The following is a 144,179-nucleotide window of genomic DNA, read 5'->3' as shown; positions in this document are numbered from 1 at the left end:
TGCAACAAGGACTTTAATGACCAAGCTATCTCTCCAGACCTAATGAGTAAATTTATTATACGTGTCCTCTGTATTCAAACATTGCAGGTGAACAACCTAACAACATGAATTCCTGTATGAAGCTTTCAAGGATATCTTAGTTCTTTTCTGTTGCTGTGATCAAATGCTCTGATAAAATCAACACAAGGGAGAATGGGTTTATTAGAACTCACAGTTCCAAGTTACCATCTATCTTGGAGGAGAAATAAAGATATGGGGAGTTTCAAGCACCTTCATGTCTAGGGTCTGGGGCTCATAATGAAGCTGGCTGAACCCCTCCAACTCTGCCACCTAAATCACACATAGATTTTCTCCTAGGTGGGCTCTATTTCATACACATAGCTCAACATGACAAACGCCCTAGGGTCTTCACTATTTTGGAGTCTTCACTGCAACTGAGACTGATTAATAGCTTCACACAGTTTACTCTCTGGCATTATACTGGTTATTTTCTGAAGGCGTAAGTCACAAACAATCCCACACCAGTTTGGAATTATGATTAATAGGGTGGTATTTATTTAAAGGGGAAAATACAGATCACCGTCCCAGACAACAGCCCTCTGCGCAATCAGGAAGGAGTCTAGTTGCCGGAAATGGAGCAGGAAGCAAAGAGAGAGAGAGGAGGGAAGTGGCCGCTTTTTTAAAGAGAGAGACCACGCCCCAATGGGCTGGTATCTCAGCAGCTATTGGCTGGAGGAGCAGAAGGACCTCCCGCAACAATTTTCTGTTGCTCTTATAAAATACTATAACCAAAAGCAAATTAGGAAAGAAAAGGAGTTATTTTGGCTTAGGATTCCAGAGACATAGAGTCCATAATGGAAGAGAGGGCATGGTGACCGGTGAACATGGTAGCAGGAATAAGAAGCTGATTGATTACAATTTTGTCCACGCACAGGAAACAAAGATAACATGTAGTGGGGCAAGGCTATAAACCTTCAAATTTTGCCCTCAGTGACATACTTCCTCCAGCAAGACTCCACCTCCTAAGGGCTCCATAATCTCCTCAAATAGTACAACCAACTGGGTACCACATGTTCAAATACACAAACCTATGAAGGCTACTTCGCAAACTACAATAAGGCCTCTCTACAGGAATTATGACCAGCTACACATTGCCTCAACTGCTCTACATAACATTCTCAAACTTGCATCTTTTATTCCTTCAAAGTCAATGTATGACATTGCCAAGTTGTACTGCCAGCTTGGAATGGAAACTGGTGTGCCTGGGTCACCCCAGGGTACATTTTCCTAAGTAGTTGTTTTTGAGGAGCAAAGAACTCCTTCAGCTTAGGTTTTCTTTCTTCAAAAAAAATCCATCTACATAAAATGGAAGCTCTGATAAATGTAATTTTGTCTTTAGAATATTTCTCTTATTGTCCCATTGCAGCACATGAAATTCAGAAAGCAGATGTAATTTTTAAAGATATCAACACCAAAATGGGAACCAAGTGCAGCTTCTTAGTAGCCACATTTATTTTCACATAGGCTCCATTTGCTGGTGGCAAGCAGAAGTGTGGCTGATCCTACGCAATCTGCTGGCTTGGTGGGAGCCTAGCCAGTTTGGATGTTCACCTTCCTAGATATGGACGGAGGGGGGAGGACCTAGGACTTACCACAGGGCAGGGAACCCTGACTGCTCTTTGGACTGGAGAGGGAGGGGGAGAGGAGTAGGGGGAAGGGGAGAGGGGTGGGAGGAGGGGGAGAAGAGTGGGAGGAGGGGGAGGGAAATAGGAGGCTGGGAGGAGGTGGAAATTTGTTTTTTTTTCTTTATTCTTCTTTTATCAATAAAAAAAAAAGAAGAAGGAAACTAAAAAAAAAACAATCAACAATCCTGCTAAATTGTAAAAAAAAAAAAAAAAAAAAGAGAGAGAGAAGGCTTCCTGATTCCGTATTAGCAGCAAAAATTGCATGGCTTAAGAGATGATGACTCTGGCTCTTTGGGAACGTCCTGCACTTAAATAGGGTTTGTGCTACAAGTTGCTTAATGGTGACATAGATCTGCTGCATCCCTGGAGCTAGGGCAATGAGCATGGATCACAGAGCTGGTGGTAAACATACCTCCATCATATTAAAATGCCAAGAGAAGCAAAACCAGTATCCATGGCTGCCACAACCACAATGCTTACCATTTTAAAATGCATCTTGTCAGAAATGGATTTCAAATACACAATAGGACAGAGTCAGCCATATAAGACCTCTAAACAAGACAGTGTGTTTAAAAAATGTACATAGCCTTGGGAGTAAGATGAAATATAAATAGAGAGTCTAGATTATCTATATTTTTGTGTTTTCATTGAATTTTTTTAACTGCAGAGAGACATTTGATTCTGGGGACTACTAAGTTAAACTAACACAAAGATATTTTGACTTCAAAATTTGGGTCTAAGGATATGTTGCTTTAGAAAAGATTTTCTACTTTTGCTTCCACAGAAGATAGGAACCTATAAATTTCTTCCAGCCTAATGTGGTTTGATGGAACAAGCCCCCTGAAAGGTCTCCATGAACCCTAAAATATTTCGCCCAACATACAGTCGGAAGCAGTTTGGAGAAAACTACACCAAAATTCCCCAAATGATTGTTTATAAGTGTTTGTTTTCATTTCAAGGGTATGGTAGAGTATAAGTGGTTAATGGTCACAGTCATTTTCTTTCTTAAAAAAGGAGGGGACATGATATAGAGATGAATACTTCGCATTGGTATGGATTGTGGTCTCTTGATATAGATTTAAGGTTGACTTTCTTACATTGTGTATATATGTATTTCTGCTCTCATTTAAGGTATTGTGTTTGTGCAGCTCATTTTAAAATGTAATGTATAATTAAAATAGCAGATTAATAAATAGTCATTTATAATAGTCAAATTTGTAATCATGTTAGTTAGGTCTTCTAGATATATAGAGATATATTGCAATTAGACAACCTTCAAAGACTTCAAAAACCTACAGAATATGGCAATTAAAATATTTTAAGAATTTAGACTTTTCTTGATAGTGAGACAGGTCTGCTTCTGGCAGCACCAATTGCTTCAGAGAGATTCATAGGCATCAAAGAAACTCATGCGACGAGACTAGGAATTTGGGCAAGAAATTGGTCTTACCTGGACTGCTTGATGTTATGCAACGTTATGCTGTATAAACTGGAAATACAGGACTCACAGAAAAATGATTGCTGAACTTGACTAAAGGTGAGATGGTTCTTCAGGGTTTCTGCTTCATGAAAGAGTCTGCCAGACATTCTTCAGGACACAGAAAAAAGCAACAGATAAACTTTGTCATTACAAGGCAGAGCATATCTTCAAATTTCCTGCTTCATGGAAAAGTCTGACAGATACTATGGGCCTACAGGCTGAAGATGGATGCCCCAACATTACAGAAGAACTTTGGGTGACTGTCCAGGTAGTGACATGTCTGCCAATTCTAGAGTTTTGGAAGTTGCTACAAGGCACTTCCTGTTTACTTAGGTAATAGTATATCCTCCTGGGGTCTTTGATGGAGTTGAAGACTAGATTGTTAAAATTATAGTTTTCCTTAGTTATGATAAAAGATAAATTAGATATAAAACTTTAGACTCACAAAGGAATATAGTAACTAATTCTTGCTTGATGCTTGACTTGTATATGCAATTTTACTGTGTTAAAGTTAAAACTTTCCTTTTTATTTAGACAGAAAAGGGGAGACAATATGAGATTCCCCTCTGCATGCTACAAATATGTTTTATTACCGTTGGTTAATAAAGAAGCTTCTTTGGCCTATGGCAGTGAAGAATAAAGCCAGGCAGGAAATCCAAACAGAAATATAGAGAAAAAGAAGGCAGAGTCAGGGAGACATCATATAGCTGCTGAAGGAGAGAGATGCCAGAACCTTACTGGTAGGCCACAGCCTTGTGGTGATACACAGATTAACATAAATTGGTTAATTTAATATGTAATAGTTAGTTAATAAGAAGTCTGAGCTAATAGGTCAAACAAACCAAAATTAGTATGGTTTTGTGTGATTATAAGGGTCTGGGCAGCCTGGAAATGAATGAGTAGTCTCAGCTTACAAGCTTTGGGTGTCAGATGAGGACCTGGCTTGAGAGGCTACCAATCTTCTTTAACTCTAGGTATTCTCTGACTATGAGCCACCAGGAGAGAACTCCAGCTGTCCTCCTCCCCACTCTTTACCTTCCTCCCTCCCTTTCTTTTTGCCATGCTTCCATTTTTTCTTACTTTCTTCACTCAGAACTGACCACAGCTTTAACTCTCCTCCAAACTCTGTAGCCCCAAGTCTGTAATGAAGATAACTAGAACTTACAGTGTACATATGTGTGGAAATAGCCTTCTGGTTCTTTTACAGGGCCCCTAATTCAAAGGAATAGGTCTTCTTAGATCTAAGTGGGGTCTCTGACCATGAAAAATATGCTTTCAAAATCACAGAAAAAAATATAGAAATCAATATAGATGTTTCTCAAAATTAAGAAATAATACTCGTATATGGCCTATCTATACTAGCTTCTAAACATACTACCAAATGACTCTATAGCCTACCAAAGAGGTACTTGAACATCAAGGTTCGTTGTTGTTTTAGTCACAAAAGCTAGGAAATGGAATCAATTGATAAATGGATAACAAAAAGGTGTAGTGTATATACACAATAAAATTTTATACAGCAGTAAAAAAAAGCATGAAATTCATGGGTAAATGGGTGGAACTGGAAAACATTGGAGTAAGGTAATCCAGACTCAGAAAAACAAACATCACATATTTGTCCTTGTATGCAGATTTTAGCTGTGTGCATGTGCCTGTGTGTTGTGGAATATTACTCTATTTAAAGATGTGTTGCATTTGTTTATGTTGCAGAATATTACTTTAACTATGTAAAGGTGCATTACACTTGTTTATGCTGCTCCCATTTGTTTAACTATGTAAAGATGTTTTGCTTTGCCTGCCTAAGACACCTGACTGGTCTAATAAAAAGTTGAACATCCAATAACTATGCAGTATAGGGATAGGCGGGGCTGGAAGACCGAGAAATTAGGTAGGAGGAGGAATCTAGGCAAGAAAGATATGATGGAGAAAGAAAGGGCGACTCCCGTGGCTATCCAGGTAGGCAGCTACCAGTCAGACAGACATGGAAGAGGCAGGAAAAGTAAGACATGCAAAAGGACAAAAAGATAAAAAGCCCTTAGGCAAAACATAGATGAAAAGAAAGAGATTAAATTGTTACAAGGGCTAGTGGGACAAGCCTAAGATAAGGATGAGTATTCGTAACTACTAGTAAGTCTCTGTACCATGATTTGAGAGCTGGTTGATGGCCCCAAAGAAAGCCTGCTCTGTGTGTGTGTGTGTGTGTGTGTGTGTGTGTGTGTGTGTATCTGTGTGTCTATGTGTGCGCCTGTGTCTTTGAGTGTGTTAGTTATGAAAGTAGAAAAGGGACCATAAGAAGGGAGAAGAGATATTGAGCAAAGGGGCAAAATAGCAACATGTGACATGAAAACACTAGAGTGTGGGGTTGAAAGATCCAAGGCAGGGATGTTATGAGAGAATTTGGAAGTTAGTGAGAGTTTAACAAAAGTAAATTATGTTTGAAAACACCATAATGAAACAGGATACTTTGTATGATAATTAAAAAATAAAAGTATTTTTAAATCACAGGCAAGTGAATTAACAAGTGGATATAACTTTCACAACATTCAAAATGATTCAATACATGATAATATTTGAGAACACACAAAAATCAAGTTTGAGCCAGCTCCAAAAAATTCCCCGAAAGTCTCCAATTGGCACAGTGCATCTGACTGCACTGTTGTCTCTGTAATTGGGTTAACACCTCATCAGAAATCCAGGTTTCAGGATCACAGTGCTGTCATCTGAGGGATCAAGGCACTTTTTGGGGGCCATACATTCAAAACTGTCCATTTCACAAGGGTGTCCTGCAGGCAGAAATGAAGCTGTCCTATAGCATGGACAATCACTACCTTGCCCAAATTGACTTCAACCAAGAAAAACTGGGGCCAGAAGAGAAAAGAAGGGGCAATATGGAGCCTACGAAATAAACTGTGTTCCCAGGACTCTTTGCAGGCCAATTTTTTCTTTCCCATATACTATGGGATAATGCTCTTGTACACTCTAAAAATTTGACACTTGTATTAGTTCAATAGAATCCTGATTAGCCAGTACCCAGGCAGAAAGTATAGGTGGAGTGACCAGAATAGGAGAATCCTGGGAAGAGGAAAGGAAGAGATACAGTCTTGAGCCAGATACAGAGGAATCAAGATGAGAACGCTGCACTAGGCAAAGAAACCAAGCCACATTGGTAGCATAGAGAAGAACTATGGGTTAATTAAAGTTATAAAAGCTGGTTAATAATAAATAAATAAATAAAGCCTAAGCTAATAGAGCAAACAGTTTATATTTTGTATAAGCCTCTGTGTTTATTTGGGACTGAACAGCTGCAGGACTGGGTGGGACAGAAACTTCCATTTACACCCATACTCTTTCACTGTCACCTATCCACTGGCTCACATCTTCACAGACCTCCTCTAATTGCCTAAAAATTTCCTGTTGTAAATGTAATTTCTTTCCTAAAGATTATATTGTACTGGATAAATGGAGTAGGACACAGACAAATCCACAATCCTAGAAATCAAAATGTTTCAGTGGTAAAAAATAAATAAATAAAAATAAAATCAAATGCTTTTTACCTGAGGGCCCAAGTTCAATCCTTGGAACCACAGAATTGAAAGAGAGAACCAACTCCCAAAAGTCGTCCTCCACATATGCAGCATTCCCTGCCCCCAAAATACACACACACACACACACACACACACACACACACACACAATCATGAAACACAGCAGGTTTTTTATCCTTTCAGCAAACATTTACTGGCATCTAAATTTAACGAAGTACTGAATAGAAACAGCAACAGGAAACTTGATCAAACCCCAGGAGGACTGCAAAGGGCCTTGAGCAGGAGTCTCAAGACAACAAAAATCGGGTTTGTTCAAGAGGAAAAGGGTGAGGAGGCCTGGGACCTGACTTTGAGGCCTACAGGGAAGAAGCAATGCTCCTGGACCACTGATGCTGTGCCCATGGCTTGTTCCTCCATTTTCAAGGAGGAGCTCCAACCCAGCAGCTCGTTTGAAGCACATTGCATATCGTAGTGCTCGGAGCTGAAATCGATCTGCAGCAGTGACTCAGAGGCAGACAAGCAGTGCAGTCACAGATCTCCGTCTGCATTCCCAATTTGCCTGCTCAGGTTCTCGCCTTGTTAATGTTATTTACCAAGCCCTATGGTCCTAATGGTTTTCCCAGCCCTTGCAGGAGCCCTCCAGCCAATATCCCTGTATGTATGCCACATCTTGTCACTGCCTCTGAATTCAACAGATTCTGGCAGCCTGTCTGCAGACCTGCTTGCTCACTCTGTCATCCCAAGAGCCTGGAATATAGCCTAGTGTCCCCAATCCTATCCCTCCCACAACAGACCCCAACCCTACACCTTCCCAGAACACAACCCAGCACTACCCCTTCCCAAAACAAAGCAGAGAGCTGAATGGCCCAAAACGAAACAGCTCCTCCGTCTTCTAGGGCAAGAAATGGAATAACCTGTCACCAACAGTGCTGCAGCATGGGCTTGTGCTACTAGCATATGTGACCAGAGGTTCCAGCAGTGACAGAATGGGGCAATCACCAGAAACATGGGGATAGGGAGATTTAGAGCCAACATTTGGAAAGCTTATTCTTGCTTGTGCTCGTGTCTGTTCTTCCCAAATACTTTGATAACTAAGGGTTTTCATGTAGCCCCCTCAGTGAACTCCAGGTCACAGAGAAGGGCTCCCAGGATATGGAGAGCAGGTAGAAGCTTGGTATCACCTGTGGCACTACTTGTGGCATTAGAGCGCCCCCACGATACTCTGAGACCAAAAGCAGAACAGCACATGGGATGGCTTTCTGGAGCTTCAGAGCAGCCTGTAAACTGTAAGGCAGTCAGCTAGGAGAGAGAGCAGCCTGTAAACTGTAAGGCAGTCAGCTAGGAGAGAGAGCAGCCTGTAAACTGTAAGGCAGTCAGCTAGGAGAGAGAGCAGCCTGTAAACTGTAAGGCAGTCAGCTAGCTGCAGGACTAAAGTGCTGTTTGGCTCCACCCACGCAACATGTTCACCCCACCTGGCTTGACCTCTGAAGGTATGGGCTTCAGTACCGAACAAACCAGTAACAAAGCAGCCACTTTACCATGAACAACATCAGGAACTTATGATTAGTAGCATCTCACTAGTGTTCCCATCCAACCTTGGCTCTAAAATCCTGGAACTACCCACCTTAACCATGCTTTTAGATCAGAAAGAAGAGCTGAGTCCCAAGAATTTGACCCCCCAAAACTAGAGGGATACCCAATGACCCCAGGATACCCACTCCACTGGCTTCTCTCTGGTTCCATCATTCCAGGAGAAATTGGAAGGACTTGAATGTGGCATAAAATCAGGTTATGAAATCAAGTTGGCATTTAAATGACCTAACAACAAATTGTTCAATTTAATTTGCTTACTCAATCCAATAAAGGAGAAACAAGAAAACCTATCTAATTAAAAACATTGATCCACAGGAACTGGCAACTCCAAAGGCCTTGCTGGAAGTTAGCACTCCAACAATGTGATACAAGGATATGAGAGAAGACAAATAGATTCTCTTCCTGCCTCCAGGAGGGCTGCAAAGGGCCCTGAAAAACTCTGAGCTCAAAAGACAAATCAATTTGTTCAGCTTAACCAGGGAAGCAAGGTAATTCTCAGAATTGTAAAGCCCAAGAAAGAATTAAATTCTTGCTCCACCCCACCCACTGGCAGCCACAGGCTCCACCAATTCCCAGACACAAACTGGGACCCTTCTTGTGGTCTTACATCTTTGCTTGGTTGGCTCCCTGGTGTGAAATTCTATCTGGTTTGCCAGACTGCATCTTTCAAGACCAGTATAAGATTTTCAGGAAAAAGTAAATATGTCCACAGAACAAAATCGTCACGGTCTCAGGCTCTTTTATAGCACTCTATACTTTGAGCTACATTGAAAATGCCAAAAATAGCAGGGTCTCACAAAGCCTGGGGAAAACCACAAGAAGCAGTGGCTATAAAAATGATGCTCTCAGCCGGGTGGTGGTGGCGCACACCTTTAATCCCAGCACTTGGGAGGCAGAGGCAGGTGGATCTTTGTGAGTTCGAGGCCAGCCTGGTCTACAAGAGCTAGTTTCAGGACAGGCTCCAAAGCTACAGAGAAACCCTGTCTCCAATCCCCCCCCCCCCAAAAAAAGATGATGCTCTCTCCCCCAGATGCTGCTCCTACTAGATCCTCCATAGGAATGGTCCTGGTTCTAATCTCAGAGCTGAGACCATTCCTGAACTGTGCAAATCTTTTAGCCCCACATGCATCTTCATTGTTACCCTTCCCATTGAGGCCAGCTATCGCTGGCTTGCTGAAGGACCCTTAATCAGGACTAGATTGTCATTCCAGGGAAATGTCCAATTCAAAGAGAAGCAAAATCACTTAATATTTGGCAGCTCCATTCCTTTCAGAGGAAAAGTGACCTGCAAGTGAACCGATAGCCAGTATGGCATATCATTCCTCCTGCTGGGACCAGATGGCATCTCAACCCTGCTTATCCTTGCTTCTTGTTCTGGTTGAAGAACTCTGCCTTCAGCAGAGCCCTCCAGAGCTTAAGTAAAGCAACACAGAGACACACCACAATACACAACAAAGAAGGCTACAGGCTGGACATATTAATTCCCCAGAGGTCTCTCCTTAAAGAAGAAAGGGGGAGAAAGTTACCAATACCCATGAGCACTAGCAAGAGGAATATACATCTACTTTTAAGAGATAAAATGAAGTTTTGGCGAGAAGGTGACTTTAAGAGGTGGCCTTAAAGACAAAGAAAAATGTTTCAGGCAAAGATTGGAAGCAGGGAATAGGAGTAAGCTGAATATCTTGTAGAAGTATTCTGGGATAGGCCATGGAATGGCCAGGACTTGTGTGTGGATAAAGCACACCCAGGACTGAGAACAGGCAAAGAAATTCAGTGGAGAAAGAATAGGAAGTCAGTACCTTAAGACTCTACCAGCATTTGCAGTTAGAGACACTGACATTCCAGCGGCTGCTCTAGACCCTAAAGACGCAGTGGGAAAGCAACAGTGATGCTTATCTTGGGGTGCTGACATGTGGGTGCTGAGTACTAAAAAGGAAAGTCAAACAGGATAGCATGACTGAACACCATGGAGGAACTGGGATTCTTTTCATGGTTTATCTATAAAGGATCCTGTAGAGTCCTAAAGGGAGAAGAACCAATCTTGAGAAGATTTAGAAGATGGAAGAGCAAGAATGAGGCTACAGAGGCAGAAAGAAGCTTGGTGTGGATGAGGAATCAAACAGAGACTGAAAGCCTGGGGTGGAGAGAAGTAGGTTGTAGAAAAGTCAGCAGTGTCAGAGACCCTGGCAGGGCCATATCTATTAGAACTGGAAACATGAGTTCAGATTTTATCATAAGAATAATGAAAACCTACTAAGAGATTTTAAGTAAAATGACAGGATATGGTTTTCTTGTGGATAATGGACTGAAAAGAACAAGGTCAGAAGCCAGAACATCTCTTTAGATGTAACTGAAGCAGTTATGACTGTCCAGAAAAGACCTGGTGGTAGCCTTAACCAGAACAAGAGGAGTACAAGTGAAAGAGGTTCTGGGAAAGAGACTGTTCCAGCAGCCATGTGAGGCCCTGAAGGCACCACCTAACTGTTAAAGTCTAGCCTGGTGTGGTGCGGTGTGGTGGTGGTGGTGGTGGTGTGTGTGTGTGTGTAACAGAGGAGTTGTGACAAAGAACCAACCACATTTTCTTGATGTTGGTGTGCCCTCTGGTGGCTGGGTTTCTTGTTTGTGCCTTGAGTACTTCCTTGGCTTCTCTCCAAGGAAGAATGTGACAAGTGGTTTATCTTTCAGCATCCGGCTAAGGAACAGATAGCTTAATGCTGCAGATGCTGGAGCTCAGTTCAGGCCAGGATGGGATGGCAGTCTGTAAGAGAGGCAGGGGCCAGCAAGGGCCAAACACAAAGGGAAGCAGTGGGAGGCACTGGGGGCTTTTGTTTCTATAGAAAGTCACCATTACAAAAGAAATTTGGTGACCATGGATGAATGTGACAAATTATTATTGGTGGATATTTTCAGAGCAAAACAAAACCATTCCAATTTAAACATTTGTAAATTAAGAGCTGAGAACATCAGGTGGTACTAAATAAACACAGCACATAATGGAAAACGTACTTCTGTTCCTACCCTACAGTCAGTTACAGGAGAGAGGCGGGGGTGGCGGCCAGCAACAGGCAGCAGAGAGTCACGATCTTGCTGAGAGAACAGAGGAGAGGGGGTGGATAGGCCTTGGTCAGAAATAGACACTGTCTGACTAGGCTGACGTCCAAAGACTCACCGGATGTCTGCAGTGTGTCCAAACAGACGCACAAACACAAATAACAACTCTCTCTCTCTCTCTCTCTCTCTCTCTCTCTCTCTCTCTCTCTCTCTCTCTCTCTCACGCACACACACACACACGCACACAAGATTAAGAGAACATAGAATTTGAAGCACAGCAAAAAGTGGTGGAAGATTAAATACAAGGATGTCTGGGGAAAGAGAAGCTGAGCCCTAAAGTCTGTGCCTTAAACCCGGTGAAGCAGAGGAGCACCATGCTTTGTCAAACCAAGTAGCTGTGAGGCATGATTAAAGGTGAACCAGACTCCGTAAAGAAACTATCACTTTCTTGCTGATAAGAAGGCAAGCATTTTCAATACAGCTATCCACCTGTATCTGGCACCAGTGATCTTCTGAGCTTACAAGAATAACAACTGTAGGTTCCAGCGCTTGGTAAAAAATGAATTTAGTGCAGCCTTAGCAACAAGCATCATGGCAAGCCACTGCCTAGGGCTCCAGGGGCTCCTCCTCAGCTTGGCTGCATCTCTCTTAAGCTGGAGAATTTAGAGTCTTTTTCCAGCACAATACCAGAAGTGAGAAGCCAAATACACACAAAGTAGTGACCCTTCACCAGTGCCATCTCCCTACTGCCTCCTCCATGGGCCCAGGACCTGAGTCTGTGTGATATTCCTCCAGGTAAGACTTCCTCTAGCTAAAGCTTCCTGCTACAAGCCAAGGTATAAGCCAAGAAACTGCATTAAATTTAAAAGAAATACAGTTAAAAGAATTAAAATTCATACATTGAAATACACAGAAGAGTGAAAAGACAACTTGAGGGAGAGAAAACACATATTTGCAAATGTGGTAAAGAGTTAATATCTATAATATATAAATGACATTACAGTTTGATGATTCAAAAGTGGCCAAAGAATTTGAAAAGATATTTTTCCAAAGAAGACATCCAAATGGCCAGCAAACATGTGAAAAAAACTGCACAGATTCATAATTCATAAGAGAAAGGCAAGCCACACTAAAATAAAGAACTGTCTCGCGCCCAGTAGAAGGGCTCATATCCAAAACCTGAAAATAAATGTTGGTGAGGATGTGGAAAACTGAACAAGCGTGGCAGTTCCTAAAAATGAAAGAAACCACAGGACCCAATAATTTCTCTTCCAGACATGTGTCTCCCCAAAGGAACTAAAAACAGGATCGCAGAGAAATTTGCATATCCATATTCCCAGCAGTATTTCAATAGCCGAATCATGGTCAGAAACTGCATACTCATCAACTGGATGAATAAGTAAAATGTGTCATATCTATACACTGGAACATTATTTGGCCTTTGTAAAGGAAGGAAAATATGACATGAGATGTAACGTGGATGTATTTTAATGATGCTATTTGATAAGCTGACACGGAAGAAATGCTACAGGATCCTATCTATGTGACCTTTGTAGAGATTAAATGAGTGCTGCCATGAAGCTGGTGGGGTGGAATAAGGAGTTGTTTAATGCATACTGAGTTCTTGATGTGGAAAGTGTTTGATGATCAATTTTACACAATGGTTAAGATGCTAATTTTTACAGCTATTTTCCTATGATGAGTGGATGAGTGAATGAATGGAGGAGAGAATGTTCATGTCTGACCATGAAACTGGGGTCTGTATGTAGACGGTACCCAGTAGCCAGGACTTATTTCTGCAACTCCAGATCATCTGGCAACACCAAATCGGATGCATACCTTGTCCTCCCGAATCAGTATGTGACTGTTTGCAGGTGGAAGGATAGTGACTTTCAGTCACTTCTGGTTCTTCTTTTCCACATTCATTCACTTGCACATTCCCTTACGGTCTAGGGGGATAAACATTGAATGCCTCCTCTATGGAAGACGTGTCACCAAGACTGCAGCCAAAGCAGTGACCTTTCCTTCAAGGAGCCCACAGTCTGTCAAAACTGACCCAGGAAAGAAAGTGTTCTGAGAAGCACAGACACCTAGAGAAGGTGTGACTGCCTAATTAGAACGGGGGTGGAGGCAAGAGGATCTTCTCCAAGATTCTGGTTCTAAAGGCCAGTGAGGCTCAGGAGAGTAGAGGAGGATGTTCACATATATGCCAGGAAAACTCTTGGGAGAAGAGAAGAGAAATGTGAGGAAAGAAAGAATTGAGCAATAACCACAAGTACCTGAAAGGAATTTATTAACTTCTAAGTGCCTCTAATTCACAGTACTACAGACTTCACAAACTCTTCAGAACTTGTGTGCATAGAGAGGTGGCCCATAGCTGCCAGGCACCTCTTTCTCACAGTGACATTGTCTGATAAGGAGGTCATGACTCTCAGCAAACACACGCAAGCCCACCCTACCATTCCCTCATAGACTTTGCATACCTTAGCAAACAGCATGCAGGGGCCCAGTGTCTGCAGCCACTTCTTAAATGCATAAACATGCATGAAAACAGACTGTTTAGAGCACATGTTAGAAAAGTATGGGGCAGAATGCAGTAGGGAGTGGCTAGATAAAAAGAAGCCAAAAGCAGGAGTCAGGCATTGTGGTGCACACTGTTCTTCAGAGAACACTGTTCAGACTTCTGGTCCCAGGAAATTCCCCTGAAGGACAGTTCAGTTGTTCCCTGGTTCCTTTTCAGACTTGGGCAGTAAGCACTTGGAAATCCAACCCACAAAACCTACACTGTCCACAAGCTTGACCATTTTCTGGGCTTGGAGGGGGACTCCAAGACATTGTAGCCAAAACCTTAAGCCCTAGCAAGGCTTTGGGGGAGAGCTCAGAGAGCCATGAGGACAGGTGTTTGTAAACGTGGAGTTCTATTCAGGACTTCTAACCAGGGGTCAAAGCAAGGCTGGATAGGCATCTCTGGCTATTCATCAGCAGCTGCCTCGGGGGTATTTATTCCATCTGATAGGTAATCGTCCTCATGGTTCTGTTTCATCTTGGTCTCCAGCACTGTGATGCGTTGCTTGAGCTTCTGCTGGGCCCCCGTGTACTCAGCCAGCAGGCGGGCAAAGCGAGTGTACAAGGTCTCCATGTTTGTCTCCAGTTGCTCCAACTTCTCCTGAACATCTACCTCCATGCTGGCGGCCACCTCATTCTCATCCAGCAGACCTTCCTTCATCAGGATCTCCCGACCCCTCTCCTCAAGGACTTTCTTGGCATCAGGGTACTCAGTCACAGCTTCCATGAGATCATCCTTGGACAAGCAGAAGAGATCTGAGTAACCCAGGCTACGGATATTGGCAGTGCGCCGATTGCCCATTTTGCTGCCCTTAATGTTAAGGATGCTAATCTCTCCAAAGCAGCTCCCAGCTGAGAGCAAGGCATACTGAGTCACACCATCATCGGCTACTACTGCCAGCTTGCCCTCCTTGATGATGTACATTTCCTTGCCAATGTCCCCCTTACGACAAATATAATCCCCAGGACTGAAGACCTGGGGACGAAGCTTCAGTACCAGTTCCACCAGCAGGCCAGCCTCACAATCCTGAAATATGCGTACTTTCTTCAGGGTGGACAAGTGGACATTAATGGCTATCTCAGCCCTGAGCTTTGCTGGCAGGTTTTTGAGAACTTCTCGTTCATCTACTGTCTTCTTATTGGTCCACAAGTAGTCAAACCATTTGATGACCTTAGCTTCCATTTCTTTGCTGACCTTTCGGAACTGCATGTAGTGTTTGACAGCGTCAATCTTGGCCTGGAACTCTGCTCGTGTGGCATTCATGTTGGAGATCATGGAGCCCACATTTCCCACAATAGTGGCAAAGATGAGGACACCGATCAGGAAGTCAAAGATGACAAAGAGGTACTCTTCATCCTTTACAGGGGGTGGTGTCTCTCCAATGGTGGTGAGGGTCAGTGTCGACCAGTAAAGACAGTAAATGTATTCCCTAGCCAGGTAGCCATACTCAGGGTCAGTAATGTTTGGGTATACCCAGGTGTCAACCCCAAAGCCGATGGATTTGGAGATGGCATAGTAAATGCAGGCATTCCAATGGATGATGACCAAGATGTAGAGGACCAGATTGCTGATTCGAAAGATGTTGGGGTAGCTGGTGCGTGTCTCAGTGCGGTCAAAGAACTCAAACATACGGGCAAAGTGCAACAGACGGTTGAAGCGCACCTCAGGGCTGTGGATACCCACAGCAAAATAGATGAGGTCAGTGGGGATGATGGAAGCCACATCGAGTTTGAACTGCAAGGTGTGGATATAGTTGTCACGCAATTTCTTGGGGTCTTTGACCAGGAGTCCCTGTTCTAGGAAGCCTGATAGAAATACAAAACAACATGTCACTTCTGTTCTCAGTCCCGTGTCTCCCTAGAAGATAATTCTCAGCAGGGAACAAACTACTACTTAGCTTTCCTTCCCACAGAGGACTATAGATCGCACTGGGAGACTGGCCAAAAGAACCCTAAGAAACCACTCTCAGATATAAACCTCCATAAGTATGTGAGTCCATAAGATTTAGAGTATCCTAGCAGATGTCCACTGAGGAGATGGGCTTCAATACCATGTCCAGTCAGTTTCTTCAAATTTTGTCTTATTTCTTTGGATTTAGGAGTCCAAATGCTGCTGTGCACTCACCTGTGCGCAGTCGGATGAAGACGTCTGCAATGTAGACAGTGTCTGAGAAGTAGTCCAGCACCAGCCACACCACAAAATAGTTTCTCTGGAGATCACTGAAGCAGGCTCTGTAAGGGGACAGGGCTGGGCTTCACCGACAAAGCCCTAGTGACTCTAAGCTATATACATACTTCTGTGGGGAGAGCTTCACATGGCCTCCAGGGACACCAGTGCGTCACAGGCCACTTGGTAACAATGACTAGTGACTTCTACCTCAATCCGTATTACTAAATCAACATTGCTGCATGTGCATCACCATTGATCATTGCTAGTCTTCCTCATCCCCTGGACTGTGAGCCCCAGAAACAGGACACATCTTAGTCGTGACTATATGCCAAATCGCTGGTCCAGGGCCTCAGATTGCACGTCATAAGTGGTTTAAATCCAATAAATAAATAAACAAAGCATTAGAAGACCAGCTAACTGGCTTCTGTATTCATTACTTCAATGGATTCTTACTGAACACGTCATCAAACCCTGGCAGGATCAGAATACAGATAGTAGTGGGGTTTAAGCTAGAGGTGCTGAGACTAAAGAAAGATTGGTGGCTACAGGAGCTTTGGAGGAAGAAATTGGCAAGATTTTGAAAATGAATGAGTAGAACCTAGGGAAAGGCCTAGGGAGGGGACAGAGGAAGGGAAAGATCTGATTATGTACTAGTCCAAGGGAAGAATGGTCACATTTAGAACCAAACTCCCATAAAATGTGCAGAACAAAGTAGACTACAGCCTTCAGCCATACTGGGCCATCAAGAGATTAGGGAGCCTTGCTCAAGTTAGTCCTTCTGTCCAGAATGCCCTCTCTGCCAACCTCATGTATTTGAACCAATTGCTACCTCCCACTAAGATCTCAACTAAGGTCTCTGTCAAGCCCATTATGATGGCCTATTCTCTAGCAACTTGCTATCTCCAGTCCCTGGTAATATCTTGCTCATTTCTTTTGTTGCATGTTTATATTTGGTCTAGCTGAGGACACGGGGGGAAAAGCAGTGATTGTGTCTGTCCTGTTTTCCACTGTACACCCAACACAGAGCACAAAACCCAATTAGTATGCAGGTCATTCTTCCTGCATGAATGACTGGCATAGGGTAGTATTACGTGAACTGCTGTCAGGAAAAGAGAGGACCACGTTCAGTGGACCTTGAAGGTCAACCTTAGAGTTTTATCATGAGAACAATGGGGAGCCATTACATGGTTTTGGAAGAGAGAGTAGTATAACCCAATCTCAGTCTCTACATAGAATATTAGTTGCAAGTGTGGAAGATGTACTTGAGGGATTAAGTGTACCTCCAAGGCATAGAGGTGGGACTACTGTAGTTTTCCCAGAGAGAGAAGGGAGATGATGGTCTAACCAAGGACAGTACTGATGTACGTGACAAAGCAGCCAAAGATTACAGGAAAGGAGCAGGAAAAGGACCAACATGAAGACTTGATGGCATATTGAATAGCGGGAGCATTGACAACAGGGGGTGAAAAGAGAATTCAGCAATCAAGAGACTTCAGAAAGAACATTGGACTGTTGCATACTCTTTGTCCAGAGTTTAGATTTTTGTGTGATCTTAATTCCATTTGCTGTAGACTCTGCTTCTCTAATAAATTCCACCTAGACCCCTCCACGCTCACCTGGCCACCAGCAGGCACCAGTTGTAAAGAACAGGCATGGCAATGACAAACAACCAGCGGTAATACCAGTCTCCAGCTGGGTCCAAGACAAACAGCTCAAACTTCTTCCTGTAGAGACAAACAGCAGTTACTAGAGTTCTAGGGCTCCAGGTTTCAGAATCACAAATTCTCAAAAGTATTAATGAATTAAAGGATTGTGGGTTGAGGTGTAAGCTGTCTTCTGGTTTCCTTTTGCAGTGACCCACAGCCAAATAGCAGGCCTCCATTCTGACTGAGAGCAGGCCTCCATTCTGACCGAGAGCAGGCCTCCATTCTGACTGAGAGCAGGCCTCCATTCTGACTGAGAGCAGGCCTCCATTCTGACCGAGAGCAGGCCTCTGATCCATTTTGATGCTCCCCTGCCCTCTGAAAGAGCCTTGCCCAGAAGATACATTGAAGACAGAAGTTGTAGCACAGATAGTCTTTGAGGGGATTTGAGGAGGGTGTATCTTAAGATGGTGAAAGAGCTTTAAGCCTGTTCCCACAGTCCCTTTGGGGAAGAAAGAAACTCCAGGCTAGTGTATGAGCTTCCTCCCCTTTCCATTCTTTAGACTTCAGCCTCCAAACCACTTTCCCAGATGCTTCATCCTAACTTGGCAAGAGCCTTTTCCCTCCGCTGACCAGACGTAGAGGATGTCAACTTGGCCAGACATTCACTATCTTCTACTGATTCTTCGAATATCAGCCCCTCCAATTATTCTAAGTTTTACTTTCCCTCTCTGTCCCTCCTCTTCTGTTTAATCATCTAGGTCTCATGTGTCTGACTCCCACATAAGCCCCTTCAAAAACCTGTTTTCTTGGGCATGGTGGAGCTGGAATGGGCAGGGCTTTAACAGTACTATGTGACTACAGCCTCCCTTCCTGATCATCAGAAACTGACTGCTGGAGCTAGAGCTGAGGTGTGATGCCCTTGGATGAGTTCCTCTCCTGTCGAAATCCACTCCATGGGCAGCAAGAGAATGTATAAAAGGGTACCACTATGGCATCCAGTTTCCCGTGGAAAGATCACTACTGTTTGAGAGGCCCTGGGTGAGGGCAATAGGAATGTTTAGAGTAAAAAGAAGCATAGGCGGTCATCTCCACCCGTTCTTTATCTGCTATCACAGAGCTTGGCACAGCCCTGGAACCACTCCTGATGATGGTTAGCATCCCCACTGAGCTCTCCCATGGCAAGTATGGGAACTTTTGGAGATCCCAGAGAGTGGATAGATATACTTGGTGCCCTTTCCATCGCCGTCCTTGTCGCCTTTGCCATCCCCCTGATGTGTTGTCACAGTCTGGAGCTCAGGCCCACGGAAACGCTCTAGGAATGAATCAGGCCTTGGTTCCTCCTCACGGAAATTCTTGTTGGCCCAGTCTCTGATGACCCCCACCAGGCGAACAATCCTAGAGGGGAAAAAGAAAAAGTGTGTGCCAAAGAAATGACCTGTGCTGTTTAGACAAGACCTGTCCAAGAGTGTTCACTGCCTGTTGAGGAAGAGGAGAAAAGAGGAAAAGCCGGAAATAGACCAGGCCATGATTTCCTGTATGCTAAGATCTGGAAAGAGGCCAGCATTGTGGACAAGAGTTGGGGCTCAGGCATTATCTGAAGTATGTCCTGTGGGGGAGGATAGCCCTCCAAAGATTTCCTATGTAATGGAACTTTACAGTTACTGTGAAACACAAACAGGAGGTCTTCAAGGCAAGATTGAGACTGTAAAGAGTCAGGACAGGTCAGTACGAAAACAGCCCCAGGCTTCTTTATTTCTCTATGAGGCCTATGATCTTAAGACCCTATATATAGGCCCTTTGCCATAAAGACTCCCCTCTTCCCAGTGCTAAGGCAGCCAAATATGAAGGGAATTCTACTCCCAGCTTGCCTCACAAGAACCTCTAAAGCAGTGGAATAACACCTGGGCACTGGAATTTCTAAACGCTCTCCTGGTGATTCTAAGTCAGTGCTTCTCAACCTCCCTAACACTGCCACCCTTTAATATAGTTTCTCATGTGGTGACCCCCTCAAGCATAATACTATTTTGTTGCTACTTCATAACTGTAATTTTGCTACTGTTGTGAATCATAATATAAATATCTATGTTTTCCAATGGTCTTGGGTGAAAGGGTAATTCCACCCCCTCAAAAGGAATCGCAACAAGTTGAGAAGAACCCCACTGCTCTAGAGTCTTGTAGAAAGGCCTAGTGCAGCTGAGAGGAGGGTCATAGTAACCATTCGACAGGCCCCAAGAATAGAAGGGGTAGCAGCAGGTCAGCTGAAGTGGAGAACTCACCTTCGGAAGCCACCCCTCCCCCTCCGTGGGGTATCCATCTCTGCCAGCCTTTGCAGTTCTGAGGAAGTGTCATCATCAAGCGCCACAGACTGTGGTCTGCATAGAAAGAAACAGAGTTGATCCAGAGTCTCTCAGCATGAGTTTACTTTCCTCTTAGGACATGCCTAAACATCTCACAGTCCCCTTGGAAGATATCCTGGAGCAAATGGAGCTTGCTCTATGAGTGTAAGCCAAAGCTCCAAGGAGATAGTGGAGACTCTGAGTTATTGATGAAATCACCCAGGCTGAGCTGAGAGTGCAGCTCAGGGGTAGAGGGCCTTCTGGTAGGTACAAGGCCCTGATGTTCTACCCTAATTCTGGCAAAAAAAAAAAGAGGGTGGGGTAGGAAATGAGAATGAGGAAAGAAGATAAGAAAAGCAAAAGTCACCCAAGTTCAGTGCACTCACCTGCTACCTGTTCTGTGGTCATCTTTGCCATTGGCCTTAATGGAAGGCGGAGGGTGATGGTTGTGGTTATTAGCTGGAGAGCTCTTCACACCATTGGGCTTTTCGGTCATCCTCCATGTACATGCAGGGCTCTCACCTGACAAGGCGATAACCAGTGGACTCTATTACCCATAGAGAGCAGGGCAGCTAGAGGCGAACAGAGTGACCTTAGTAGTTCATGCATCAAAACATTCTCTAGGGTAAAGGTAAGAAAACTGCATTGTATAGTTTATCACCGTTTAGATTTTAATAACACATCAGAGTAAGGAAGTAGAATCACTTTCTTGGCCCTTAAGGGCCTGACACTGAAGCTAATGCTGAGTCTGATGACTTCAGATTGCTATAACAGTCGTTATTCAGGCGATCGTGAGGTTCCTTCAGACATGAAAGAGATGTGCAGAAGAAGACATATTCACAAGATAGACTGAGAAAAAGAAGCTGAGCAAGAAGCTTGTGTACTACAGTATCTCTCACCACAGTCTGGAAGAACGGGGGTCAGAGACCCTCACAGTAGCTTTTCTCTTCTAAGGCTGATCCGCATGCCCCACTAGATGTGGGTAGAAATTGTCAACATGCCTCGGTTTCTCATCACTTCTTCTGGACTCACAGCTACCTCTGACTCCACATCACTGCTGTGAATTCTCAGACTCAAGAGAGTTGAGTAATTAAAGACTCCTGTGATGCAAACTGGGAGTGGGCAGGGGGAGGCTTTTCTTTGTGCTTGGATGTCTCAGTACTGGGAGAGATGAAATATCCTTCACAGCAGAGAAGCCTACACATAGGATCCCGAAATTGTCGTCAGAGAGCCAAAACTCCATTTGGAAATCAGGTAGTGTGAGGTAACCTTTATGCTGGCCTCATATGACTGAACACAACGTCCATCTCGCCCTGAATATCTTCCTGTTGTTACACAGGAAATCTTGTGAGGACATCCACCCCCACAGCATGCCTGAACCCCAGCACTTGCCCCCAAGGCTGACCTCTTTCCAGCTTCTTTCACTTCCTCCAGCATCTGAAGCTGTCACCATGGTGACGGCAGGCACGTCAAGCAGCCTCAGAGATGCTCTCCTGGTGCTCTCTGTGGGACTATGGCATCAGGATGCTAATGAGGACACCTGAGGGAAAGGAACCAGCATCCACAAGTACTTGCTTGAACCCTGGAGGCAGTAGACCATGGAGACAGAAAGTTCCAAGCAATGCAAACAAATCCAAGGCCGCTCACACTGATCAGTTTCAAGGCTGGTGGTGTTGAAGTGCAAGCTTTCAGACCAGGAGAGACTGTAGTACATGTGTTCACTCTCTATGCTTCTGACATTAAAAAGGTTTCCTACCCTGTGACCCCCTGCATTGTATGTACCAGGAACAGGCCCTTCTATTTTTCTGATTCTCTTGTGACATCACTCAACCACGCATGGCCTTTCATCAGAAAAGTCCACTTAAGGGAGCAAGGACAGGCAGCTAACCATTGCTACAGCTCACCCAGTCAGCCAAGTGGTTCTTGCAGGCACACTCTGCACACACCTCACCTACTCCCAAGGCATTTGTTACCAACGGGTTTCTAATCAGTTTGTGCACACATATCTATTGCCTATTAACCAGTTCCTTTGAGCTACCTCCGACCCTCAAATCCCACATAACAAAAACCACATTTGAGACATTCACTAATAAATTAGCCACCTTTTCATTTTGCCAGTTTCCTAACACGGACTTCTTTCTGTCAAGTCACTCAAGCCTGAAACCTGGATTTCACCACAATTGTTTGCTTCCTTGATCACATCCATGAGCATCACTCAAGAGCTAATCCATCCTCCTTCAAATTATTGAGCATCTGTCTTTCAATCACCCTCTACCAATGCTGCAGTCTCATTGAGGCTCCAAAAGCCTGTTGCAACAGACTCTTTTTGATCGGCACACCCTGGAGTCTGGCGTGGACATTGTCAAAGTTTAACTGAAAAGAAAATTAACTTCTCTTAGGGACAAATGCACTCTCATATCATGAATGGACAAGGATGGAGGATAAAAGCAGAATTTGGAAAACCTGAAGCTGTTCAAAAAGTCCAAGTAGTTAACCAAAGTGAAGACAAAGATGAGGACAGGCAAAAGGCTTGAAAAAGCACAAGAAGCGCTCCTAAAGAAGACAGATGCCTCAAGGCTAATGCCCAGTCTTAATAGGGAGTCAATGCTTCTATCCCCTGAGATGAGAGGTGGAATAGAAGGTGGAGAGAACAATAAGTTCCTCTGTGGGAGAAGAGTAAAAACAGCACAAATGAATTATCTTTCAGGAGGTGAGGAAGAGTAGGAGTTTGAGGGACAAGAGATAGAGCTGTAACTAACTCTGCAATCTTGGCTTTTAAAGGGCAGAAATACAGTGGAAACAAAGGGAAGATGTAGGGCTGAGAAAGGTTGGTTCTCTTTGTGTAATATTGTTAATTTTTACTTTTGTGTTGCCACTGGTTTTTTTATTGTTCTTTGCTTATTTGTTTTTTTGGGTTTTGGGGAGATTTGTTGTTTAGGGTTTTGTTTTTTTTTTACATCAAAGAGATAACAAAGCAAGCTGGAATTCAACTAGAAAATTTATTTTTGTGCTTGAGACCAATTCCACTAGAGTAGAGCCCATGAATGGTGGAAATGATATGTAGGGTTAGATACCAGATAAAATGAGATGAAATTTATCAGGTGCATCAGGAAGGGCTGTTGAAAAAAGTCAAGAGAGAAAGTAATAATTTTGATGGGAGTAGGAATATAGAGAGCATCGGTTGAAAGGGTTCACTTCTGTAAAACTCTAATATTATATGTGAAGAGGGAGGGGATTCCATCTTCAGGGATATCAGTCTTTCTTGTGCACAAACTTTGGAGGAGGCAAGATTTGCAGTAGGAATGAGTAGGAGAATCCAAAGTACTTTAGGTACAAACCCAGCAAGACAACAGACTACAGAGTTGCCACTAAGAAAAGAGGTGGACCGGAGATCTTAGGTGGGTGAAATATCCAAGGAAAGTGCCTTTCAAACCTAGAGTAAGGCATGCTGATGCAATTTTCTAAAGAGCCCAATTTCAATCATGAGGACTTTCTGGGCCTGTTTTCATCCATTATCTCACTATCTGAGTAACTAGGATTATATAGATAATCATCCTGAAAAAATGAATCCCCGGGCTGGCACAATGAATCCCATGAACCTTGGCTAAAAGTATTTTCAGAGTTTCTTCAGAGTGTGCATAGGGATGTGAAAGCCAGAAAGCCTAGAAGTTCTGCTTCATAGCTCACTAAAATGATAGCTGATGTTCAATTCTTTCATTCACTCGTCTATCACACACCAGTCACCCACTGGGAGCCAGTCCCTGGGCTGGATGCTAAAGCTAGAGACGGAAGTCGAGCAGTGTCTATAGGAACCTCAGGATCAGTGTCAGATGACCTAAGGAGACAACCAGTCTAACTTAAAAGTCATTCTCTGTTCATATTCTATTGTGATTTCAGCAACATATCAGCAATTATTCTCTGAAATAATGTTATTCACACCTTATTCCTCATCTTCCTTATCCACTGCTTCTCCTGTTCTTTGAGGAAGTGTCCACTTCTGCCCAACAGTAAAGTTCCAGTTGTGAGCTCATCCCTTCACTGAAGTATTTATTTTACTATCATTTCCTCCCCAGAGTGGTAGCTTTTAATGCATCTAAATGCCAGAAACTTCAAAACCTCTAAAAGCCAGAAGCCCAAACCTCTTCTCTGGAGCTCAGTTTGAGCCCTGACAGGAGCATTTTGATGTGGAATAGACGCCTCAGGATTAACATGTCCAGAATTGAGGCCTTGATCTTCCCCTCCAGATACTATCCTCTCACACTCACCTGCATCTCAGGGAAGGCAAAGCCATACTTGTAGCAACGTGGGCCCAAAGCCTTTGTGTTTGTGTCATTCCTTTCACTTCTGTCCCACTACACATTCAAACATGCAGGCTCTACATTCAAAGCATCACAAGCTCAATATCTCTAACACAGTTAAATTAATCCAAGCTTGGCACTGTAGATAATGAATGAGCTTTCGATGGGTAGTTGATTAACTGTCCTTTCACTCCTTCACTTTTTCTAAGCTTCCTCTCCCCCTTTCACTATTCACCTTATGCTCCTTTTATATTAGATAGGTTAATTTAAAGGAATATACAACATTATTTATTGGTTAAAATAGAGTAACAAAGATCAATATATCCTCCAGAATGCAATAACTATACTTAGGGAGAAAAGATATGAAACAACATTTCCCAAGACTTTAAACATTAAGTAACAAAGCAGAAATTCTTAGGCGGAAGGAAATAAATCAAGGGAGCCTTGTGATCAACCATCATTTTTCTTGTCATCTTTTTAGGCTATAACGTAGAGGGAGAAATGAAAGTGGACCTTAATGAATTCCCTGGATTGAGAAGAAAGCAGAGACTCCAAAGAGACCAGAGTATCAAGAGTACCGGGAGAGGAGTGAACCTCAAAAAGAGAGTTACAGAAACAGACAGCGAGACAGAGACAAGGAGACACAGAAAGGTCATATAAGCAAGATCAGGGAAGCTAAAAGTGGACCCTATCACATATTCAGCTTAGTACACATACCATCCTCCTAAATTCAGTATTCCAGGTCTCAGTCTTCAGATGGGCTCTAATGCCACCTGTCAGGAACATACGGTTGTTTGTGTGGTCTTGGTTAGACTACTCCGAAGAGCCTTGACACCAGTGAGGAATGAGTAGTTCCTACACTGAACAATGTTATGATCCTACTGAAAACTTGTAAAGTATAACCCAAATGCATTAAATTCTTCCCAAGCAACTAAAATGCAATCCAGAAAAAAAGCCCTAAAATGTTATCAGAAATATAAAATTAGGCAAAAGAGTCAGAGATGGACCCTCTCCACTGTTAGGAATCTCACAAAACCATCAAGCTAAGGACCACAACAGATATACAGAGAACTTGCTGCACACACGCAGGACTCATGCTTGCCACTTCAGCTTCTGGGAGCCCACATGATACCTGCTTAGGGGATTCTGTGGTCCATGTTTTCTTGGTGTCATCCATCCCTTGTGACTCCTAATGCTTTTCCTCCCCCTCTTCAGTGGAGTTTCCTATCTCTGAGGGGAGGGCCCCAAATGAGACCTCCAATTTAGACTTTCTCTTGGCATAATATCTGGCTGTGGGTCTCTGTGCTCGCTCCCATCTGCTGCCAGAGGAAGTCTCTCTGAGGACAACTGGACAGGCACTGACATATGAGAATAGCATAATATCATTAGGAAGCATTTCATTGATTTTTTTGACTTGTTTAACCTCATAAAGATTTTTGCCTTATCTTATTGTGTCTCTTTTTCTATATATACTGGAAGCCTGTGTTTTCCTGAAGAGGAAACAGAGGGGAATGGGTCTGGGAAGCAGGGGAGGTGGAGGGGAGCTGGGAAAAGGGAAGGGAGGGGAAACTGTGGTTGGGATATAATATATGAAAGAATAATCCATTTTCAATAAAATATAAAAATAAAAATATAAAATTCCAACATTCAATAAGGTAATATCCATAATGTATCCACGTAAAATGACAAGATATGCAAATAATTTCCCCATAATGAGAAGTAAACGAGCTATTCATTGAAATGAAATAAGTCTAGAATTGGTATAAATGTAGAATTAACAGACAGCACATTGAAAGGTCCTACAATTTTATTTGCTGTGTTCAAAAATGGAAGTTTTAGTATGGAATTTTTGTTTAAAGGTGCTCAAATCAGATTCCTAGAGATTGAAAATGTATTTTATGAAATTAAAATAAAACATCACAGTGGCATTTCAATGCTCATGGGTGGTTGAATCCAGGGTCCCACTGAGGGTCAAGGAATCTGACAATGCTCAAATCCTTTTCAGAAAAGGGCTAGCAGCATATTTACATATAAGCCAGGCAGTTTCTCCCAGATTCTTTAAGTGTCTTAAAGTGATTTATTTTATGTGTTTTGCCTGTACGCATGTATGTGTACCTCGTGGGTGCCTGGTGCCCAAAGAGGTCAGCAGAGGGCATTTGCAGACCCTGGAACTCGAATTACAGATGGTTATGAAGCACCATGTAGAGGCTGGGTACTGAACAGGGATCCTCTGCAAGATTAGTGAGTACTCTTAGTTGCTAAGGCATCTCTCCAACCCCTCCCAAATTCTTTAAACTGACAGTAGATGCTTTAATACCTAAGGCAATGCCAATGTTATAAAAAATAACTGAGCAAAGTATCAGTAAGATGTGAAACAAGTTCAGTGGCCTGCTCTATGTGTCCATAATGTTCCTACAGGAGAAAGAGCTAAAGAGATAACTTGAACATTTTTCCAAACTTGATGAAAGCTATACATCTACAGATATAAGATCAATGACACTTAAAGGGCACACACACACACACACACACACACACACACACACACACACACCATGAAGAAAACTTCACGGTGGCAAAGTATAATTAAATTTTTCAAATTCATTGATAATGGGAAAATTTTAAAGATAATTTGCAAACTAAGGTACATTATACACTGAGTGGCAAGCCTAAGGATAGCATCATGTGCCCAATAAGGGCAACACAAACATATCTGATAAACTTCAGGCTTCCCTTCCAACATTAAATCAACAATTTTTGTCCAGTTGCCTGTAAAAAGCTAGAGCCCATCTTGTCCCAAGTCACGCCTAGTTTATCATACCCCTCAGCTCTTTGATAGCAAATGTTCATGAGTGGCCTGAATATCGAGACTTTTTTGACTGTCAGTCTTCAGGATGGCTTGGCATACAAGCTTCCCTGTAAAGAGGATGCTCAATCTCTTCCTCTATGTCTACAATTTTCTACCCAGTTTCCCAGGTCCAGTAGTGAAGGCTATATCCAAACCATACTATTCTTATTGAAAGCTCCCTTCAGTACAGTACTTAGTGCAAACAGCCGTACTCAATGTTAGAACTTTCTCCTGAAAAACGGGCATGCACACTGGTGAAAAGAAAGGAGAAGAAAAGCATGGAGGGAGGAAGATAGGTAAGGACAGAGGGAGGGGGCATAAAGACTAAATTTGATGAGGTTTTGTGGATCTCAGAAGACAGACTTTAGAGAATGGAAATGCTGGTCATGAACTAGGGAGTAAGGGAGAGTAGTCATGATGGGTCTTCTGAAGGCGTTCATAAGACCCTTTAGATGACAAGATATCACAGATTCTCTCACAATTCAGCTCACCCAGACTTCTAGTTCAAGTTTATACCAGGTCTACCCCAAGATTTTCAACAATGTTTGTGATCTCTTCCATGACTGACAACATAAAGAAGCAGACTGTAAGTCTTAGCTAGAAATTAGTCCCCAGCTCTGGTCTTTGCAGAGGCAAAGTCCTGAGTGGTGAAGAAGGTATGGTACCAAGTGCTATGTCATTTACACTGTAAGCAGTAGAGCATCAGAAAAGTTGGCAGACACAAAGCAATATGGGGGACTAAAGGGAAGCAATGGTCTCCCACTAGGCAGCTGGAGCCTCATGATTCAGGGTTGAAAACACACTTACTATGCATTTACCTTGTTCTAAGCCACTGACTTAAATCAATTTCTTTAATCTTCATGACAACCTCACTAGGCTGATGTTATGCTGCCCACTGCACAGATTCACAGCCTGACACTCTGTCTCTAAAAGCACACTCAGCCACAGGCTAACTTGGAAGGCACATAGAGCCAGGGAGTTGCTTATTAGTATCAAGGAAAGAGCTGGGGTCAGAACTGTGCAAAGGGTGGCAGGCTCTTGAGGTTCGCCTTTGAGGGTGGAGCTGAAGTTTCTATGACCCAGGAGAGACAGTTGCTTGGGGCCCGACTGTGAACAGAGCCAGATGAGCTGTGGGTAGAAAGAGGGTAAGTGACTGGTAATCACGAGGTGGGCCCACTCAGCAAGTGAAAGTCCTTGATGTTTTCATTAGCAGTTGTGAGCCCAAGCTCCAGTACCTCCACAAAACTGACATGGCCTGGCTCTGTGTTTGATGAACAAAACCCTCAGCAGTTGGGTTTGCCCAAGAGTTCTGATGGATGGATGTAGTTGCTCATTCCTTTCACAACAACTGGAACATGTACTGTGGATTCCTTGGTATCAGGAACTTGTGTCTGGTCTGTTCTTTCCAAGACATATCTTTTCATATCTTTACAGCGAAAGATAAGGGTGGGGTGACATATCTAGTTTCAGCTACACACAGTCCATGCCCAAAGGGAAGACCTTCTAGAAGGCTGCCCAGGATAGGCTGGACCCCAGCAACTGGAATTTATTCCAAGATCCCTCCTGTCCTCATATCCCCAAATGCTTACAGTCTGTCTACGTCTCCTGGGAAGGGACAATAGGCCATGAGCTATATATATGCCAACCTGATATGACCCTGTATTTCTGAGACCAGTTTCCTGTCTTATCGCTCCAGTGTCTCAGCTGAGAAAAGGTAGTCTTTTTTTACATCTCCTCAATCTGGAAACCTAAGCATTATTTTTTATACCACCCACTATATTCCCCAATCTATCTTCTCTTTCCCATCCATACTGACTACTGCTGCCTGAGGGTTTGTCTACACCCTTGGCATAGGCTTCGACTCCTTGTTTCTCTACGATGAGGTCCCCAGATTTTCCTTTCCTCTACCTTCTCCGCCAGCAGATGAGCCAAAGTAAAGGCTGAAATCCCAGCAGTATTGCTTGGAGAAGCACCACATGACCCCTCCCCATATCATGGCATCTTTTTCACAGCCACAGAGCTCCAAGCTGTGTGCTCCCCATGATCTAAGGTTTGGAGGCCCAAAAATGCTGTAGGCCAGGAAGACAGAGGAGGAAAGTGCTTAGGATGGACAACAAGTTTCCCACTCTCCTGAAAAAGTCATGTGTGCCAAGCTTTCTGGCATCCTTTTCACCATCTTCCTATTGGAAAACAAAGTTTAGCTGTCTCAGGAAAAGTCTGGTGTGACATTTCCTGCCACCACATTCCTAGAGGACCCAATACTTCACTTGACTGCTTTGATAAGGTACAAAATTTCCCCACATAGACAGTTACGCTACTGAGGAGCCATACACAGGAGGGCCCTTGCAATCACAGCTTTAGGGTCTGTGGGTTTTATTCTCATGAGTCCCCGCCCTGACCTCTATAGAAGCCATCAGCTCATGGACACAGGAAAGTTTCAGCCCCCTTTGCTCACCAGTCAGATGGCTTCAGAGGCAGAGTTCCGGGGCCACAGTCAACATCTGTTGTTCCGTCCACACCACCTCCAATCAAAGACAAGCTCTTGAGAGCTCATGAGCACTGAAACCTGCAGAGATTTCTTGCTTCTTCTGTTGTCCAGCCAGGGAAGGTTTTTTGAGACCCCAACAAATAGCAACAGCTTTCCAATCAGAGAGCTGCTCCACGTTGCCTGCTGCCAGCCCAGGAAGCCAACAGAGGTCCAATGGAGCACATACTCACACTAGGTGAGCTTGAGAGCCAAGTCAGGGTGTTCCTGACCCCTGAAGAATCTGTCTTCAATGAGAACCCTGCACACCGCAGGCTGCCGACAGCTGAGAACTAGACACTGGTCTAACTGTCTGTTGAAGTGGCTTCTCTGGCCCCTCCCAAGCTCCCTGAGGGACTCCCCGTTGTACAGAGCAGATGCAAAGCAGCTCTCTGTCTGAAGACTGAAGATTAAAAGCTCCAGGCCGCCAAACCACTGCTTTAAAATGTTGACAAAGTTCCAGACAGCCTACCTGATTGGAGGCTAAATCAAGGAGATTGGGAGAGAAAAGAGAAACCCAGAATGGAGCCAGTCAGAGTGGGAAAATTTGATGGATTTAAGCTCTCACAAGGGCCAGGATTTGAGAATCAGAAGGTGCAAGTAATCCTTTGGCTCTTTTTAAGAGACCAGGATTCCAAGCTGCTCCTAGGCCCCTACTCTCACCTTTTTTTCCCACAACCAGCTGTCTTCTCCCCTTTTTTTATCCAGCTACTAAGAGGCCAACCTGAGAAAGAAGTGTTGAAATATCGGGTTTCAGCCTTTGCCCAGGGCTGGCGCTGATTAGGAGCCAGATTGATAGGGAGGGCCCTCCTGGAAGCCTCCAGTTTCCACATCTGCACATGTGGCTTGGATGGCTAGCTCCTCACTCAGGGGATAGCCAGGAGAGTTCTAACTGACATCCTGGGCTCAAAGGCTAGGACAAAGCCAGACACATATAAATCCTGCATAGGACAGCACGGAGAGCTTGCAGGGACACGGAGGGGCATGGCAGGAGTTAAGAGCTATGTTAGCTGACGTCTGCTAACAAAGGAGAATGTATTCATGTGTGGCATGTATAATTGGAAATTTTGAGACCATAACATGGGTGGCACATAGTGATATTGACCACAGAAAAGCGGTCGTTAAAATGAACTTACTTCAGTGGAGAAGGTTTCTTCATAGAAAGTGGTCCTTAAAGCCCAACTGCATAACTGAACAAAATTATGCTCTGAGGACACTGATGGAAAACTTCTACTAGCCCTTTCCTTCTGCTGGGTCTCAGTGATGCAGAACACAGAGAAAACTAGGCCCTACACACTTCCAAGCTAATAGGCAGTAAAATGCTTCTGTGTTCCTCTAATCCCGGGCCTAGATGGTCCATGGTGATAAGCAGCAATGTCCTAGGAAAGTTTTCTCCCCTGTCACCAGATGTAAATGAGTTTCTTCTCATATCCATGCCTACTGGACACGCGGCTTCCCCATGGGGAGAGTCACAATTTTGGATAGAGGGGAATATAATAAGAAAACAAATGCTCCAGATGGATCGTAGCCTAAGGGACAAGCAGAGGATCCTGCTATTAACCGTTTTGTCCCTGTGCCTCAGTGCTGACTTCTCGGGCTGCCACAGAGATAAATCAGGAAAGCTTTGACTGCAGTTCAGGTTTGCTCTGGGAGACCTCCTAGGTGGGGCAGGCAATTGGAAGGAACCCACCCCTAGTCTTGTCAGAGGCGGCTGAGCAGCCACACTGCAGGGTAGAGAGAGGCAGACAGGGCACATGCAAGGACTCCACCTGAGCTCACCTACCTCAGGAGGTGTTCCTCCAGGGGGGCCACCAGGCTGTTTGTTTGCAACTCAGCTAAATTGCTCCCAGGAGGGAGCCTTTGTTTCACAACATATTTGCAACCAGACTTTTTTTGAAAACATGTCCTGTCTGCACAGGCACAGGAGCACCCGGGCACCAAAGGGCAGGTTTCACCCAACTTAGTTGCAGCCCTCTCTTCCTTGTAGTTTCCCTGTGGAGCCAAATTGGGATGGAATAAAAGAGGTGCCCTTAGGCTAACGATATGAGGGATGACATCTTGGTGTCTATTTAATAAGCCTATCTCTCCTCTAGGTTTGCCTTTCACAGTACCAAAGGCAGTAGAAGCATCGTGATGGTGGCAGGAAGTGCCACATGCTGCCTTTGTGTGAACTGATGGGTTGTTCCAACTAGCTGTTTCTCTGCATTGTGGATCCCTGTTGTGGGTTATTTGTACACTGTGTGAAAATGCATTGCTGTTCCTGTTGTAATAAAAAGTCAAATGGCCAATAGCTAAAGAGGAGGTGTAGGTGGGGATTTCTAGGCAGAGAGAGAGGAAGTGGGAGATGACTCTAGGCATGCAGGAGATTCCAAGAAACATGAAAGGAGTCAGAGATACAGAGTGAAAGAAAGGTAAAAAGCCATGAGACAAAATATAGATTAATATAAATGGGTTAATTTAAATATAAGAGCTAGTGGGACAAGCCTAAGCTATAGACTGAAATTTCATAATTAATAAATCTCCATGTCATTATTTGGGAGCTGGCTGGTGGGCCAGAGAAAGACTCATTACATTTCTCATTCTTCCCTGGGGCTGCAAAGAGTAGAGGGAATGTCTTCCACAAAGTCTCTCTATCCCACTCTTAGCTCTTGGGTGTGCTCTGAGTCTCCAGGGCCCATTTACAGGGGCAGATAGTGCTCTTGGTTCTCCTGGTGCAAAACACTTATGATCAGGTAGTGTCTTTTTTATTCTAAAGGGGTTTCCTCCAGCACCTCACTACCCTTTCTGCTCTGGGGCCAGAGAGAAAACCTGCCAAGCATCTCTTAAGTAGCCTTATGTCACCTTCTAGCAGGGTGAGGCTCCAAGGCCACATGTCTAGGGTCCCACTGAGCTGACTGCAGGCCTTGTATCTTCATCTCAGAAGCACATCAGCTCCCAGAACATTTGGAATAGAGGAAGCCTTGCACTGCACGGAGTTCCCTAAGGATGAGAGAGAGGTAACAGGGTAATGGCCAAAAAGAATTTGGAACTCAAAACTCTTGTCCCTTTGCCATTTCTGTCTCACCTCCTCCTCTCCCCTAATCTCTCCCCTCTTTCTATCCCCCACCCCCTATACACAGTTCTCTCCATATTTGATGACATGGTCTCCTACAAATGGAGAAGTCTTGATAGATTTGGCTGTCTGGGGAAGTTCCCCTTAGCCACAAAGGTGATGTAAAAGTTCTAGGTTCCCAAGCCACAAAGATTTGCCTTGGTTACTTTCTTGCCACCGAGTCCCTCTCCCATTCATTCCATCAGAGCTCTCGTGAGCTAAGAATCTCTGTAGATGAGTCTCTCGCATACACAAATCTGGACTCTGATAGTGTAGACGTTAACTCCAAACCAAAAAGCAATCGACCTTAAAGCCATCAATGTCTGTCATCCATTTGGTCCCAGGGAAAGGAGTAGCAGCCAAGTAAGCCTCCCTAGTTAACTGGGCTATCTGAGATGTGACTTTTAGGTCTTCAGGTACAAAAGGTAGTACTGTGGCCCCTAGAGCTCTCTCAGGACCTCATCCTCAGACACTCAGTAGGAAGCAGACCATTCCCTAGCCTGGAACGTGGAAGAACCTAGCTTACACACAATGTTTTCCTGTCTTGCTAGAAAACCCCAAAGACCTGTAGTTCTTCTCAGGAACTCATTTTTTTTTCATTGGGAAAATGGAAATATTTCTGGCCCTTTCCATGACATTTTTTTCTGATTGAGTCTCTAGAACACCTGACCTGTCCTTCAAGCAATCATTGACATAATACCAATGAGAAGGACTGTCTGAAGCCTTGCCTGGGCTAAAGACAGAGAGGGTGGGGAATGGTAGACAGTAGAGGACACCAGGAACCTTGGGGCAATGGCAACTCAATCCCAGACATGCTGCCTTAGACCAAAAGGCTATCCCCTTGTGTATCTCCCCAACCCTGCCAAAAGTGAGATTTAGATAAAGAACTTCTGGCACCAGGCTTTGTTGTGCTCATGAAGCTTTTATTGAGCATGTTCTCAGAGCAAAGGTTTGAGCAGTGTGGGGCCAAACAAAAGAAGGAATACAAAGCCAAACCCTGTCCACAGAGGATGGAAGAAAAGAAACACTGGCTTACAAAGGCCAGGGTCACAGAGCCCAGCTCTATGGGCAGTCAGGTTAGATAGTGTTCATGCCGGTGTTTCTGTTAGGGCTCATGCCATCCTCTAATCTCTCCAGAGGAGTGACAGCTCAACCCAGGCACACCTGTCTGATGCTACCCCGTGGTTCTCCAGCCTTGCAGAGACTAGAATCTCATAATAGAGGGAGCTCATCTCTAGGCAGAAGGACTGAGCAGAAGGCTAAAATGATCCAACTGCTACCTGGGAGCTGCTGGGAGATCGAATGGGGTGGATAAGGGCATCTCTGAAAGCAAAGGGAAGAGGAGAGGAAGAGATGGCTCTAGCAAGGCTGTGATATTTGTGAAATTTCACTGGTGCATCCAAAGCCACAGGTTGGCTACGCAGAGTGACACCAGCAGACTACAGAGCACAGCCTCCTTATGGCACCAGATGAGGGCATGCAGCCACCCAGAGATCACTTGCATCTATGGAGGGACCAAACACAGGCCTTGTGAAGAGGAATCTCTCTTATGAGAAAGGCAAGACTTAACGGTAGGGGGAAAGTATGACCTTCAAACAAAATGAATCTTTGTTCTGCCTTCCATCTCCTTTTCTCTTCCCTAATTCCTGTCCAGCATCTCCAGCATAAAAGAAAATTAAGGGTGAGATCAACATGAGGTTCCCAAGCCATAAGGCCTGAGAAGAGATAGGGGAGCCCAACCTCACTTCATTTGCTACAGGAGATGATGCGACAAAGGCTATGAAATTTCAGGGGGTAGCTCTTTTCATAGCTGCAAAAACCACCCACTCCCAGACACTATGATGCTTTTTCCAACTGCACAGCAGATGCGTACTCACCTGCTTTCTCATGACTTCTATCTCCAGCCCATTGAGTTCTTCCAGGCCAATCTCTGCCACTATATCTGCCTCCAGACTGTTGGGAGGAAAGGTGACACAGGTCAGAGGTGCTGTTGGTCATAGAAAATAGATACAGCAATCAGGTAAGCCTGGAGGCTTTTTGGATAAAACTCCAACCCTTCCCTTGTGTAGTAAAGAGGGCTGAGGGTTTGCCAGAGCATATGAAGATTCCAAATGGCCAGGAGGCAAAAGTACCCTAATACTTAAGGTACATTCAACTACTTCTTGACTTGGATGCTCACCAGTCTCTATGGCCCTGACCCTGGCATGTTCCTCCCCAAGTAGCCAGGAACAAGACGGTTGAGCTCTTACCGCTCATAAGGGGACCCCGCCCCTTGGAAGTTGCCAGGAAAGTCCTGGAGATGGGCATCCCCATGCCTCTGATCTTTTGGCACCGGGGCATCTGCATTTGGTGTCCCTACAGAAAGAAGAAAACACCATTTCAAGTCACCTGTTCAGCCCCACATTGTGCTAGAATCAACAGTGCACCCCACAATGTCATCATCTTCCTGTACCCCCCACTGCCTATTGGTAGCTTGCTGTGTCAAGAGAAATGCAATAATGTTCTTTGTCCTCTGGTAGAACTTTTACATGCAGGTATCCCTTGAAAGGCCAATCTACTTCTTGAAGAAGAATGTAAACCCTCAATTTGATTTTAAGTAATTTAAAAAGAAACATTTCATACCATGGAGGTTTATAAAGAATTGTATAGTCATTCCTTGGTTCCCATGGGGACTGTTTCTGGAACAACCCCCTCCCTGTGGTTACCCAAATCTGCAGATTCTCAAGTCCCTTGTGTAAAAGGTCATAATATTAGAATATAGCACAAGCATATCTTCTTATATAATTGAAATAATTTTATATCACTTATAATGTCTAATAAAATGTAAATGCTATCTAAGTAGTTCTTATACTGTATTGTGTAGAGAATCATGGCAAGAAAAAATCCTGCATGTGTTGTCTATAGATGCAATCATCCCACCCTGCCCCCAGATATCGTCCAGTCACATTGCAAAATGACTGTCCTGAACCAGATCCAGCATGTTTTTGCTCTGCCCTTGAATGTCTTTGGATTCCCCCCAGTGACTAGGACCCATGTTTCGGTCATTTCTAGAAAAAAGAACCGAGACTGCTATGAATAGTGTTAAAAGCCGTATGAGGACTTTCTGGGTACCAAAGACAGCAGAAATCACTCACTATCCATTTACTTCTGACCTCCAACCTATTTATTCGTCTGTTCAGTAAATATATTTACTGAAGACCTGGCTCTGGGCCTAGGATTCTGTGGAGTGGGCAATGATCAAGAAATGAAATCCCAAACATCAACCATCTCTGTGTAAGGGATAATAGGAAATGAATCCCAAACACCAACCATCTCTGTGTAAGGGATAATAGGAAATGAATCCCAAACACCAACCATCTCTGTGTAAGGGATAATAGGAAATGAATCCCAAACACCAACCATCTCTGTGTAAGGGATAATAGGAAATGAATCCCAAACACCAACCATCTCTGTGTAAGGGATAATAGGAAATGAATCTCAAACACCAACCATCTCTGTGTAAGGGATAATAGGAAATACAAATAAGAAAATAATCAAGGGGAGGTGGCAGGAACAAGAGAAGGGGAAGAAGGGTAGCATGAAAAATGAATAAAAATTTCAAATAGAAAATGATAAAAGAAAATAATTCCATTCATTTAGATTCAGATAAGCAAATAGCTCATGAATGATTCAAACCCCAAAACAAGCTAATATGGCAGGAGAAAAGCAAGAGTCAACACTGAAAGACCTAAAACAAATACTTTCCAGACTAAGTGAACAGCGTACTCAATTACTGTGGGATACTGTGGAAGAAACGTAAGTGGACACACATGATTGACTATAGTCAAGAGGCATTTTAGGAGATTCTCACCTGGCATCACTGGCTGTTCTTGGTTTTGAGTGATGTTTCCAGTCCCTAGATCTTCAGAAGTGGACATTTTTAACTCTTCTTTGACAAGGGAAGGGCCTCTTGCCATCACCACCAGGTATTCATTTGTGAGGATACTCAGGGTGGAAGGCACAGAGAAGACACGGGAAGCTTGCCTCTTTCAGAGATAGAAATGCAAGAGAGATATACTGGCACAAGAAGGTGGAGCCAGCTCTCCCTCTCTGTGCTTAGGTCTTGGATTGGCACCTTGTGTTCCCACTATATCTTGCTGGTGGGTCCTGTAGCCTTCTTCTCTTCTGCTGTGTAAACAACTTGGAAAAGAGATAGGGCTCCAGACTGTGCTGTTTGTGGGAGTTGCCCCGATTCATCTCCCCTTGATTTTGTTAGTTATTGGTAGGAGGGGCTCATCCTCCATCATGATCTAAGACGAGACAAAGGCTGGCATAGGGCTCAAGCACCCATAAGTGCCCAAAGCAATGATGGGTCCCATGCTTATCATAGTTCCTACAAGCACAGCGCTGGCCAATAATCTAGGGTACAGCACTCTATCAGAGGAGATTCTCTGTACAGAACATCCTGCTTCCTCCAATAGAGTCTCCAAGCAAAGTACATGGTCTTCTCTGATCTGAATCCTGGGCATGAAGCAGAGAGGGACAAGAGGGACACATGCTGGGCTTGTGTATCCTGATGTATGTTTCAGTTCTGCCTCAGTTTCCCTACAGATTAGACCAGCTGCATGTGTCAATTTAGTCAGGTCCTGATCCCCAGTGAGCCCATCAGACACTCAGCCCTCAGTATGACTGCAAAGGCATACTGTAGCTGTGATTATTATCCCTAGTGGACTTTAAGCAAAGGGCTTTCCACTCAGTCAGGTGTTAGTACTCAACCAATCTGCTGAAAGAATCAAGTGTAAACATTAAGGTTTCAGGAGGAAGATCAAGTCTGCCCCAGGATTGCAGCAACAATTCTTGCCCAAATTCCCAGCCAGCCGCCTTCCCTGTAGTCCCAGGAGCCAATCATCTAAAGGAATGTCTATATACCTAGGCATCTGCATGTGCATTCTGGCTGCTATGGTTCTCTGTAGCGCCTTGGGTTGATGTAAGTAGTAATGGTCAAAACTGGGCTCTAAGTCCCAGAGCCACTGAAGGAAGAGGGGGTTATTTGTCAAAAGAATCAATCACAGCTGAGCTCAGCTTGGAAGAGAAAAAGAGAAGCAAGACAAGGGGAAGAGGAGAAGAGGAGGAGGAAGGAAGGGGAGAAAACCCGACTAGTGGAGAGAATGTGGTTTGCTGACCCCTCCCTGCCAAACCCACTTATCAAACACAGAAATAATATAATAAGTGAGACCTTACTGCATTCCTGAGGGCCTTAACAATTCTCCCCTTGGAAACAGTCCCAGTGAAACCTGAGCTTTGTGGAGGAGCAGATCTTAGCAGCAGAGAAAGCGCCCAGGTTAAACCTAGAGCTCCAGGCGCTGAGCCTTACATTTCTGTCAACGACAGAATCAAAATATGCAAGCCAATAAATTTGAACTTTAGGTAAGAAAAATCATTATTAGCATCAGTATTGTGTTCCATGCAACATTTAGATTCTACTTACACTAAAATTAATCATGTTAATCCAGCATTCAAATGTAAATGGATATCCTGTATTTGATTTGACAGCCTTGTTCTGCCCTTCCTCCTCCTCAGTATCGGTTGAACAGTGCTATTGCTTGTGACCTAGTCTGTCTGATAGACAATGGAGCTAACAGTCTTCTCTTTCTACAGGGGCTAGATGGGGAGAAGAGCTCAAAAGTCAGCAGCACTGACTTGCCACATGGACCTGAGCTAAGGTTCCTAGTCCAGATTCATCTCTGCTACCTACTGGACTTGACCCACTGGGCCTTCCTGGGAACAGAAACAATGGTCCTTGTACATGTGGAGGCACTGCCCCCTGGTGGCAAAGAAAGCCAACACCTGAATGAAAGCAAGAGTGGAGAGACTTTGTTCCCCATTCCAGGGCCACCAAGATCATCCCAAAACACTAGCACTTTATTTTTAATGTACCTTCTTCTCTTGAATTGGGTGCCAAGGATGGCTGGGAGACAAGACACAATCCTCTGCATGACTTTAAATTTGTTTCTTAGTACACGTCTTTACATAACTTTATCCATAACATAATTTCCATTTGAAATGTCGCTTAACTTAAAAACCAAATACTCTGAAAGTCTTCCACTGTCTAGTCTGATAATCTTGCTATTTCAAAGGTCTACAGCTTTGCCAAGTCTTCCATCATACCCAGGTCTGGAAGGATGGCCATGGCCAAGTGTGCAAAGTGGGGTGCAGAAAGCTGGTGCTTCATTAGTAGGCTCCCAGAGAAGAAGCCAAGGTGTTCTCACATGGAAGTTAGACAGATGTCTCTGCAAACGGGAAGAGATCAGAGCATTTCTGAATTAGAGGTGTGTCTCTATGTCTGCAGTGTACAAAGAGCTCACACAGATGAAATCCTATCTCTGAGGACCATGCTATTAGCCAACTTATTTTGTACGTGAACAGTATGTTCTGGAGTCCCCAGCTACATGTGAACAGAAGTATTAAATTTCTTTTCAACTCATCCCACTAGCTTCCTCCCCTGACCTGTGAACGCCATGAGTGCTCAGAGCTGTTTATTCTAGAAAGCAGCGGGATTGAGTGTTTCTGGGCATTCCTCTTTGCACAAATGGCTCCACAGAACAGGAAGAGACACTGCAAGGTTCAAAGGCATGTGTGTTGATAACTGGGAGTTGTACTCGCCAACTACTATAAAAGTGCATTTAAAGAGGCAGCACAAGGTGGGACCCACCAAGGAAATAAAATGTTTTTTTTTCTACAGCAGTACCAACAAAAGATATTATGGGACTTATTTAAATGAGCATCATTATGATGGGTGAAAATGTTATCTCATTGTTGTTTTAATTTATATTGCTTTAATTATGAATAAACCTGAGCCGTTTTTCATTTGTTTATTGATCTACATTTCTTCCCTATGAAGTATCTGCTTGAGGGCTTGAATCTTTATTAAAATATGAGCTGTGTTATTAGCACAAGGGGATAGAGGGTGAAAGCTTTCTCTCCCTTCAAGTCAAGTTTCTTCACGGGAAATGTATCAGCTTTTGCTTAAGGTGTTGCTCCACTGGGACCAACCATATCCAATTAAAATTATATGCACGTTTCAGACTGAACCCTGAAAGGTATTTAGTTTCTACAAAGAGAAGGCATCTAACCACACAAACTAAAATGTTTCTCTCTCTCTCTCTCTCTCTCTCTCTCTCTCTCTCTCTCTCTCTCTCTTTCTCTCCCTCTCTCTCTCTCTCTCTCTCTCTCTCCCTCTCCCTCTCCCTCTCCCTCTCCCTCTCACTGTGTGTGTGTGTGCGTGCGTGCATGCGTGTGCTTGTGTGTTGGCCTGTTCTCAGGCTGCATCACCTGCTCCAATAAAGCTTCTCAGCCCTTCGCCTCTTCCAGCTGTTCCACAAGCTGAGCACTCTACTCGGATTCCCCTTTCCACCTGCTCTGGCAGCAGTGGTGGGAGATGGCAGAAGCCCAGTCCTAGAGTCAGTTAGCAGCAAGTGACCCCTAGGCTAGTCAGTGGGGCATCTTGGAAAAGTTGCTTCTTTTTGTTCTCTGAACTGCAGTTTCCTATCTTCATGTGGAGGATTGAGCCAAACCAGAATTTTAAACTGTATTTTGTTGTTTCAGAAAAGTACACTGGAAGAAAACAGGGCTTCCTGATAGACCTAGGCTTATTCCATGTAGGACAGTATGCTCTTAACCAGTTTCTTCTTTGGGGTCCCTATATATTCTAGCTTCATTTCTGTTCATCTGATACAATACCCTTGAGAAAAAGCACCTCCGGACATAAAGAGGTGATTATGGGGCTCACAATCCCAGTTTAGAATTCATCATTGGGGGAAATTCAACTCACAAACTTCAGACAGCTGGTCACATCATATCCACAGTCAAAGCAGAGAGAAATGAATGCATGTGTGCTCAGCTCAATCCTTGCACTCTTGCATTGTTAATTTAATTTAGACACCACCCACAGGCCAACCTGATGCAAACAATCCTTCATTGAGACCATTTTCCCAGGTGATTCTATGTTGTGTCAAACTACAGTTTTAACCACCACATCATTATTCATTAACAAAAGATCTTGAGGGAAATCCCAAACACCATTGGGTACAATGACCTCCTGCCTCCAAGGCCTGCCTATAGCCCAGTCTTAGCTGCATCCCCCAACTCAGGCAAGTGAACCCACCAGATCATATCTGCTAGGCAGCTGGGAGCTTCCTCTCTGCTTGCTAATGAGGTTCATAGACCAGTAAACAATTCTTCAGCCTCCTGGAAGCAGCTGGTACTGATGTCATACTTCAAGCCCCAGGCTGCTACCCCCACTAGACAGGAAAGAGAAGGGAGCCCAGAGAAGCCTTAAAGAGACAGGATGTACAAACAAAAGGGCCCTGGGTCAAGCTGCAGGTCTGGAGGAGGAAAGTCTTTGTGAGCAGAGGGAGGGCAGTAAAAAGTGGTAGCCCTGTTCATAGTAGTAGTTCTGTTGATCCATGAGCACGAGAGGTCTTCTAACGCTGTTGTGAAACTATTTGGGAAAAGGAAAGTAGCTAGAGATGAGGAGGGAGAACAGACACACAGGAGCTGCTTTGGCTTTTACACCCACAAGGTGACTAACAACAGGACGAGGGTCTGCCATTGCTGCCTGTTCTTTCTGTCCATCTCATTTACTTTGAGTCTACATACAAATGTTAATCTTCCAAGAAGCACCTGCCTCCATCAAGGCTGCAGACACAGAGGTAAGTCATCGTCCTAAACCTGCATTCACCTTGGATTGCAAGAAAAGCAAAGTCTTGTAGGAAAAGCTGGTCTCAAGATGAAAACGGTTATGTATGCAGCCCCCAAATGAAGGCAATCATCTGTGATGGCAAGGCTACATCCTAAAGTAGCTTAAATGGTCCCCGTGATGATAGCAATGATTAACAGGTTAGCAATTTAGAAGATCATCTTGTAGGATTGGAACTGAGACAGTGATGGTCAGGACTATATATTGAGCATAATTGGTTAGTGTCTCTGCCCTTTTGGAGTTCATGTTGTATAGGCAGATAGCATCAATGAGACAGAGAGAAAATACATGGATTTTTGGGGACTCTAGCTATGCTTGCTTCTTTTAGAATGTGATGGGTGCTGACTAGAATTTTCTCAGCATAACAGGGAGAACAAAGGGACAGTTTGCTCAATCACACAATACCTTCTCCACAATGACTATAAATGTGTTCAGTAAAGGGGATGAATTGTTCCAGTGAAGTTAAGTTGGAGCCTCAGACAGCCAGTCTTAGCTTACATTCCAGGAGGTAGAACTCAATGCCAAGAAGCCTACACTATACCTCATTGCTCACAGCCAGAGGCTACTCTGCTGTATCTCTAGGTCACTACTGAACATTACCTGACTGATGGCTCCCTCTTAGGAGGGAAGCTGGCTCAGCGACTGAGGAAGCCACCAAGGTCAAGGTGATTTTGTTGTTCCTGGCTAATTTCCTAGTCTTCAGCCACTAAACATCAAGAAGATGGGACAGTCACATCCTAGTGTTGAAAATTCTTTCACTGCCCACGCCATATTCTAGATTCTCCTTTTCTCTCTACTAACCCAGGAATTGTTACTCCCGACCAAATAGCAGATCTTGAGACCTGAAGAGGCTTCATCACCTGCCTATACAGTGGCCCAATGTCCACCTCCTTTCAATTGTTTCCAAAGAACCACTGAAGTCCATAGTGGAAAACTTCTTTGCCAGTCCCTAGAAAGAAGGTTTGGTAAAGGGACTTTGTGGAATCCTTGACCACATGGTGATTTATCAGATGAAAACGATTCTGCTTTCAACTGCTTCTGTGGCCACTGACTGAAATATGATATGTATGTAAAAGTCAAAAACAGCCGAAACCAAGGAAAATGACCATAGATAACGAAGAGGTGAAAGAAGTGGTGCCAAGGCTCACACTGACCAGCTCCAAAGGATAAGCAGTATCTTCCCCAGTAATCTGGACAGAGATGTTGTCAAAGATGTGAAATAGACTCTACACACATTTTCTCATACCTGAGGTTCACAACAGACATGCCTGTGTTTGGTTCCTGGTCTCACTGTCATAACAAAACACCCGGCAAAAGGGTGAGTTCATTTTTTGGCTCACAGTTTGAAAGGATGCTGTCGATTAAGTTGGAGAAGACATGGCAACAGGATGGTGAGATGGTTGGTCACATTTTATCTCTGTCAGTAAACAAAGATGAATACTGGTGATGTGAGATACTCCTCCATATGCTGTGAAGCTGCTGTATGCTGTGAATATGTTTTTATTACCATTGCTTTGGCCTATAGAATGACAAAATATAAATAGGCAGGAAATCCAAGCAGAGAGACAGGGGGAAAGAAGTCAGAATCAGGCAGATGCCAGCAGATGCTAGAGGAATAACATGCCAGAGCATTGCCAGTGCCGGTAGGCCACAGGGCATGTGATATTACACAGATTATTAGAAATGGGTTAATTTCCCAATTAAAAAATGGGGTGTTGAACTAAACAGAGAATTCTCAACAGAAAAAAATCTCAAATGGTCAAAAGATACTTAAGGAAATGTTTACCACCCTTAGCTATCAGTGAAATGCAAATCAAAACAAACTCTTATTTATACCTGTCGGAATGGCTAAGCTCAAAAACACCAATGACGGCTTATGCTGGAGAAGATGTGGAGTAAGGGGAACACTCATCAATTGCTGGTGGGAATTCAAACTTGTGCAACCACTTTGGAAATCAGTATGGCGGTTTCTCAGAAAATTGAGAATCAACTTAACCTCAGGATCCAGCAACTGATGGAGGCAGAGGCAGAGACCCACGGAGCACTGGACTGAGTTCCCAAAGTCCAGTTGAAGAGTGGGAGGAATGAGAATATGAACAAAGAGTTCAATACCATGATGGGTTCATCCACTGAAACAGTTTACCTGAGCTAATAGGAGCTCACCAACTCCAGCCGGACTAGGAAGGAACAAGCATAGGACCAAACTAGTCCTTCTGAATGTGGTTGACAGTTGCATGGCTGGGGTAGACTGAAGGGCCACTGGCAGTGGCACCAGGATTTATCTCTACTGCATTTACTGGCTTTTGGGGATCCTATTATCTTTGGATGGGCACCTTGCTCAGCCTAGATATAGTAGGGAGGGCCTTGGACCTTCCACAAGGCAATGTGCCTTACCCTCTCTGAGGATTGGATGGGGTGCGATGAGAGGGTGGGTGGAATGGGAGGAGGGGAGGGAGTGGGAACTTAGATTGGCATTTTTTTAAAAAAAAAATCTAATAAATTTAAAAAAAGAAAGATAAAAATAAATGGGTTAATTTATTTGTAGAGCTAGTCATTAAGAAGTCTGAGCTTATTGGCCAAACAATTATATTTAATATTAAGCTCTGAATGATTATTTTATAAGTGGCTGCAGGGACCAGCAGACAGAAAAGAAATCAGTCCAAGTGGACCAGGAGGGACGGAGAAAAGTCTCCAGCTACATACATCCAAGCTTAGCTTGATTTTCTCTTTGATTCATTATGGGACCCCAACCCTCAACCCCCAGAGTTGTGTCATATACATTCAAGGTGGGTCGTCCCACCTCAGTTAAACTTGGGAAATACCCTCACAGACACACCAAGAGATGTTTCTTCTGTTCATAAATCCACTCAAGTTAACAACGAAGATTATCCATCACAACCCCCGTCTCTACAGTTGATACTCTCCTGATAATTGGAAAGGGGGAAAGCCATTCAGATTTAGATGGTAGAGTCATTACCTGTGAATGGTTTCCAGATGGAAAGATTGAGGAGGGCTAGCATGGAGGATCAGGTGTGACCCAGTTCATTGATCCAGTGGCACATCTGTCATAGTCTACAGTAGGCAGACCATTAAGAAGTACTAGGGAAGAGCTTGCTCACTAGGTAAAGGAAACTTGCTCTAGTCTCTGCTGGTCAGCCCTTCACTCTTGGGAACTGGAGGGGAGTAGACAGGGTGTATCTCAACACCCTGCTGAGAAATAAAGAGGGAAGTGAGTCACAGCTCTAAGGGCACCTCTCATCATCCCTAGTCTTTGGGTTTCACTGTTAGACTCTTACATTTTTTAGACTCTCACCCTGGGTAATTCACTTGTCTTCTCTGTGCCTCCATAATCCTGCCTCAGGAAGATAAAGGGCCATGTGGTGTGAAGCATTCTGTCCCAGCACAGAGGTCATGCTTAGGGCTTGTGACTTGCTATAAGCCTCACACAGTGTCTGAGGACTTCCTAGTGCCTTTCTTGATCTCTGAAAGTGAGGCTTTCATGCACTCTATGTCTGCTCTTCCATCTCCCAAGTGCCACGCCACTCATTCAGCTGAAAGCAGCCCTTGCTGGAGTCTTCAGACACCATTGTTAAATCAGTCTAATAAATCAATGTAAGGGGCACATTTTCTCACTACTTGGAAGCATTTCACATCATTCTCCAATCTTTCCTTCTAGAAACAGTCTTCTCCCTTAGTTTCTAAAGCATCAAACTCTTCACAATTCCTGCTGCTTCCATGACTTCTCTCCTCAAGTCTTCACTTGCTATCTTTCTAGTAACTTGAGCACCAGTGATTTCTCTTGTTCTAACCCAGGAGTACCCCCTCAGCTCCACATCCTCCACATCACACCCATCATTTATCCCAGAATGAATCTCCAGTCTGTTCCTCCCAACCTGTTGCTCCTCCAGTGAAACCATTCACAGGTAATGACTCTACCATCTAAATCTGAATGGCTTTCCCCCTTTCCAATTATCAGTCCCCTTACAGGTTTCTGCCTCCCAGTTAAAATATGTCTTTCTCTCTCCCAGGGTGACCCAAAAATCCCCCAAAAAGAATCAACTGGAATAATTTGGATAACAATGCATCTTCCTAGTCCCAAGGCCTTCCTGTGGTTTCAAAATCTCCATAATCCTCATTTTAAATGGCCACATGGCTATAATGTCTACTTAAATTAGAACAAAGTCTTATCAATAGTATATTTCTCTTTGTCTCCTCTAGCTGCTGTCGCCCATCAGAATGATTGCAAACACCTGGCCTTCCTACCTGGCCATTTGATTTCTGATCCTCTCCAGACTTCTCTCCATATAGCAGGTCTTCCTGCTCTTTCTAGTACTTCTCTGTGGCCTCCTGCTATCACCAGCACAGACAGCATTCTGAAGATGTTCTAAATGGCCTTGCACCTCATCTTTGACAACACTTCCCTCATGCTACCCTGGCTTCTTATTTCCTTAACAACAGGAAGGGGTTGCTAGACTCCAGGATTTTTCATTTATTATCCTTCTGCCTGATTTCATTGACTTGACTTCCATGTCCTCTGTCTAAAAATTACTTCAGTTGGCCATGGTGTCCTTAAGAAGGCTTTCTCATGGAGCCTCCATATCAAGCCCTGCTGGTCTTCTCTAAATTCTAAGTTCAACCTTTACCTTAATTATAGATTTTTACATACCAGCCCCAGCTGTGCTCAGTGCTGCTGGTGGCTGGGACTTGGCTTGCTATACTCTACACCCTCTGGAACCTCGCAGCCTGACTCTAGGCAAGGATTTCTTAGCTTGTTGATGCTCTACCAGCACCTAACCTTGTATGTACTCTCAGCTTTAAAGCATCATCACTGACTGCCCTACCCATTGGGTTCCTGGGATCCAGTAGCACCAGACTAATAGAAAACATTCTTCTGTTTCTTATTTTATTTTACATGTGTGGATGTTTGGCCTGCATGCACGTATATGCACCACATGTGTGCAGTTCCAGCAGAGGCCAGAAAAGGGTGAGGGTCCCCTGAAAATGAAATTACATATTGTTGTGAGCAAACATGTGGGCCTGCGAGCTGGCCCCGAGTCTCCCCGAAGAGCAGCCACTGCTCTTAACTGCTGAGCCATCTCTCCAGCCCTACAATGTCTTGTTTAATTACATGCACATCCTAGTTGAACTGAATAAATCTCACAGTTTGAATTCTCTGGCAGGAGTGCAGGAAATCACCATTATTATTGGAGTTAATACTCTTGTGATTTTTGAGAACAGTATGTTTCATCTAGAAAACTCATAGGAGGTGATCCAAACATTTTGTCTTTTGGGGGGAGGGTCCTAGGCTTTCATATCATATCCTACAGAGGGGCTCAACTTCTCCTCTTCTGGCTTTACCCGCCCATAGAGACCTTGGTAGTTGTCCTGAGTCCTTCCACGAGTGTCAGGGAAGAAATACGTTCAGGGTCTGGTTTGAAACTACGTGATCACTGCACTTCTGAAGAAGCAGCAGAATAGGAAAGGCAGGGCCATGTTGAAGAAATGGACAGCCAACACCTCAGAGCTTTCTTTGAGGGAGGCCCCACCAGGCTGCGGGAATAGCCTGAGGTGAGATAAGTGAGGAAAATTCTGCAATCATGAGATAAGCATACCACCTCTTCCTCATAAACCCTTAGTCAAATGGCTTCCCCAATCAGGCTGTGTCTCCCCGGCTGTAAAATAAGAGTTGATTAGAAACCCCATACTTTGGGAGGACTGTTTGAATTCACACAGGTACAGGGCCTAATACAAACTGACTAGTCACCAAATTCTGGTTGTGAACATTTAGAAACAGCCCATGTTTTCTTCTCACCAAGGACACTTGGGAAGGCTGGGGACTCTAAGGGCATTAGCTTCCTTGCAGGTGCTAGCCTTATCTCTGGGGAAAGCTCCTAGAGCCAGCTTGTGCTGGGATCTGTTCTAGAGCCTTCACCTAACCAGGAAGGTGACTAGGAAGTTGCTAAACAAGATCTGTGCCAGATCTTACTAACCTCATCCCATTAAGGGGGGATGGGACAGAGGATCAGATTACACACTGTAGGCACAAACTTTAGGACCCAGACTATCTCTGCTTCCAACTGGCTCCTAAACTGGTTTGGGCTGTTCCCTTATCTATACAATCTGACTTTTGGGTCCAGGAGTTTGACCCCACAGCCTTACACACTCTGGGGAACTTAGGGAATCATCTAGGATCTATGATGGACCAGGACAAGGTACAAGTGGATGCCATTTGCTCTTTATTTTTACTCATTATTTTCTTATACAGAAAGACAAAAGTTAACAGCTAAACTCAATGGTTGTAAAAAGGGAGCCAGAGAGCATGCACGAGAAAGGTCAGGTCAGAAGCAAGTTGGTTTGTTGCTCCCAGGCTCCATTTGAAACCCCAACATGTGACTGAATGTACATATGTCCCAGCTGACATCGGTCAACAATGAAAACAAGCACAGCTTCTAATTGTACCAAAATTAATCCATTTCACAGCAATCATTTCTATAAGCTCAGTTGCACATATCAGGGTTGCCACTGTCACAAATTCACAATGACAGAGTGAAATAGCAGGTGGATTCAGGCCTGGGAAAGTGGCATCAGTGAGGCAAGACAGCTTGGGAGGCAAAAAGCAGCTGGAGGGTTGGTCCCAATTCTAGATATCAGTCTTAATGCTTGCTAGGGGCTGGAGAAGGGCAGGCACGTTCAGCGGTCAGAGAGCAGTACAGTGAAACACTGTCGAGGCATTGAGCTGAGGGGGTATGCTGTTTGCAGATCTTTGTCGGAGAAATTCTTGCTAGAGAGAAATTTGCCTCCCACAGCCTGGAAAGGGGAAGCTCCAAAGTTTGAAGACTTGGGGGTGAATGAGTGCAACATCTGCTTTACAGAAGACTTTGAAAAGCACGTACTGGTGTTAAAACTGCAGTCAAGATCACAGACTATGTTATTCACAGGCTAAATACAGACACGGAGTGAAAGGCTGCAATATCTAACATCCCACAATGGAGAGAGAACAAGGGATCACCCTGCACAGAAAGAGCCTTACGCACAAAAACTGCTAAACTCTAAGCTGAAGGCACAATGAAGAAATCTTTGATACCTCGAGCTTTTCCTTTGAAAGGGGTACCTATTTTAAACCGAATTCCTTTCACAAAGAAGGCCCTGAAGACTGACTGAAGGGAAGACACTTTCAAATATTTTTCTGTAGCAAGAATAGCAGTTACTGGGAATTATCTCCAATTTGGATTTCCTCTAAGTTCTGAATTAGTGGGCTCAAATTAATGGGCTTTTACTGTAGTGGGAAGCAGTCTGATTACAGCAGTCTAAAATTAGCTAATTATACTGATTAGTATTAGGAGACTTCAGTGCAGAAGATGTGGCTGTTTCAGAACCGGTGACGCCTGGGAATGGAGCTTCAGTACTTGACAAGCTGAAAAGCAGCCCAGCCCAACAACTCAGGCTTTACTGTGAGCAAACACACAGTGAGAGCACACACGCACTCTTCTAAAAAGACACAGTCCTGGGGACTCACACCCTCTCTCTGCCATTAACTCTCACTTGAATTAAAAGACAATCTAGTGGCAATGTTGGCTTTTTTTTCTTGGTTTTCTCATGGGATGCCATTTGGTTGTCAAAGGATCCATCAACTCTGGCTAGGATCTGTGGAGTTGCCATCCACTGGGAGAGTGGAAGCATCTGGCTGGAACTGCTTGAACAGAAAACACTGCTGTCCCTAATCCCTAATGTTTGGACTACCAAAAAGACAATGTCCAAACAATTGGGCAGACGCTTGTTCACTGGAGCACCCTAAGGAATTCACACTAATGGCAGTGGAATTGGCAACTAGCAGAGGGGGCCTCCATTTCCTAGGTCCAGCTGCTTGTGATCACACCTCTGTGATCAGCTAGGGCGCAACACAGCTGTGCAGGGGTATGCACATGCCAGGCACCTGTGCGCCCCACTCTTTCTTTTGTGCTTTCATTTTGAAAACCCAAAGTGATGGGCCATCTGGGAGGGGACTGACAGGGTTGCCATTCGTTTTAAAAAAGTCTTACAAAGGGTTTGGTTGAAAACAGGTGACAGTCATATTTTAAGGAAAAATTTAAAGCCTTTTCATTTTTAGTGAAAAATATCTAAGTAACTAACCCCACCATTCTGAAAGTCAATAGTCACACACACACACACACACACACACACACACACACACACACACACACACAAGTTCTCAGATTTCCTTCAGCTGCTGACACCTACAGAGCAGGAGCTGAGGAAGGGGACACCATGCCAAAAGGTTGGAGGGGATCCAACAGAATACAGGCCCCACAAAATGAAGACAGTCTTCCCTTCAGAACAGATCCCTCCTGGGACAAATAGAACCACAAACCAGCTATCATTTGATAGAAGCAATGAGAGAAGACAACATGCCCACATGTACACACACACACACACACACACACACACACACACACACACAAGCATACACAAGTCTCAAACAAACAAAACTGTGGCTACTGAAGTGTGAGAATTGTATCAAATCAATGTCTATACAAAGACAGAGTTTGAAAAGATATGTACAGGGCATTCGCAAAAGCCAAGTGTGCACCTTGAGGAATTATGCCCATTATATATCTAAACACTATGCTGCGAAAAACCATTGCAGAGGCTTGGCACAAGTCACCTGGAAGAGCTCTGTGAAGCACCTGACCCAGAGTCCACAGGCCACATGCAAGGAGCTGCTTCTCACTCACTCACGCACTCACTCACTTACTCACTCACTCACCCTGCATCTAGTCCTCAGCTCCCGAGGGCTGCATATCGCTCTCAAAAGGCCTCAGGAGTCAGTTTCCTGCTCTTACTCAAGCATCCCTAGCCTCTAGCTGCCAGGCAGCTCAACCACGCCAAAGGCAGTGGGCATTCGTTGACATATTCTGTGGCTCTGGTCACTATGCCTGACTCTCTGCCAGCTCGGGGGAGGAGTCACATTGGGGTAACTTTGTCTTCATATATCCCAGGTCACAATCAGGCACCAGATTAATAAAATGCAGAGGTTGGGCTGACCCAGAGCTTCCAGCTTCCCCAGGATCTCCATCATGTCTGGATGAGACTGAGCCCAGTCTCCATCACGGAAAAAAGCAGGGGACTTCTGAGCCCCAAATCCCTTCATTAGGAAGGGCCAGAGTGCAATACTAGATGACCAATGGAGAAAAATTAATGGAAAGAAAAGGGAAGAAGAGAAACATGAAGGAAAGAAAGCAGGAAGGGAGGGAGGGGAAAAGATCAAAATGAAGGGACAGAGGGAAGAATGCCATTTGGTCATTTCTGGTATCAGGAAACTCTGGGGAGAAAGGAAGGCCCACGTAGAGTAAAATGGAAAGAGATTGACTCCTCAGGTTGACACTCAACATCAGAGGCATTTGAAGACCTTGCCTAAAACCAGTCCCTTACAGCTACTACCTATTTCTAGAAGAATCTTGCTAAGGGTAAACTTCACTGGTTCCAAGAGGCTTCAAGCTCTTCACAATGCATTAGCTCCATCAGCCTCCAATGGGCCTGTGAGGTAGGGGAGCCACAGGGTGGAGTTATCCAAGCTGGCAACCTCACTGGGGTAAGAACACAAGCTCGACTAGAAACAAAACCCCGGGAAAGTCCCCTGTACTGGAACAGCCTGTAGAAGTCATCTGGGGCCTCAAGATAGGGCTGCACTCAAGGAATGTGTCTCAGTGTCTGCCTCGAAGGGCTGCTTAGACAGAAGGAAGCTTGTCAACTCTGTGGGCTGGAAACCATTGCCATTACCAACAGACCCACGCTATGCACTGTTTTTGGGCCCCACACAAATGTGCTACATTTTTAAAGCACCACAGAGGAAAAATGATTTGGCACAGACACCAGGAGAATAGAGCTGGGGCGGGTAGAGATGGTATCAGCAAAGTCTTTTACCTCATCCTTGATTAAAGAACAAGTCACCTCTGCCCAACATCTTCCCAAGCCTCATTGAAAGCAGATCAGCACCTTGCCATGGCAGAGCAAACCCCAGGTGGACTTTAGACTCCAGGTCACGGGCTCCCACACTAAGAAAATTTTTAAGAGACACTTCAGGAGCTTCTCCCTGTACGGGCACCATCATTAGGAGAAATCACAATCTAAAGTTCAAGTTCAATGCACCTATTTACAAAAAAGAAAGTATCCTAAAACTGGAAAGCCAGACAGCACAGTGCCAAGGTGGTGCTCATGGTTTGAACTAGCCTATGGGTTTATCAGTCTCACAAAGGAGGAATTTTGAGCTCGCTGTGCCAGTCTGGAACAGCCAGGGAGAGGCCCTGGGATCCATGGGAGAAGAGGACATCAGTTTTCCCCACAACAGAGTTCTCCAAGGCTACATGTGGGCTTGTGCCAGTGGGGACTGATTTTAGCACAGCTGGTACACATCACAAACAAGATGGCAGAGTTGAAGTGGGCCCCTTGGTTGGTCTGGAAGAAGGAGCTCTGCCACCCAGCCCCTTTCCCTCCTTCTTCCCATCCCCTGTCCTCCTACCAGGTTGATCTATACATAGACTTCACCCTGGTCAGGAGCATAAGGATGGGTGTTGAAGGAAGGCTGTGCCAAGGTCTGTCTAATTGATTCCTTTTGGAGGGCTTCAAATGGTACAGGTTATATTATTTTCATTTATGGTTCACTTGTTATTATTTGTGTTTTGTTCCTAGATCAATCTTTGTTTCTGTCCTCATAATATGAATAAGAATAGTAGGCATGGAACTGTGGAGAAAAGGGAAACCACAGGGCTAGCTTGACTGCCTCATCTCTGTGGCCTAGGTCCTCAGATACACAGGGGTTCCTAGACAGCCCCAGAGCCACCGGGATGAGCCTGTGGACATTCTGGTCACAATCAACACCATGAGATGTTTCCTTTGGCATAAGAGATGCCAGTCCCTAAAGATAGGGCAGGACATTGGGGACTTGGCAGTGGTGGGGTGGGGTCTGGAAGACCCGGGCGTTCAGGTCTGTAGCTTTTCCCAGGGGGATCATACACTTGTCCTATGGCCCCCCACCCCGACACACACACACAACACACACACACACACACACACACACACACACACACACACACACCAACTGTCTCTACCAACTGACTTCCTACAAATCCATGGTTGGGGAATTATTTGGCAACAAGGAGGCTAAGGCTGTTTTGTGGTGGCACAGTCTTTCAGAAGTCCAAAAAGAAGCAGGTTACCTCTGGAAGAGGCTTTTATACAAGCCAGGGCCCATGCTCAGCTACTTATCTGCACTGGGGCTGGCTGCCACAATCTCTTCATACTTTGGGGGAGGGTCACTGTAAGAGACACTGGCATCCTCACTGCTGCCCTCCTGGGGTGCAGTCACCTCCTCATAGGAGGGGGGAGGGGTAGCGCTGGACAGTCTGGAGAGAGAGAGCTCAGGGAGGTAGAGGGTGCTCTCCAGTCGGACAGTGGTTCTACTTCCCCGGCTGGGCCCCAAGACTATCTGTGGATTATTCCCTGCCTCTCGGTGCCCAGAGGACTCTCCCTGGCTATGCATAGTGCCCCTGTATACCATGACTCGGGGGAGGTTGTGCCCGGCACGACTGGCTAGGTACCGGTTCTGAGCATAGGAGGGGTGGTGACGAGTTGCTTTCTGCAGCTGGCACCTCCAGATGATGAACAAGGCAATGACAATCAGCAAGACTACCCCCAGAAGGGGCACCACCACATACATGGCATCTGAGCTCTGCGAGGGATCTCGGACTGAGTAGACCGCATTCGGGTATCCCTTCCAAAACTCCATCTGCAAAAGAAGAAGGGCCATTCACTCCTGAGGAAGACAGACACAACAAGGAATTGCTCACCTAACAACATTCATGCCCGGGACATCTGAGACCTCCAGCAAATCATGTACTAAGAACAGGCTTGTGGTTCCTTCTCCACCCTAAGTCATCTTACTGGCCTAAGAGAGCTCCCAGAGAGTCTGGGGAATTCACTGAGGATGAAAGGCAAAGTACCCAGATGAGGAAGTTCACACAAATAAAGCAACAAACCTAGAGTGACACCCCAATGCTGTTTTGGGGGCTCCAACAAGTAGGATGTAGCCTGGGTGGTGTTCTTCCCTTGTTTTAGACCGGTTCCTATTATTCCCAAGATTGCACCTCCTCCCAGAACCCAGCAGCAGGGTAGTACGTGCCGTTTTTTCTTTGTTCTCAAATACTTCCTTGACCTCTTCATAGCTGCAGATCTCTTCCATGCACTCCCGCTCAATGGTGCCCTGACGCAGCTCCTCCAGGAACTCATTGGCACGAGGGAACCGTTTCAGGACTGCATGGGCATTCTTGGCTTCCAGAAACACTGAAGGGAGAACCACAGTGAAGCAATTCAGTCCCTACAAACCAGACTGCCCAATTATGAAGGGAAATAGAACAATTCCAGCAGACCTAAAGCCAGGCCTCCAAGCAAAGGCCAGGCCTGACCTATTGCAATGAAGATAGGAGGGCTGACTTCCTACGCTGCTGCAATGCTGTGCTCTGCAGCAGGACCTCAGGGTCCCAATAGGGCCCAGATCCATTGCCATACCAAGGAAAATGAGACACGATGGAGAAGGAACTTCAGGTGGCACAGGAAAAAGGACCAGACTATGTATCTTAGTCTTGGGTAAGAAAACATCTAGTAGCTTCTGCATCTGTCTGGAAGATGGAAAGACAGACCCTTATCATGAGCACTGGTTCCTCTTCCAGGCTGCCAATGGTCGGAGTAAAATCAGGCAAGAGCTGTGGCTTTGGGGACAAAAGCAATGACCAGTGGCGAGACTGTTTACTCCTCACATGAGGTGGTACCCCTCTATGCCCAAGCTGACAGGTCTGGCCTGCAGGCCCTCTCCCCCAAGATCCACAAACTGTTGTATTAGTATAATTCAGTGTGACTCAAGGAGAGAAAAACTGAAAAGATGGATATGTTGTTTTGCATGAGCCTGTCCAACTCAGATGGTTCCACAAATACTCACCAGCCATGATGCTCCCTCAGCTCCAGCAACTTACTTGCCTGGCACAGAAGAAAAGAAAGTTGAGGTGAAATCCTCTGGGGTCTAGAATGTGATCTCCCACCAACCTGACTAAAAAGTCAAAACAGCATCCCATGAGGCATAATATCCTCATTCAGTCAGTCAATTCCTGCTGTTTCTTCTGTCCTCAAAGAGCTCCAGAATTCCCCCAAACCAAGCAGAGGCTTGTTCTCTCGCTTGTTCTCTCTCTTCCTTCCTTCCTTCCTTCCTTCCTTCCTTCCTTCCTTCCTTCCTTCCTTCCTTCTTTCCTTCCTCCCTCCCTCCCTCCCTCCCTCTCTCTCTCTCTCTCTCTCTCTCTCTCTCTCTCTCTCTCTCTCTCTCTCTCTCTCACACACACACACACACACACACACAGCCTTCTGTGAGTCTCAAAGACCTAAGGGTTAACTTTTTTTCAAATGGAAAGCATTTCTGGGCTAACACTCCTTATTGCTCAGTGCCTTCAATGAATCTTTGTCCCTTTAGAATAGAAAAGATCCCAGAGAGAGCTGAGAAATCAAGTACAGAGATGGGGTTAGGTAGAAGCAAGGTTAAGCAAATTGACAGAGACAAGACCTGGAATTGAATTTCATGGTGAAGATGAACATGTTCCTTAAATCCCAAACTTAATGCATCAACAACACCCATCTCAAATGTTGCAGCCTAGCTGATGCTGGCCTACAGTAATCTGTGGATACCTGTTGTACAGGGTCAGATCTTCCACATACAACACAGACATATTCGTTCAAGCCCTGGCCCAAACCTTTGGGCCCAAACTCAGAGAATCTTCTCAGCCCATCTTTCCCAGAAAGAGAAGCAAGGTAAGATGTTCGGACTTCTCTGGAGCCAGGCACATCTTTTCTCTTTGCATTAAAGACTACTGCAACACAGAACCTTGGTAAACACATATTTAAAAGATCAGCATGAAGACAGAGGTCTGGAGATATAGCTCCTTAATACAACAATGTCTAAGGTTTGATCTTCAAGACCACAACAAACAATCAAATAAATACAGTACAATAAATCTGTGATGGTAACTTGGAGGAGAGACCTCTATCTAGAAGCACTGTCATAATGCCTTTCTCTATTAACACAGTCCTACTTGTACACATATGGAGCACTGCCTAAGCCATTAACATCTGGGAGCAATTACCCGTCAGCTCCCTTCCCCAAGCAGAAGCTCATGTTTTATGACTAATGGGATGTAAGACACATGAGCTTTGTAACCCATTATGCTACCCTTTTTGCTTAGCCTGCCAGGAAGTTCAGTGTTAACACTGATGGCCAGATACAAGTGCTCTGAAAGCCCAGCTATTGCACACATATGCTTTTCTCCCCACAACTTGGTATGGTCTTCTATTTATTCTTCCAGAGTAGCATTCTTATTGTGTATTTAAAATACAGCCTCCAGTCTGTTTGGAAAACAAAAAGGATAAGAATCATGAATAAATTTTGAATGCTGGGGAAAGTAACCAATCTAAGAGCACATCGAATAGTACTATCACTGTGTCGTGGGTTTTCTCTTTTGAACTCATGGCAAACTACCCAGTGATCATTACTTCACTGGAATACCTCAATTTTCACAATGACAACGCCTGGCCTCTTTATGATCCATGAGATCCATATGATGAGGATGTAGAGAGAATTGGATTAGGAAACAGGGTGTTTTGGTTAAAGAAAAATAAAGCTGCCACATCACAGTTTGAAAAGAATAAGCAAAGCTTTCGCTAATAATAAAGCAAATACATCCCATTGCTTACTGAAGTGAACTGTAGAGTTTTCAAAAAAATTTACATGGAAAAAATTATATAATAGCTTTACGTACAGCCATCTTTGGGCCCAACCAAACACATGGACTTCCGTGCACTCATACACACATACATCATAGCCCCAAGTTTGTGTTTTCCTGGCCTGGAAAAGCCATTAGTTCATTTCTGAGCCTCAAAGAAGCCAGGATCTCTCCCAGACAGTTCACATGGCATCGCCTCCTACCCCATTAGCAATTCTGTAGCCACCATCACTGCTGCTGCTACTGCTGCAGCTTCCATGACGGCTTCTCCCCATCCCTCCCCAAAATGTAGCGCCTGCTTCTTCCCCTATAAATACACCAATAGGCAGTTACTATGGCAACAGTGAGGCAGCATGAGGGCTCCATGACCGAGAATGCAGCTGCAGTCACGCATGTATATGTCCCTCCAGCCCCTGGTGAATACTGTAAGCTGACTGTAGGCTGAAGGAATTTTTAACCCATTCCCCACGGGAACACAGCTGAATCCTGACATTCTAGAAAGGAAGGAAGGCAGGGAACTGGCCACCACAGAGACCTTCCTTAACCCCACCCCAGCCTGAGGCCTCTGAATCTCAGCTCTCTGGGTCACAGCTCCCAAAGTACCTCCCACAGGGACTAGTGGCGCGCTTGAGTACCTGGTGCCCCCATACCTGTGGCCTCCCAAAACACTTCTCCAAATTCTAGCTCCTATGCTTTCCAATGCTCAGAACTACTCGCCAGGAAAGGGTTCTGTGATTTCCAAATCTCGTGATTCATAAATCCACCCAGTGACACGGCAACTCCCAAATTGAGCTCAAACTCAAACTCTGGGGTCTCTTGCCCCCTTCCACTCATGCCGGCCCTGAAAGTGCCTGGCTTCACCCACCTTCACAGGACACCAGCGCCCCAGTAAAGAACTACTGCCTCTAGCCCAGCAACACTGTTCTGCGGGGATCCATCCAAGACCCCAAACACCTTGGCCTGCCTGACCTCCAGATCCTCCCTCCCTAATTGTACCAGGCGCCCAGCTCAGTGGTCCTGAACACAGAACCATGCCCTCGGGGTTGGGGTCGTCCAACCAAATGGCCTCACCGTTCTCCAGGCCCAGGAGGCGGCCGCCCAGTTTGCGCACGCAGCCCGCCACCTCTCTGCTGTGCCTCTTCAAGCAGGGCCCCTGTCCCCGCCCACCTGCTCCCCGTCGGCAAAGCCCCCGGCCCATCCCAGCGGTCCCCTCTCTTAGTGCCTCCCTGTCCCGCTTCCCTCCCACCGCCCCTGGCGCCCCATTGCTGGACAGGCCCCGGCCAAAGAGCGCCTGAAGCCCCCGCCCCACACAGCCAGGCGTGCAGGCCTTGCCCATTACCTCGGCACCCCCCTGTCTGTCCCTGCTTTCCTCTGGGGGCTCCGTCGGACCCTCCCCCTGCACCCTGCCGAGCCAGCTCTGGCCTCGCGCCCCGCGCCTGGCGTGCCACCCTCGAGAGCCTTGCCCCAGTAGCCAGGCCGCGATCGTCGCCCTGCACCGCGCACCAGGCCTCCGGGCCAGGAGAGGAAGAAGGGGTGGGGCCAGCTGAAGCAGCCGAGGGCTTAGGTGGGGAAGGCCAGCAAGCCGGGCCGAGGGGCGGTGGCGCGCACCCAGCACCGCGCGCCCGCGCGCCCAACTCCGCCGGCACCGCCCCTGCCCGCGCTAGTGCTGCTGGGGGGGCGGGGCCTGACCGGCGGGCCTGGGGGCTCTCTAAGGACCCTCGGACACCTCCTTGGCCCAGTGGCGAGTTAGGGCGCGAGTCCTGCAAAGACCGGACTCTGTAGCTGCTGCCCTCAAGGCCAGCGTTTCGGGCACTTTGGAGCGCTACGGTCTGAGCTGCCTCCTGGGCCCCACCCAGACTCACCTGCCATTCCAGCCAGCCTGGCCCTGGTGCCTGCGGTGAAGAGAGGGGCCCGTGACAGCAGGCCTAGGCAGCCTTGTGAGGCTCCTTGGGTCGCAGAGAATGCGCTCTGGCCCCGCTCCTTCTGCCAATGACTGAGTGACCTTGGTTTCCTCACTTACGTCCCCACCCTGCCTGGAAATGGCTTTTCTCTTGTGAAATCTGAGAAATGGGGAGAATCCTGCTTTCCTCACAATTCTGTCTGCAGCTAAGAGGGGAATATGGGCTCCTAAAAAGGAGGAGAAAGAAAGGAAGTTGCAATCTTATGAGCCTGCAAGGAGTGTTGGGCAGAGTATACACCTCGGTCTGTATTATGGAAGGTTCACCTGGCTGAACAAAGCCCTGGTAACAGAAATGGCATTATTCTAGGAATTGAGGTTGACCCACAGAATGAGATGAGATGGTTAAAGTCTGTGTCTTGGAAAGCCTAGGAGGAGCCCAGTGTGCCTTACTGGGTTAATAGAGCACAGCCCTGCATTTGATGGGAACGAGCCAGAGTAAGGCCAAAATGACGAGACAAGGGATGGGAAGAGATTGCAGAGCCCCCACTGCTCCAGCTTCCAGGGCTGATTCTTTGTGTCCCTAGCCCTGCACCTTCTCTCTTCTCTGACCCACCCATATTGTTCCCCACCTGCCTTCTAAACTCAGAGTCCCCCCTCTTCCTTTCCTTAGCTTCTGGAGTGTCCCTTGCCCATTGCAGAGCCTCTGTAACCTTTACTCCACGGAAGGCTGGGAGAGCCATGCCCATGGGAAGGATGCACGGAGAAAAAAAGATATCCTGGGGATGGTAATGCCCTTGGTTGGTGCAAACAACTGTGTTCAGATGCTCTGGCTAGATAGTGAAAGAGCTGGATGGAGTCATGGTCAGTAGGTGAAGGCGTATTTGACCAGTATGCTTAAATAAACAGACCAGCTCAAAACAACAGATATAATTTAGTAATAATTGAAAAAACGGGGAAACTCATGCGACCGGAGTAAAAGTTCTGATGTCCAAACGGGTCAGGCGAACACCAAGTGCAGAGAGTGAGCGCACCTGGATCTCCAGGTTTTCTTCCCTGGGGACCAGGTTGCCACACCCAAGCAAAATGTGATTGGCTGAGCTTCCCCATCATCTCCCCCTTTTGTCTAAACAAGATCTAACCAAATTCAATACAACTATATACAATAGGAACAGATACCAAATATAAAATTACAAGCAATAAACAATATTAAGCAAGAAACACATAACAAAAGTTTTACTGAGCATTCTATTTCAAGGAGTCTAAATAATGTATTGAAATTGAGTTTAGCTAAATCATGAGGAGGGTAACTACAATTATCTAATCTTCAACTCCATCCAAGATCTGAGAAGGGAAGTAATATTACTTGAGTAAACAGGAAGTACAATTGAGAAACTTCCAAAATGTGCAACAAATGACAGAGACAACTAGCTACCTGGGCAATCACCCAAAGTCTCGTTTGCAGCATTGAGGTAACCAACTTTGGGTAAGGCCTGACGTAACTGACATACCATTTTCAAAGGCAAGAAACATCAAAACTATCTTACCCTGTCTTGGCAGGATATGACAGTCCTGTTTTATCCACTGATGCATGCTCTGTATCTCTGTCAGTGGTCAAGGTATGGGCATTTCTTTGCCCAAAGGCCAGTTCGGCCAAGAAGAAAGGCTCCAGGTGGAGTGTCTTTGGTGCTCAACATTCTCTCCGGAGTAGAGCGATGTTGCCAAGAGTGATTGTGTCTCACTACCACGGAACTCTAGGTTAGATTAAAGGCCATTTTCTACAGCTCTTTGAAGAGGTTGAAGATTATACTATCCATACTGAGTATAATCTCCATGTATCTAAAGAACCTGATTAGCCTAAATATAAATATGACAAACCTATATGACTATTGATTTATAATTCTCAATACCTATCTAACTTAAAGACTAAGACAACAAACAACTGTGCAATAAATGGGGACAATGACCTCCAAATGTAAACAATGTATATCAATACATAAACAATATATAAGTATCTTAATCAGAGGTAGAAATGTACACTGCAATATGGTAACTATATATATCAATACAATATATATATCAATACATAAAAATGTTTTAAACAGAGGTAGAAGCATAGTCACATACAATATTCAATATAATTTAACTTTGTATCAATATACAAGAATCGATACCAATATAATTGTCTAAAAACAATAACTCGCAAATACCAATCAATTATCCCATCACCAATTATCCCTCTTTTTTATTATTCTGTCCCATATCAAGTAGGGAAAATGACCAAGGAGGTTTAAGAGTTAACCTTAGTCTCCTAGCCCATCAGCATGCTCCTGACCTCATTTCAACCACAGGGCCTTGGGAACACAACTCCAAAGAAGGCGTGAGAGTGGAGCGTACCTATGTACACAAAAAGCATCTATGGCAACCACTGTCCTCCCAGGACCTTCACTTGAGCTTCTTGCTCCAGCAACAGCAGCCTGCTTTTAATTCATTCCCCCCTCAGAATGCCTTTCTTCCCACCATCCATCAGGACACTTAGTTCATTCTGCCCACATAATACCATTGAGATTTGCACTGTGAGGTCTCACAAGGCCTTCCACCCTCTCCCACACTGACCAGTACATTCTCATCATTGTCTACAATGACTAGAACCATGGGGCCTCTGTGCACGGCAGAGGAAAAGGAGGACAAGTGGGACCTCAAGAGCAGGGCACTACTCCACCTCTTGGCAGGACCACATGTTGCTCTATGATCTTCAGCAAGTGAGTTGGCATCCCTGTGTCTCAGTTTGCTTATCTGCCAAATAGGAATGAAGCTAGCAGTGCCTGCTTCAAAGGGTTGCTCAGAGGGTCACCGAGTTGAACAGTTCACTTAGGGTCATGTTTCAGTCCACATTATTGGCATCCAGCACAGAGGCTCTTCCACAATAGGTGTTTACTAGATCCTTGTAGATCAGAAATGGTGAGCTAAACTCAGGATTTGTTATAAAATCACCACCATGAAGTTGGACCTGCTTCCTCTTTCTGTAAAACTTGGCCACCCTCTCCTTCCTTGTCCCTCAATATTACCAATTTCATCACCTCCTTTCCCCAATTTTTCTCTCCCTTACCCCTCCTTTCATTTCTTCCTGTGCCTATTTGCAGCTACAGAAATTATTTTCTTGATACCCATTCAACAAAATTGAACCCTTCTCTGAGTCTTCCTGACCCTCCTCTCCAAGCCAAAGCACTGATCTTAACTCCTTAAAAGACATTTTCTCTGCATATTCTTAACCCTCTACCCACTATTCACTGAGTAGACTGTAGTCTCAAATGTCCCCCTCCCCAGTTCTTCAATGGTAGCCCTCACCTCGCTACTTCAGACTGTGACTGTATTTGGAGATGAGGTCTTTAATGAGGAAGCTGAGGTAAAATGAGATATTTAGGGTGGGCTCTAGTGCAGTATAAGTGGAATCCTTATTACAAGGGGTGGCTAAGGCACAATCACACACAGAGGGAAGAAGACTGCCATCTACAACTCAAGGAGAGAGATCTCAAGGAATCACCCTTGCCAACATCTTGAGCTTCAACTTCCATCTTTGAAAACTGCAAGACAATATATTTTTCTTTTCAAGTCACTGTACTCTGGGGCTTTCCTCTGCTATAACAAGGTCATATATCCTGTATTGTTCAGTGAGGTTATATGCCACCTTCTATTCCAGGACCTAGGAATAGAGATGACAATGAGCCGAACAAAACTACTACCTAGTGGACATTAGACAAGGCCTCCCCAGGAAGTCAAAGATGTAACATAGAGAGTGGTGACTGGGTCTGTGAAGAAAAGCAAAGCCCAGGAAGGTGCTCAGGGAGGGCTCTGCAGAGACCATGCCCTTATTGTCAAAACCTGAAGGATGGGAGGAAATAGCTTGTTCTGGATGGACAGATTTACCAGTGGAAGCACCCCAAAAGCAGAATTTCATGCAGTATTTTCTAGGGTAGGCCGAGGATCATGCAAGCCCTCCCAGGCCATCAGCAGGGACTTCGTTAGACAAAATGGTGTGGAAAGGAACTGAGGGCGCAATCAAGAAGTACCGTAATCTTTTCTGTTTTCATGTAAACTACCAGACTGACTTCCTTGTGGAAACGGTTGTCACAGAAAGAAGCTACAGCACTTTTGGGTGACTGCTTGAAAAAATGAAGGAGAAGGAGGATAGCAACTTGTACCAAACAGGGGGAAGGAAAGCAAATTCTGGATGGAGTTTGATAGGAGATACATGAATATTAGATGGCAGCATGGAATTTAGTGAAGACCTACAAACAAGAGTTTTGTCAAAGAAACAGGAATGATGGGAGTACTTTAACTGGGGTGCAGAAGACAGGGTGGAGATGGTTACATTAATGAGTCCAGTGTGCTTTATCTGGGGTACAGAAGACAGTGTGAGATGTTTATATTGAGGAGTCTGTAGTTCTGAGTCACAATCTGGACTGGAGATGGGAATATAAGAATGTCATCTAGTTAGTAATAAGCCACATATGCCCTCAGCAAGATTCTTTACAATGAGAAAGAAAAGCACCTTCAGAATTAAGCCCTGAACAATCCTGTATTTCAAGGCGAATAGAGGACGAGGAGCAAATGCAAGAGACAGAAAAAAAGGATGTGTTGGCAAGAGACAAACCCACCAGAATATGTAGGAAGCTGACCAACAGTAGCATGAATACTGACGTGGGAAGCACCTGTAAACCCAGCACTCCCTTGGGAGATTAATACAAAAGACTGAGTTAAGGATATCCTGGACTTAATAGGAGTGCCAGCCCAGGCGAATATTCAACAGGGAGGAGTGATTTGAAGGTAGAAAACTTGAATAGTCTCCTGGGAAAAGGAAGGGTGTGTGTTCTCCATAACTGTGGCGTGATTGCCGGACTGCATCAAGGACCCACTTGAGGATTAAGGGCCCATTAAAGTGAAAGTATTCAGCGTATCTGTGCCGATTTCTGCAGCCACAGTCAATTGCACAGGTGCAGACTCAGGGATGGGGTTTTGTTGGGCAAGTACAAGGAAATGACAGAAGACTTCCAAAAAGGTGTGTGGATTCAAGGAAGAAATTCACACAACTAATTATGGACTCCAGCTGTATAAGGAAGGAGGTAAGGACAGAGCCAGGATTTGGTGAGAGTCAAGATTTGGTTACCCAGACACAGGATCTCTGTATACTCAGAACAACGAGCTGCCTGTTGAAGAGCTGCGTGCACATTAGGAAGATTCTAGAAGGATGCTGCTTATAGAAGTAAGCAGCTATGGTAGCGAGGAGGGCAATAATTAATAATTCCAGAAGTAGAAATGTGGGGTCCAGAAGTATCTGTGTCAACACAAAATCACCACAAATGTGCATATTTGACAAAGACTAATGGCAGCCCCTTGAAGCCTTCTGTTTGACAACTACTTATCCTGTGCCTTGGGTTCATTGTGAGCCTGAGGAATGCAACATCCACAGCTGTCACCTCACCCCTCACTTAAGCCTCACAGCTCCCTCAAGTTCCTTTGGCCTGCCCATCACCCCATCACTGAGTGTTTCCACCACATGAGCCACTCCCTGAGCTGAAGCCTCTCAACCCTCCTTCAGCCTTTCCTCTTAGACTCTTCTTCTTCTTCTCCTTCTTCTTCTTTCAACACGATTAATAAAATTTCAGAGAGAGAAATAGGGATTCAATAAAATATTATGTTGCGGGGAGATCTTACGCCCTTTGACAGAATCTCCTCTGCCACTTTAATCCCTAGTATCACCATCTCACACTCTAGGGGGTTCTGTGAATTTTATTTCTTTAGTTTCCACATACAAGTGAAAGCCTGTGATACTTTTCTTTTCGTGCCTGACTGATTTTACACTTAACATGACTTCCCTTAGGTGATGCCTTGCAAATGTCAGGATTTTCTTATTTTGTGACAAATTACTATTTCATTGTGTGTATACATCATAGTCCTGATAAGTTTTGACAAGGACAGGGAGAAAATGGACCCCTTGTATGCTGTGGAAGAAATATAAATCAATACAGTCATTATTGAATAAATGTGGAAGTTGCTCCAAAGATTGAAAATAGAATTGTCATATCCTCTACAACATATAATGATACTGAGTATGCACTGAAAGAAGATACCTGTGCTTACATATTTACTACAGCACTATTTCCAACAGCCAAGAAGTAGAAACCCCCACATCTAATTCAGTACCTACTATGAGTAAATCAGAATGTCTGCCTTATTCCATTCTGAGTGGAAGATACAAAGGCATCTTTAATTATCCTGGATATCTCAGTCTTCAACTAATCCTGGAAGTCTTCATGTCAGTGCAGGGGTGGGCAGCTACCATGGATCACAGCCCTGAAGAACCCCCTCAAGCCATCAACTGTAGACTGTCTCTCAGGTAGGCTGGGCCTCCTTCATCCCTCCACCATCCCTGTTGGGACATTGACTGTTGTGTGGTAACCAACAGTTTTCTAATTAGATTTAAGGTCCACTCTACAGAAAAATAAAAAAAAAAAAACGTGTGCCTGGAATTCTTAATCTGGCCAATAACCCATGGAAGAGGAGGTTGTAAGACCTAAAAAAAAATTTACTATTATTTTCTGAAACAGACATAGTGTCAAACTGTCTTAAATGTAATCATAAGCACAGACGAGTGCAGCTCCCAGCCCTCATCACAGAGGCTTCTTTTTGCAGTGAACTATGACTGTCAGTACAGAAAGTTCTCTGATGTGAACCAAGAGGCGCATTAATCTGAGGGAGCATTTGTGTAGAGGAGGTGGAAGGATTGTAGGAACTAGAGGTCAGTAAAGACTGCTGGGAAAGAGTCTCCTGGACATGACAGGGTCTTTGCACTATGTGAATATAAGTAGCTGTGGTTGCCACACACTGTTCTTGGAAAAATTTCTGTGACTCAGTGTACATGCATTCTATACTAAAAGTTTTCCAATCTTGTGAGCAGTGCTGATCTGTTGTTTTGACACAGATTTAGCAGAAGCTTTACTTGTAATGAGGGAAGGCACAAAGAGAGGGAGGGAGTGTGGAAAGTATAATGAAGGAAAAGACAAAAAGGAAGGAGGAATCCAACTCCCTCTTCTGACTTCCTTGGGCACCAGGTATATGTGTGGTACACAGACAGGCACACAGGCCAAACACATAAATACATTAATTAATTAATAGAATAAATAAATCTGAGAAATGAACAGTGGGTACAAAGACTGAAGCTCTTGCTAAGTGATACAATGTTTGATTAGCATACAGGAGGCCTGTGTTCGATCAACAACACACCAAGAAGAATAAGTGGATCTAGTCATGAATGTAGAACAGCTTCTTATGGGAGCTGCTCACCATTTTCTGGACTTCGAAACATTGGTTTTGGTTTTCCATTTGGTTTTGTTGCTTTGTTTGCTTTTTTGAAGACAAGTATAATACTTTCGGTGGAAGGACAGAAGTAGTTCCCTATTGAATAATTGAGCAACTATTCTGTATAAAATCGAAAACACAGTAATTATCTCAATGAAATTCAGCTGTCAACACTTCTAATGTATTTGTGTTATTTAAAACCTACTAGGACTTCAGTTTTTAGGGTTTTGGCCTTTTAGGACTTTAACATCCAGGATTTTCAGTCTTCCTGGACTATAACATTTGGGATATTGATCTTTAGAAACTTTGATATTTCCAGATTTCAACATGTATCATGATGGTATTTGCTAGGTTCTTCCCAGGCTGGCAGGAGCCTGCTGAGGCTATGGGGTTTTAGCAGAGCTGTTATGATGTGGACTCTCAGCTCTTGCTCCCAGTGATTTCTACGGGATAACCGAAGTTCAAGGTCATCCTGATTTTCTTAACAAATTTCGGCCTGTCTGGGACTACATAGCAGGACCCTGTCTTAACATCTCTCTCTCTCTCTGTGTGTGTGTGTGTATATATATATACATATTCCTCTCCCACCAAGCTTTTAATGTAGCTTTGTGTTTTCCAAAGTCTTATTTAAAGTCCTTCAATAAATTTTCTAGTTTTAAAATATTTTCTATATTTTGTTATCTCTGGTTTGTGATAAACATGCTTATTTTTGTAAAAAAAAAACCTACAACCGTATATTTTGTTAAAATATATATTAGTCATCTTTGGTTATTGAAACTATAATCACAGAATCTGCAAATAATGAGAAAGGTATACACATAATTTAATACTACTAATAAATTTTAAAATATTTTATCAAATGATTCTAGCTATTTTAAGAATTTTGTTTTTAACTTGCATATTTTTTCAATATTCTGTATTTATTGTACATACTATTGGGCCATATAAAAGTATGTTTGTATAAGTATGCACTGTGCTAAGTATATCATTCTTTTTTATTTTATTTTATTTTATTTTAGTTTTTCGAGACAGGGTTTCTCTGTGGTTTGGGAGCCTGTCCTGGAACTAGCTCTTGTAGACCAGGCTGGTCTCGAATTCACAGAGATCCTCCTGCCTCTGCCTCCCAAGTGCTGGGATTAAAGGCGTGCGCCACCACCGCCTGGCTTATCATTCTTATTTGAAAGATTTTTAAATGGTTATGAATTAATCCTTTATATGTAGACTTCAAATTTTCCAGGTCCAGGAAATATGTTTTACTCTCTTAAACTAGAATATAAATTTAATTTGGATCCAGTGGATAAAAATTCCCAAGTTAAAGAGTTTAGTTTTTCCTTATTAATTTTTCATAATTTTTGGCACATGATGTAGCACATTGTTACACCTTTTCTTTTCTTTGTTTCCTTTCTTGAGGTATTTTGTTAGTTTCTTATTATAGATAAATGCATTGTTCTGCTTTTCCATATTGAGTTTTTACATAAAAATCCAGGAAAAGCCTGCAAAAGCTAGCTGAAAATTACCTTTCCTTCATGTTTACCTTCACTTTAAAGCTACCACATGCTTCTATTAGAGTTTTATGTCTTTCTTTCTTTCTTTCTTTCTTTTTTTACAGAAAAGAAACATGTAATTATCATCTGTCTATCTTTTTCTCTGGAATCTAGAGAGCAGAAGGAACAATCTTTTTTCTCACTTTATACTGCAAAAGAGACCACACCTAAGTGGGCTGGTATCTTAAAAGATATTGGCTGAAGGAGCAGAATGTGCTCCCACAGCAGTTCAGAGTGTGGGCATAAACTAAATAGTTACATATTCAACCTGCTTAAGTGCATTTATTAATTTACTTATTCAAAGCCAATACATATATGCAAATCGATATGCTGTTATGTTCTTAGGATATTTTTTGATCAGGGAAGGAAACATGTTTAAGACAATTTAGTAAAATTTGAACAAGAAACAAGAGGCACACATACTGGAAATGATGCATGATAAAATTTTACCAGTTTTTTGAAAATTACATGATTGCCTTCTTATATGATGTGTTATATGATAAACAAAATCAAGAAAATGTATTCAAAACATTTTTTAAAAATAACACCTTTCTTATATATTATCAATAACCAGTTAGCATGATGCAATTCTATAGAGAGTTTCAGGCAAGAGAATGGTACGACAGGATTCATGAAGATCACTTTGGGTGCTGCTGTATAGACAGTGGAACTATGAAGCTCTTTAAAGCAAGGAAGAGGACCAGTTTTAAGAGTGATAAAATTTTCTGGGCATGGTAGCACAGGCCTTTAATCCCAGCACTCCAAAGAAGCAGAGGTAGGTGGATCTCTGTGAGTTCCAGGCCAGCCTGGTCTACATAGTGAGTTCCAGCACAGCCAGGGTTACACAGTGACACACTGTCTCAAAAATGTTGCAAAAATAGCAGTAACTCATGTGAAGGATAATGGTGGCTCTTTGGAGATACAGTGCAGAAGGATTCTAAATGAAATTTGGAGGCAGAGCCAAAAGGATGCACCCTTTGTTTGACTGTTGGGAGTTGAGAAAAAAGAAGTAGCTAGGGATATCCTAGGTATATTATTTTCCTTGGGTTACCTAACCAAGGGCCACCAACTGAGTACCTGTATTTACTAGTTTGGGTCATTCTAATAAAATACCCATAGACGGAGTGACTTCAACAGTAGTAATATAATTTCTCAAAGTGCTGAAAGCTAGAATTCCATGGTCACAGTGCCTACAAATGTCATTCCTGTTTAGGGTGTGTAGCCAGCCCTGCATTTCTATATTAATATGACTTTCTTCTGTGCACACCCTACTTACTTCATTAGGGCCCCTTTCTTCTGACATCACTTAACTTTAATTATCTCCTCTAAAGACCCTGTTCCAAATAGAGTAGCATTGAAAGTTCCAGTTTTGACAGAAAAATGGAGGGTTCACATTTTAACCCATGATCGTGGCTTTGTGCAAGAGCAATGTGCCATGTTGTATTTCTAGAGGCTAGTCTTAGGCCACGGTTTCCACCCCATTGATTGTTCTGAGGATGCAAGAGATGCTCCACTCTATGCTTCTTCCCACAAGTCATAAGTCTCTTTGTTTGCCTCCTTTAACATAATTTTATTAATTATTTGAGAATTTTATATCATGCACCCTAATCTCTCTTCTTTCCCAGTACCTCCATATCCATACCTCACCCCCGTAGTGTCCCTCACAAAAATATATGTTTTAAAAATTAATTAAAAACACAAAAACCCACTTTGTTCCTCCTCCATATTTCCCACCTCTCCAAAACATAATTCATAAGTCTTGATTTATGTGTTATTCTGAATACTGTGAGAAAAAAAATCTCATAATTTTCTGTGCAAAATGAAAATGATCCACTTGCCCATCATATTTTCATTGACCATTCTACCTGACAAAGCAATAGGAATGGTGACAGAAAAAGGCACTGGAACATAGAAAAGGAAAGATAGATCAATGTTGGTACTGTATAGCAACATTTCAGGAACATAGGATAAGATATCACACTCATGTGCACACAAATGCAAATGCATACACACATTTTCCTTGTAAGATTTATATCATTTATGTATAAGTCTCTCTCTCTCTCTCTCTCTCTCTCTCTCTCTCTCTCTCTCTGTGTGTGTGTGTGTGTGTGTGTGTGTGTGTGTGTGTGTGTGTATGCATACAGATGTGAGTATGGACTGGAGAAGAGTATCAGATTCCCTGGGGCTGGAGTTGCAGGCAGCTGTGAACCATTCAACATCGGTGATAGAAACTGAACTTGCTTCGTTTTCTGTTGCTGATAACAAAATACCACGAAGTGCATAAGTTACAAAGCAAACAGTCTGATTTAGGTCACATTTTTGCTGCAAAGGGAGGAAATGAATGTTGTCCTTGCTGTCAGAGTCTCAAGGCAGTGAAGGGATGAATTGTTAAGAGGTTGGGAGTGGTCACATTTGACCATGATCATACTGTGTCTTCCTTATACAATCATAATATTCATGAACAGTTTGAACCCTGATGAGTTTATATAATTCTAATGACCTCACAAAGTCACTTCACCTAAACATCATATTGACTCTATAGCAACTAGTGTCCATGATTTCATGAATATGCCTTAGGTCTTCAGACATTACACAGTGAATAGAGGAATGCCTTAGAGATACAGCGGCCTGATGTGGGATTCACCTCTGTATGCTGTGAATATGTTTTATTATTTACTATCATTGGTTAATGGATAGAGCTGTTTTAGCCAATACCTTAGCAGAGCAAAGCCAGGTGGGAAATCCAAACAGAGACAGAGAGAGAGAGTACACAGAGTCAAGGAGACACCTTGTAGCTGCAAGAGGAGAAAGACGCCAGAAGAGAACCTTGCCCGGTAAGTCACAGGCTCATGGCAATATATAGATTAATACAAAAGGATTAATTCAAGATGTAAGAGCTAGCAAGAAATACGCCTAAGTTTTTGGCCAAACAGTGTTGTAATTAATAAATTAATACAGTTTCTTTGTGATTATTTGGGTCGGACAACCAGGAAATGAAAAAACAAACTCCTTCTACAGGGGCCTGATTTTAAAATGCCAAATTCCCACATACTGTATTTTATACAGGAATATTGTAAAGATGCTATAAACCCCACCACACCACATTTCTAGCCAATATAACTGGAAATATAGAGGCTCTATCCACTGAAAGATGCAAGATATTAGCAGGTGTTGAAGTTTGCTTCCACACGAATTAGAAGTGATAGGCTACCCAGGTATTTATATTTTCGGGTAAAATGTAAGTAGTTACAAGTTTTAGCATTTCTTAAATAAAGGGGCATGTGTGTGCATGCATGCATGTATATGTGTGTGCATGAGCTCACCTAGGATGTAAAGGATATAGATAAATCTAAGTTCCTTGACCTCACCCTTCAATATTGAGAGGAAGAGTCAGCAAGTGAGACACAAGTGAGGGGAAGCAAAGTGTTACTCTTCCTTGATGACTGCTCCTCTCCGTGAATAACCTAGAGAAGGGAATGATCGGAAGATGAATCACCACTACCAATAGCCACAGAACATGGGAGTGAGAGGGAGACTTGTCAACCTGCTAATTTTCAATCCCTTTAATAAGAGCTAGTTCCATGAAGTGGTGGGCTCCAAGGCAGCACATTCATGTTAAGGAGTATTCTGGGATGGGAGAAATAAGGGAATGAAGACGAGGGCTTAGAAATGAAGCAGAAAACTGTGTTGCTTGCTAGAGGGAAACACACAGAAGTCAAGGAATAATGTGTTTTAGGGTGAGGGATATTAAACCATGTTGGCATGGTGATGGGACTGGCGAAGCAGAAAGGATTTCATGATGCTGCAGAGAGAGTTATAGATCCAATCCAGCACATAGAGAACAGTATCACTGTTAGGAAAGAAACTTCTAGTTTAGCATGAGGAAAGGTTAGGTACAGAGGAAGGTAAAGAAGCCCCACTGAAGAGATTCTGAAGCAATTTCTGTTCCATTCTTCTGATTTTTAATTGAATATGAAGAAGGGAAGTTCCGAGGACCTTAAGGAGAAAGCAAACTGGCAGTATAGGCATGGGACTAAAATGATACAAAATATAAACATCCTGAGTAGGAGAGAGTGCCTACGCGAGACTGCTGGAGGTTGTGAGCAGATAGGGTAAGCAATTTGTTCATCAAATTTTGTGATTCTTTTTCATTGCATGGAGACTGAGAGAAGAGGGGTGGGTTAATGCGGCGTTACCTACTTTCTTTCTGATCAACTGGAGCACAAGCGAGGAGGGCAAATGAGTGACTGTGGTAAGAAAACAGAATGTCTGAAAAAGTTGTGAGAACAGAACTTCTGGGAAATGTTACTGAAGAGGTCCCGAGAGGCCACTGAAGAGTTGCAATATCGAAACTGTACACTAGGGGGCAAAAGATGACAAGGAATGGCCACACCCCATCTGGCTTGGGGCTCTTGTGTCCAGAGCATCTCTGGCCCTGCTGCCTGTTTTAACATTCTTAGAACTTCAAGGTGCATGGAGGTGCCTACTAAGCTGGAGCCATTGCTGACACCACACAATGGATGATGTATGGTGTGATGGCGTGGGGTAAGGTAGGATGTTGTAGGCAAGAAGAAAAGAAACTATGAGTTTCACGAAATAAGAACCTTCCTCATTTATACCTATCCTTAGCTCCTGGTCCACGTTTGGGGTTGGGGCAGGACTAAAGCAATGACAGAAAACAGACACTGAGGTTTTTTTTATTTTTGAACAACACAAGGTATGGGAAGCTGGAGTGAAGAAGAAACCTAATTTATATTCTGGCCTTAAAAAAAAATCAGACCTTTTCCCTGAGACTGGGACCATGATATGTAGTATCAAGCCCAGACCCCAGGCACTCCTATAACCAAATGGGTAGAGTCTTCCAAAAGTGTTTTTGCCAAAGGGAGGAGCCATTATTTAGTAATTCTTCCCTAATGTCTCATTGCCAGGCATAAGATGAACATGGGTAAATGAGACAATGTGAACTCTACTCCTCATTCTTGACTTTATCTTCTCATTCATTTACTCTTGACCTATTCCTTTGTGCATGTAAGGAGAAAAGACAAACCAAAATGTTCTTAATCAGTGGTTCCCAACCTTCCTAATGCTGCAACCCTTTCCTCATGTTGTGGTGACCGCAAACATAGAATTAATTAGCTCTTACTTCATAATTTTAATTTTGCTAGTGATGTGAATTGCAATGCAAATATCTATTTTTAGGAGGAAAAGAAAGAGTATTGTCCTGGTGGCTGAGAGGCTAGGGAGGGCTTCTCCCTTGAGAAGAAAGTACAGTAATTAGAAGAGGGAGCCAAGAAAGAAGACCCAACTGGACCAAGAAAATAGAGCGGAAGTGCAACCACTTAGGAGGGGCTGTTCTTCTGAGATGCTCATTCTTGCATAGGCTCAGTGCCTGCTCTGTGCCTTCATAAGTACTCAGGAGGAGGCCACAGGCTGACTTAGAGAGGAATAATTTGCTCCTTGTTTCCAAAATTCTGGAAAGTTTTGGAATACAGATGAATACCCTGCTGTCAAGAAACTGTGAATTCCTCACTCCTGGAAATCCCATGAGTAAACCAAAGGATCCATGTTGGTCCAGGTGAAAAGTCAAAGTACTCCCTTGGTTCTCCACTAAGTCCCAGATGGACCTTGGTGGACATTGGTCATTGGCAGGTGAGGAATGTGGGACAGAAGAGCAGCACCTATCCAGGAAACCATGTCGCCTGTCTTGGGGAATTTACTGTTCACAAGTTCCCCTCACAGACTTCCATCACAGGCCACGTGCCCAAAGACTCAGCTTTACATCATCCCATTGAATTAGTTCTTACTCTAAAACCTAGAACCCATTTCCTTGCTGAAGCACTGCCTTACTTCCAGTCCTATTCCCAGCTCCTCACCCACTACCTGCCATGCAGGCTAGAACTTGGGTGACACAAACACTTGAAGTTGCTATTCTAAATAGTGCAACTTGTCTGTCCTGTCTGCTGAACTTTGCCTCTGTGCATTTGACATGTTTTGATTCTGTAGGATTGTGGGTTTTGTTTTATCAACAAGGTGACTATGTTGTTAATTAGCCATTGACTTCTGGGGTCACGGCCTCCATCTGGGCAGGAAATATTCATGGCTCCACAAGTTTCAGGCATCTTGTCATTTAGCTGTCATTGTCAATCTGTCGCCCATTCACCACCCCCATCTCTGCAGTGTCTATGCCATGGAAGAATTTCCAGAAGCTAATTGGAGATACCAAATTGTTGGTAGTGTTTTGAGTTGCCTCATCTACCAATTACCTCCCTGGTTTCTTCAGACTATAGCTATCAAAGAGGCCAGAATTCTGATGGAGGAAGAAGCCTGAGGAAGGGCTAACCATCTACTGGCTTAATTATTAAGGTTTAATAACAGACTCCCTTCTTTATTGTTACAAGCTGCAACATTATACAGTAATTGCTCAGTCATCTTTTTATTAGTGACTTATCAGAACCAAGGGATCTGGTAAAAGCTAAACCAAAGGCAAGGCTTTTGGCATTATTGCTTTATGAATAAAGTGACTGTTCTTTGCTGTAGACTTTTGCTGTAGCTAGCTCCCTTTCTGTTACTTATTTGGGAATTAATTCTCTAGTTCGGAGTAGGCCTCTGTTCCTCTCCTCTAAGTAAATGCAGATATCTGTTTTCCTGCAATTATCTTTATCAGCAGGAATTAGGGTCCAGGCTTAGAACATCCCATCGGAGATATTCAGAGATCCCCAAGGACATAGAATTACTATCTTGCCCAAGCTGCTGTTCCGGTTTTACCCTACAACCAAAACAGCCAATAACAGCGTAGCCCGGAACTGAAAATTTAGAGGCCTAAGTCATTCTTTGTTTCTACTGGCTAAAGCAAAGTTCCAGATCAAGGCCAATAAAAAAAATCCTAAAGCATCTTGTGTCTGTGCTATGTGATCAAGAGCCATGTGTTTCTCCCTGTTTACATAGGTTGCCTCAGTGCACACTGGGAGAAAAGAAGAGGTGTGCTGATTAAAACAATCCACGCCCTATTCAAAATTTTACTTAAATTAAAATTTTCTAACCACCTAAAAATGTAGAGTAGCACACTAACCTTCCCCTCTAGAACTCCCTGATGATGATTTAATTCCTTTCTTAAATAACTTTCTCCATCAAGGAGTTCACGGACGAGTACTAGCCACTCCCACGGACCCACAGATCTCTCTCTCTCTCTCTCTCTCTCTCTCTCTCTCTCTCTCTCTCTCTCTCTCTCTCTCTCTCTCTGTGTGTGTGTGTGTGTGTGTGTGTGTGTGTGTGTGTGTGTGTGTGTGTGTGAAAACCCTTATATGGTTTCCTATGGGGCAAAAGAATTCTGTCCCCAGAACCTGCTAGGGCTGGGGAACTGCTGGTTTTAAGAATATATATGACTGGGAATGTTTGTAATGGGTAGGTCATGGAAGAATGAGGAGAACTAAGAACAATGAAGAACAAGGAGAACGAGTAATGAGTGGAACAATGAGAAATGATGGATGGAAGAGAGAATATAGAATTATGGACAGATGATACCTGTTGTGAGTAGATGTCTTACCACTCAGATCTTTACCCTCAGATTTTTAGCCCCCTTTATCTATTTGTGGTGTCCTTAACTGAGCCCTGTTACTTTATTATGAAATGTATTTGGAAATAGGAATGTTTATAAATGTTTGATGCTGATGCCACAGAAAACTCCTGAAATGCAGTTATAAGCCTGTAAGTGGAATGTTGCATTATATACAGGCCATGCCTGGTCCTGACTCCAACGGAGTGAGCAGGTGTGGATACAGTGACTACCTAGAATTGCTGGTGTGCTTCATCCTTTCACCTCCACAAGTCACACACAAATGCAACTCCTATGTTTTTCCAGATAGGTGACTTGAACTGGGTATGATGCTAAGAAGATAAATTCAATCTGACACTACCACCCCAGGACTCACAGGGTTATAATAAGGTGCTTTGTCTTCAGGCCACCTTATTGGTATTGTTGGTAAGAGCAAAAAAGCACATGAAAGGGGATTGGAGGTGCCTGCTTTGAATCTTGGGGCTACTGACTACTGTGTTGGGGGCAGTGCAGGAAGGTGAGGTCCTGAGGCTTCCTTTTCAGTCTCTCCAATCTAGAGAGTTTTGCAGCTGTCCCTGTGGTGAGTGTGAGGCAAAGGCTCCTGGATCACCATATCAGGCCAGCTCCAGCTGTTGAATCCTGAGCTCCCAAGCTCCAGAGAACTTGTCTGTGCTTCTACATCCTCTCAACTAGTATGGTCTGAGCATCTGGAGTGAGGGAAACAGTCTAACCAGGAAACTCTGACATGTCAGCAGTACCCAACTACCTAACAATATAAGGGCAACTGTGTTCAGCCATTCCAGGCCTCCTCAAGGAGGTTGACATCAAGAACAGCCACACACTAAACAGTGATGTCAAGCAATCAACCTCACAGGTGGTCTCCAGGCTCTAGGGCTTCCCATGTCTCTCCGTAAACCTTGCTCAATCTTAGTCCTTCTTTCAGGAGTCCTAAGCTCTGTGGAGAAAGTGTTCTGCTTACCAACATTTTATTCTCCGGCTGAAGACCAAAGAACTACAATGACTTTGCTAATATGCTAAGCTTTATCTATAATTGTGAGAACTGAGAATGCTGTCCAGAAAGACACTGAGTAAACTCCAAAGTCACACTGACACCAGGGTCATTGAGTAGCTATCAAAAGTCCATCCTCCTGCTGTCCTCAGGACCAGAATCACCTCTGGAAGACGCCATCTCCAAATTCATCACATTGGAAGATGTGGCTTCTGATGAACTTAGAGAGCACATAAGCATTCGTTTTATAACACTGGTATAAATCATGTCGCCTAAGGAATGCCAAAGCACTCTTGGTTGTCCTTTGCTTTCTTACAATAACAGTTCATTGCCTTCCAAAAGACATGGGATGATTTCTGACAGACCTACCCATGCCCTGGCCCCGCCCACTTCCACCACTGTGAAGCCAGTGGGGAATATGGTCTCCTTGGTGCTAGAACAATCAGCAAAATCACCTTTTGGGCTGCAGGGCTGGGGAGATGAGCCCTGGTGCACACTGCCTAGCCAGTCTAGTCTAATTGTAGGCCCCAGCTTTAATGGTAGACCCTGTCTTAAAAAGTAATGTGGAGACAACACACATACACAAAGGAAGACCAAACAAAAAAGGCTGTGGACAGAAGAGAGGAGCCCATTTTCATAGCCACACAGGAGGGTAGCAGCCACTGACCCCTGTAAGTTTGGCAAATGGGCTGATATGCTAGGAACAGGCACTGTATGAGATATTTAGGTCTAGAACTTCAGGCAATAGGCATGGGTTCACCAAGCCAGTAACATTCATAGGATCTCAAAATCAACCACACAGACACAGACTTAGAGTAAAGCACAGTGTTTATAAAAGAAAGATGTACCTTATTTTGTGCAGATATTAATTTCTCACAATTGGATACCCATTTAACATACCCAATGTAACAGGGTTGTAGGGCTACAGAAGAGAGGTGGAAATATATCAAGATTAAGGCCCCAGAATCCAGAGTAAGGGCATGATGGAATAGTTTTTTCTATATCGCAATCTGTAGTAGTATTTTTTAATCATTATTTTGGAAAGAAAAGTCCCCTGAAATTTTGCTCATAAAGTCTGCTTGCCACATGAAATAGTGTGGGGCAAGCAGGGACCAGTGAATACTTGTTATCACACCTGAAGTTGGATGTGCCAGTTTGCTTCTGCAGCATCATTCCTAGCAAAACGATTGTGCTTTAAAATAACTACAAACTCAATTTGTAAGTAGAGAATAATAATTAACCCACCCTCCCCCCTAAATGGACTCTGCCCACTTTGTGTGTCCCTTTCCCACCCAGACCATGGTGGTCTGTCTTCTGCCTCATCTTCCCCTCATGGATGAGGATCGATGTTCTCTTCAGGATGAAAATAGCAGGGATTTTCTTGGGCAGGGGGCACGAAGTGTGGTCTGCCCTCTCTTCTGTAGTCAGAAGTGGAAAGCTAAAAAAAAAATAGGAGGAGGGTGGAAATGTTAAATATATTGGTAGCATTCTGTGACCCATTTTGTGGTGATAGGATTATCCCTTTATTTCAAGCTAGTGAGCAGTTGACAAATGTCTCTGCAGTAGGGGCTTAGAGGGTGCTAGCAGGAGACAGAGACCTGAGAAAGGCATGAGGAATGTCCCATTCTTTCTTCCGGCTGCCTCTGGAAGAAGAGGCCCAGAATCCCTCCTGGTCCAAAAGGAGGAAGCTAGAGGATATCTCTAGCATGTTTATTCTCTTGGCCGTGAAGCCAAGGGTTATTGTCCTTTACTAAATGATGCTGTTCTGCAGTGTGGCCCATGGCATTATTCCTTAGCTGCATGAAATTTTCTGAGGTCTCCAGGCCATGGATGCTTGAATCAAGACTTTCAAATGATTGGGGATCACTTACAGGTGACCTTGGTGGTGGGTACTGTAACATTGCAGATGGATGATGTGTTCCTGTCAATGGCTGATTTGTCACTGCCAGAGGTTGATGTGTTGCTGCTCCTGGTTGATATGGCACTGGTGTTGTTTGATATGACCTTGCTGATGGGCCATGGAGGACTGGAGAGCTATGATTGACATGGTCATCCCAGAATCTATAAGAGAAGAAATTTGGAGCAGTGACATAAATCAAAGAATGATGACTCATGGGAAATTCTCCTGGTCTTCATTAGGGGTTTGGTGCACATTTGTTTGCAGTATAAGAACTTGCCAAAATGTGGCTCAGAATGACCTTGAACTTCTGCCCCACTGCCTGCAGAGCTGGGATGACAGCATTTTGTCACCACACCTAGTTTCTGCTATTCATTCCCCACCTCTTTCTAGGCTTTCTAGGCTTGCTGGTTTGAAACCTGCAATGTAGATCAGGATGTCCTCAAACTCCACAGACATCTGGCTGCTTCTACTTTCTGAATTCTGGTATTTAAAATTGTGAGCCACCATGTATGGATATCTCTGCTATTTTTTCATTTTTAAATGTTATTTTACTTTTTTAGATTTATTTATTTTGTTTTATGTGTGAAGATGTTGCTTGTATACATCTAAGTGCACCACGTGCAACCCCGTGCCCTCAGAGGGCAGAAGAGGGTTGTTGGGTTTCCTGGAACTGCAGTCATGGTTGTGGATGCTGAGAACTGAACGCTGCTCCAACTGTTCGTCACCGCTGAGCCACCTCCCTGCCTCGGCACCTCTTAGCTGGAGCTCCTGAGGTGACATTTCTGTAACTTCCTTTTAACACCTGTTCATAAAAGTTCTACATGTCTAATCTGTAGATGTGGGCTACTTGACCATTGTTGAACACATACAGTTAGACCTGACCCTACATGACCAAACATGCTTTAAATTATTTAAATGAATTAAAATGACATTTATTATTAAAAAGAGAACTTTCCAAGGTAAAATAAACATAGATGCTGAGCTAAATTACAGCCAATTCACTTGTTTCACCTGGTTTCTTTGGTCCTACATAAATAGTTCCACCATGATTCTGCTCTCTGTGGCCTTGTATATGCTATTCCCTCTGGCGAAATGTGACCACCCCAGGGAGCTGGGTTCTCAGTAATACCTGAAAGGCACATTTCCTGACATCAAGTCCTGGCTCTTTCCACAATCAAAAACTTGGGCAATTCAGAGAATGATATAAATTGCAAAACCTCATCAAAGGCCCAGAATCTGTACTCTAACCCTTCTTAAGGTAGGCTCTGATGACGAGAAGCTTCACAAAACATAACATTTGTCCACTTCACATGTCAGTCACCACATGTAAAGGCAGATGGAAATCAACATAGCTTTTAGAGACTCTGCTTCAGTAAGACAACATTCATTTAAAAGCACTTATTGGACCTTAATTACATGCTAGGAAGAACCGATTCTTTCTTGTGTTTGAAGTGAGAGACATTATTATTGGGCTAGAATGTGTCCATGCCTTCATGCTATAAGATCCATGGTCAGCCTTGCTGTTGACTGTTCACAGTATGTAACAAACATCTTACATCTACTTCCATGGCTTTCATGGTCAATGCCTTCATTCCAGAGAAGTTGAAGAAGGGACATGGAATTGAGAAGTTACTCAGCTGTGGACACAAAAGACATCTCTACAAACACCCTGTGCTGAGAGTCTGAACTTGAGCAATGAAGTCAAATGATTTGAAGGTTTTGCTGTGAAATCACTGGCTTTTCGGCTCTCTTATCTAGTCCGTCTGTGTGGAAGACCCTCCATTTCATTAACAGATACTGAGATAGGCACTATATAGGCAGGAACACGGGAAATAGCAGTGGACTTTACCCTTTTCCAAAGTCCACCTGTTTCTTACCTATGGGTTTCATTTCGTGGATACTCAGAATTTCCATTTCCAAAGAAATTAAAGGGATGCGCTCCCAGGTCATTAATAATAGTCACCATCTGCACAAAACCAACAGAGTTATTGTAAAAAAGATACAGGTATGCCATACATCCATCCCTTGTTGACATCTTAGGCTCTGTCTGCTCCTGTACCTGCTCTCGTGGATGATAAACCTGATTTTCTTGTCCTTGCCCCATTTGTTCCTGTGCCCTTGGTAGTTCATATGGCAAGTTACGAAGCATCCCAATATGTTGGGCCAACTCATATTCGCATTGTTCTCGTGCCCTTTCCTGTGGGTATTGATGCATCAAAAATAAACATAAAAATAATTTGATGACTAGAAAAGTACCCCCCCAGAAATGAACTATCTTTAAATGAATCCCAAAATAATGGAAGTCTAGTCTTTGTGCACACTGGGCTATAGAGACTACTGTGTGGTTTGGCAGCACACTAGTCACAGACATGCCACTGTATTACAGACCTCTGAGAACCCAGTAAACCTGCGCAAGCATATATATGTCATTGAGCCTGTATTCAGGTCTACTTAATACAGATATTTTTAATTCTCTGAGGGCAACTCAACTGCAGCCTATGGGGTAGGTTGAGCCAAGCAAACCAAGCCAATCAAACATCTTATGCAAATGAAATCACCTTTCCGTTATAAGAGTAAAAGATACTTGACATACCTCTTCTTCAACTTCTCTGTAAGAAGGAGGTTCCTCATTGAAGATTCTGCATATATTCACATCATAGACCTGTGTCCTCATTCGTGCACCACAGTGCTCAGGAAACCTTTCCCCCAATAGTGGATGCTGGAAGTTAAGTGCTCTTCTTGGCTGTATTTGTAAGGACACAAAATTACAAATGTCTTGCTTCTTGTTCATGCCTCTCCTAGTGCACAAGACACGGTGAAGATGGAGAAAGATTGTTCACCCAAGCCCATAGGAAACCCCAAATTTATAGAAGGCACACTGGACCCTGCTAAGACCTCACTGGGCTCTCCCAAGCTCCTGTACACAGCCTGATTGCAAAACCATTACTGATTATTTTAGGAATTTAAGACCATATCTACACTGAGAGATTAATTGTGTATTAATCCAAAAAAGGAAAAAAGAAAAAGAAAAACCCAAGACATTTTAGCATAAGTACATTTTCCTAAAGGGCAAATGTATTCACATAGATTTCCTAAATAGTTCAAAAAAATTTTATGGTATTCCAGAAATCTGTGCAAAGCAAGAAGAGAGAAAGATCAAGGCTCAGGAACTTGCTGTTGTCACACTCCTGGAGTTAAACTGAAACACCTGTCCTTTTTCATTCTATGAAGATTTTTTGGAGCATTAACAGATGGAGTATCTGGTTTTAGGGTCAGGAATAGATACACACAATTCTACATAACTGATATAAAGCTCATTTCATGTAAAGTTCATTCTATATATTTAAGAATCCTATCTAATATTAAAAATGATTATCCAAATCAATGTTTTTATCCATAGTCTCAAGGATAGAAAAAATACAGAGTAGAAGAGGAGAAACCTAGTTTTGGTGGTGCATGCTGAGGGAAAGGATGGGATTTAGTTGTCAAGAAATCTGTCTTCTTGTGAGATGGTTAACATCACTTCACAAGTGATGGAAAGCAGGGGCCCTAGGAAATGCTGCATCTTCAGAGCAGCTCAACTTTCCACTTACTTCAAATTTTCAAGGAAACAAAAAACATCCTTGTATATTTTACGGGTGAAAGCAACAGGGATGTGGTATACCTTAGAGGACATCCAACCTCCCTGTTCCGAAAGGTTCTCATCTCTATCTGAAAAGCCAGTACATCACAAACAGTAATATGTTTTTGAAAATACAGATCATGTTTTCTGTAAAGTAAACCTGAGCAATAAGAGTTAATTTAAGCTCAAAGATGTTAGAGGCCCAAACAAAAAGAAAAATGAATTTTGAAAGATTTTCAGATGTACCTCAGCTACTGCATAAGATGGCAATTCTGTGCATACCATGGGTTCCACCACTGCCTCTGGGCGCACGGGCTGTGCTACTGGGCTTAGACTCTTTGCAGATGTCTCAGCTGTCTTTTGATGTCCTTGTTCTTGGTCCACGACATGTTCTTGAATCTTTGGGTCTTTTTGGACTTCAGTATCTTCCACTATTACATAGGAATCATCCAAAGAAGTATCAGAAACTTCATCAATAGCATGCTCTTTGGGTTTGGAGCTTGTTGCCTCTTCCAAGGGTTTCTTCCCATTCTCATCACTGCAGTCTCCATGCTCCGGGGAGGTTTTTCCTTCCTGGCTGTCACTCAGAAAAAGAAATCCTGGGCCAACTTCAAATTCCATGTCTACTGGGTCTAGCCTGTTTTTTGCCTCTCTCATAGAATCTTCCTCAGATGTAGAGGCTGAGGAAGTAAGTACAGAGGAGAGCATGAACATAATGGTAAAATGTGCTAGCTTTGTGTATATATAACAGGACAGTATGGCTTATTAGTAATATTTCATGGCAACATTCTTTGGGCTCGATTTCAGATATTTGCTATCCTTTAAATAATAAAGCTGAAATAAGTTATAGGCCACTCTGTTCGATGTTGCAATACACCTTTGTTTTAATACCCGAGTAAAGCAATGTGGAAGACAATAATGAAGAATTATGATATCATTTTAAAAATCTACTTGACATATTTCCTATACAACCTGGCAGTCTCACAGTCAGGAGTTTACCAAAGCAAACTGAAAGTTCCATATAAAATTTCTGGGAAAATGTTTGTAGAAACGTTATTCATAATCGTCAAAACCCTGAAAGCAACCCAGATGGCCTTCTGTTGATGGATAGATTAAAATCCTGTACTACATTCATAAAGGGCAATAAAAAGAATGGATCATTGTTTCCTTTTGTGACATGCAAAGTTGTTAACTGTACATTTCTAAGTGTAAGAAGCCAGATGGAAAAGGCGTCACATTACGAACAGGCATAAAATCTAACGGTGTTTTGATTGTGTAACATGTGGCTTTGGGGGATCATAATAAAAAGGCTAGAATTTCTCTCTTTTGTCCATTCATCTCTGTACTGTTCTTCCAACTCAAATTATTTTAGATTTTGTGACAGGGTCTCATGGATCCCAGGATAACCTTGAACTCATTGTGTAGCCGAGAATGGCCTTAAATTTCTGGTCCTTATGTCTGTACTTCCTGAGTACTGCATTGAAACTTTTCTCTAAGTCCAAAATTATTTCTAAATTAAAAAAATACAAAATATAAACATGAGTATCAGGCAGGGTGAGTCACCCAACACCTCACCACAATGCTGTGGACCATTATGTTAGTTTCGAGTCTAAAGTTTAGTCAGAGTGGAAAACTCCAGTTCCTTGGTAGTTTCAGTGTTCAGAATTTTTACTGAACTTTTCTACTATCAAACATTTCCAAACATTTCCAAATTATTTTGAACACTAATAGTATATTTCCAATTTTTGGTTCCAAATGAAAATCAAATAACTGTCAGTAAGTCATTACAAGTGACCCAGATGCTGCACAATTTCAGTGTTTGTTGCTAGATATCTTGATGTGTTCTTTTGACTGGAAAGGACAGCTCTGAGAACTTATCAGAATTTGTCCACAGCTGCTTTAGTAGTAATGATTATAATTCGACAGAACAAACCTACAACATAAATCCAGATGAGTGGGTTAAGAGCAATCACTGCTCAAGTAAACATAAGAAACAATCACAGAGAGAGAGAGAGAGAGAGAGAGAGAGAGAGAGAAAGAGAGAGAGAGAGAGAGAGAGAGAGAGAGAGAGAGAGAGAGAGAGAGAGAGAGAGAACCAGAACACCATTGTGCTGTTTTCATAGGATAGTTTGGAATGGAGCTCTGAAACTTACAGAAGTAATGGAAGTTTTGTTGCTAAAAACTACTCAAGCATTAAAACTACATCTGGAACTGAGAAAAAAAAGAACAAAATACAAGATTAACCACAATACATGAAAATTCCACAATACAAATCTCTACAATAAGATCCACATGGTAAAAGGATGCCTTCCCTTTTCTCCAGTTTTGCAGTTTTTCTATAATACTGTAATTAGGACTTTGGTGAAGAGGGATTAACCTATTTCACCTCTACTCCCATTCAGATTTTCTGTCTGTAAATCTGTCATCTCAGCACTCAGAATTGCAGGGAAAAGGATTGCTGGGACTTCTAGGACAGGGTGAATTAAACATCTAGGCTCTGTCTCAAAACACCAACAAAAACATGTTGCTACAATAGAACATACAGATGGTAATAAATAATGTCATTTCTTCAAAATTATGTCCATCACAATGTTTACAATATTAAAATTAAAACCAAGTGAATAATACTAATTCAACAGAATTGAGGCTGCAGACTTCTAACTGGGATTTTTAAAGCTTGTAGGAACCCTGATTGCTTGAATCTATGAGAAAATACTTACTTTATTGCTTTGAAATCATCATCTCAAAAAATTTTAAAGAAAACAAGCAAAGCTGAACTTGATAGCTGTGATTTCACACCTTTATAAACCAGACACTATCATTGTTTTAAATCTTTAAACCACCTCAAAGGTCACTCCATTTATTTAGTTCACATCCAAAGAGCTGGTTGTACCTACTTTCCAATGATGCTGCTATGGCTGCAAAATCTCCAGATGAGCTTATGCTTGTGTTCATGCTTGTAGCTATACTGATAGTTGTGCATATACTTGATCGAGACGGTGTCCTGACCTGAGATAATTCAAATGGTATTTGCTGAGGGGCTGGTATAACATCTACAATCTCAACCTGAATTTCCAAAAGAAGATAACACATTTCACTAAGCAGATAGACTAAGACACAAATAAATAGAAACACAGGGAGAACCCTAAACTTTAGATATAACTTTAAACATACTTCAATCAATTGAAAAGCCAACAAAATAATCCTCATGTATATTCTTAAAAATATTGCAATAAGGGGCTAATTTTCAAAGACAGTGGGGCAGTAGCCAATGGTTGATGTTCCCAGAGTTCCTGCACATGCCGAGGATGCTTCAAGCAAGTGAAAGCCAAGTGTGATAGGATTAATATTTTAGGCTGACTAAATGGGATAGTATCAGCAAGAGTCTTTTGTCTGTAGAAAGAAATCCATTGCTGTCAGTTTCCCTAAGACTGCTTGTATTTTAGTCAAATGCTACTTTAAACCATTTGTGGATACTTCTCTGGGGATCAAGCTAATTACTAAGAAACTAGCCTTAAAGAGAAAGTTCTCTAAGATTAAAATACAATTTAATGGAGACTGGAGAGATGTTCAGTTCTTGAGCACACTGACTGCTCTTCCAGAGGACCTGAGTTTGATTCCCACCAAACACATGGCAGTTCATGCCCATGTGGCAAATATGAGTTTTTGCTCTCTGTGGCATCCCAGCATTGCAAGAGTGAGCAGAATATCCTGTGGTTCAGCATTGCAAGGGTATATAAAACAGCCTACCATCAACTAAAATTGAAAATTAAAAGAATTGTTTCTACAAATAATTTTTGTGTGTCTGTGTATACACATGCATATATGTGAGTGCTTGTGCACAGGTGAACATGCATTTGGAAGCTACACAACAACAATAGTGATGAGTATCTCACAGTGTCCAAGCTAGTCTTGCTGGACAAGATACCCCAGAGAACTGCCTTTCCTTGCTCTTCTGCACTGGGATTATATGTACACAGTACCATGGCATTAGGTACACCATAATGAGGTGGGTTCTGGATAATTTCAAGCCTTTGTCTTTGCAAGGCAAGCACTTTATGGACTAAGTTATCTCCTCAGACTCTTGTGATCACCATTTCGATGATCTTCAAGAAGTAAAATAAAAATCCCAGACTTTGCCTGTTAAGTTAGGAATTTCCATATTTTATTCCTAATGAGTCGTATAGTTCTATAGTTCTATTTCTTTAACAATCTGATCTGATTTGAATAGCACATGAACCACTCTTCATATGAAATATGTTTACCAGTCAAGTCCTGTGCATCTATACCTAAACATTTAGTTTTGTTTCTTGGTGGTGGTTGGTTTGGTTGGGCAGGGTTTGCTTAAGACATAGATCTATGGCAATTTTTACTTTAGAAACTTGTTACTCGGATCATACGAAGCATTTCAACTTCAGGAAATAGGCACAACCTGACTATTCAAGTGATCTGTGATGTGTACTACTTAATACAATATTAGAAATATGGCGATCTTTTCATTACTTAGAAATATAATCTGTTGAGTTGATATTAGATGGCTATTCATCTTGCTTGATGTCATTTTGTTTAAAGTTCGAGTTGAGTTTTGTCCCCACTCTGTCTTCCATTTTGTTATTTAGTCTTCCAATTTCATCTCTCTCACACTTTTCTGAACAAAATGCTAGGTTCAACGTAAGTTCTTCTTCCGAGGCAAAAGTTTTGACTCTGTTATGCTTGTGTAGAGTATGCTAGCTCAGTGCTTAACACTGGGCAGCAACCCAAGTCTGGGAGCATTCTATTTACATATGAGTCCCTTTTTTTGAAAAGCCATTTATTTTTCATTTCACATGTATGAATGTGTTGTTTTTGTGGTCTGTACACCATGTATGTATCTAGTACCCACAGAGATCAGAACAAGGCACCCTTCTGTGGTGAGTACATAATATCACCTAGACTACATGCAAATGGAATAGCAGAAAAGGAAGAACAACTTCACTGGGTACCATTAAGAAATGCCTGTTCTTCTATACCTCTCCTAAAGTTTTATTGTAATATTGTATTAGAGTTGAGTTTCAGATCACCAAACGGAAGGCCAGGTCTTAAATTTGATTTAATGTTTATCCCCAATGAATTCACTCCAGTAAACAATGAAGAATGAATAATGAATGATAAAGATGAAATGCCTTAAGGAAAGGATAGGAACAAAGCTAATTAGAGATCTTACCCTGCCCACAATGGGATGTGTAATATTGTCTGAAGTTTCCTCATAGAACCCAGTGTAGGAAACAGATCCATAGACTCCCCTACTCTGTGTGTGTGTGTGTGTGTGTGTGTGTGTGTGTGTGTGTGTGTGTGTGTGTGTGACTGACACTGGGTGTTATGCTCTATAACACTGGGTGTTATGCTCTACCCTTATTCCTTTGAGCAAAAACTTCCTGCTGAACCTAGGTCTAGGGCTGGCACTCAACAAGTTCTCTTGTCTTTATGCTCTATAGCAGTGGTTTTCAAACTGTGGGACACAACCCCTTTGACAAACCTCTACCATCATAAATATTACATTATGACTCATAACAGTATCAAAATTACAATTATGAGGTAGCAATGAAAATTTTATGATTGGAGGTCACTACAACATGAGGAACTATATTAAAATGACACAACATTAGAAAGGTCAAGAATCACACTCTATAGTGTGAAGGTTATAAGTGTGAGCAGTTATTCCCAGAAATTTTATGTAGGTGCTGGGGATTTGAATTTGAGTCTTCATGCTCACACAGGAATCTCTATTCCCCACTGAGCATCTCCCCATGCCGTGATAAACTTTTCTGAGACAAGGTCTCACTTTTTAGGCCAGGCCCTCCTGGAACTCACTCTATAACAGCCATACTCCCCCTCTCAGTGCCCCAAGTTCTAGCATTACAGGCATAAGCAAGATGCCCAACTTTCAAGCTTTCTTTAGGAAATACAAAAAGAAACACTTTCAATGAAGTCTGGAAAGGAGTTTAGCTTGAGGTTTTATTTTAGGTTATCACAGGGACTATTCTAAGCATGGCCGACACTAACAGTAAAAAAAACAACATACTGTAGGACACTGTCATGCTCACAATACAGCTACTGAAATGAAAGTCTTTCTATGTTGGCAACACATATTAACTAATAACATTACAGAGTCAAAGGCCTAGCGGTCTACTCAATGGCTGACAATGTACATACATCAGAGCTTGATTCAGGACTTTGTGCATTCAAATTTTCAGCCTGGTGCTTTCCTTGAATTTCCTTCCTCTTGCATTGTTTTCGAAGCCTTGATAAAGTCACAAAGAAATCACTATTAAAATTTGTTTTGTGTACTGGCTTGGAAGCTTCCTCTCTGACTAGCTTTTATAGTACTGGAAGGGGGTATAGGCTGATGGAGGAAAAATGGTGGTGTAACATGAACAGGGACTGCTTGATGGGGTTTCTGTCCCGCCCAGTACCCCACAGCCGTTTAGCCCCAAAGAAAATCACACAGAGATCTCCATAAGTTATAAAACTGATTGGCCCATTAGCTCAGGCTACTTATGAGCTCTTGTAGCTTATATTAACCCATTGTTCTTATCTATGCTAGCCATGTAGTTCAGGACCTTTCTCAGCAGGGCAGCTCACATCTTGCTTCTTCAGAGTCTGGGCAGGAGTGGGAGGAATCAGTTTCTTCCTTCCCAGAATTTTCCTGTTCTCATTGCATCATTTCTACCTCCTGTCTGGTTTTTCGACCTATACTTCCTGCCTGGCCAATCAGCGTTTTATTTAAAACATGATTGACAGAATACAGACAATTCTCCCGCATCGTGGTGGGGGGGAGTCATCAACAGTCCTAACAGCTGTGAACACTGTGATCAATAGTAATGACTGGCATGGCAAGATACACCCATGTTTGCAATAGTGGCATGAATGTTATGGGGACAACCAATCAATTTCTAAATGGATTGAAGGCCACAATTGCTGTAGGAAATCCTTCAGCCAGTAGCTGAAGTTACCAGCCCTCTTGGGCGTGGCCTCTTATACTATAAATGCCACTGTAAAGCATGCCCACACATTCTCTCTCTCCTGGTTGCTGGATTCAATTGCTATTTTCTGTTCGAGCAGAGGACTGTGATCTGTGAGTCTACTCCGAAATAAATAACCCTTTATTATGCTCAATTTTGAGCTAGTATTAGATTTCTTTTTAGCATCCATCTTCACACACTACAAGAGAAAAATACATGTCTATAAATGTGACCAAGGCTAGGGAGCTCACCAGGCCCAAGGGTAAATCAACTTGCCATTATTTTGTGAAAGGTATATAGTGTAAATCTACCCTCCAAGTTCTTATCTTTATGCCCATGGCTTATATAGCTCTCAGAACTCATCAAAGAAGTTTAACATAGAAACTCACGGCTCATCAAAGTACAAAGCGTAAGTGTTACTAGAGTATTTACGTCTACATGGTACAACTATATGACCCCCTGCCACACAAAGCTTAAGGACTATTGCAGAAGGTATGGCAAGAAGACTAAGAACCCAAAATCAAGGAGAAAACAGTGTCATCTTTACTATGACAGGATCATTGCACACATGAACTCATGGTGGTTGTATGGCCTGCATGAGACCTACATGAGATCAGGCCAGTCAACATCCCAGCATGGAGTGGGAAAGGACTCATAAGCCTTTATTCTTAACTTGGGGAGCTTTTGACAGTTGGTGGCTTCTGGGGAAGGAAGCATCCATTGGTAGGTTGATCGAGTTTTAGTGGATGGCCACAAATCCATGAGTATGTAGCCAGCACAAATCAGACTCAGTGGAATATATAAAACAAAAGAGGCCATGAAGTTGGAAGAGGGAGGGGTGGGATGTGAGGGAATGGATCTAGGAAGAGTTACGAAGAGAAGTTGGGGGTAAATATTATCTAAACATATTGTGTGAAATTCTCAAAAAATTAATAAGAATATATCAAAATCTATTTTATATTAATGGTAGCTAAGTGTGGAAATGTCATAATGTAAACCCCACAAACCCCACTACTTTGTATACCTAACTTTAAAATGTACTGTGTTTTAGGATTAGAGGTGTGATTCAGTGAAAGAACACTGGGCCAATATATGTATAAAATCCTGGTTAACCTTAATGTTGTAAAACACACAAACACAAAAGGCAGTGTTTTGTTTGATAGACCAAACAACAGAAAAATCCCATCACTTCAAAATATGAGAGGCTGAAACTTATTAATAAATGACTTGAAGCCGGGCGGTGGTGGCGCACGCCTTTAATCCCAGCACTCGGGAGGCAGAGGCAGGAGGATCTCTGTGAGTTCAAGGCCAGCCTGGTCTACAAGAGCTAGTTCCAGGACAGGAACCAAAAGCTATGGAGAAACCCAGTCTCAAAAAAATCAAAAAAAAAAATTAAAAAATAAATGACTTGAAAGAACCAAAAAAAATAAAAATAAAAAACAAGATATTCTAACAGACTACATGGTGAATGACTGTTGGAACATGCTGAGTTCATTCTGAGGAGATAATATAGAAAAATGCAAGTTAATGAGTCATTGCATAGTTTGAATATATGATTTGAACATGAAATGTTCAATATTTACTCTTTCTGATTGTATTTCCAGTGTGAAAGAATTTAAACATAAACAAAGTCATGCATTATTTACAATACCTAAATACTTGAAGTATGATTAATAAAAACTCAGTGACAGAAATTGAGGTTCAACCTGAAGGTCAGAAAAGCAAAACAGCCAGTCACTGGCTCTTACCTCTCCTTCAGTCTGAAATGGCGATTCTGCCTCCAGAAACCTCAGAATGAGACTGACACTGAGAACTGTCTCCTCCTGTTTTATATTCTTCTCTAGGGCTGGGATTAAGGGCATGCACCACTACTGCCTGGTTTCTATGGCAAGTTAGTGTGGTTACTGGGATTAAAGGTATGTGTCGCCACTGTCTGGTCTGTAAGGCTGGCCGGCATGGCTGTTTTACTTTCCTGATCTTCAGACAAGCTTTACTTATTAAAATACAAATGAAATGCCACTATAAATACCTAAAATTCTAAGACAACAAACATACACACACATATACGTATGTATGTACATATATACACACATATATGTTGATTTTTGGGGAGGAAGGATTTGAAGTATCTCAGACTAGCCTTAAACTCAGTATGTTACCAAAGATGACCTTAAAATTCTGATCTAGGGACTGGAGGGATGACTCAACAGTTAAGAATACCGGTTGTTTTTCCAGAGGACCTGGGTTCAATTCCCAGCACCCACATGGCAACCCACAATCGTCTGTAACTCCAGTTCCAGAATATCTCACAACCCCTTCTGGACTCCATGGGTATTGCATACATGTGGTACACAGACATACATGCAGGCAAAACACAAACACATAATTTTTAAAAATTGGTCTGCCTGCCACCAGCTCTTGAGTCTGCTATTACAGGCATGTACTATCAACTACTCTATGTTTATGCCAGGCAAGCACTCTACGACCTGCGCTACATTCCCAGCCCCAGGGAAAACATTTTTAGATCAAATTTGCATTTCATACAATTCAATTAAAGCTTTTAATTCAATGATTTCTGGCAGATTCAGATCATACAATGACTGGAATAATTTTAGTTCCTTAGAGGTTTTTTGATCCTTTTGCATTTATATATTTATTTCTATGCTAGTGACTGAACTCAGGGCTTTGCAGTTGCTGGGCAAAGCAATAAGATAAATCTCCAACCCAAGAGAGTTTAAGAACATTTTGTATCTCAGAAAAAAATTATACTGTTCTAACAATCCTTCCTCTCTGTCCCCATCCGCACACAATACTTGGCCAGAGGCAACCACTAATCCACTTTCAGTCAGAAGAGGAATTCAAAAGTCTGTCTTGATGGCTTTGGGAGCTTCAGGTTGTAAGTCCAACAGACAACTGTACTAGACCCAGACTCCTCCTTTCTCTCATTTTTTTTTTGATTTTTCGAGACAGGGTTTCTCTGTAGCTTTTGGTTCCTGTCCTGGAACTAGCTCTTGTAGACCAGGCTGGCCTCGAACTCACAGAGATCCGCCTGCCTCTGCCTCCCGAGTGCTGGGATTAAAGGCGTGCGCCACCACCGCCCGGCTCCTTTCTCTCATTTTAAACCAACCATTGAAGACTGAAAACTTCACGTCATCCCCAACTTTTTCTCAACCCAGTGCCTTGGCTGCAGAATATTGTTATCCATCTGTTCCCAACTATGACTTTTTAAAGTAGTAAGTCGACTTTTCCCAAAAACTTAAGGCAACTTTTTTGCCTTCAAATTGTCTTGCAGACTGTACATGGTGGCACATGCCTTTAATCCCAGCAGTTGGGAGGCAGAAGCAGGAGAGTCTCTGTGAGTTCCAGGTCAGCTAGTCTACAGAGTGAGTTTCAGGACAGCCAGGATAACTCTGAGCTACTGCTTCTCCTTACTCTATATCCGAAATGCTACCATGTCTACTTTCAATATTCCTATTTTAAAAAAAATATTTATTCATTTTGTGTATGTATGCATGTGTTCATTCATGTATATCATTTGTGTGACAGACTGAGGAAAACTTTCAAGAACTAGGCCTCTCTTTCTACCAAGTGGGTCCTAGGAGTTGGGCTCACATCCTCAAATGTATATTGTATGTTTTTTTCTGTCATTTTTCTAGGACCATTATTGGATCACTCTAGAAAATAATGGAACAGACACTGGTTACTTGATTACTTACATATGATAAAATACACAGATCTGAAAAAAAATAAAAAAAATACACAGATCTGGAAGCTTGAAGTGGTGGTATATACAAATGCACATACAAATATAAGATAGATAGATAGATAGATAGATAGATAGATAGATAGATAGATAGATAGATGATAGATAGATAGATAGATAGATAGATAGATAGATAGATAGATAGATAGATAGAGATGGTAGATGGATAGAGATAGGCAAGAAAACCTGCACTTTTCAAGAGAATTAAAATATTTTAAAAATTAAAAATAAAAAAGCAATCATCTATATTCTGTTTGAAAACTATAAATTATATTAAATAATAAGGTAGATTCATACCAACAAATTGGTCATTTTAGATTCATTAAAATCCTTAGATGAGCATTCTACTGTTTTGGTTTTATTTAGTAAAAAAAAAGACTAGGTTTCAGCTCTGTATTACTTACAGCCATGATACCTCTTACCTTTGGCACTGTGTATTATTGTCATCATCTGAATCAATGACTATAACAGGAGGTTGAATTGCAGCAGGTTGTTCCTGAAGAAAATTAAGCATATTGGTTTCCATTGTTGCTGTCATCATTTTAGCATCTCTGAGAGTCAAACTTACAGCCTTGTACAGAGTAGAGTTATACCCTCTCCCAGCCCCCAATTGGCACTTAAATGCATTGTATACCAAAAATGACCTGAAATTTATGGCATATCTTACATTTTCAAGTTAAAACTGATCCATATGTAAGTGTGGGGAAAACACTGTGTTTATAGATATGAAAACAAGGTATGCATGTACAATGGTTCAGCCTTTGAATACAGTAGGTTTAGGAGAAGAATTTCACTTTGACTCAAGTTCACTGCTCACTATTTTATACCATCATACTGACGACTCTCCTTCTGTTATCTCGAGATATGTTTTCCAAAATATCCCCCAATATAGAAACAATATCATAGAGGCCCAGAGAGAAAAACTTGAGGAAACCACAAAAAGACTTCCTGGTGTTGTGATATAGAGACTAGGGGGGTATGGGTGAGCCAAGAAAGATTTTTCTCTTTCTCAGAAAAGCAAGTAGATCTTGAGGCTGAGTCCTACATCTTAGAAGTCTGTATTTTCATGGCAGATGATGGAATTCAGGTCCCAGAGAGTTAGTAAAAAGGAAGGACAAATGAGGCAATCAAATCAGACCAACTTCCTTCAGATTTCCCCTCTATACCACTTTCCTTACTGTCTTCAACATAGAGAAGTGGTTTATTCCACAGTTGAATGTAGGAATGTTCTACTGTGCCATCACAATAGGAACATGGCCCACAGGCCAAATAAAGCTCCTCCTCTGGAGCTAATACTGCCCAGTCTACAGTGTTCTAGTCCTGCCTGTATCTGCTGATAGTACCTCCATTCATTGCAAATGCTGGAATTTACATCCCTGTGACAACAACCAGTTCAGACCTGCCATTCATATCTCGGTAGCTCCATTAGTGTTTCTTATGTTTTATTATCCACCTATAAAGCAGCCTGGTTATTTCAGTCCAGATCATAGTACACCTCTGCTTGCCAGTGTACTTTTTTTTTAATTTTTTAATTTTTTTCTTTTTATTAAAAATTTCCACCTCCTCCCCTTTCCCTCCCCCCTCCCCTTCCCACACCCTCTCCAGTCCAAAAAGCAGTCAGGGTTCCCTGCCCTGTGGGAAGTCCAAGGTCCTCCCCTCTCCAACACCATGGCATTTGTTAACCATCACATACATGGACACAAGAATATGCACAAGCAAATAAAATTTTAAAGTACAAGTAATGAAATTATTACAATAGACAAAATATTATTCACCCCAAAATATGGACATAAACACATATTTGGCATCTTTGATTCATCTGTTAATATAATGATCAAGTATTTTGTGTTTACTCTCTACAACTCTATCCTATCAGAAAGACAATTGCTTGACTATGTTCATAGCAACTTTATTCATAATAGTCAGAACCTGGAAACAAGTTAGCTTGTCCTCAACCAAACCAGGGATCATGCATAGGGCCTCTGCATATACTAGAGAAAATAGAGTTTTTTACCAGTCTTCTAACCTGTAGTATAGGACCTCATGTGGCCAAACCTCATCTGGTTATCCCGCAACCAATCACATAATAGCCTGTCAGTTCATCTATATTAATACCCTTTTTCCAAGTATTAAACAATTTTATAGAATATACTTCCTAAATAGGATTTTAAATTTATTGGTCCATTACTAAAATGAAAGCCAGTGTACTTATAGTATAGATCCCATATGCGTTACTAATGTAGCAAAGTACTGCCCACCTCCACTATCCCCTAACCTCTTATTTGAGTCATATAAGCAATTTGTTCCTTCAAACTCCCCAAAATGTGGTCAAGGCACTCTCTGCCCAGATTGCCTTTGTTATTGTTCTTGGGGTCCTATACTCTAAAAACAAATTGCCAGAAAGAGATACACTATCAACTCTCACCCCTCTGACATTTGTCATCAATGCTTTCTTTACTGCCTGCCCCTATGTATTTCCCTGGCACTTATCACAATATCTGGGACATTAGAAGTATCCCATGTTATTGAAAGAATAAACTAAAGGAATTTTAATCTGTCATTTGGATTCTAAAAACTAGCTTTTCCTTTGATAGGTAAAAAGCCTCGACAATCAACTACCTAAGGAAAAAAACAGAGTTGTTGTTACATGCAAATTCACTTCCTAACAGAAAAATACAACTTATTTTTTCTCTAGTGAATACTGGGTATTTGTGCACTGATGTCCAAAGACTGAAAGTGAAAATGATGTGCCCTTCAAAGTGGAAGAATCATACAGCATACTCACTGATTCAGCTCTTGTGCGAAGAACTGAAATGGTTCCCACAAGATAATACTGTTGCTCCCTTAACAGCCCTGGAGTTGATGAACAAATGTTTCTGCTACAACGGCCATAGTTTCCAAAAATCACAAATGACTCTATGGGAGATAGACACAGTGGGAATTAAATTAAAAGATATTCTAAATAAGCAAGGAGGCTGACAACTGTCATATCACAATGCTGTTTACCATCCCATTGGCATTTTTCAAGATTCTGAGCCTTGGGATTCTCCTTGTCTTCCTTCCCTTCCAGCCCAGTTCCCCAGATGGTCACCTCCAAAATATGAGGCAGTCAACTGAAAATCAAATGTGAATTTTTACTGATATCAATCTTTGGCTGTCGCCCTATGAATTGTTGCGGCAGTCTCTAAAAGAAGTGTGTGTGTGTGTGTGTGTGTGTGTGTGTGTGTGTGTGTGTGCGCGCGTACACACACACACATGTGTAAATGTGCATACATCTGTCCAAGTGTTTTGAAATGATATTTCCTCTAACATGAGAAATAGTTTAACAAGCATTTGAGTACCTGAAGCACAAAGTATATCTTACCTCTGATTACCTCAGATGTTTTATGACTCTGAAGCAGTTATTTTAATTATGTATATTGATTTCTCAGATTGAACTTCCTTAAACCTCAAAAATTACACACCAGGCCCCATACTACACATGAGATAAATGTAGAAATAGCATAATTTTATCTATTAAAATTTTAGAGAGAGGACAAACTTCTTTCCCCAGGTTAGTGTATAGAACTTTAGTGTCTATATTTTATATATTTGTCCTTGGTAGGATGTTTGAATTCTAGACCCTAGTTAATCCAATCTGTGGCATGATTTACAAACTACAAAATTTATTTGTAAATTTAGGTATTCATGGAGTTCCCTTTAAACTTGGCAGTGCAGTAAACTTTTTGATTAAATTTTAAATTTTGTTTTGTTTTATAAGGTGAGACAGCCATCCTTTACCAATGTAACCCACCATGTTTCTATGTGACCCCCACCTTATAAATTTCTCTATTTTTTTAAATATCTAATAGGCGTAGCCAGAAATCGTGTGAAAATAGGGGTATCAGAGATTGTGTAAACACCAATAATACAAGAACATGTATCCTAGCAATCAAGAATATATCACTCTTGAACATCATTAAAGATCATGAGCTGAGTTGCTTACCATCATAAGAATCTTGCAAGTACAAGACAAATTTCACATACTCGTATGTGTCCCTCCGGTCGTACATGTCCGCACAATTATATGCATCCTTGGCAAACAGGTCTGCATTTCTTTTTCTTACATAACAGCAAAATTCAATAAGACTTCCAACTAAAGCGAGCAAGAAACAAAGTGTTATGCTCTTATAGATTATTTCAGAAAATGAAAGTCTTCTTCAGTCAAAACCGCATTTTTTAGGGGGTGGGAGTTTCTCCATGTAGCCTGGTCTGTCCTAGAACTTGCGCTTTAGATCAGGCTGGCCTTAAATTCACAGAGCTCTGCCTGCCTCTGCCTCCCGAGTGATTGGATTAAAAGAGTGCCCCACCACACCTGGCTCAAGAAAACATTTTAAAGAATACAGTTTTCTTTCCACAAATGCTGGTACTCACAGGGCTATCATCTGTAGAATAGGGTACTAGCCAGAATAAACTCACTGCTATTTATATGGCACTACCGTGAGTAGAAAAATACTTCTGTAATTAGGGAACAGGGTAAAGAACAAGACAGGGCTGGGGATGATTTTTCAGTAAAGTATTTTTATTGATCCCTTGAGAGTTTCATATATGCATTGCCATATTTTGATCATGTTCATATCCCACTCCTCCCTGCTCCCCCAAGATCCAGTTCCACACCCCCACCCAGTCCTTCCCAACTTTGTGTCCACAAAGACCACACAATTCCATATACTTCTGAATGTGAAGCATCCACTAGAGAAGTGGTTCTTAACCTGTGGGTCACAACTCCTTTGAGGGACAAATGACCCTTTCACAGAGTTCACCTATGACCATTGGAAAACATAGCTATTTACAGTACAATTCATAACAGTAGCAAACTTGGAGTTAAGAAGTCACAAGGAAAATAATTTTATGGTTGGGGTCACCACATCTTGAGCAACTCTATTGAAGGATCACAGCATTACGAAAGTGAGAACCACTGATCTAGATCATGGTTAGCCTGCCAGGGTCCACATCCTTAAAGAAACCCACTTACCTCTCCCACCATCCATCAACTGTCACTAGATCCTGAGCTGAGGGTGAGGACCCATGAGCTCCTCCCCACTCCCCCACAGAAAAGAGTTTTTTAATGATAGAAATATGGTTTGCTATTATGAGCTGTATATATAAATGAATATATGATCAGCAGCTCCAGTGACTAATCTTTTTGCAAAAATTACTAAGGGGTAAGAAAGCAATAAATTATTCAATTGAGTGTTACTTGTCACTCAACACCCCAAAATTAAATCAAAACAAAACCAAACCAGGTATACATACCTGATTTAGCCAATGGAGGATTAAGAATGATCTTCTGAGCTATTTCTTCTTTTTCTCCATCAAGAAGAATATTTAATAAACTCTTTCCCACAATGTCTTCCTGGAGAGAAGGAGAGAGAACAAATTTTATTTTACACTGAGACTTTTAGTCTGTCCTGTCTCCTTACTACCTGTGAATTTAGCTCTGCCCTTGCCCATTTATGGCTACAGCTGCTGTGATTCAGGCAGTTTTCAGTACCATTCTGCAATTACTCCAGTCTACAATCCATTCTGGACACAATTTTCTTATACATTATTTTCGGCAAACAGTTGAAGTCTTCCTTAGCCATCTCAGAGACCACAGACACTCTGTAATGATCACATTGTGTTCTTTCTCTCTGTGTTATATGCTTGGAAAAATCACAGCTCTTCATCCATAGTGTTATCTCAGACCTTGATCCAAGCAAGTGAATATGAATTGGAAACCCCCATACAGCCTTGCCTACCTTTGACTGTGCACTTTTTCACATTTCAATGTGAATCATTTCTCTTTTATGCCTTCCTCAGTCTTTTGCATTGGCATAGATCTTAGTTTATTCATACAAATTTAAGGTTAAACTTGTTATATGTATATTTCTGCTCTTGTTTAAGGTACTGTGATTGTGTAGTTCACTTAAAAATGTAAGGTATAATTAAAAATATAGGTTAATAAATATTCATCTATAATAGTCAGGCTTGTAGTCATATTAGTTAGATTTTCTATATGTGTAGAGATATGTTTCAGTTAGATAAGTATTCTTCAAATCTTTCATAGACCTTCAGAATATAGCATTTAAAATGTTTAAAAACTTAAGCCTTCTCATGACAATGAGACACATCTACTCCTGGCAGCACCAAGCTACTTCAAGATGACAATGGGGATTGAAGAGGCTCATTATGGAGCTGGTTGACCATTTGGCAAGAAACTGCTCTTATCTAGACTGCTTGATAAACTAGATATGCAGGATCCACAGAATAATGACTGCTAAGCTTACCTAAAGGTGAGATGATTCTTTGGGGTTCCTGCTTCAATAAAGATTCTGCTAGACATTCTTCAGGACACAGAAGAAAGTGACTGACAAACTGCCAATATAGACAGAACTATCTTTGAAATTTCCTGTTTCTTGGAAAAGTCTGCTGAATCCTATGGGACTGTAGGCTGAAGATGGATACCCCAATGGTACAGAAGAACTTTGGATAACTGTCCAGGCAGTCAATTCTAGAGTTTTGGAAATTGCTTACAATGCACCTCCTGCTTGCTTAGGTAATATTATAGCCTCCTGGAGTCTTTGATGAAGTTGAAAAATTTATAGTTATAGTTTTCCTTAGTTATGATAAAATATAAAATAGATGTAAATATTGTAACTGTAATTCTTGCTTGATACCTGTTTTATAATATGTAATTTTACCTTCCTTTTTATTTAAACAGAAAAGGGGAGTTGATGTGGGATTTCCCTCTGTATTCTGTGATTACCATTAATGACTAAAAAAACTGCTTTGTACCTATAGCAGGGCAGTACTTATCTAGGCGGGGAAAACTAAACTGAATGCTGGGAGAAAGGAAGCATAGTCAGAGAGATGCCATGTAGCCCCACTGGAGACAGGTGCTGGAACTTTAGCCAGTAAGCCACAGCCACATGGCAATATACAGATAAAAAAGGGTTAAATTAATATAAAAGTTAGCTAAGAATCTAGAGCTAATGGGCCAAGTAGTGATTTAATTAATACAGTTTCTATGTGATTATTTTAGGTCAAGCCGGCCAGGAAGCCAAGAACCAAAAAGTGGCCTTCTCTGGCACACTTTTAAGTCCCTAGTCCTCCCTATACTTTAATCTGGCATTATTTATATTGATGGGGAAATCTTAATTCCCAGTACTCTAAAGAAATACTTATTTTTCAATAAAAATACAGTTCAAATACCCAAATGAATTTATCTCTGATTAACCTGGCCTTTCATTAATTCTGCCCATCAAACAAATGATTAAATAATCATCTCAATCAGACACTGTCTAAATATTAAGACAAAGTGCAGCTTCATTATCCCTTACAAGTTGAAGAATTATTCTCCGTTTTATTCACACTTATTGTACTTTTTATTACATCACTACTGCAATTGCCACAAATCCAATATCCACCCATCCTACAAAATGTGCTACTGAAACATTTTTACAGATATTTTATATGAAGTAATTAATGTTTACAGGAGTAACTATTAGCAAAGATGAATATTACATGAATTATAATTTCTATGAGTGCAATAAAAATAAAGTATGTCATATATATACAAAATGTGCTAATGAGCTAGAACTAGAACTACATGGAGTTTCAGGGTAGCCTAAACTATAGAACACGACCTTATATTGGCAAAAAAAAGAGAGAGACAGAAAGACAGAGAGAGATTGGAGAGAGATATTCTCCAAAAAGAGCCAAAAGAGCATAACATCATACTACTACAAAAATACATCTCAGATTTTAAAAATAAACTAATTAAAAAATTAAGACGTAGAAAAAATAAGACCTACAATAGATGCCATAACTCAGCATGAATCAATCATGACTTTCATTCATTGCTCAATCACTATGTAACATCCATTCCTCAATCACTATGTAACAGACCCCACACCACATTCATCTTGGTGAGAGCTGCCTTCTCTCAAATCAGGCACTTAGAGGCTAGACACTGATTACAAAGCAACTGCTATATCAAAAAGTACATGCTTGGCTTGTGTGGGGATGCAGACCACACTGAAAGCTGAGGCGTGTGAATCATAAGTTCCAGGCGAAGTAAAACAAAACCAGTCTTCTTTGAGAAGCCCCCAAGCAAAATTGAAATTGTGTTTTCTTACCTCAAACCAGAATTTGTTTTTATTGACTTAAGACTGAAACCAATGGAGATGATGAAATGGGCATAGCTCAACACCATTGACTTATATGAAGCTGAAACAAAATAGTCCGTAAACAGAATACCAGAATGACCCTTTTCCCCAAACGCTAAAAGAACTTACTGGATCATGTCCAAGGAGAGATGACACATTCTGCGATATAAAAACAACTTTCCCATCTGTGCTCAATATAATTGAAATGTTTTCAAATGACTAATAAAGAGAATAATAACATAATTAAATAATGCAATTATAAAATGATAGTTTTATTTATAAGCGCATAAATATAACAGAATACTGAAATGTATTCTATTTCTTACATATCAATGAAGTAGGCACACACATAATTAAAAATCTATTATTCTGCCTCCTACACAGAATCTCCTTAATGTTAAGCATGAGATATTTATCAAATAATGTGTCACTTAAACAAATTTCAATGTACACCCAATTAACACCTAAACTCTCCAACACAAGCTAGGAAGATTAATTTCTGTGTAGACTGACACATTTTAAGCATATTTAATTTTTAAATGGATAATAATTTTATTTAAGGGCACTTTCATTTGTTCTTAGTCTGGTTATCTACTTATAAATATGGTTACTGCCATTACTTTTCTTCTGTATAATGGATTTGTTATACAGACAAATATTTCTTTGTAAAGAACATTTAAAATAATTTTATGAGCTACAAAATTGTTTTCAGAGTTTTTTCTATAAGCTTCATTAGTGCTGCTTACAAGATCCTGGGTGAGGGGTTCTAATTAGGTGTTTTAGTACATTTCCAGTGCCTACAGACAGAAGAAATCATCTTTCATTCCCTTAGCAACCATTAATTGCCTAGAGACTCTTAAGAAGAGCTGAGGACTCATGAGCGGCTCTTCCTTAGCTGCTGTTAGCTATTTATTCTCAGGGAAGGGGTGTGGTCTCATGAAACCCATCTCCTCCAAGCTATGATAGAAGAAAGATAGCGTAACTGGGAGGAGGAAAGAGATCATTGAGAAGGGGAAGTGACAAGAGAGGGTAATGAGATGCAAATTTGATCAAAATACATTATATAAATATATAAAAAGTCATAGTGAAACTGATTATTATATGCAATCAATATATGCTAATAAAATAAACTTGTTTTCAATAGTAGGACCAACATGCCACAGACGACTATGAATGTAGGTACTAGGACATAAAGCGATGTTAGAGCCTTAGGAAACTTGTCCATCATTGGTTACTTAGAGCTTGGAAATAAAGTAAAGGTTTCCCAAAAGCTGCTATCTAGAGCATGTGAAATGCCAAAAGGTTATTCAAAGGAGATGTGGATATGTGTGTGCCTTCCTCAAGTCTAAGAAGAGGAGGACAAATAAACCTGGGCTCCCTTAGGAAATACTAATCAAACATCCACATTCACTCAAATTTAGAGATGCGATCCAGACACTGCATGCGTGGTCTTCCACAACTCCAATCTAATATTTAATTCAAAGAAATCCTGGTCTGAAATAAAATGAATATTTTAATAAACAGGCTCATAGAATTCATGCAGACAGATAGTTACAAATAAAGGACCTTATGGCAAAAACAAACTAGCAGACACTGGGAAGGGAAATCGATTATACATGAAGAGTGTATAGAAAAAGTCAAATGCAGAATGAGGCTGAAAAGAAAACACTGGAATTTACAGACAAGAAAAGAGTGCTAAATATAGGAACACAGATAACATGGGTTTTAAAAATTTGAATGACTCAAAACTGATCAAAGATATGAAACATAACAACAGTTCTTTAAATGAAATTATCATAAAAATATCAATTCCGGGGCTGAGATTATAGTTCAGTGGCAAAACCTTTCCGTAGCATATGTGAGGCCCTGGGTTTCATCTTCGGCATAAAGGAAAATAAAACATTAATGCAAAAGCAAAACTGCATGGTAAAACACAGGAGAGCTTGGGCATGTGTTTATATTGGTAGAGTTCTTCTCAGCTGCATAAGGCCCTGATATCCAAGCCCAGTAACAAAAATCAAAGCAAACATTAATGGAAAGGGCCTAAAACTGAAGACAAGACTCTGACTACAAGCTTTAAGATGATTGTGAAGGAATGTGAATACCTGTGTGTTGTCAATGAGAGGTTAAAAGGAAGAAGTTGTGAAAATCTATATGGCCAGTCCTCAATATTAGAGAACACCATAGACTCTGGTGTTTCTACTGCAGCACGTCAAATAGCTCTGTTTACCCATGTTCTCAGCAGCATTATTCACAATGGCCAAAAGGTGGAAGCAATCTGCTATAGTTTGGTTATGGCCAGTCCTCCAAGCATTCACATATCAGAAGCTTAGTCTGTATCGCACAGTGTGAGAGGTGGTAGGGTCTTTAAGAGGAGAGGCCTAGTGGGAGGTCACTGATTATGCTGCCTTCATTAGTAATTAATTTAGTTCTTCTGGGACTGTGGTTAGTTTCTAATAGGTGGTTGTTACTAGAAGGCTGGTGATCCCTCCCCACTCTCTGGCTTTCTGTCTTACAAATATGATTGCTCCTTATCACAAGCTACCTCCACTGTGAAGCCAGTTTCATCAACAAGCCATCTCACAAATGACATAGTCAAGGGACCATCAAAAAAGGACACAGAATTTCAAACTTGCTGCTAAATAAGCCTCATTTCTTAGAAGGAAGTTATGCTCTCCACTATCCCACCAATGCTACAACAAACCTCTTGTCTTTACATAGTTCCCCAACTCAACTGTTTGATTTAGACACAGAGAAGCATTAACATATAGTCCAAGCAGATGACAGACAAAAAGGCTCTGAAAACTTTAGTATAACATGTAAGTGACTATCATTCAGTCTTTAGAGAGAATTCAGTCACCAGCTACAACATGAATGGACGACATAAATATTTTAGTGCATGGAATAAACAACTCAGGAAAAAAAGAATGAAATGAAGAGCAAAATGTAAAGATACAATATAGATTTTTTAATAGAAAATAAAAAGTCTATTATTTGAAAAGAACAATACTGGAAACAAACCTCTGATTAAAGTGATTTGCATAGTGAAAAGCACAACCCTGTTAAAAATGTTTCTGTTTTATACATATGAGTGGTTTGTTCGTGTGTGTGTGTGTGTGTGTGTGTGTGTGTGTGTGTACCATGTGTTTGTGTGGTGCCAGAAGAGGGCAGCAGATTCTGTCAGATCCCCTGAAACTTGAACTACTGATGCTACTGGTGGTTGTGAGCTGCCATGAGGGTGCTGAAAATCAAACTGAGATCTTCTGTAAGAGTAGCCAGTGCTCTTAACTGTTCATCTCTCCAGGCCCACAAATAATGTTAAAATAAAAAGTAGATATCATTACAGAAGCTTCAGCTGTAACAAACATGACTAGAACACATCACCATCAATTTTATACCAGTAAAATTGAAAGTGATGGGATAGACCAATTCTTAGGAAATATAATTTACCAAAGATAACTCATGAAATATAGAAGATTTGAATCATAACATAATCATTAAAGAACTGAACGATAGTTTCAAATAGTCTTTTATTACCTGCTGTGGTTTGAAACTGGGTTGAGTGTATCATTACCAAAGCTAACAACTGACAAGCCCCACAATCATTATGTATTAGTCAAAACTTTGATGCTACTTTTATTGGTGTCAGGGTATTGAATACAGTACTCTGCATATGCTAGGCAAGTGTTGTGAATGAACCACACCCCCAGCCTCAATTTAAATTAAAAAAACTCCACTTTTTTCATGAGTCAAAATAATGAAGACAAGTTATTAACATCTCACAGAAGCTAAAAGGTGGTAGAGGAGGGAAATAAGCATAGTTTCACTGTGCACTCCAAAATGTTTGAATATACACTTGGCTTCACAAAACTATTGCCAGATTTCAAACGATACATTTTGAGACCTCTTAACACAAATTTCAGTATATAATCTGTAAACCAAATTTTCTTTTTAATGAACGTGCTTGAAAGGATAAAAGATGTTCCCATGTGACTTAGGTTTTCATCCAAGAATATTTATTGTTTTAACACTTGTTGTGTTATTTGAAATCATATGTTCTTCCAGCTATGCTTTGAAAAGTGCTGTAGTGCATCTAGCATAGAATGTGATCCACATGTAAAGTAAGCAATGAACAAAAGCACTCTTACCTGAACAACTGTCTTATGAAATTCCTCATAGGTTTGGAAAATGGGAACTTCTTTTCCGTCATAATTGACTCCCATATTTAATGCTTCTTTTAGAGAAAGGAAGGAGAGGTGTTGTATTAATAATAATTAGCAATTGATATTAGACTCTGCAAGCTTGTAATTTAGAAAAAAACATTTTATTATTTTGTGAATATATTGTGTGAGGGCATGTCCTATAGCTCATTTTTGGAGGGCAGGGACAACTTTTAGGAGTTAGTTCTCTCCTGACACCTATATGTGGATTCTGAGGATTGAACTCAAATTTAACCACTGAGCCATTTTCCAGACCAAAGTTATAATTAATATTATCAAAAAGACTCCAACTGCGGAGTACCAATTCTCACAAACAAAGAAATGATGGAATTCAAAATCACTCAACTTACAGGTTTCCTTTGGCTCTGTCAAAACTCAGGATCCAAAATACGTCAAGTCAAGAGTTCTACATAGACTCATACTACCAGTCCTTAGGTAAAAACTGGAAGTCTACTCTTTTAATTTCTGGACAAAGGCGTTTCACTGGAGGATCTTCAACCTCAACAGTTGTCACTGTTTTGCCTCCCATTCTTCTGGTCTTCTCAGGGAGCAGCACAGCTGATCCTGTCCTCTGCTCCTTCTCACAGCCCTACCACCCCTCTTCCTTGACCTGAAGCAGTAAAGGATTTCAGCAACATACCCTCCTATCTCAGTGATTTACATCAATAAGAAATACACACAACAACAAACCCTCTACACAACCCACAAGAAAAAGAGAAATATTCAAGGGATACAAGCCTTGTGCTGGGTGATTCTGACCTTAGGGCAGGAGTCTCACATTATTCCCTTGGACAATGATCTGGTGGGTAGAGGATCTCCTGTCCTCACTAAAGAGGCAATGAGGTGTGCAGCATAGGGGCAGTGGGATGAAGAGTGGTAGCACCTATAACCTTGTTGATGAAGGTTGAAGAAGAATGCAGTGTGAGAGAGTGGACAAAAGAACTAGCAAATATTTTGGGAGGTTTAGCCACAGAGAGGGCACAGAAACAGAGAAACTCATAGAGAAATATTGGGGTCAGGAAAATTGTCACTTCACCTAAGATTAGGAGAGTTTGATTAAATGTTTGTAGGCATAAACCCATCTCATGTCCTTAACTAAATGGGTTCCATGATATAAGGATCATCTGATAGGTTCACACAAATAGACTTTATTATTTTCCATATATGTTTCTAGTAAGTTTCACTCTTGAACAAGCCTCAGGAATATTTTATGCGTTAAAGATAAAACAAACAAAAAAAACTCATAGCCTTGTGAGTGGAGAGAAACAAACTGCATATGCAAAGGTACTTCAAGGACTCCTCCAATCAATACTCTATCCCTTAAGGCACTTGAAGCATTGTGAGGGCTGTGATGCTCTCAAGTCAGCAATGGTACACAGAAAAAATGGGTCTAAGTCAAACCTCTTGGATTAGAAGGAGCAGCTGGAATGGTTGTCTGACGTTTCGCAGAGCGTGCTCTGGGTCTCCGTCTAGAGGCTCCATATCCAATACTATCCACAATTCTCTGAAGTATATTCATCAAACTGTGAAGATCCTCATATGTTAGCCCATGGTGTGGATTAAAGACCACCCTAATCAACAGAAAAATAGAATGATCTTTATGAATGGTAAGGCAGAGGCAAATGATTCATTCATATGGTGCCTCAATAGGAGGACTAAGATGACAGAAAGACAGACTTTTGTATGAATTAAACATCCAGTGTCTTCGTTATACAAAATAAAACTACCATGGCAGAATATGTCAACAAATGGCATTAATCACAATACTCAGGTGGGAAGGCAGGAGGATCGTGGGTTTGAGGTAAGTCTTGGAATAAATTGAAAGAGCTACTCTTTAAAATAAATAGTAAATGAACAAGCAAACAAATAAACCATATTTCTATTTAAAACAATGAAACTAAATTCAATGTCATTGGCCTTTGTCTGTGAGGCTCTTAAAAGTGGAGACCAATCTATTTTTTATGTCTTCCCAGCACAGCCCAACACTATGCCTGGTGTTATGGTTTGGCAATTACTTAAGATAAATCTAAATTAGCTTGAGTGTAATGGTAAATTGTTGATATACATCTGTTCTCACCTACTTTAATAAGAGTAATTCTGACTAGGTGTTCCAATGCAATTGAATCTGTAAGAATAGAAAACCCAAGACAGAGTCCAAATTTCTCTCAAGAGAGCCATCCTTCCCTACGAAAGACTATTTGGCTAGATGTGAAATAAGAAAAGGGGGAAGGGCAGAAGGCTTTGCCATCTACATCAACTATGAATTCCTACCTCCTTGTCTTTTGATGTCGATGTCGATTCATTTTTCGGTCAGGTATGGGTAGATTCTAAAACAAAATCAGACCAATGTTTTATTAAGCAATCATATTTCTATAGTCTATAGCATATACCTGTGCTATATCTATCACCTACCAACTCTCTATCCTCTATTTATTCTGTCTTCTCTCACCTACAACCTATCTTTTATGTTTTCTCTCAACTATCTACCACCTATCTTTCCGTCATCTATTGTCTATCATTTCTTTTACATATCATTATCTATCTTCTCTCATCTATAAACCTATTATCTATCTTCTATCATGTACTGTATTTCTGTCATATATCATCCATTTGTCTTTTTGCTGTCAACTGTCTAAACTCTGTCATCTGTCTATATATGTGTATAAATCCATCCTCTGTTTTCTATCTGCTATGTATTTATCATACCTGTACTCCTCATTTACCTATATAGTACCTACCTTCTATCTATCCTTTATCTATCTACCATCTATCACTTATCTTTTATGGTCTATATTTTGCACTATATATAACCTTTCTCATGGATTTATACTGATCATCTAGCTATGCACTATGGTCAAGCCATCCTGTCTTTCCTACCTCTTAGTTCACATCCACAATCTATGCTCTAACTAACCTGTATCTATCTTTCAGCTATTATCTTCTATCTATAATCTATCATCTACCTATTCTGTGTTTACATTCAATGTATCATTTATACCTTTGTTATCCTATGTCTAATTTCCATCTATTACTGCTGAACTACCTATATCATATCCTTCTCTGATCTATTATCTTTCATCTATCATTCACTTTCTACCCTTACTAAGTCTTTGCTCCGTCTATTATCTGCCATTTAACTACGGTCTATTCTCTATATATCCTTTGTCTATTATCCATCTCCCATATTTCTGAAATTTGTCATATACGCATCCTGTGTCTATAGTCCATCTATTTCTTTCCTGTAACTCTCCTGTGTCTATCTATTATATACCCTCTAACTATCCTATGTCTATCTTTGCATCTATCCTATAGTTATCCTGTACCTATCTTGCACTGATGGGCCACTTACATTCTTGTGCCTACTTAATCTCTACTATCTTCCACCAATCAGTCATCTATCCTCCACATATGCTGTCTTCAATATATCTTTTGTTTATTTTCTAAAAATCTGGTGTCTTCCTTCTATCCAACTAGCATCTATCTCATATCTATCCTATGTCTGTCTTCCATCTATCATTTATCTATCTTCTAGCTATCCATTATCTATCCTGTAGATGTCCTATCTGTCTACTACCTACTCTTTATCATATCACTACCCTGCATCTATCTTCCATCTATCATCAATTCTTTAGCTATCCTGACTTTACTATACCACTGTTTATCCTCTAGGTATCCTGTATTTTCCACGTATCATTTATCCTCAGGCTCTCTGTGTGTCTATTTTCCTGTTATTATTTTCACCTATCTCTCATCTATGCTATAGGTATAGTGCATTTATCTTCCATTTATTTATCATCTCACATCCAGATATACTATATATTCCAACTTTCTGTAGTATATCCTCTAATCATCCTGTCTATGTTTTCCATTAATCAATAATCTATACTCTAGAAATCACATGTCTACTTTCCACTCATCTATCTTCTAGCTATTCTTTTTCTATCTTCTCTCTGTCATCTATCATCTCGCTTTCCTGTGTCTCTCATCCATCTACCATCTGTCCTTTCTTCTATCCATCATCCATCTCATTCTGTGTTTATTTTCTATTGACCTATCACTATTTTCTAGCTATCTTGAATCTCTCTGTCATATAAATATACTTTAGCAATACAGTGTCTAGCTTTCATCTTCCTATGATCTACCCTTCAGACATGCTGTAACCATCTTCATCTATCCTCTATTTATATTGTGTATATATTCTATACATCTATCATGTTCCCTCTAGAGAACCTTGTCTATCATCCATCTATCATCTATTATTCATCAATCTTCCATCTATCTAAATCTTTACTATAGCTATCCTTTGTCTTCTATCCTTTATACTTCAGCTCCCCTGTATCTCTCTTCTATCATTTTATCACCTGCTCTCTAGCTATCCTGTATGAAACACCTATCTGTCATCTCTCTATTCATCCTGTGCCTCTCTTACATCCATTATCATCTATGTATCATCTATATTCTATCTATCCTGTGTCTATCTTGCATCTATATGTCACCTATCTAGTAGTGTCTATCTTCCGTTTATTTATAGCCTTCCTGTGGCTATATTCCGTCTATTTCTCATCTATCTTGTAGCTCTGTTCTTTATCTTCCATCCAACTAAAATATATCCTCTAACTATTCTTTGTCTAACATATATCATCTTCTAGCTATTTGAATCTATCTATCTATCTATCCTTCTATCATCTAACTATTCCATCTATCTATCCAAAAACTCAACTGTTTATGTCTTCCATCTATCTATTTTTTATCCTCCAGCTAAGCTGTATTTACTGTCCATCTATCTATCATCAATCCTCTAGCTATCATATATCTACCACCTATTACCATACCCTATATCTCTGTTCCATCTTTCTATCATCTATCCTTACCTACCACTTTTGTGTCTATCTGTCATCCAACATCTAGCTATCCTGTGTCTATCTTCCTTCTAATTATCATCTTTCCTTTACCAATCCTTTGTCTTTATTCCATCTATCTTTTATCCTCTAGCTACCCTGTGTCCCAACTTCCATCTAGCTATCCTCTACCTCTTTGGTCTCCTTTTCCTATCATTCATCTTTTTATCATCTTTCCTTTATTCATTATTTGGCTATTTTCCATATATCTGTTTTCTAGCCTCTAGTTAGTCTGTGTCTGTTGATCATCCATGTATCATTATTCTTTAACTACCCTATACTTCTCTTCTACCTCTCATCTAACTTCTAGCTATCATATGCCTATCTTCCATCGTTTTAGTCATATTTTTGTCTATATGTTGTCTATCTTCCATCTATCTATTTTTTATCTTATATCTATTCTGTTTGCCTTCAATCTGTTGATCTTAAATCTTCTGGCTATCCTGTGCCTGTCTTCCATGTATTCACCATTTATCCTCTAAGTATCCTGTGTCATATACTTATACATATATCATTTATCATCTAGCTATCCTACATCTCTGTGATCTATTTATCATTAATCCTATGGCTATCTTGTGCCTGTCTTTCATCTATTTATCAGCTATCCTTTAGCTATCCTGTGTTCTATACCATCCATGTATCATTTATCATCTAGCTACCCTAGATCTCTGTGATCTATCTATCATCAATCGTCTAAATTTTCTGTAACTGTCTGCTATCTATCTATTAGCTGTCCTCTAGCTATCCTGTGTTCTATACCATCCATGTATCATTTATCATCTAGCTGCCCTAGATCTCTGTGATCTATCTATCATCAATCGTCTAGATTTCCTGTAACTGTCTGCTATCTATCTATCAACTGTCCTCTAGCTATCCTGTGTTCTATACCATCCATGTATCATTTATCATCTAGCTGCCCTAGATCTCTGTGATCTATCTATCATCAATCGTCTAGATTTCCTGTAACTGTCTGCTATCTATCTATCAACTGTCATCTAGCTATACTGTGTTCTATACCATCCATGTATCATTTATCATCTAGCTACCCTAGATCTCTGTGATCTATCTATCATCAATCGTCTAGATTTCCTGTAACTGTCTGCTATCTATCAGCTGTCCTCTAGCTATCCTGTGTTCTGTACCATCCATGTATCATTTATCATCTAGCTGCCCTAGATCTCTGTGATCTATCTATCATCAATCGTCTAGATTTCCTGTAACTGTCTGCTATCTATCTATCAACTGTCATCTAGCTATCCTGTGTTCTATACCATCCATGTATCATTTATCATCTAGCTGCCCTAGATCTCTGTGATCTATCTATCATCAATTATCTAGATTTCCTGTAACTGTCTTCCATTTATCTATCCTTCATCTGTTGTCTAGCTACCTGGTGTCTGTTTCTCATCTATCACCCACCTATCCTCTAGCTTCCCTGCATCTCTCTACCATCCATGTGTCATTTATCTTTAATTATCCTGTATCTATTTTCCACCTTTCTGTCACCTATCTGGTATCTATCTCCATCCACTTACCACCTATCATCTAGATATCCTATCTTCCATTGTTATTACTTTTATCCCTAGCTATCCTATATCTCTCCTCTATCATTTATCTAGCTAACTTCCATCTATCTTCTTTCTTCTATACCCCCATTCTTCAGTTTCTCATCTATCCTTTCTTAGTTATTCATCTTAGTTCATCCTTCATGGTTCTATACCAGATAACCATCATGATAAAACTTGTCAGTATTTAGAAATACAGCCAGTCTGGCCCTATTTGCCAATGTATGGTATGTGTTATTAGAATGAGTGAACTGTGTTATAAACAGTATTACTTGTGAAAATGAGAGACATTTCATAAAGATCAAGTTAGAAAACTAAGCTTAAAGACCACAGATAGGTATACACTTGACTATACAACTTCAGACTAAACTAAACACTGATATTACTGAAATAGTAAATTATCAAATTCACATTTTACATTTGGTGAGTTCACCATCACTGTCTCAATGACTGGTACAAGATTAAACAGAAAACAACCCAAGATTTTTGCCCTTACAGCACAGCACCAACTGCCTTCACCTTACCTTACCAGCCACTTGAAGTCAAGTGCTCTTATGTTTACCGTATCCAGGCAACTATAGAATACTCACTGCCTATGCGATTGGCTGAGAACATAATACCTGCTGACTGTGATTGGTCCTAGGAGCCAAGGCTGTGACTGGTCAAAACACAAGTTTAACTGACTCTGGTCTCTGTTAAGAGCAAGGCTGTGATTGGTCAAAACACAAGTTTAAATGACTCTGATTTCTGTTAAGAGCAAGGCCGTGATTGGTCTAAAAATATAAACTTCAGTGACTATGATCGGTCCTATGTGTCACTATCATGATTTATACAAAAACATAATCATTATGAATGTGAATGGTGGGAAGTGGCAAGGCTGTGATTGGTATAAAATATAAGCCTCGATGATCATGACTGGTTTTACAAAACAAAGCAGTTTGGTTCAATGAGTAGCAAGGGAGACATTCATCAGTTACTGCCTTTTCTGGTTTGTAGCACCAGGCCAAATGAAAGGTTTCTCTTAAGTGATCTTTTAAATATATCTATGTCTGAACATATTAATATTTTTTGTAATTTTTTCCCTGTGTACCATGTGCATGTCTGGTACATGTAGAGGTCAGAAGAATTGTGGAATCTCCTAGAACTGCAGTTACAAATAGTTGTGAGCTGTTATGTGGTTACTGGGAACCAAACCTGGGTCCTTTGGTAGAGCCATAGAACTATTTCTCCATCCTTCTCAAGAGATGTTTTCTTGCCTCCTCTTTATGAGATAAGATTGTATCCAAGGAATAAATCCTCAGAGGCAGGAAAGCGACAAAGAGGTAGCAGAGCGGCAGTGGCAGTTGAGGTATCAACAGATTGAATTGTGAGTTCATCAAGGCAGTTGTCTGCACAGCTACAGAAGGAAAGTAACTGAACAGTTCAAGAGTGGCTAGAGCAGAAAGAAGGGCAGAAGAAGAGAAGCATCAGGAAAGGGAATAAACCTGAGGCTGTATAAGGGTAGAGACATATACATGTAAAGTGTATAAGAGACATGTAAAGTGTCATACAGAAGAAACAACTGTCTCTAGACACCAGAAAAGTTACATAGAGCAATCATGTCTTTAGGTCAAAGATGTTCCCAGTCTTGGGCTAAGAGCTCTAATGCTCGTTTGTATTAATAACTAAGAAATTCCCACTCGGTGCTCGGCTGGGGCGGCCTGGCCCACAATGAATGGCCGCCGCAGCTACCACTGCTGCTGAGGCGGAGGCCACGGAGGCCGCAGAGGCCGAGGCCGAGGTCAAGGCCGAGACGCAGGGGGGCAAGCCCTGGGCCCAGGTCCGGCCCCAGCTGCCGCCGTGGCTCAGACCCTGCAGATGGAGATTCCAAACTTCGGCAACAGCATCCTCGAGTGCCTCAATGAGCGGCGGCTGCAAGGACTATACTGTGATGTGTCAGTGGTGGTTAAGGGCCATGCCTTCAAGGCCCACCGTGCTGTGCTGGCCGCCAGCAGCTCCTACTTCCGGGACCTATTCAACAGCAGCCGCAGTGCTGTGGTGGAACTGCCAGCCGCCGTGCAGCCACAGTCATTCCAGCAGATCCTCACATTTTGCTATACAGGCCGGCTGAGCATGAACATGGGGGACCAGTTCCTGCTCATCTACATAGCCGGCTTCCTGCAGATCCAGGAGATCATGGAGAAGGGCACCGAGTTCTTCCTCAAAGTTAGCTCTCCAAGTTGCGAGTCCCAGGGCCTGCACCCGGAGGAGGCCCCATCCTCAGAGCCTCAAAGTCCTGTAGCGCAGACACTGGGCTGGCCAGCCTGTAGCACGCCACTGCCCCTTGTGTCACGGGTCAAGACAGAACAGGAGTTGGACTCCGTGCAATGCACACCCATGGCCAAGAGGCTATGGGATAGCAGCCAGAAGGAGGCTGGAGGCAGTGGTAGCAACAATGGCAGCCGCAAGATGGCCAAGTTCTCCACACCAGACTTGGCCCCAAACCGGATGCCCCAACCTGTCTCAGTGGCCACAGCTACAGCAGCAGTGGCTGTGGTTACAGTGGGGGGGTGTGTGAGTGGACCCAGCATGTCAGAGCGGACCAGCCCAGGTACCTCCAGTGCTTACACCAGTGACAGCCCTGGCTCCTACCACGAAGAGGAAGATGCAGGTGAAGAGGGTACGGATGAGCAGTACCGTCAGATCTGCAGTATGTACACCATGTTGAACGTTGGTCAGTCAGCTGAGAAAGTAGAAGCCCTCCCTGAGCAGGTGGTCCTCGAGTCCCGAAGTCGCATCCGGGTGCGACAAGATCTGGCATCTCTCCCGGCTGAACTTATCAACCAGATTGGCAACCGCTGCCACCCAAAGCTCTATGATGAAGGTGACCCCTCTGAGAAGCTGGAGCTCGTGACAGGCACCGATGTGTACATGACAAGGGCACAGCTCATGAAGTGCCTCGTCAGCGCAGGCACGAGGTACAAGGCCTTGCTGCGGAGGCTCCTGGCATCTTTCTTTGACCGGAACACACTGGCCAATAGCTGTGGCACTGGCATCCGTTCTTCCACCAATGACCCCAGACGCAAGCCGCTAGACAGTCGCGTCCTCCCTGCTGTCAAGTACTACTGCCAGAACTTCGCCCCCAACTTCAAGGAGAGCGAGATGAACGCCATTGCAGCTGACATGTGCACCAATGCCCGCCGAGTGGTACGTAAAAGCTGGCTGCCCAAGACCAAGCCACTGCACCTGGTGGAGAGTGATAGCTACAGCAGCTTCATCAACGACACTGGCAAGATAGAGCCAGACATGATGAGCATGGAACACAGCTTCGAGACAGCCAGCCATGATGGCGAGGCCGGCCCTTCGGCTGAGGTTCTCCAGTAACATATGTGTGACATCCCTCCCCTTACAGGATGTCACACATCCCTTCCTATCAATACCCCCACCTACCACCTGGTCACGATCTACTGTCTGTCCCTCCTCAGGACCTGTGAGGAGGTACTCCATGCCCTCTAGCAGGATGCAGTAGCTGGCTGACCAAAGCCACCACACCTAGCTGAGGGCAGCACCTACAGCAGCTTTCTCAGTGACAGTGAGAAAGAGCTGAACATGATGGGCATAGAATACAGCTTCCAGACAGACAGACAGACAGCCCCCTCAGAGGAGGTCCTCCAGTAGCCGCCTAGGACCCTCCCATGGATGTCACACTCCCCCTCCTGTCACCCACATACCCCCACCACCTTAGTCACTAGCTACTGTCTGTTGTCCCAGCCTCTCTGCCTCCCTGTCATCCCACACCTTTTCCCCAAAGCAAGCTGGGCTGGGTCAAGAGAGGACAGGCATCAGGTGGGATCTGTGACCTTCCTCAACACTTATGGGGAGCCCTGGTTCCCCTTCCTCTTAGGCATTTCCCAGCACCAGGCCCGGCTAGGGGATGGGCAGAGCTCAAGAAGAGCCTGCCCCTCACTGTGTCTGCTTGGGACTCCATGGGCCCAGGGGTTCTCAGGACCCCCCCACCCCCCCCAGTGCTTCCATGTCTCCAAAAGCGCCTTCCTGTCCCTCTCATCTGTCCCTGCACCTTGAGGCTGGGGTAGGTGAGGCCAAGAGGGACTGTCTACTTTGTAGATGAGGAAACAAGCCCAAAGGGCTTAGAGAAATTCTTAAAACTGACCCTCTGTAGCAGCCTCCATCATACCCCTCTTAATCCCACCCTGCTCTGCCTCTGTGAGTTCCCTCAGCCCAAGAGGCTGGTTCTAAGAAAGCAGTGCTCCTGTGGGCAGACAAGAGTCTCAGGCAGGTTTCCAGTCTGGCAGAATTTGTGGGTGTGCGTGCATGCATGCGTGTGTGCGTGCGTAGAGTATTTGCTTTTAAAAACATGAAGATCATGAGGCAGCAAGACCAGGATCGGAACTAGGGAGCAGGCTGGGAGGCTGTTGCCCTTCTCCCATCCGACCCTGGGCAGGGCTCCCAACCTCCACCCCCTGTACATAACTTTTTGAAACATTTTTTTAGCGAATGAAATAATGAAGTATAACATTTCAAGTATAAGATTTTTCAAATCAATGGGAATGTGTCTGAGGTCCCCTGGGTCCCTGGGCTGTGGAAGGCAGGATGCAGGGAAAATTGAATATGTGTGTGTGTGTGTGTGTGTGTGTGTGTGTGTGTGTGTGTGTGTGTGGAATGTGGGTGCATGTTTCCATAGGGGCCCATTCCCAGTGCCCCAGGACTCCTGTGGATCCAACCAGCTTCCTCTCCCCCAGGACTACAGTTTAAGGGTGTTCACAGGTCCCAGTTGGCTGAGCCCGCTCCTGGGGGATGAGGCAGGGCAGGGTCCACACCCATTGTTGGTGGTTTGTGGAGCTTTCTCTGGCTGTTCCTTTCCACTCTTAACTCTCCAGGAGCAAGCTCTTGGGTTTCTGAGTTTAATATGTGAGCACAGGGCTTCTGTTACTCCTTCCCTTCATTAATGTCATTTCACCATCTCACTGGTTCTGTTCTAGCCCTGACCTCCTTCCCTCTCCCCAACTCTGCATCCTAGCTGCCTCTTCAGAGGCAAGGAGTTGCAGGATTGGAGAAGGTGGAATGGAGCCTTTTGAGTCAGATCTGGAGACCTGCCTCCAGGCCAGCAGCACCCTCTAATCTGCCAGGGTCCCTCTTAACATCTGATAGTGAGGGTGGGGTGTTGGGTCTGATTTGGCCCCCAGTACCTTAGCCTTGGGTGACCAAGTGGAGGGGAGTTGACAAGCACCTTAGTCATACCCCCTCCCTCTACCCTTGTCCTGGCCTGTTGTCCCACCTCCCCCAGCGAAGATCCCAAAGCACAATCTCGTGGAAACTTGGCAAGCAGCTGAGCCTGGCCATGGTGAGGGCAGGCTGTGCTCGCTGCCCAGGCTTAGTAAGGGGGCAGCTCCATGGGAATGAGAGGTCTTGTAGAGTGGGCAGCAGAGCCCATTGGTTCCAAGCACCTCAGGAGGTGGCCCTGACTCCCGGGGCTTGGGGTGGGGGAGGTATAAAGCCAGGGGTGCAGGGGAGAAAACTACTCACTAGGAGAGCCAAAGACAGGGTTGTGCCTTACCTCAGGAGCCACCCCTGCGCCCCTCCTCTGGCGGTCAGCTGCTTGCTCTGCCCTCCTGAGAGCTGCATGCTCCCACCCCAAGCACCCAGGAGAGTGAAAAAATAACCCACCTAGCAGGAAAGACAACTAGGGGCAAACCCAGTGGCTACCCTCCCACCCATCCACGCCTCTCATGGGGACAGTCATCACTCACTGGCCCATGTGAAGTGCCTATGCCCTTCCCACGCAGAGCAAGCCCCTACCCTTCCCAGGCCCACAAGTGAGATTGCACATTAACTACTGTACGGAGAGGAGCGGTGTTGGGAAATGTGAACCCTGAGAGTCAGTGATGCTGATAAGAATAAACAAGAAGCCTTTGTAACACGAAAGAAAGAAAGAAAGAAAGAAAGAAAGAAAGAAAGAAAGAAAGAAAGAAAGAAATTCCCCTACTTCCTAAGCCTACATAAGACCTATAACACTGGCTGCTGCCAAGGGATGAGACATGTCAATATCCAATCCCACCTTGGAGCTGCCAGTCTAACCACAGACGAAGGCTGGACATCCTCTACTTCCTATGCCTACACAACCTACAGAAAAGACTGAAATACTTACAAGGCTAAGGGTCTCAATACTAAAAGTCTGCACAAGAACTGCAATAATAGAGGGTCTCACTTCCTGTTCCTCATATTACTGTTGATGTTATTAATTTTTGTTTATTTGTTTACTTTGACAAAGGATGCTATGTAGCCTAGCTGACCCTTCAACCCACGATAGGACATGATAGGACATCCTCTTGCCTCCAGCTCCCAAGTACAAAAAATCAGAGTTCTGCTGCCATATACAATTTTTGCATGGTTGAGATGGAACCCAACTGAGCCATATCACCAGTCCAATATTTTATAATTTGTGAGGTTTTTTTCCATTCATGTAGCTGTAAAAAATAAGGAGCCTCCAACCCCAATAATAATTTAATAACAATAGTGTAAAACAGAATGGTTCTTTTACTTACTAGATATCAAGAGTTATTATAAACTTCCAGTACTCAGGCTGGTGGGCAGTAATGAAGACGTGTAAAATATAATGGAACAAAAGTGAAAATACAAGAATAGACCTACATGCAAAATAAACTTTTACTTATAACAAAAAGAACTATAATTATAAAGTTTATACCATTAAAAAGAGGCAAAGTTTATAGTTACTGTTGTTCTATATTCCAAAATAAGTAGCCTTCATAAAAAACATAATTTACTGTAAGATCACAGTAGCACAGTCCTTGCCCAAAACAGTGGGCAATAATCTATGGTCTCAAACTATCACAGAAATTGCATGCAAGTGTCAAGATGGTCTACAGTGCAAATACTTCTCTTGAAAGCTGGACTGGTTTGTTCCCATTCACTCTGTTATTTGTAGTGCTGGGAATTGAACCCAGAGCCTTGCACATACTAAGCAAATTTTCTTCTAGAGTTTTATCTTCAACCCTTTGTTTCCAGTACTTTTAAATTTACTACTGGGGCTGGAAGGATGGCTCAGTTGGTAAAGTATTTGCCATCTGTGAACATGAGGACATAAGTTCAGATCCCAGCACCCACATATAAAAGTCAGGTATAAGGATCTGCAGTCCTAAATCCTAGCACCACACTGGGGCAGTGTTTGAGGCAAGTAGTACCTGAATCTTATCGGCCAACCTAGCCAATTAGTGAGATCTAGGTTAAGTAAAGAATTCTGTCTCAAAAAATAAAGTGGAGAATGACTTTGGACTCCATCCACATGTGCACATACATGTACGCACGTAAACATGCACACACACCAACATATTTACAAAAAGAATAGTGAAAAAACAAACTGTGTATATCCATATTTTGCATACAGAAATAGTATGACATATGATTAGATGGTATGGTGATTAGAAGATTTAATTAATTACTGACTTTCCACAGTACACTTGTGCACTTTCCATTATGCCAATGACATATGCATATGAGTGTTTAGTTAAGATAAGGGTCAAGTCAAAAGAATTATCAAAGTTGATCTCAGTTTTAAATCTCCAGTTCGTCCCTTTGCTTTGCTCAGACTCCATGACAATATCAGCCTTCTCTAAAATAAGCAATTTACTGATCACATCTGGGCTGCTATCACTAATGTTCCTGACACATATAGCAGGGGCCATATCTTTGGTATGTGTAAGACATAGAACTTGTGTCAACACCTCCTGGTGCAAACATTTCAGGACTGCATGCCACCAAAAGTGTGATTCTGAATTAGAGTCCAAGTAGGCACATCTTGAGAATGATCCCTAGCCCCACTTAGTTTGAGATGAGACACAATATGATAAGTCTTCCACCTTCTCAAAACTACAGCTCAGTGCAAAATGGGTACCACTCCAGGCAGCTGCAAGTGGGAGAAAATGGGTGAGTAGTGATGGAGACACAAGGCTATGGTCACTGCATTCAAATCTACTCAAATAGGAGACAGTCTCAGTATTAAGGAGAATATAAATTCAAGGAATTTACTTACATTGTTCATGGCTCATGATCTCGAATGTTTCTGTAAATTCAAATCGATCCTTGCACTTCTCTCCATTGGCTTGTTCTAAGAATTTATGAAATTGAATTTCTGTGGGAAATGTTCACCCTTGTGGCAATCTTCAGTTTGCAATAGAGTAACATTTTCTTAGGACCAGGAGCCCAAACTCTCCCTTTTGTTCTCCCCATCCAGATAACATTTCTTTCAGGGAGAAGTTTGGCACCGACAACACTCTGGTATATTCAGGAGTGAAACAGTGAGATTCAGAAACTCATGTGTCCTGGGCAAGTGCTCTACCACTGAGTTTTAATCCAGAATATTTTCTGTGTTTGTAAACAAGGCACAGGCTACTGAGCACATTTTCAAGAATCTGTTATTAGTTTTGGCTTTGCAATCATTTGTTCTTGGCTTTACTTTCCAACTCTCCCTCTTTATGGTTGTGTGACCTTTGTCGAATTCCTTAACCTCTATGAGTCTTAATTTTCTACTTCATATTTAACATACATAAAGTAGCTAGAGTTGCAGCATCTCTTTCAGGGAGGCATAACTTGGAGAGTGTCAGTAGCAGTCTAAAATCACAAGCATTGGCAAGAAAACACAATTACATCTGTGGAGACCCAAGAACAATAAGCAGTAGTAATGAAAGAGGAGGATGAGCAGATAAACATTTCACTGGAACTTTGCGAGCACCAAGTAGGATCAGGAGCCACTAAGGATATTGGCCAGAAAAATGTAACTAAGTATTGAACCACGATGTACTACATAAAGAATCTGGAGCATGGGTGCAGGGAGTCTCACTGAGAAAAAATGTACAGCTGTCAAGGGGCTGGAGGAAATTTTGAGACCAAGAACAGGCTATTAAAAGGCAAACAGTGGCTGGCCAGTGGTGGAACATGTGTTTAATTCCAATAGTTGTGGATCAGAGGCAGGTGGATCTCTCGAGTTAGATGCCAGCCTGGTCTACAGAGCTAGTTCCAGGAGAGCCAAAGATGCACAAAGAATCTTTTCAGAAAACAAAACCTAACAAACAAAAAGACAAGCAACATAACAATAATATTCTGATAAAACATCACAAATTGAAAAATCACAAGTGCTTCTTGGTAGTGCCATTCATGAAACACACAGAGATGGGGACAGAGGGAGGGAGGGGAGAGAGAGATAGACAAAAAGAGATAGGGAGACAGAGAGAAACAGATAGGCAGAGGCTGCCTCTCCAGTCTCTGAAGTGCAAGGCAATAATTACTCGTTAGTGCCCTCTGACCCAGAGAGACCTGCCCTTGCTAGGGGGTATCCTGAATCCCAGGCAGATGTTGTGATTCACTCAATGAGAGCCACTCTGCTCAACCAGAGTACGAGAGAAGAGGAGAACTCTGTGTGAAATAATGGCTAGAAAGTGTTCAAAATGTTTACATGAAATTAGGATGAAAAGTAGAGAGAATCTAGAGAAAAGCAGAATAGAGAGATTAATACTTCTTTGGATATTACTCTAAGTTAAAGATTTTAAAACCTCTAAGGGGTTCCCAGGAGTCCACGAGGATGACCCCAGCTAGGACCCTGAGCAGTGGAGATCAGGGTGCCTGAACTGCCCTTTTCCCATAGTCAGACTGATAACTATCTTGAATATCACCACCATAGAACCTTCGTCCGGCGATGGATGGAGACAGAGACGGAGACCCACATTGGAGCACTGGACTGAGATCCCAAGGTCCAGTTGAAGAGCAGAAGGAGGAAGAATATGAGCAAGGAAGTCAGGACCACAAGAGGTTCACCCACTAAGACAGTGTGCCTGAGCTAATGGGAGCTCACCAACTCCAGCTGAACTGGGAATGAACGAGCATGGAATCGAACTGGTCCCTCTGAATGTGGCTGACAGTTGGGGAAGACTGAGGGGCCAATGACAATGGCACTGGGATTTGTTTCTACTGCATGGACTGGCTATTTTGAATCCTATTCTCTTTGGATGCATACCTTCCTAAGCCTGGATGTAGTGGGGAGGGCCTTGGACTTCCCACAGCGCAGGGTGCCTTGCCCTCTCTTAGGACTGGAGTGGGGTGGAGAGGGAGGGTGTGGAGGGGGAGTGGGAGGGAAGTGGGAGGAGGGGAGGAAGTGGGAATTTTGATTGGTATTATTTTTCAAGTTATAAAAAAGAAAAAATCAAAAATTTTGTAACAATAAGAACAAAAGGAAAGCAAAAATAATTTAGAAATTTAATAAAGGCTTGTGTTGTCTGAGGTTTTCTTTGTCTTGCCTGGGTCCTGCAATAGTTAAGTCCCAAAGAAATCACACAAAGGTCTTTATTAGTGATAAACTGATTGGCTCATTAGCTCAGGCTTCTTATTAACTCTTATAACCTATAGTAACCCATTATTCTTCTCTATGTTAGCCACGTGGCTTGGTGCCTTATTCAGCAAGGCAGTCACATCTTGCTTCTTCTGTGCCTGGGCCAGGGCTGCAGAGTAATGGGTTTCCTTCTTCCCAGAATTCTCCTGTTCTCATTGACCCACCTCTACTTCCTGTCTGGTTGTCTGGCCTATACTTCCTGCCTGGCTACTGGCCAATCACCGTTTATTTAAAATATAATTGACAGACCATAATCCCATATCAGCCTTGAACATAGCAAATTTAAAAAAAAAAAAACCTCTAAGCATTTGCAATGTTACTGACAGAGATAATCATCACATAAAATTACAAATTCTCTGTGCATTCTCAAGGATCAACTTTTTATACCAAGGAGACATATGCATATTTTTACAAACCTCTGTTCAAGTAAAAAAAAAGTCTTTCAAATCTCAGTATGATTCCAGAATTTTTTATATTTGTAGGGAAAATTTAGGATGTCATTTTATCAACTTGAATGAAGTCATCTTCTGATAATCATATAAGGCTTATTAAATCATTAGTCAACGAGAAAGACTAAAATATTTAGTTTTCAAGTAGACAGCAATGATAAATATATCAAAACAACCTTGGAAACTTTCAATTTACTTCCAATCAAAACGTTCTTTAAAATTTGTAACTCATAAGACTCTATTTTAGCATTTATATACTCATATTAAGGTGTGATAACTTTGTAGTAGGGAAAGGCACCTGCAGCCAACCTGATGACAAATATTACCTTCCTCAGTTCACACATAAAGGAAATGGAGTCCTGAGATTTCAGTTCATTTCCTAAGATCACCAAGTCAGTGGGAAGTAACAGTTCCTGTGCTCTCTCACTGTGCTATCATTTCACCTCTTAGCATTGGCCATTTTCCTACATAGTCAGCTATGTAGGGAGATATGGAGTCCAGCTGGACACATCACACACTGTCTCCCGCCCACATTCCTTACATTCCTTTAATGTCCATCTGTAACCTTTGTAGTCCACTGAGAATAAGCAGAAAAAAAAACATGTTTCTTCTGTTTCCAGCTCTCTTACCCAGCAACTAATCACTCTGATGCCCTGTAGCAATTACATTCATGTCCAATAGCCTTTCTGCAACTGATTGTGTTCTTGAAACTCATCAAAACTCATAAATGTGCTGACAGCATGTCTGTAAACACACAGATGTCTTTGTTGGAAAAAGGAGGCGGTGGTTTCTCTCATGATGAAAGCTTAGTCCCATGACAGTGATACCAGAAACACAGGACTTGAATATCTGAGAATCCCTGGTCTATAGCAAAGAGTGACACTCCTTTGAATTTCAAGATTCTAGACAATGTCGAGGCTAAAGTGCAGCAGCACTATGAGCTTTGTAGGAGGCAAAAATCTGAAAGTAAATTCCATTCTGACTTTTGATTTTACCCTTGCCTCCCTACTCATTCCCACTCCATTGGCTGAGTTTCAAGCACTTCCTGACCCTCTCTCCAACCCAGAGTTCTCCAAGAGCCCCTGTAGTCATCAGAAAAAGCCATGGCAACCAAGGACACAATAACCAGAATATTGTCTTTGAGTAGTTCCTCTAGTCAAATGTTTACATAGCAAAAGTTTACTCTCTCATCTTTCACTTCCTAATTCTACTATATTTTAGTAAGCTGTTCATTGATTCTGTGAACAACTGAGTCAACCAGTATATTCATTATTTCTTTCCAAGCTCAACTAATGGATACTTTCTTTTTCCACCATGTTCTTTCCCTCACCTGATATGGAAGGGTCTTCTGTTTGTGTTAATTTTATTGGCTAATAAAGAAACTGCCTTGGCCTATTTGATAGGCCAGCCCTTATGTGGGTGGAGTAGACAGAACAGAATGCTGGGAAGAAGGGAAGGGGCCGCTTTTTTAAAGGGAGAGAGACCATGCCCCAATGGGCTGGTATCTCAGCGGCTATTGGCTGAAGGACCTGAAGGAGCTCCCGCAACACTCACCTACCATTCATCAGGTAGTCCTGATGTACCAATATCAATTCTCCAAAAGAAAGTAGCTGCAGAATTTACAAAAAATGGGTAATGAGAGACTCAAAATGTATCTTTTATAATTCACTTGTAAGAAAATGGAGGAAAAGGCAAAGATCAGCAACAGAATATCTTCTAGTCCCATATCCTGCTTTTCTCCACCAGATAGTTCTTATGTAAAAAGCAGAAAAACATTTGGACACAAATGCATGCATGTCACTCATACCTTTCCTTGAGTGCCCTGTAAACCAAACCCTTTTTACTCATTTGACATCTTTTATGTTTTTTTCTGTATTTTTTTTATTTAGGATTAGTTTTATTGTTATTATTGGTGATAATTTCCCAATATTTCCCATTGTGTATAGATTCAATACTGTTCACATACTTAACCAATATTTCTAATTGACACTGACCTATAACTTGCCAGCATTTTCAAGTCTATATGAACTTAATTCCTTTAGAATCAATCACATACCAAATTATAAAGAGAATGGCATGCAAAATTTCTACAAAATATTTTAAATTTCTATTTAAGATAGCTAAGAGTGAAAATACTTGAATATTGTGAATATTTGTAATTGTGAAAGTTAATGAAGTACAATGTCCTGTTACTATCCTGTATTTCAAATTCTCAGGGCTAGACAAGATTTTAGAGAACCTTGCAGGTTGATGCATCAGAACAACAAACAAAGAGCATCTCTGTTGTGGGAACTATGAAGACAAAAAAAATCAAAGTCCCTCTTATGAAGTAGATAATAGATTGATATAAGACAAAAAAATGTACACTTAAAAAGCTATAGTGTGAACAAGAAACAGAGAGTTAATTTTTTTATTTATTTTGCATTCCATCCACAGTTTTTTCCATCCTCTCGATCCCTTCTTTCACTTCCCATCTGCAACTTATCCATTCATTTTCTGTTTCTATTCAGAAAACAGTGGGCTTCCCATGGATATCAATAAAACATGATATATCAAGTTGCAGTAAGACTAAGCACTTCCCCTTCTATTAAGGCTGGAAAAGGTAACCAAATATGAGGAATATGGTATCAAAGGCCAGCAAAAGAGTCAAAGGCAGCCCCTGCTTTGACTGTTAGGAGTCCCAGAGTAAGAACAAGCTACACAACTGTCACATATATGCAGAGACCTAGTTCAGTACCATGCAGGCTCACTGGTTGTTGCTTTAGCCTCTGTGAACCCAGGTTACTTTATTCTGTGTGCTTTCCTATGATGTCCTTGACTCCTCTGGTTCCCAAAATCCTTCTTCTGTCTCTCCAGCAGCAGTCCCCAAACTTGTCCTAATGTTTGTCTATGGGTCTCTGAATCTCTTTCCAATAGTGTCTGAATGAAACCTCTCTAATTACTATCAGGATAGGCACCAATGTATGAATATAGTAGAATATCACTAGAAATCATTGTTTTGACAATTTTTTTCAGTTGTGTTTGATTCCATTCTGGGTCTCTGGGCCACCTAGTCTCTGGATCCTGGCACTCCCAGCAATCTCTTAAATGCAATGCCCTGCAAAATCAAAATCAAAGAAACAGACCATCTACTTACAACATATAATGGCATAGGATATACATCATTGTTGCAAAACATAGGGGAGGGAGCATAGTGAGCAAATGCTAGACCAAAGCAAGAATGAAAACCAACTGGACAAACTCCAAACTTGGCATCTCCATGTCTGATGTCAAAGTGCTCCTTAGATCTCCAACTCTTTTCAGCTTTGTTGACTACAACATACTTCGGTCTCTTGGGGTGGTTCCAATCTCTGTTGATTTCTTCCATGACCCAATGATCATTTACCAATTTGTTCTTTGGTTTCTTGGGTACTTTCTATCAGTTGTATGTTGCTGATTTCCAACTCTGTTCGATTGTGGTAATATAGAATGGCCGGTATGATTTTTGCCTTGCTGTAATTGTTGAGACTTTATTTGTATTATAATAGTAAGGTGATTTTGGAGAAATACCCATGGGCTTCTTGAGAAGAAAATACATTTTTTCATGTTTGAGGGGAATATTTTGTTAGTTCTATTTTAATTTATTATGCTGCTTGAATACAAAGTTTTTTCTACTTAGTTGTTGCTTTTTTTCTCCCCCAGATGACATTTCTGTTGGTGAGGAAATATCTGGAACAAGACCCCTAAAATATGTAGTCAGAGCTTTCCTGTCCCATCAATCATTTCCCATGCAACCATTCTGAGGTTTATATTAATTACAAATGCTCAGCCAATAGTTCAGGCTTGTTAGTAATTAGTTATTACAGCTTAACGCATTTCTATTTATCTATGTTCTGTCCCAAGGCTCGTGGCTTTTACCTCTATCCCATTTTGTATCTCTGAGGCTGGTAACCTCTTGACTTTGCCCTTCCTTAGTTTTTCTTTCCTGGCTAGATTTCTCCTGTTCAACTATTGGTGCTTGTGACTTCATCTCTTCCTTTCTTCTGCCCAGAATTCTCCTAGTCTGGTCTCCCTGACTCTACTTCCTGCCTGTCTCCTGACCAATAAGTGTTTTATTAAACCAATATGAGTGAAAGCTCTTTACAGTGTGCAAGAGCATTATCCAACAGCAGTTCAGAGATGTGTTTTTGTCCTTGGAATCTACAGATCTGTATAATACTTTGAAAACTTTTATGATTTTTCACATAAAACTCTACTTTTTTGTATTTGTATGTATTTCTCCACTTCACCTATAGACCTATAGAAGCTACGATTATTCTACTCACTGATCTCCACTTCATCTATTAGACCTATAGAAGCTATGGTTATTCTACTCACTGATGTATTCAAATAACTGACCAAAAAATTATTCAAAACACCATAGTTAAATGAGGTAGAGGTTTATGTTCAAAACGAATTTTTTACTGTCTCATAGCATTAACATTTTGCATGAAATTGCCCATGATGGCTCTACTTTATATGAAATATATACAGATCCTGAGTTTTGAAATTAACAGAACCACAGTCTTGTTCCTCCAAAGGAAACACTAAAACACAATGTCAAGACTTTCAAAGTTATGTAGATTGGGGGAAATTATTTTCAAATGTTTTTTAAAGACAACTAGGACATGAAAGTAGAATGGGGAGATGCTAACCAGTGGGTGAAGATTATCAAAGAAAGGGGAAGGGGCAAATACAATCAAAACCAACTGGATACGCATGTGAAATATCATAATGAAATCCATTGTCAAGCTAGAGGCAGGGGCTCATATCTATGATACTGACACTCAAGAGGCTAAGAAGATTATTACAAGTTTGAGGTCACTTTGAGCTACACAGTGAATTTTAGGTCAGTTTGGATTCAGAGTAAAAACTTACTCTCCAAAAAGGGATGAAGAGAAAGGAGTAAATCCATTGTTTTGTACAACTGATATAATGTTAATAAAAATTCCAAAGAAATGAAAATGGATTTGTCTAACAACAGGGAACATAATTTTCTACAGTGGAAAATGATGTGTTTTAAAAAAAATTCTGTGGCTTAGGAAGTCTGTGGGATCACTGGCAGTGGGACCAGGACTTATCCTGGATGCATGAACTGGTATTTTGAAACCCATTTTCTACGAAAGGATACTTTGCTTAGCTTTGATACAGGGGGAGGGGCTTGGTCTGCCCCAACTTGATATTACAAACCTTGTTCATTCCCTATTGGAGGCCTTATCCTTCCTGAGGAGTGAATGGGGGATTGTGTGTAGTAAGGGGCTGCATATTTGTTCTCGTCTGCTCAGCCCCGAAATAATCACACAGAAACTATATTATTTAAATCATTGCTTGGCCCATTAGCTCTAGCTGCTTACTGGCTAGCTCTTACATCTTAATTTAACCCATATCTATTAATCTGTATATTGCCACATGGCTGTGGCTTACCGGGAAAGTTTCAGCATGTTTGTCTCTGGTGGCAGCTCTGTGGCTTCTCTTTCTTCTCCACCTTCTTTCTCTCAGCATTCAGTTTAGTTTTCCCCACTTAGCTCTACTCTGCCCTATCAGTCCAAGCCAGTTTCTTTATTAAGCAATGGTATTCACATACAGAGTGGAATCTGGCATCGGTTGTGTGTGGGGGAAGGTAGGGAAGAATGGGGGGAAGGGAAGGAGAAGAAACTGTGGTTGGTATATAAAATGAAAAAAAAGTTTTAAATTAAATAAAAAGAAAAGAAAAAAGAAATGGGTCTATGATCCAAATATCTCCAAAGACAAAGCTATGTAAAGGGAAAAGCAAAATCAAATATCATATTCTGGAAGCTCTGGAGGACATGGAGATCAAAGAAATATAAGCAAGTGGACTACCACCATCTGCAGCCACATCTCTGAAACTCTCTACAACCTTTTTTGTTGATCACAAGTGATACTCAGTCCTCCACATATGTCCTGTCCAAATAGATGATAATAGGTTTACTAAAGAATGGCAAGTCAACAGGACTCAGATGAGAGGAAGATGGGAGAAATCTCTAGCAAAGGGTGTGCCCATGAAATTGACATCTAAATATCAAGGGAACTGTGCCAACAAACTCATCCTTGACGTTAGGGTATTTTGCTATTGTTGTTGCAACAAATTAAATGCTTAAGAGGACAAACTTAGTAGAGATACATCAGAAGTTTCTGCTGCATCCAGTCAGCTTCAGCCCTAAGTTAATGCATCAAGTGAATCTGACAGGAAAGTACTCAGCATGGCCAATTGTTTTTTTTTGTTTTTGTTTGTTTGTTTTCCATATTGGTGATTGAAGCCAGGGCCTTAACATATGTACTCTGATGGAGGAAGGTCATTGGCTAATAAAGAACCTGCTTGGCCCTGATAGGTTAGAACATAGGTGGGTGGAGTAAACAGAACAGAATTCTGGGAGGAAGAGGAAGTGAGCTGAGACGCCATGCTCCCCTCTCCCGGGCAGACACGATGAAGCAAGCCACCAGGTCAGACATGCGGAATCTTTCCCAGTAAGACTGGTGCTACACAGATTACTAAAAATAGAGTCAAAATATGAGAATTAGCCCTAAGAGGCTAGAGCTAGTGGGCCAAGCAGTGTTTATATGAATACAGTTTGTGTGTTGTTATTTTGGGGCATAGCCAGGCAGCCAGGAGCTGGGTGGCATGAACGCAGCCCGCAGCTCCTTCAACAGTACTCTACCACTGAACTGTATCCTTGATCCCATTTTTGCTATCATTTAGAAACAGAGTCTGACTTAGTTGCTCAGACAAGCCTCAAATTTGTGGGTTTCCTTCCTAACACTTCTGAGTAGCTGGTTTTATAGACAGTCCTGCCACTAGGCATGGCTATCCTAAAAGTTTGATTATATAGGTAGATAGACAGGTAGATAGACAGACAGACAGACAGACAGACAGACAGATAGATAGATTGAAGGAGGCATACTAGCAGAAGAGACAAAACATCCCGTGTTATTACTGGGAGTTTGCTGGAAATGATCACTCAAGCACAGTATATAGCCAATTGAAAGTTTCTATCCCAGTCAGCTGGGACCGCACTGAAGTGTTTAGGGACGTAGGTGTGGCCCCGAGTGTTCAGAACACAGGGAATTTAAAGGCAGAAACTTCATCCTGGCATCATGCTTAGCAGCTGTGGGGGTGGGGAGAGGGCTTGTAGAATATGCAGTTGGTAACAGACAGTTTTAACTGAAGCTAAGATAAGCTGGAGGGGGTTCTGTACAGACAGTTAAGATAATCCATTAGTTGGAGGAGGTTCCACACAAACAGGCCATGTTTTTTGCTTTGGCAGGATTGTTTTTGTTTTATTTTTTGTTTTTTTTTTGTTTTTGTTTTTTTGAGACAGGGTTTCTCTGTGAAAGCAGTTTTAACAAAAGCTAACATAAGTTAGCTAGGACATCCTAATTTTAAATCCTAGAATTTTTTAATCCTCCATCAGATAACCATGCCTCTGTTGGGTTGACATCTGAACACTAGATGCCATCTACTTCTCATGGCCTGTGACAGCTTTTCATCAAGGGGATCAGATTCTAGATAACCTGAAAGGACCTCAACAAGAATTGCAAGATGGAGGAACCTCTGCATTGTCCTACCTTGTCACATTCCCTGCTGGTTCAATGCCTGTGAGTCAAACCACTGATTCATCCTAGTCGGTTCTAAGGACCACTTGCTTAACTGAGCTTATTCTCTGTTTGATGTAGCTGGCCATGCAGTTGAGGATGCAGAGTCCCACAGTTAGTTGGATCATGATAAGAGTCAACATTCAGGTTAATGCTGGCAGTAATGTGGTCAGTGGGGGGAGGTAAACAGAGATGGATGTCAGTTGTCTCTTCTGTGTATTTATTTGGTGTTTTCACTGACCAGAGTAAGGTTTTTCCTAATAAATGTATTTGTTTGGGATAGAAACAGCAGATTTTCCCTAAAACCATACATAATTCTCTTTGTTTCATCAAGAGAATATCTAAGCCTGTATGATTTTGCAGAATCACCTCTGCTAAGGAGTCTACTTGCTTCTCTAGTCTGTGTATGAGTTCTCTAATATCCCTTAGGCCTGGTGCACTTGCTTAGTCAATTCTATAAAGTTTTTATTAATAACTATGAGGACTGGTGTTCCTATGGTTGTTGCCCAGAACTACTGGCTCCAACAGGAGCTGAACAAGGGTGGGTGTGGCTTGCTTTTCCATTTGCAACCTGTGGTTCATGTTAAAGTATGCGCTTTCTTCTTACCCATTATATAATCACACCTGGAACAGGATATGTACTAGGACATAGGAGAAATATATTTGCAATGCCTTGGAGGAGGCACATTTACTTAGACCATTTGTGCATGTCCACCAAGTAATCTGAAGGGATAAAACATATTGATGCTGATAATAATTGACCTGGAGAGTGGAATGTCAGTCATTGGAGTAAAGTGAGGCTTCTATAGGTCAAAAGTCTTAGATACCTGTAGATTTCTCAGTGTTATCTTGGGCTGTTCCCAGTTACAATTGTTTTTACTTGCTGGTGGACCATTGATCTGATTGCTCCCTAGCCCTATGTAGTAAAGGGTCAGAAGATCAAAAAGAACTAGCATTCCTGACTAATTCCTTTCTACAAATAAAAAGTCAAATAGTGAACCTTATCAAGTGTAGAGAATATAGAAGTGTAGTGAGGAGCAGCAGGCCGCTTCCCGCCGCCCGGCTAGCTTTATCTGAAATAATTACATGGAAACTATATTCTTTTAAACATTGCTTGGCCCATTAGTTTTAACCTCTTATTGGCTAATTCTCACATATTGATATAACCCATTTCTAATATTCTGTGTAGCACCACGAGCTGGCTTACCAGGAAAGATCTTAACCTGCGTCTGTCTGGAGTGGGAGAATCATGGCGACTACCTGACTTGGCTTCTTTCTCCCAGCATTCTGTTCTGTCTACTCCACCTACCTAATTTTCTGTCCTATCAAAGGCCAAGCAGGTTCTTTATTAATTAACCAATGAAATCAACACAAAACAGAAGACTCCCACATCATAGGAGGACTCCTGGCCCTAGTGCCAATGGGGCCTAGGGAAGCAATGCTTTTGGTGCTATTTGTGGTCAGTCTCATTGAGAAGGGTAATGGTCAGTGTGGTGCTTTAAATAAAAAGGGCCCACATAGACCCATAGAGGGTGCACTATTAGGAGGTGTAGCCTTATTGGAGTAGGTGTGTCTTTTTGGAAGAAGTGGGAGAAAACAGAGGGGTAAGTATGTTCCATGGGACAATGGATGAACCTGAGAAATAAGACTATTATGTTATCAAAAGAGACCCAGGAAATAAGTGTAACATTCAGAGGAGGCCACCTCCTCAGGCTCCCAATACCCATTGATATTATTAGACATGCACTTCCTATCCGGAGGGGAAAGACCCAGCCCTGACTATCTTAGTTATGGTTTATATTACTGTGAAAAGACACATGGCCACAACAACTCATAAAAGAAAACATTTAATTGGGACTGGCTTATAGTTTGGAGGTTTATGCCATTATTGTCATGGTGGGAAACATGACACCATGTATGCAGATACTGTGTGGCTGTGAACTTGAGAGTTTTCTGCAAAATCTCAAGGATTTGAGAAGGGAGTGATTAGACATTTCTGTCTAGGGAATATCTTGTAGTTTGAGGAGGACTGGAGGTGGTCTCCCAAACAACTTCAAAAGGAGTATGTCCCTCCTCTGAAGGAATACATCAAGTCTGGAGCAGGGAAAGGGGGAGAAGGTTGGCCCAGTTTTTACCAATTTCTAGAACCAATTTGGTAAATATCCTTAAGAGTTCTATTCATCATTTTTTTGCCTGACCTGAGCTCTATGCCTATACACACAATGTGATTTTCATTAATATTTCATTCCTTTGTCAAATTTTGGGACACCTTGACTGTGAAGGTCAGGGCCTTTTATTACCCCAAAGCTATGAGAAATCCAAACCTAACAATTATTTCTTGAGGAATTCTCTTGGCAACTATTGGAGGAATCTGTTTGGGTAGGATAGGTCTCCACCCACCCCAAGAAGATGCCCACAATTACCAGCAAATATATACAGCAAAAAATCAGTACAACAGATTTCGGCAAAGTCCAACTCCCAATTTTCCCCAGGCCCATTTCCTCTACCCTGGATCCTTTGTCGGATCTTCCTTTCTCCTTTTGGTTTTTCCCTAAGCACAGGTGGCACATATAAAAGTGGTGTGTGCAAAATTTAAAAGATAATACATGGGTCTGAGAGGTTCAGCAGTTTTGTGCCCCCTAGGTGACTACCTTTGTAGAGATCTGAAACTAGGTGCCTCCTCAGACTCACTGGGAGGATGGATCTGCCATCTGACAGAATCCATCACCCCTATGTGGTCAGTTCTCCTTTTATGCTCTTGATCTGAACTGGTCTGTATTCTAGGTTGTCCAGTAAGCTGGGCTTTGGCAGGCCTATCAAGACTTGAAGAGGCCCCTTCTGCAGCAGACAAGTCAGCCACTGGGTTTCCTCTGGCTTCCAGGGAATCCTCCTATCTTAGTTTGTTGTTGTTGTTGTTGTTGTTGTTATTATTATTATTACTGTGAAGAGACACCATGATCATGGCAACTCTTATAAAGAAAACAATTAATTGGGGGTGGCTTGCTTACAGTTTCAAAGGTTCAGTCCGTTATCATCATGAAGGGGAGCACGGCAATGTGCAGGCAGACGTGGTGCTGGAGCTGGGAGTGCTATATCTTGCAGGTAACAGGAAGTTGACTGACTGTCACACTGAAGGAAGCTTGAGAACAAGACCTCAAAGCCTTCCCCCACAGTGACACATTACTTCCAACAAGACCATACCTCCTAATAGTGCCACTACCTTTAGGGGCCATTTTCTTTCAAATCACCATACCACCTTTTGTGTTTTTTGCAATGGACAATTGCCACCCCTCTTGGGTAACTGGATAACATTCAATAGGGCTAAAATGTCTTTCCTGGTTTTGATTTATTTTCTTGTTGAGGTTAGCATTCCTTTCTCCCTGTATGTGAACATGGGCTATGACAAAAGCTTATCTGTTATCAGTGTATATGGTGATAGCCTTGTCTTTTCCCCAACAGAGTTCAAGAATCAGAACCTAAAGTTCAACTCAACTGGCTGATGTTTTTCTGATCAAAGATTGTGCTCAGATAGCCCTATCTTTAGTCACCACCACTGTCCCTGCATGCCTAGTCCTGTCTTGGATAAAATCACTCACATCTGTGAACAATATCTCATCTGGTGTCACCAGTGGGATAGCTGTAAGATTGGGTCTGATGGACTGGATCAGCTCAGTCACCTCCAGACAGTCATGAAGGGGTTCCTTGGGGTCAATGTCTGGCAGGAGCCTGCTAGGGTTGAGGGTTTATGTCTTCTAGAAATGAATACAGTGTTGATCTAGAAGCAAGGCTTGATATTGAATCACCCAGGACTTAAACATCCATCTCTTGGGTGTCCCCTTCAATAGGGCCTCAACAAACAAAGGTGTGGGTATGTCAGGAACAGTTTATACCCTAAAGTTAATTTGTCTGCTTCTGTTTCCAGCAGGGCAGTGACAACTATGGTCCTTATACATATTGGCCATCCAACTGTGACTGGGTCAAATCTCTTGGACAGATATGCCACTGTTCTTTTCCAAGGTCCTGGGATTTTCATGAGGACCCCTGGGCAATGCCTCTGGCCTTGTTCACATACAAGTGGAATGGCTTAGAAATATCTGAGAGGGCCAAGGTTGGAGCACACCCTCGTGCCTTTTTCAAGTTTTCAATAGCCCTCTGCTCAGTCTCAGTCAGTTCCAGGGCTGCAAATCTGTGGTGCTAGCATAGAGGTCCTTGGCTATACCAGCAATATCCAACTGGCCCTAGTAATTCTCCTACCTGACTTTTTGATGTGGGAGTAGGGATTTTCAGGATGGCTGAAATATGGTTGTGGGAAAGCATCTGCCTTCCTTCCTCTAGGTTATAGCCTAGGTACAGGACCTGAGAGATGTACAGTTGAGTCCTTTGGCTGAGACTCTGGACCCCAGGGCTTGGGGGAATTTCAAAATGCCTTCTGTTGTCTGTCTACATTTCTCCTCAATTCATCTACATACCAGAACAGAGGTTATATGTGGTGGATATGTTTGTGTAAATTCCAACAGATATCTACTCAGGACTTCATAAAACAAATGTTGGTGAGTTTGTAAAGCCCTGGAGTAACTGAGCACCTATTAGTTGGCTGGTATATACACTCTTTGGGTCATTCTATCCAGTTGTAAATATGGGTTGACTGTCTGGGGCCAGCAGGAGGCAGAAGAAAGCTTCTTTTAGGTTCAGGACCATACAGAGCTTCCTTCTGGGGGACAAGAAGCTTGGAAAGACGTAAGGATTCTGTATTATGGAATGGATGATTTACACCCATTTTGGCTTCCCTCAAATACTGTACCAGTCAGAAGTCTCAAGTATTGGGCTTTGGGACAGGGAGCAAGGGAGTGTTCCCTACAGGAACAAGATATCTTGCCTCCCTCAATAAGTCAGTGTGTTTGGAAATCCCTTACTCGAGCAGACTGGTTTTACAAATTTAATAACTGAACTGATGAGTAACCAGTCTGCAGCTAGGTCTGGTGGGTTCCCCTCAGCACGAACATCAGGGTCCCATGCTTTGAGTTTCTGTAGGTAGCTTAAGTATAGTTCTTCCTTCCTGATGGCTGAGTCCTCCTGTAAAAAGTATTCCTCAAATAGAGAGGAAGTGACCAGAATATTTGTAGACAATTGGCCTGAGTCCAGAGTTAGACTAGCTGAATTCCTCCATGAAAGAGATAGTGACTCTGAGTTTTTGTAATAAATCCATTCCAATCTATGAGTTTGGGCAGCCCAGCATAACTAGAAAGAGAAGACCACAGGTCCTTGTCCTAGATTCAGGAGGGAGGTTGTTCATGGAAAGTAGGCAGTTTAGCCTGTTACTCCTTGGACTGCTGTCTTCGTAGAGGTCCAGGGTCCAAGGAGTTCTGTCAAGGCAGATTAGACTGCTCCATTGTTTATTAGAAAGTTAACAGTTTTCCCTGTATTCTCACTGTCATCTTGGGCTTTTGGGGACTAAGTCACATGGAACCCTGGCCCATCAATTTTTGACTTGCTGAAGAATGGAGACATTCTCCTCTTTTTCTATTTGTTTGGACATTCATTCTTCCAGTGACACTTCTGCTTACAACAGGCATGTTGGTTTTTTTTCCCCAGACATTTTCCTTTCCCTTCCTTCTAGTCTACTTCCCCTAGTTCCTCTCCTGTCCCTTTCTGTAAAGGCGGCAGTTACTGCTCGGGGGAGTTTCTTTCCCCATCTGTCTTCAGCTGAATCTTGGCATGTAGTGATGAGGTAAGCAGGCCTGCTTTTCATCCCACCTGGCTCCTGCACGGCTAGCTTAGCCCTGGAAATAATAACACGGAAACTGTATTCTTTTAAACACTGCCTGGTTCATTAGTTTTAACCTCTTAATGGCTAATTCTCACATCTTGATTAACCCATTTCTAATAATCTGTGTAGCACCACAAGGTGGTGGATTACCGGGAAAGATTCAGCATGCCTGACCTGGTGGCTGGCTCCATGGCATCTGTCTCATTGCCTTCTTCCCAGCATTCTGTTGTGTCTTCCACACCTATCTAAGCTGTTGTCCTATCAAAAAGCCAAAGCAGTTTCTTTATTAACCAATGAAATTAACAGACAGATGACCCTCCTACATCATTGGCATTTTAAACTTTCTGTTCAATTTCTAAAAGTTGAAAACTATTCAGCCTTTCAAATGCCTCTAACTTCTGGAGCTTTATCCTGATGTCTGCAGTCAAACTGCCTGACAAAGGCAGGGAGTGGATCTGAAGGAGTGGGGAAGTGGGAGGAGCTAGGAGAAGTAGAAGAAGGATACTGTAGTTGGGATGCAATGTATGAGAGAAGAATAAATAAAAAGTAAAAACATAATAATAAAAAAGCAGCTATCTGGAAGGGGAGTTCCACACAATTAGGCAATTTTAACAAAGCTAAATTAGCTATAACATCCTAATTTTGGGTTCCTAGAATAGAACTGTGTAATTTTCCATGGGATTCTTGATCAAGGAAATCCAATTATAGCTAAACCTGGAATGGCCTCAGGAATAATACAAGGTGGAGGAACTCCTGCACTGTCTTGCCCTGTCTCAATGTAATACCACTATTTTGAGCCTGGGGCGGGACAAACTAAAGTAACTTATGGAAAGAGGACTTAGATATTTTTACTAAAGGGAAGGGAGTCATAAAGAGTTCTGAGAGAAAATTTCACCAACTTTGTGACCTTTTCCACTTTAGTCATTGATGAACCATGCAAGAAAGTCCACCCTGGATTGAGCCATGTAGAACACTGTTAGAGTGTGTGTTTAGTGTGTGTGAAGCTGGAATCTATCGACCTCAAAAAAACCCACAGGGCCATTTTACAAGAACTATTCCTTTGACCATGTAGATGTGAACTGAATAGATGACTTGCGATCTCTCTCTGCCTGAAACATCCAGGACTCTTAAGAAATGTGTTCTTAGGGAATACCCAAATTATAGTAATGTAGGGGGGTCTCAAGAGAATGAGAAGAGGAAGAAGAAGCCTTGGAAGCATTCAAGTGCAAAGAGTAACAAGGAGACAGAAGAGAGACCAGACTGTGGGAAGCTCTGGATTGTGAAGAACAAGAGATAAAATTGAATTTTATTTTGTATCATATCAGGAAATAGTTTCTCTGGAACATGGTGTTACTAGATTTTGTCAATGTTTTCCAGTGCTAGCTTTTACAAGATCATTTCAACCACCCTTTCTCCTAACTTGCTGAGCCCATCCATTCCTGCACAAAGCCTATTAGCCTCTCTCTTTAGAGGGTTTGGGGAAAAACTGGGATTTTCATAAAGGTGACACTCTGTTTGAAGCTGTACAGCATGAAAGGACCATTCTCCAATCTGCTAGTATATTCTTTTTTTTTGCTCTAATCTGTAGTTTATTTCTGATTAAAAATATAGCAATCCAGTGCACTGTAGTAAAGAAATCTGCTCAAAAGGTAGCAGAGAACAGCTGAACACGAGCAAAGCAAGGCAGAGTCCATAAGACAGACGGGCTGCACCCAAGAAGACTGATGGAGCCGCGGGTACCAGTTGAGCTGGCATCCCTTGTTCGTTTGTTTGGATGAGGGAACAACCCTGTGCTTGCCTCAACTACCCCGACAGATATGCATATTCCCTCCAGATGCCTCAGTGCTACTCCAGAGAGAGTCTGGTCCCGGGACAGGAATGTGGTTGAAGTCAGTGGCTTGAATGTCCTGGACCCAGCACTCCCGGATGTACAATGTAACTTGTTTCAGTCAAACAACAGGTTCCTCATGTCTCTGCCTGCTAGTATATTCTTAATGAAGAGCTTTTGTCCCTAAGTTTGTGGTGGGCCACTTTACTCAGCTGGCAATATTTTGTGAAAGAACCAATGAACCAGCTGCCTTTTTTGGCAAGGTCATGGTAGATGGTAGCCTCTTCTAAGAAGACAGTCATTAACCTCAGAACTATAGGAACTCCAGGACTGCCTACTGCTAAGTGCCTCCTACTGCATTCCAGGAGGGTTACTGCTCAAGGCAAATGCCCAGACTCAGTGTCCACAGTAGGAAAGAGGAATGAAAACATCTGTAGCACTAGATCAAAACTTCCTAGCCAGCGTTACTTCGACAGTTTTATAAGACCCGGTAATCATTACTCATTAGAATGCTACCAACAATATAGGCTTCTTTTTTCTTCTGTAATTTCCATTTCAAAGTAAATATTTTAGATCTCTTAGTTTTTTAGATGTATTCATTGATTTTATTTTATGTCTGTGGGTAGCTTGTCTACAAGGTGTCTGCACCACATGAGTGTAGTGCCTTTGGGGACAGAATTTCCTGGAACTGGAATTATAGAAAATTGTTAGCAATCATATGGGCACTGATGAGAAGCCAGTGTCTTCTAGAAGTAAAGACAGTACACATAACTGAGCCATCGCTCCAGCTCCCTCTAGGTACTGGTTTGTTTTTTTGAGTCAGTTTTATTTTTTATTTTTAATTACACATATGTGTGTGTGCCTGTGTGCATACCTGTGATATACCACCCCCCACCACAACACAGAAGATGGTGTTGGCCCAGAAGTTTCAGGTCTTTGTGAGTCACCTTATGGGGGGGGGGGGCGTAATAGGGATTGAACTCATATCCTTTTGGAAATATAGCAAACACTCTTATCCACTAAGCCATCTCTGTAGCCTGGCAGTTAGTTGCTTGTTTAAAAGAGTGTTAACTTTATAAAGTAGAGAAACAATTCAAATATAACTTTATTGCTGAAATTTTATCAATCTATCCTATTTGCTTTGAAAAATCTATAAGAAGGGCTGTTTTATTTATATGTTTATTTTACTTTTTGTTTGAAACAGGGTCTCATCTAGACCAAACTAATCTCAAACACATTATTTAACCAAATATAACTTGGACTCTTAATCTTCTTGTCTCTTCCTGCAGAATTCTCAAAATATAAAAGTTTCAATATGACATCAATGATCAGAAACTGTATACTGCCTTAATTCAAAGGTTTTCCAGCTATTAGGTGTTCTCTTTTCAATTAGAAAGAGGAACTAAAGAAATCTTGCATTTCCCAGAAGTCTTTATGCCTATATTTCAAAATTATCTCCAGAATTGCTATTGACCCTAGACCTGTTTGCCTGAGCTCCACTTTCCAACTCCTCTCCAGGCCCCACTTCCTGTACCATGATTTTTTTTACCAATGCTAATTGAAAAATCATATGCATATTAAAGTGTGCCTCTGAAAAGGTGCTTGCTGACCCAGAGCTATGAGTGACTCTCTGTTCAAAATTTTTCCAATTACTTCCTGATCATATGTGCTAGAAATTGACACACTATTTCCAACTTGTTTCTTTGCTGTGAAACTTACAGAAAAGTAAAGCAGTTCTCAGCAAATGTATCCAGATCCTTCATTTTTCTGGATCTTATCAACTTTAGGTAACAGTACCATCACTCTGTACAGGAAGTCAAATCACTGCTTATTATTTTCAAGTTTCTGTGCTAGAAAGAGCTGAATATTCTTTGCCTTTTCCCCCTAAGCACAGTATATACATCACAGTTCATACCTAGATGTATGAAGATGAACAAATGGTGAATGATAGGGAACCCTAATGAATGTGGTGAAGAGTAAACTACCAAGTGAGACTTTGTTGGCACTGACTAAATTATACTGTGTGTGATTATCTAAAAAAAAAACAAAAAACAAAACTATTCTAAGCTTTTAATCCCTGCAAGCAGGAGACAGAAGAAGGAGGATCTCTGTGATTTTGGGCCAACATAGTATACATAGCAAGTTCTAGGACAGCCAAGATTTCATAGAAAGCCCCTGTCCCAAAAGAACAACAAACAGCAAACAAAAGACCCACACCCTGCTGAGGAGCTATTGACATTTGATAGAGGGTGAATCTGCTTCCTTCAAAGTGTAATAGAATCAGCATACACTGGAATTCTCAAAACACTAAATTTTTTTCTGGTTTTTCAAGACAGGGTTTCTCTGTGTAACAGTCCTAGCTGTCCTGGAACTAGCTCTTGTAGAACAGGCTGTTCTGAAACTCACAGAGATCCACATGCTTCTGCCTCCTGAGTGCTAGGATTAAAGATGTGTGCCACCACCACCTGGCTAATAATTTTTTTTTACAATAGGATACACAGGAAAGTGATGATAGACTAGCATAAGTGAGGTCTTGAGTCCAATCCTCAGTCTGGACAAAAAAGTATAACCACAAATGTTTGAACTGTTTTTTTGGTTTTTTGGTTTTTTTTTTTTTGTTTTTTGAGACAGGGTTTCTCTGTAGCTTTGGAGCCCGTCCTGGAACTCCCTTGGTAGACCAGGCTGGCCTCGAACTCACAGAGATCCACCTGTCTCTGCCTCCCAAGTGCTGGGATTACAGGCGTGCGCCACCACCGCCCGGCGAACTGTTTTTTTGTTAAAAAAAACACTTTTGATTAACTTAGAAAATAAAACATGTATTTTTTTATTTTGTACAAGGAAACAGCTGAGTGGCTAGTTCATGCTTCCAACTTCAAGACCTAAAATTAGGACCAAGAAGTCCAATATGATTGCTAATAATTACTAACAGAGTTGTTTAGAAAGGGAGAATGGTAAACTATTGGAAATAAGCACAATAATTCATGTCAGAATTCTTGGAATCTAATACAGCTATGCAGTAGCTGTGTGGCTTTAAGGAGTCATGTAGCATTGGTGTGAGAGGCTATACTATTGTGTTAATCTCCTACCTTCTCATCCCTTGGCAGAATTCTCTTGGGAGAATCAGATGCTAGAAACAGTAGATTATATGGATGTCTATAGACATATATTGCTCTACAGCCCAGGCTGACCTGGAGTTCATGAACCTCAGGTTTTGTAATAACCACAAATGAACCTTGAAATTTAAACTATACCTTAAAAAGGAACAATCTTGAAGGGACATTGAAGGGATAATACCAACAGCTCAACACTTGAATCTGTAGGATAATGCTCTTGTACACTGTAAAGAGTTGTTGCTTATATTAGCTTAAGAAAACACTGAGTGGCCAATAGTCAGGCTGGAAGCATAGGCAGTGCACCCAGACTATGAGAATTCTGGGAAAAAGAAAGGAAGAGATATAGTCACCAGCCAGATACAGAGAAAGCAAGATGAGAATACCTTACTGAGAAAAGGTACCAAGCCACATGGTTAAACACAGATAAGAATTATGGTTAATTTAAGTTGTAAAAGCTAGTTAATAATAAACCTGAGCTTATAGGCCAAGCAATATAATTAATATAAACCTCAGTGTGTTTCCTTGGAACTGAACAACTACAGGACCAGGCAGGACAGAAACTTCCATGTACAAATGGTGCCCCACATGAGGGAACTTCATTCACATTAAACCCGAGAGTGCTTCAGAAGGGATTCTAGAAAAAAAGAACAGAGTCAAGCACTGCTTCTTGGTAGCAACATTATCTCTGGTGGTCTCTGTTTGCTAGAGGCAAACAGAGGTATGGCTCCTTTAAAAGAGGCTTCCTGACTCAGCATTAATGGCAAAATTTTCACAGCTCTTTTAAGAGGCTCTGCCACCAAACACTTAAATGGTGTTTATGAGCAACCGGTGGGGCGACATGCTTCTTGGTGGTGGCACGGACCTAGAAACTCCACAGAGTTGTGGCAATAAACAAGGATCCCACCAGCACCTCCACTATGAAGCTACACTCATATTGGTATAATAAAGCACTTATTATCCAGTAGCCATGCAGGAAGTATATGCAGGGCAAGCAGACTAGGAGAATTCTGTAAAGAGGAAAGGAAGAGGTGTAGTCACCAGCCAGATACAGAGGAAGCAAGAGGAGAATGCCTTACTAAGTAATGTTACCAAGCCACATGGATAAACATAGACAAGAATTATGGGTCAATTTAATTTGTAAGAGCTAATTAATAATAAGCCTGAGCAATAGGCCGAACAGTTTATAATTAATATAAGCTTCAGTGTGTTTCCCTGGGACTGAATGACTGTAAGACTGGATGGGACAGAAACTTCTGTCTACAACTAAATCCAACAAAAACAGTAGCAAGTAAGCATACATTGTCAGAAAATAAATATGAAGCTAAATATGAAACAAGAGAAAGCTCTTAAAACATTCAGTATATATGTATATGTGTATAATATATATGTATATATATTATATATATAATTACAACACAAAAGAACAGTAAAAATATTGGTGTATTTGTGCTCTCCTTTCCAAATTTAAATAAATACTAGCTTGGCTGAGTGACATCTAATGTACCTTGTGAAAAAGCTGATGGCCCTCAGCTCCCTGTCTTTCCAGGAGTATAAATTCTGTGTATAAATATGGACATCATTTATTGCCAATCATGAACACTATAATCAAAGAACAATCGTTACTTAAACAATATGCTTAATTATTAGAAACAGAATCAGAAGAGATACTCATTAACCTGCAAATATCCTGCTCTCTAGGGACATTAAGAAGAGTTAAGTCAGAAAACATACATTCCACAAATGCCTAGCAAATAAGAGACAGTGTTCTGCATCTTGTAAACAGCATGAGGTGATTTAATATTTATGCACTGTTTAGGAAAAGCCATGCAGAGATTTTATATTCTTGATCATGGACAAAGGGAGAATAGAAAGATTATCTGCATAGTATAACCTGAACTGTCTACTTCATAGCTACTTTGTTGTTTTCACTTGACAAACGGTACCAGGTGTGGTACCACAGAGCTATAACCCCAAAAGACAGACTTAGGAATAAATGAGTTTGAAGCAAGTTTTGTCTACACAGCAAATTCCAGAGCAGCTAAGACCGCACAGTGAAACTTCTTTCAACAACAAAATACAAAGAAATAACTGGGGGGGAAACAGCATGGTGGCTGTGATGGCTATTCATGGTTGTCAACTTGACAATAATTGGAATGAACTACAATCCAGAAATGAAGGACAAACGTGTGATCTGGATCTTGAGGTAGGAAGACATAGGTTTTTGATCTGGATCTTGAGGTAGGATGATGTGACTTTCCTTTTCCTAGGGGGTCATTGGCCACCAACCTACAAGGGCAAAGGGAACAAAAGCAGCGAGTAGGGTTCAGACAGTGGTTGGTATAATGGAAATAACATCAGGAGTCAGCTTCAGAGAGATGAAAGTTCATTTTATTGTTCCAAGGGTAAGGTATATATGAGTTTTTAGGGTTATGGGCAGGGAGTGATGATTGGTCATAACACAACACAAAAGGAAAGAGCTGGACTTATGTCCTGAGTCATACAGTGCTTGCAGGGAGCTCTGTGCAGGGTCATCCTCCAAATGAGGTCAGGCATCTGAAATTAGAGAAACTTTCCAATTAAAGTTAGTGGAGAAGAGGAAGCCCTGCTGAAAAAGGGAGTCCTCCATTTTATGCCAAGCTCAGAGAGCTGTCCATACTACAACCTTAATAGCAGGGTTCCCCAACAGAATGACACAACTTTTGATCCAGATCTTGAGACAAGAAGACACAGGTCTTTTCTCCAGATCTTGAGGCTGGAAGGCACACTTTTAATCTGGGTCACACATTCTGCTATAGGCCCATATAAGGACAATAAAAGAAGAAAGGGTTCATTCATTCTTTACCTGCTTCACCTCACCTTGTCAGCATGTCCATTCTGCATTGAAGCCTACTTCTTCAGGATTCCAGCACATACAGAAGACCAGCTAAGATCCCAGCCTCCTGAGACTGAGCAACTGCTAGATTCTTGTACTCTCCATTCACAGCTAGCTGTTGTTGGACTGTGCATCCTGCAAGTCATTCAATAATATATATGAACAAATATACATATATACATACTTATATCTATATATACATAGAGAGAGAGAGAGCAAGCATAAATTCTGAGACTCTAGAGAACCCTAGACAATGATCCATACTTAGAATACCAGAACTAAAGAGGTAGAATCAGGAGGTTCATGAAATCTAGGACAGCCTGGACTGCAAAGTAAGAATCCTGTCTTAAAGAATAGGCTTAGTCTGGACCACTCAGGCTTTACATTTTATAAACCAGCAGCAAATTCGGGCTAGTCTCAGACAAGCACCAACAATGCTGGTTGAAGCCTTCTGGTTTATGAACTCAATATCCTCCCAAGATATTAAGATGGATAACTCCTCCACCCACATCCTCAGGGGATGGAGAGGGTAAGCAATAATAATAATAATAATTCTCCAAATGGACTAGAGATAAAAATGCCTTCTGCTAGCTCTCAGGTATAAAGTTGGACTCCATCCCAGGCATGCCCCATGCGCTTGCTGAGTGTCACTGGTAGAGCTCAGATTTACACCAAGCTGAAAGGCTCTGCAGAGTTTCCAAGGAGAGAACAAACTTGAAGCCAGTATCAGAATGTGGCTCAGGATAGAGGAAGTAAGCACTAATGTTTCATCATTAATACAAAACATTTTTCACAATGATGTAAAGGCCACCCCCTCAGACAAACAGGGCAACCATGAAACAGTCTTTAATGTTAAAAAAGCTCAACAAGTTTGTTTCTCAGGGTAGGGGTGAAGCTTATTGTGTGCATTGCAGAGGACACAATGAATAGTTGGGGAATGTTATTTTGTGATGTGTTACATTTATTTATGCTGTGGAACATTTATTTTAATGATGCAAAAATGTATTGCATTCTTTTCTATTGCATTTGTTTAACTCTGTGAAGTTGTATTACTTTGCCTGTCTAAAACACCTGACTGGTCTAATAAAGATTTGAATGGCCAATAGCGAGACAGAAAAAAGATAGGCGGGGTTGGCATGCAGAAAGAATAAATAAGAGGAGAAATCTGGAAGGAAAGAAGAAGCGAGACAGAACAAGGAGAGGAAGACATCAGGGGACAGTCACCCAG

The 144,179-nt window shown here is 42.2% G+C and overlaps 3 protein-coding genes and 1 pseudogene across 5 annotated transcripts; 1 reads left to right on the top strand and 3 right to left on the bottom strand.

Annotated features, from left to right (window-relative positions):
- Positions 1 to 14,291: 14,291 nt before the first annotated feature.
- Cnga2 (cyclic nucleotide gated channel subunit alpha 2) lies at positions 14,292 to 20,566 on the bottom strand. Its single transcript, XM_075957494.1, has 6 exons — positions 20,457 to 20,566; positions 20,011 to 20,106; positions 18,959 to 19,129; positions 17,705 to 17,812; positions 16,044 to 16,150; positions 14,292 to 15,724 (listed from the first exon to the last, which is right to left on the bottom strand). Exons 1-6 carry the CDS (start codon positions 20,564 to 20,566, stop codon positions 14,325 to 14,327), a joined length of 1,992 nt encoding a protein of 663 aa, XP_075813609.1. The 3' UTR covers positions 14,292 to 14,324.
- A 27,218-nt stretch (positions 20,567 to 47,784) lies between these two features.
- Prrg3 (proline rich and Gla domain 3) lies at positions 47,785 to 58,392 on the bottom strand. Of its 3 annotated transcripts, none has more exons than XM_075957496.1 (4): positions 58,241 to 58,392; positions 54,554 to 54,591; positions 53,741 to 53,901; positions 47,785 to 53,347 (listed from the first exon to the last, which is right to left on the bottom strand). In XM_075957496.1, exons 2-4 carry the CDS (start codon positions 54,558 to 54,560, stop codon positions 52,820 to 52,822), a joined length of 696 nt encoding a protein of 231 aa, XP_075813611.1. In that variant the 5' UTR covers positions 54,561 to 54,591; positions 58,241 to 58,392; the 3' UTR covers positions 47,785 to 52,819. The 3 variants fall into 3 exon arrangements, with proteins under 3 accessions (XP_075813611.1, XP_075813610.1, XP_075813612.1); XM_075957495.1 differs by lacking the exon at positions 58,241 to 58,392 and adding an exon at positions 57,718 to 58,000; XM_075957497.1 differs by lacking the exon at positions 58,241 to 58,392 and adding an exon at positions 57,450 to 57,555.
- Positions 57,446 to 106,737, bottom strand: Pasd1 (PAS domain containing repressor 1). Its single transcript, XM_075958494.1, has 17 exons — positions 106,706 to 106,737; positions 105,836 to 106,005; positions 104,363 to 104,448; positions 100,344 to 100,433; positions 97,321 to 97,420; positions 96,011 to 96,160; positions 94,811 to 94,941; positions 92,448 to 92,521; positions 87,454 to 87,541; positions 84,159 to 84,327; positions 81,508 to 81,941; positions 80,233 to 80,382; positions 79,699 to 79,836; positions 79,517 to 79,605; positions 77,032 to 77,177; positions 58,399 to 58,505; positions 57,446 to 58,270 (listed from the first exon to the last, which is right to left on the bottom strand). The coding sequence occupies exons 1-17, from the start codon at positions 106,735 to 106,737 to the stop codon at positions 57,446 to 57,448; spliced, it is 2,979 nt and encodes a 992-aa protein (XP_075814609.1).
- Positions 106,738 to 111,745: 5,008 nt separating this feature from the next.
- LOC142841543 (nucleus accumbens-associated protein 1 pseudogene) lies at positions 111,746 to 114,514 on the top strand (annotated as a pseudogene).
- The last annotated feature ends 29,665 nt before the right edge of the window (positions 114,515 to 144,179 follow it).

The sequence above is a fragment of the Microtus pennsylvanicus genome, chromosome X (assembly GCF_037038515.1).
Source record: "Microtus pennsylvanicus isolate mMicPen1 chromosome X, mMicPen1.hap1, whole genome shotgun sequence".
NCBI lineage: Eukaryota > Metazoa > Chordata > Mammalia > Rodentia > Cricetidae > Microtus > Microtus pennsylvanicus.
Note: the sequence above shows the minus strand (reverse complement) of the source record. Positions and strands in the feature narration are given on the sequence as shown.

Coding starts and splice junctions, on each gene's coding strand:
- Prrg3 (XM_075957496.1), bottom strand. Junction 53,348..53,740: donor TTGAGAACAAAGAAAAAACG/GCACGTACTACC, acceptor CTTCTTTTGCAG/ATGGAGTTTTGGAAGGGATA.
- Cnga2 (XM_075957494.1), bottom strand. CDS start 20,566: ATGACCGAAAAGCCCAATGGTGTGAAGAGCTCTCCAGCTAATAACCAC. Junction 17,813..18,958: donor GGCGATGGAAAGGGCACCAA/GTATATCTATCC, acceptor TTGTCTCTACAG/GAAGAAGTTTGAGCTGTTTG. Junction 15,725..16,043: donor CTTCATCCGACTGCGCACAG/GTGAGTGCACAG, acceptor TATTTCTATCAG/GCTTCCTAGAACAGGGACTC.
- Pasd1 (XM_075958494.1), bottom strand. CDS start 106,737: ATGAATCGACATCGACATCAAAAGACAAGGAG. Junction 104,449..105,835: donor TGCTCCTTCTAATCCAAGAG/GTTTGACTTAGA, acceptor TTTCTCTAAAAG/AAGCATTAAATATGGGAGTC. Junction 96,161..97,320: donor TCCTCCATTGGCTAAATCAG/GTATGTATACCT, acceptor TGCTCGCTTTAG/TTGGAAGTCTTATTGAATTT.